We start from the raw sequence: 144,179 nt of genomic DNA, 5'->3' as shown, positions 1-144,179 counted from the left end.
TATGATCTCATTTTACAATTGTTGTGGAAGGCGCACAAGTTTAGCATTCAAACCTTTGGAAAGAGTCCTGATAAAATTATCCTTCCTTATGGTAAGGAGGAGGTGGAACATCTACAGATCTTCCATGATGGGTGGACCCTGTTTATTACATCTACAGGCGCTCAGTTTGATAACCAATATCCCAACAGCCCCTTGATGTCTTTTTTCAAACAACACCCTGTGATCTTTCCCAAGATTTTAAAGGAGAACCCTCTAGTTGGAGCTCGCTCAGTCTTTACAGACGGCTCCTCCAAGGGTTTCGCGGTGGTGGTTTCTTCTCAGGTGCAGAAGAGGGTACCCATAGGGCAGATGTCAGCACAAGCCGCTGAGTTGTTTGCTTGCTTGATGGCTTTCCAAATGTTTGAGGGAGAGCCCTTTAATTTATATACTGATAGTGTTTATGTTGCCAACATTGTTAGACCTTTAGAAACTTCTCCATATGTTCTTCCAACCTCCCAGGTTCGTTCCTTATTAGTTCAGCTCCAACATCTTATTTGGCAGCGCATCCACCCTGCTTATGTGGGATTTATTCGTGCACATACTAACCTTCCAGGACCCCTTGCCCAGGGCAATCAAATTGCTGACTCCTTGACCCGCCCTAGGGTCTTATTTACTCAGGAGCAGCTTGCCCACCAGCTCCATGAGAGGTATCATCTAAATGCCCGCTCCATTAAATTTCACACTGGATGCCCCTTATCCATAGCGACACAGATTACCTCTCAGTGCCCTGATTGTGCCCCTTATCATAATTTTCCCAATGAGGGGGTAAATCCCCGGGGCCTCAGGGCCAACCATCTCTGGCAAATGGATGTCACTCACCTGCCGCAGGCAGGGAAATTAAAATACATGCATGTTTCGGTGGATACATATTCTAAACTGATTTTTGCCTCTCTCCACTCAGGAGAGAAAATTAAAGATGTTATTTCTCATTGCCTGCAGGCCTTTGCCTACATGGGCGTTCCTGATGCCCTAAAAACGGACAATGGCCCTGCCTATGCCAGCAATCGCTTTGCTGCCTTTTGCAGGGAACATCACATTGTCCATTCTTTTGGTATTCCTCACAACCCCACGGGACAGGCTATTGTGGAGCGCACCCATGCCACTCTCAAACAGTATTTTAAGAAAATAAAAAAGGGGGAGTATGTTACCTCCCCCAATATTCAGTTATCCACCATACTTTACATTTTAAATTTTTTGACCATAGACCGTAATAATTTGTCTGCTATGGAGAGACATTGGAACAAACCCTCCCAGTCCTTGGGATGGGTCAGATGGAAGGACTTAATTACAGGAAAATGGCAGCCACCCACCCCCCTATTAGCTAGGGTCCGAGGGGCTGTTTGTGTTTTCCCTCCAGGAAGTGAGAAGCCTATTTGGGTCCCCGAACGGTGCATCAGGCATGTCGACCCCAATACTACTCCGGATACTAGGAATGCTCACCATGATAAAGATGATCCAACCATTGTTGAACACTCAGGTAAGGGAAATATGGGCGTTGGTGAGGATTCCCCCCATGTTGATGCCAGTTAGTCATTCCAGCTCCCTGTTCATCAAATTTTATAACACCAATAATACATTGGGAGCGGCTGCCGCCAATGAGATTAAAAAGTCAGAAACTAGACATTCTGAGTTTCCCCTCCTAAGCCTGATACCAGGGTCAGAAAGTAGGGGAATCCAAGAGATTGCCAGCGGCATACGCCTTTAATACCAGCGGCATACGCCTTTAATCCCAACACGCCTTTATGAGGGAACATCCTGGGTTGAAAGTTGGATTGAAAATGGGTGAATAGCCGGGCGTTGGCAGCACACGCCTTTAATCCCAGTACTCGGGAGACACAGGCAGGCAGATCTCTTGAGTTCAAGGCCAGCCTGGTTTACAGAGCAAGTTCCAAGACAGCCTCCAAATAATACAGAAAAAAAAATTGGTAACAAGCTGGGCGGTGGTGGCACACGCCTTTAATCCCAGCACTTGGGGAGGCAGAGGCAGGCGTATCTCTGTGAGTTCGAGGCCAGGCTGGACTGACAGCCTCAAACAATACAGAGAAACCCTGACTTTAAAAAAAAATGGGTGAAAAAAAAATTTGTAACAGTAAAGAGGTACTGGTATTAAGTAAAGAAAAAGAAAAAGACAAAGGTATATAGAATGGAAAATTTTGTTTACATTTAAGTTCTATTTTGTGAGTCATCTCTAAAAACTTTTGGCCAAAAGCTTGGCCTCTCTACCTTGCATCTACAGTTACAAGGAGTAGGTACAGCTGTACCCCATGACTGTAGCTCAAATGGAGGAATGATAAAGAACATACAGGACTTTTTAACCTCTTAGTTCAAGGATTGGCTGGAGTTGTTCTTTTACATAGATTTCAATTAAGGAAGCTTCATTGCAACAGACTAATCATGACCTAGGGAAAAAGGATGACTGAAAGATGCATGTATGTTCTGAATGTATGGTGTGGCCACACCGGTATGTATGAAATGTGATTGTGAATGCGTGAGTGTGAACTGCTTATATGATTAAAAGGATACTTAAATCCCTTCAAAAATAGTTAAGAAGCTACCTAGATTGCTTTAAATATAGCCAAAAGGAACATCCAGCCAGTCTGTTAATGTTTTAACAGAAAAATTTAAGATGCAAATGAGGCCTTGTCAGCTAGTGAGAGCTCTACAGGTTAGATTGGGAAAGACTGCTCACAGACTTCAAATAATTTTCAAAAGTTATTTGGACACAGTATAGTTTACAATCTTTGAGTGATTTTCAGAAGTTTTTGGGAAATATTTAATGGATATGTCCTTTTTAATGGGCATCTACAAATAATCTAAGTAGTAATCCCAATTTACCTAGATAGTCAACCAAGGAGGGTAGACAAATCCTTCTACTATTATGGTCCAGCTTCAACAGTTCAAAAAAATTTTTTTAGAAAATAAAAAAGGGGGAATAATGTCCCCAGTCCCCATATGACTCATCAAATAATACACTCCTCATTTAAAAATTTTATAATGTGAATGCCAGTGAGCTTCAGACAGATTCTGGCATGATGGAACTTGAGCAACCATTGCTCAGGTCAAATGGAGACATCCATGCACTAAACAGTGGAGAAGACCCTAATTTGGGGTCGAGGGCATGTTTGTGTTTTCTTGTAGGAAAAGAATAAAAGCTTCGGCATGGAGCAGAGAAAAACTGGACCTGAGACCATGGGAGCCTACCTAAGCCAGTTTGAGTGAGATCTCCTAAATCAGTGTTCCTGACCCTTGCTGTCATCGAATCTAGAGCCCAAGAAAGAAAGAAAACAGTCGGTTCGAGATTTCCAGTTTCTCAACAGACCTGCTGCATCAACCTTCCGGACCCATGAGTTTTCATCGTGAAGCCAATAGAGAAAAAAGGACCCATTTAAAACATTTGGACATTGGTATGGACTGTGATGAGGGGCAAAAGCCTCTTTTCAGTAATTGAACAGGACATGGTCACTTGAAATATCAGACTTGATGGTTCCTGTTTCTGGAATCACGACTAGGCCAGTGTATTTTTCTAGAGAGATGCAACTTGTCCTAATGCGACAAAAAGGAGACTTTGACTCAAGTCGCATAATCAGCTGACGTTAAATCAACAAACTGCATCACCACAGGAACAAATTGGTGCTCTGTGGATAGTGCAACAAGCCTATTGTTCATATTTTTCATAATGCTACATGTGTAACATCAATGATTGTACCTAATGTATCTGTGCAAGTGCACTTTCTAAATGCTTTCCTGAGCAGATCTTGGAACAATTGTAAACTTTATCAAATTGTAAATGTAAATCACATGCGGGTTACCCTTGTAACAGAATGTAAATCACGTGTGGGTTACCCTTGTAACAGACGAAGGCTGGTAGAATGTTATGGCCCAGATCTGGTGATGGGTACGGTGATGGAGAGGCGCTATGTCAATGGGGGTCCTGGAAATGGTGGCAGTGGCGGTAGGCATTCTGGCTTTATGCCGAGCTCAAACGTGCCTTGTTCCAGAGGCAAGAGATCCGTAACCAAGTATTGCTTAGCCTAGCCCATGGCAATCCCGATAGCCATGAAGGTTGGTTACAGATGATTTAAAGTTGGGGTGCTCTGATGACGGGCCACCTGTGGGGAAGACCCCTCCCGCCTAAGACAGGGGTTCAAGGTCCCCCAAGTACAGGAAAGGGAGGGTGACCCTACTTGACCTAAGCCAGGAGTGCCTCATTTAAAAATAAAAAGGGGTGAATTGTGGGAACACCAGACCTTGAGCAGAGACCCACTTCCCCTTCTGCCTGGGAGTAGGCAGCTGTAAGACAATGTTTACTAAAAACATGTTTACTAAAAACAATACAATGCCTGGGGGCATTAAGTTCCTGGAAAAGGCCTGCCCACAGAAACCACCCTGACCTCGACCTTGTCCAAAGACTAACCACCTCTTCTGCCACGCCCAGATCAGTTTCTGGGGTGAGAGCAGAACCAGCCAGGAGAGAGGAGAGAGCAGAAGCTTCTCTGGTGGGAGCTTTTCTTAGGAAGTTTTCTTGAACCTTTTGGGGCCTGCTTAAAGTTTTCTTTACACTGTTGAACAAGTCTCTGTGTTGTCAATCCCCGACACCCTCCCGCACGTTCTTGGACACAGGCTGCGCAGCAGACGTGACATTCTTCTTCTGGGATGTTTTCCTGTGAGGACACAGGATTTATTCCTGAATAGATTGTTCAGAGAAGTGTGGTGATCTCATTCCTCCTGCTAGTCAAGCTAGGCTAGAGAAGGGACACATGACCTAGGCTTGGCCAAGGGCTGAGGACTTTGGGTCTTTTGAGGGAAACTTTCTCAACTTTCATATAAAGCTACTTTGGAGAGATCATAGCTGAAGTCCCATTGTTAAATGGCAGAACACAATTTCTTTTAGGCTTCAAATAAGTTGTATGGGGGAGTTTCTCTTTCTTGTAGGTTGTCTACAACCAGAAATAATCACAACTCATACTATTTCCCATTGAACTCTGACATTACCAATATTGGTGAATAGTTTCAGGGAAATCAATTCAAAAAACAACCCAAATGGAACCCAAATAAGGACAATGACAATCCCTCCACATGACCCATTTTGAAAGTGTAGATGTTGATGCCTGAGAGGCCAACAGGGCACTGATCCAGACTCCATGAATGTAGTGCCAGGGAGGAGGCCACAGAAATCACTGGGGCCTTGGGTAGTAGATCAATGTTTACCATAAAATTTGAATGAGATTTGGGAGCCCTTTCCTAATAGAGGCATGCTCTCTCAGCCTCGACACACGGGGAAAGACCTACATCCTACCCAGGATGAAATGACAGACTTTAGAAATCCCCCCAAGAGGGCCTCTCCCTCCCTGGGGAATAATGTGGTGATTGGGTGGGGTCTGGTTGGCTTGTGGAAGGACAAGGGAGGAGGGGTGGGAGAGGGAGCTGGGACTGACTTGTGAAACATTCACATTTCTAATTTAAATAAAAACATATACTGAGAAAAAAAGCAAGTGTAGATGTTTGCTTCCCAGTCTTAACAAATGAATAATTTCTTGAATGGTTAATATTTGTTAGTATGTATACTCCAGCATTTTAAATTTGTGATTCTTTTGATTTTGACTTTTTGGCGACGTGGTGATTCTGTTGTTTTTGTAGCAAGAAGCTACGTAGGAAATGCTGATTTTTATCTAGTTAGGGTTTCTATTGCTGTAAAAAGATACCATGATCATGGCAACTCTTATAAAGGAAAAAGGCATTTAATTGGAGCTGGCTTACAGGTTCAGAGGTTTAGTCCCATTGTCGTCATGGTGGTAAGCATGGAGCATAAATGCAGACAGGATGCTGGGGAGATAGCTGAGAGTCCTACTTCTGCATCAGCAGGTTGCAGGAAGTGAGATTAGCACTACTACTGTCTTGAGCTTCTGAAACATCCATGCCCTCTCCCCAGGGGCACACTTACTCCAACAATGCCAAACTCCTAATAATGATACTCCTTATGAGTCTATCAGGGTCATTTTCACTCAACTACTACAATTGTTTAGTTAAATCACAGAAGGCAACCGTTCATCTGGATGTTTTTGGTGAAATATTCCACTTACCTTGTGACACAGGATTTTCCCAGTTTCCCAGGAGGTGAAAGCCAAGCAGGCAAACACCTATCCAATAAGCTATAGATGTGGTCAGACCCTGAACATGCCCAGACTTGCTCTCATTTATTGTTACATCTTTTGTACACTGCTGCATTTGTTGTTGTCTTTTGTAATCTGCTACTAACAATTAATGTGTTTTGGCTTGGTTTCTCTTTTTCAAGAGAGGGTTCTCTGTGTGACCCTGAGTATACTGACACTTCCTCTGAAGATCAGGCTTGTCTCAGAAGTCCACCTGCCTTTGCCTCCCAAGTGCTGGGATAAATGATGCTTCTCACTATTGTCTGTCAGAAGTTAACTTTTTAATAAATATTCTTCCTGTGGGCTTCACATTCCTTGAACCTGCTGAATGAAAAGCAGGCATTCGAGCACGATTGCAAATTATCCTGGTGCAGAGCAGAGGTGCAATATTCTGGCTAAAGAATGCAGTTCTCCAAGGAAGGGAAATCATCAGGGATAATCTCCTATGAGTTGATGAGGGTCTGAGAAGTGTGTCAAAGCCAGCAAGCCAGAACGTATCTGCTAGAGCCCAAAGACCATGTCTTCACAGTGTTTCCTTGATGTAGTGATGAGTATCCTACTATGTTGATTCTCAGATTACTCTGAAAATTAATCAGCTCTAGTAAAAAGAGAACAGGCTTTTTGATAAATCAATGATACTAGGCTTTCCCCAGAAAATATAAACACAAAAAAGAAAGAAACATAGAAAGACAAGGAGAGAGGGAAAAAGTCAGAAAAGAAGAGAGAAAAATCTAGCAGAAAGACAGATCATTCATCCTTTATGCATTAATATGTATATGGTAAGTTAGTGTATTGATACAGTGTGTGTCCATGCTTTATATGAAAAATAGCATGTAGAAGTGTGTGTTGGTAAAAGCTATGGCAGATCAAACAAATGACACAATGACATAAATAGATCTACAGAGCAAAAGTAGTCAAACGATGTTTGCATAACACACTACAAATGTGTAATAAGAAGTTGCAGTCTGAGATGCAAAAATGAGACAGATCAACTGGGTGGTGAATACACTGGCATGTGTCCATAGGTGTATATGGGTCACATAGAATGTGTCAGGAAACATGGAAGTTCTAAGTTCCCTAGTAACAGCTGAATTCCTTCTTGACACCTTTACTGTCCCCAAGCTCATACAAAAATGACAGAAAATAAATAAGGAATTAAAATACGTAGTCAACAGGAAAATAGAGCTATGGGTAAACTTAATACATGAGGCAAATGGAATGGAATTTGGAGAGACAGCTTACTGGTTAAGATTACTTGTTGCTTTTGCAGAGGACCAGGTTTTGTTTCCTAGCACTTATGTGGTAGTGCACATCAATCTCTAACTCAAATGTCAAGATATCCAATGCACTTTTCTGGCCACCATAGGAACTAGACACACATATAGTGCATACCACACATAAAAAACTAAAATAAGTAATTTAAAACCTTTATAGAGGGAAAGAAATGGTGTGAAAATTCTGTGTATACTTCAACCAGCAGATAAAAGAGTGAGAAGAATGGTCTACATGTGCAAAAATCACACTCAAAGGAGACAAAGAGAAAACATAAAGAGAACCCAAGAAGCCCAAGTGATATGTGGAACACAAAATTGATAGAACTTTACCTGTGCATAGAAAGAGAAAAGGAAAGAATAATATTAAAGAGAATGAAGAAAACAAAGGTTCATAATATTAATATTGGGGGTATAATGATATTTTATTGACAAGTTAAGTTAATGACAGAGAGGTTATTGACTCAATTAACTGTATAGTCAAAGATTCTAGCAATTGTGGAGTGATTGAAGATATCTGAGACCCAAACTAAAGCTGAGGCTCTGATAATAGAGAGTCCACAAAGTTGCAGAGACAAAACCATCGAAATACCACACATAAAAATCTTCCTCAGAAAATAAAACTAATTAAGAGAAGTGGGCCTAGAGGCATAGGTTCGTAATCCCGAATTGTTAGGAATCTTGGGTTGGAGAACAAACATTTAAGGACAACCTGAGTAACTTAGCAAGATCCTGCCTCAGAGTGAAATGAATAAAACAGATATGGGAAGAGAGGTCACTGGGAGAGTGCTTGTCTGGATGTATGATGCCGTGGGTTCTATCTCTGGCAAAGGCAATAAAGATGATGATGATAAACCTGAAACATAGAATCTGCATAGTAAACACACAACTTGGATAGAGAATACCTGACAGGAAACTATCAAGAAATTACCTCATTAAATATTAGAGTAATATTACTCCTAACCTGAGATTGAATCCACAGAATCCTTGTTAAATGTTGGGTGTGTCTATATGTAAGATTATAATGCTAATAAGCTGTGGGTTGGGACTGTAGGATTACTGGAGCTTGCTGGTTGCCAAGCTTCTGGTTTATTGATAACACAGGACACTCATCAACCTCCCTTGGCCTCTGGACTTGTGGTCAATGGCATGACCTCCCCCCACACACACACACATACACTCAGTAGGCAAAAATCTGAGTACAATATAATAGCACCTTAAGTCCCAGCACTCGGGAGGGAGAGGCAGGCAGACCTCTGAGTTTCTTATCAGAATGGCTTACATAGTGAGTTTTGGGCCAGCCAATGATACAGAGTAAGACACTGTCTCAAAAAATAACCAAACAAACAAACCAACCAACCAACCAAAAACAAAAAAAACTCTACTTAGAAAAACAAAAAACAATCAAAAATAAAAAAAACCAAAAGTAGGAAGGAAAGACATTTTAGAGAGAGTTGTAACACCATAGAGTTATACAGGAAAACCTCCCAGCAAATTTTGTTGTTATTGATGTTCTTTTGGTTTTTGTTTTGTTTTGTTTTGTGTGTGGGGGTTCTATGTGACTTTGGAGGCTGTCCTAGAAGTAGACAAGGCTGGTCTCAAACACACATATATCTGCCTGTCTCTGACCCCCATGTGTTGGGATAACTGGTGCGAGTCACCATCGACCAGCTCCCCATCAAAGTTGTAAACATTGCTGAACATGTTCTTACAGAAGCAGAAGACAGCTGTATAGGTATTTGCATCAAACATAGTAGCTGCTCAGGAAAAGAATCTGCAGCAGTCTGGCTGTGGTGGCACATACCTTTAATCCCAGCACTGGGGAGGCAGAGGCAGACAGATCTCTGTAAATTCTAGACCAGACTGGTCTACAAGAACCAGTTCCAGGACAGCATCCAAATCCATAGAGAAATCCTGCCTTGAACCCCCCACCCTCCAAAAAAAAACAAAACCAAAGCAAAGAAAGTAAGAATGGCAGCAAGCATGACACAGACGCTCAGGAAAACAAAACACTACAATTGAATGAGTTACAGGTTGTCACAGGAACTGCTGCCCCACTCACATAAGTGAAATATGCTATGGGGTCACTTGAAGTTCAGTCAGGCTTGTAACAGCAAATCTTAAGGTACCTGTGATGGCTATTCTTGGTTGTGAACTTGAGTGCATCTGGAATGAACTACAATCCAGAATTGGAGGGTACACATGTGATCCTGATCTTAAGTCTGAAAGACACCGACTTTTTGTTTGTTTTGTTTTTGTTTTTAGAGACATTGTTTCTCTTTTAAACAGCCCTGGCTGTTCTGGAACTCACTCTGTAGAGCAGTATGCCCTTGAATTTACAGAGATCTGCCTGCCTCTGCCTGGATTAAATGCCTGTGCCACTATCCAGCAAGACACTGCCATTTGATCCAGATCGCCAGGCACAAAACTTAAGTCCAAATGGATCAAAGACCTCAACATAAAGCCAGCCACACTGAACCTCTTAGAAGAGAGAGTGGGTGGTACCCTTGAACGAATTGGTACAGGAGACAGCTTCCTGAACATAACACCAGTAGCACAGACAGTGAGATCAACAATTCATAAATGGGACCTCCTGAAACTGAGAAGCTTCTGTAAGGCAAAGGACACAGTCAGCAAGACAAAAAGGCAGTCCACAGAATGGGAAAAATATTCACTAATCCCACATCTGACAAAGGGTTGATCTCCAAAATTTACAAAGAACTCAAGAAGTAAGTCTCCAAAACATCAAAGGACCCAATTAAAAAGTGGGCTGCAGAACTAAATAGAGAGTTTTCAATAGAGGAGTCTAAAATGGCTGAGAGGCACTTGAGAAAGTGCTCAACATCCTTAGCCATCCGGGAAATGCAAATCAAAACTACTCTGAGATACCATCTCACTCCTGTCAGAATGGCTAAAATCAAAAACACCAATGACAATTTATGCTGGAGAGGATGTGGTGAAAGGGGAACACTCCTCCATTGCTGGTGGGAGTGCCAACTGGTTCAGCCACTTTGGAAATCAGTATGGAGATTCCTCAGAAAAATAGGAATAAACCTACCACAAGACCCAGCAACTGCACTCTTAGGCACATATCCAAAAGATGCCCATTCATACAACAAAGATGTCTGTTCCACTATGTTCATAGCAGCATTATTTCTAATAGCCAGAACTTGGAAGCAACCTAGATGTCCCTCAACTGAAGAGTGGATAGAGAAAATGTGGTACATTTACACAATGGAGTACTATTCAGCAGAAAAAAACAATGGAATCTTGAGATTCACAGTCAAATGGATGACATTAGAAGAAACCATCCTGAGTGAGGTAACCCAGTCACAAAAAGAGAAACATGGCATGTACTCTCTCATATATGGATTTTAGACATACATCTCGGGAGTGCCAGCCTACAATCTCATGGCCAGAGATTCTGGGAAACAGAAACTTCATTCAGTGGCTTATTGAAGAAGAGGCAGACTCCCTCCGTTAATTACTGAGCTGAACTCAAGAAAGCCAGTAACAGAGATGGAGGACTGATGATCAAAGGGATTAAGACTGGGCTGGTTTAACCCCCAGAAACAGCTGACCTGACAAAGGTTAACTCTTGAATCCCAGGCTGATGCCTGGGAATCCAGCATGGGACTGTCAAGACCCCCTGAATGGGGGTGTCAGTGAGGAGGCCTAGGTAATCTATTGATCCTTGGGCAGTAGATCAATATTCATCCCGAGTATACACATGGACTTTGGACTCCCATCCAACAATGTGAGATGCACGCTTACCTTGAACTCTTGGGGAAGGGTCTAGGCCCTGCCCTATATGAAATGACAGACTATGGACACCCCCATGGAGGGCTTCACCCTCCCTGGGGAAATGAGGGATAATGGGAGGGTTGGGGGAAGGGCATAGGAGGAGGTGAGGGAAAGGGAGAGGGACCTGGAATTGACTTGTGAAGCAACCTTGTTTCTTATCTAAATTTAAACTGAAAAATAAAAAAATACAAAATGGAATAAAGAAAGCATCTTCAACAAATGGTGCTGGCATAACTGCAGACTGGCATGTAGAAGGAATGCAGATCGATCCATGTTTATCGCCATGCACAAAACTTAAGTCCAAATGGATCAAAGACCTCAACATAAATCCAGTCTCACTGAACCTCTTAGAAGAGAAAGTGGGTGGTACCCTTGAACGAATTGGTACAGGAGACAGCTTCCTGAACATAACACCACTAGCACAGACAGTGAGATCAACAATTGATAAATGGGACCTCCTGAAACTGAGAAGCTTCTGTAAGGCAAAGGACACAGTCAGCAAGACAAAAAGGCAGCCCACAGAATGGGAAAAAACATTCACTAACCCCACATCTGACAGAGGATTGATCTCCAAAATTTACAAAGAACTCAAGAAGCAAGTCTCCAAAACACTAAAGGATCCAATTAAAAAGTGGGCTGCAGAACAGAATAGAGAATTTTCAATAAAGGAGTCTAAAATGGCTGAGAGGCACTTGAGAAAGTGCTCAACATCCTTAGCCATCCGGAAAATGCAAATCAAAACTACTCTGAGATACCATCTCACTCCTGTCAGAATGGCTAAAATGAAAAACACCAACGACAATTTATTGTGGAGAGGATGTGGTAAAAGGGGAACACTCTTCCATTGCTGGTGGGAGTGGCAACTGGTTCTGCCATTTTGGAAATCAGTATGGAGACTCCTCAGAAAAATGGGAATAAACCTACCAAAAGACCCATCAACTCTACTCTTAGTCATATATCCAAAAGATACCCATTCATACAACAAGGATGTCTGTTCCTCTATGTACATAGCAGCATTATTTGTAATAGCCAGAACTTGGAAACAATCTAGATGCCCCTCAACCCAAGAGTGGATAGAGAAAATGTGATACATTTACATAATGGAGTACTTTTCAGCAGAAAAAAAAAAAACAATGGAATCCTGAGATTTGCAGGCAAATGGATGACACTAGAAGAAACTATCCTGAGTGAGGTAACCCAGTCACAAAAAGAGAAAAATGGCATGTACTCTCTCATATATGGATTTTAGACATAGATCTGCGGAGTGCCAGCCTACAATCCCATGGCCAGAGAGTCTGGGAAACAGAACCTTCATTCAGTGGCTTATCGAAGAAGAGGCAGACTCCCATGGCTAAGCACTGAGCTGATCTCAGGAAATCCAGTAACAAAGAGGGTGGACTGATGACCAAAGGGATTAAGACTGGACTGGTTTAACCCCCAGAAACAGCTGACCTGACAAAGGTTAACTCTTGAATCCCAGGCTGATGCCTGGGAATCCAGCATGGGACTGATCAAGACCCCCTGAATGGGGGTGTCAGTGAGGAGGCCTAGGTAATTTATTGAGCCTTGGGCAGTAGATCAGTATTCATCCCGAGTATACACATGGACTTTGGACTCCCATCCAACAATGTGAGATGCACGCTTACCTTGAACTCTTGGGGGAGGGTCTGGGCCCTGCCCTGCCTGAAATGACAGACTGTGGATACCCCCAAGGAGGGCCTCACCCTCCCTGGGGAAATGAGGGGATATTGTGGGGGATTGAGGGGAGGGCATAGGAGGAGGGGAGGGAAACGGAGAGAGAACTGGAACTGACTTGTGAAGCAACCTTGTTTCTAGTCTAAATTTAAACTTTAGAATCAATGATAATAAAAAAATTCCATGACTACATGATTAAAGATAAGAATTTTAATAAACATGATTCATTAAATTTGTTTATTTGTATAAGTAAATATCCATATCTGGCAACATGCTACAACTTAATTCAAATTCATGTATCAACAGAGTTTCATGGCAGCAAATCCCGTAAGTTTTAGCTTTTTGTTTTTTTTTTTTTCCAGACAGTATTTCTCTGTGGCTTTGGAGGCTGTCCTGGTACTGTCTCTTGTAGACAACGGTCTCAAACTCTCAGAGATCCGACTGCCTCTGCCTCCTGAATGATGAAATCTAAAGTGTGCCCCACCACCACCTGGCTTGATGTAACATCTTTAAAAGCATACATAAGCAAATCAGAGAGAGGTACAAAATTGTAAATTTTACAAAAAGTGCACCAAAATATTTTTTCTTGTAATAATACATAAACAGTTATTCACTAAGATTACAATGATAGTGCACTGTAAATGTAAAATGAAATTATTTTGGCAAATTTTTCATTAGATAACTGACAAATATTTGGAGAGATGCACATATTTAACCAGATTTAAATATTATACATTATAAATATTTACAAAAATATCCCAGTACTCTATTAATATGTACAAGTTTTACAATTAATGTTTGAGTCAAAATAAATAAAATAAATATTTATGTACAAATAAATTTCCATGGTTTTAAACAATTTCTACAAAGACAATATTCATGAAAAGAGCATAGACTGTTCAGAAGCAAAATGATAAGCAACATTACATTTATTTAAAATGCCACAAAGCAGCATAATTACAGCACTGTGGTGCTGATGAATGTTTTAAGAACATTATGTATTGCAAGAGGACAGAGTATATCTATCTGTGTTTCTCCTTATCCTGAATATTGGAGGTGAGATTCACTGTTTGAAACAGCAAGGCCTAAGAGGCCCTTTCTAGAATTCACTGGTACCACTTGTATACACAGGGCCTAACTTTATAAAACTGGTTTTATAGTTTATTCGAATAAATGTAAATAGCTTCTAGGTGCTGTCTCAAGTGGGTCTTACTAAGCCTATGGACCTGATGAAGGCAATACTATGGCAAATTCCCTTCTCCCCAGACTGTACTCCTTTGTATTTAGTAAGCAAAGGAGGGGTTCAGGAGGAGAAAACAAGGGAATACATCAGCACAGAGAAGACAGGTCCCCTTCTGTCTGTCAGGCATGCTCTGGGTTTTAAACGATAACTTAGGATACGAAAGTGACTAAGATGGAGTCTAATTCTGAGCATTCCGCTAAAGGCCATGCCAGTCAGTCAGTCATCTCCACCTTCGTCTGTACTGCTAGAATCTGAGGAGCTGCTGGAGTCCTCCTCTTTGCCATCTTCCATCGTATTCATATTCTGCCCAGATGCCTGGGAGCCACCATCGTGGCCCTGAATAGTCTTTGGGGAATCTGCTCTAGGAGCCAGCAGTCCTTGCATTTTTACAGGCCTGACTTGCAGCTCCTTTGCTGAGTTGGACTCCTGATGCGTTGGTTGACATTTGGGGCTTGGACCTCCAGACTTGGCAAAGTACTTTCGCTTACCACAGGTGGCCCTTGCCTCTTTGTATGCATCATACTCCTCTGGTGACAATCCCTTGAGCCAGAGGTCCATCTTCACCCAGTATTGTTTCTGTAGCTCTTCAGCCTGACGGGCATAACGCTCTTTCTGGCTCTCTGGGACTCGCTGCCATAGTCTGCTAATTTCAACCTGGCGCTTCCTAAGGGGTAGATGGCTCAGCTCCAGACTTGACCACGAATCTTGGTGAAATTTGTGGTACCCATTCATAGGGGGTTTCTTGGGTTCTCCCTGAAATTTCATCACTGCGGGAAATGTTTTGTGAGTTTCCTTTTTTAGAGGGGACTTTACGATTTTCCGGTTTCCTTGTATTTTCTTAGAGACTTTGGTTTGGTGGTTCCTGATCACCACAGATTCCTTAGATTGCTCTGCACCACGGTGATTTTCCCTGAATTTAGTTAGTTTTTCCTTAAATTCTTGTTTCTCCTTCTGGAAGGCCTGAATATATTTCTCCTTGATCTCTTCTGGCAGCTTGTTGTATTTCTCAGCCAGGATTTTGGTCAGCTGTAGGTTGTTGTACTTAGGATACATCTGACAGTACTTGGCCCGCTGCTCCTTGTAAAAGCGCAGATAGGCAGTCAGGGGTCTTTTGGGGAAGTCAGGATGTTTCTTCACTGTCTTACTTTTGCGAGGTTCTTTAGTAAGTTCAGAGGCTTCCAGAACTAATTCTGAGAGTGTGCGGTACTTCCTCAAATTATGAGAAATCTGCATCCACTTTTCTTTGCACATTTTTCCCGAAAAATGGTTAAAAGCCACTTTGTCCCAGTCTAGATCTTCCTGGGTCTTTTTGAACGATCGGGAGTCGTCTGAGGGGATATTATTTTTCATGCATTCCAGTAACTTCAAAATGTCTCTTTCGGACCAGTGATGTTGTTTATCAAACGATGCCATTACTAGCATAGGTTCTGTGCCCAATAATAGTATCTCTGTTTGCAAACACCTCAAAGGTAGCTCAAACTGCTTAGACAAACACACACAACTTAGTAGATAGTTTCTGAATTCCACAGTTTGTGTGAATCTATATTTCTGAGGAGAAATAAAAAAAATGCTAAGCTTCAGTATTGGGATTTGCAAAAGCAAATCAGGTATCACTTGTAACATGTTTCCTACACAGTTAATTTACTATTAACAATGTAAACGGATAATGCATCCTTTTGAAATACAAGGTTTTTTGCCTTACATGTAATATATGCTTCAGCCTCCTTTTCCAAATATGACCAGAGCTTACCTGAAAAACGAGGGAATGAAGTGGGCCATGGTGATATACTGCTTTATTCCCCAGAACCAGGGAGATATGTTTCTGTAAATTCAGGGGCAGCCTGGTGTATATATAAAATTCTAGGACAACCAGGGCTATAAGGTGATGATACTCGTGTGTGTGTGTGTGTGTGTGTGTGTGTGTGGATGTGTGTGTGAAATAAGCACCAGGCAGAAGAAGCTTAAATGCACACACACACACACAGAGAGAGAGAGAGAGAGAGAGAGAGAGAGAGAGAGAGAGAGAGAGAGAGAGAGAGAGAGAGAGAGAGAGAGAGAGAGAGGGAAAATCCTGGTGGGAAATGGGATAAAAAGACAAGAACAGAATGACAAAAAAGAAAAGGACTTCCCCAATGCAGAGCCCCTAAGTGTGGCTGCTCACTGGATAGAGCCAAGATGTTCATCACTTACATGCAAATGAGAGGAAAACAGGAGACAAGACACTGAACTCCCTAGACATCCAACTGTGGCATTCTTATGGTTTGGACATGCATCTATAATAAATGATGGATTTACAAATTTCTCTAGGACTTTGCACTGGAAGTCAGAGTTGAATATCTTCCATTGGTTTCAAAAAAGCTTGTCATGATCACATTTGCACATTTATTTGGCTACTCTTTCTACAGACACACAAGCCTCAGTAAGGATATTGCCTGTCTCATAAGCATTCTTTAAAATATCTGGAACCTAAACTTCCAAACATAGCAACTTCTATGAGGGTTGCTATTCTCACATCAAGATTGTCCTATCTCTGGAATGTGGCTCAACAAATCACTCTGAATATTCTCATAATTTTATCAAAAATGTTCTCTGAACCTTACAACCTTACATAAGCCAAATTGTACGCAATCTGCTGAGCTGTTTGTTGTTTTTTTGTGCACATATGGTTTCAGAGCTAAGTGTTCTGGCTCATCCTTGGGAGAGGCTAATTCTCTCGAAGGATACATCTTGAGAGTAAACTTCCAAATACTTGAGATTAACACTGAGAGTTATTTTTAAGTGTGATAACATAAAAATGATATATCCATCCATCATTTAAAATTTATCTGAAAAGAATACTGATTATAAGACTAGTTGAATCATAGTTCAACTTTTTTAAAATTGAGTCAAAATCAACATTATCAAGCACAGGCTTGCTTCCCATTCAGGATCCTCCTTTCTGAAGCTCCCAAGTAGAACCAAATAAAACTGAGTGGTTTCCATGGACTGAGCTCTTGGATCCCAGTGGCAGAGAGGGAGGAGTGATGAGCAAAGGATTAAGACTGAGCTGGTGAAACACACAGAGACAGCTGACCTGAAGAAGGGGGAGCTCTTGGACCCCAGACTGAGAGGCCAGCATGGGACTGATCCAGATCCCCTAAATTTGGGTGTTAGTGAGGAGGCCTCCGCAATCTATGGAGCCTTGGGCAGTAAGTCAGTATTTATCCCTAGCATACCAATGGACTTTGGGTGCCTATCCCACAATGAGGGATGCTCTCTCAGCCTGGACTCTTGGGGGAGGCCTTAGGCCCTTCCCTGAATGAAATGATGTATTCTGGAGATCCCCCACGGAGGGCCACACCCTCTCTAGGGAAAGGAGTAGTGACTGGGTAGGAGGCTGGGGGGATGGGTAGGCACACAGGGGAGGGGTGAGGGGACCCGAGCTGGGATTGACATGTGAAGCAAGCTTGTTTCTAATTTAAATAAAAAAGCTGAGTGGTTTTAGTTAGCTTTTTGATTATTCTCTTAATGATAGGGAGAGAACAAAACATGTACTAGGTAAGCTATTAATGAGCCGAGACCCTGCCACTAGGAGTTCCTTAAACGTATAATGTTACTAAATGAATGTGTCATAATACACTAATAACATATTGTTTTTTAAATGCTTTAAAAATACCCAAGTGTTGGTGGTGCACACCTATAATTCCAGCACTCAGGAGGCAGAGGCAGGTGAATCTCTCTGAGTTTGAGACCAGCCTGGTCTATAAAGCCAGTTCCAGGACAGCCAAGGCTGTTTCACAGAGAAACCCTGTCACAAAAAAAACAAACCAAACCAAACCCAATCCCCTCCAAAAAAGCTTCAAAATATATTTGAGACTCAAGACTGTAGCTTCTCATACTGTAGAAGGCTTTATATACATACCATGTTTTTGAATTCTATACTGTGCATTAAGTTTATATCCCAAGCAAAAAATAGAATGCCATGATACCTCCAAACATTCAAAATTTAGGTTCACAAGGAACATAAAATAGATGGAAAAATCACATTAATTTTAAAGTTTAAAGTCATGATAGACTAAAACTCTGTAGCTTAAGAGGAATCTGATAATAATGACATCCTGTGTATTAACTATGCCCCATAGAACTATTTGAGAATCTTTGAATTAGAAAAAATATAAAGTCATACACTCAGGGTTTCAATTCATCTCCAAATCCTCTGGTCTCATCAACATTGCAGGAAAGTCTGTCCTTTGCTTCAGGAATGCTGTGTCTTTGTCTTCTCAGTTCTCTGCACACCTCCAAGTGCCTCTGAACTGAACACAACTTGCAGTTGAAAAGCCTTTATATTAGAGAGCTGGAAGCCCCACCTTAGGGTGGAGTGTTTCCGGTTAGCCTGATCTTATAATCTCTTTCCTTAGCACACTGGATACACCTTGAGTGTTGTTTTGGCCCTCGTGGCTGTTTTCCTGTAAGCAATTAGACACTCCGGTAATGAATTCTCTCTGTCTGTCTCTGTCTCCCCCTCATTGAAATAGGGTCTCTCTGTTATGTAGCTCTGGTTGTACTGGAACTTTTTACAGAGGTCAGGCTGGCCTTCAATTTGCAGATATCCACATACCTTTGCCTCCCATGTGCTGGGATTAAAGGCGTGTGTCACCATTCCTGGCTGAGTAAGAAAAATTTTCCAATTAGATAATTTGAAGTAGGAAAATTCACTCCTTCAAATAACACAATTTAATAAGTTCCCTGCTAATTGTATAGCCACTTTATCCTTCCTATTCCTTTAAAGAACCCTGACTAATCCATGATTTCAAATGTCAAAATGAAATCTCCTCTTCTATATTTGGAATATACAAATTTTAAACATCTATGTATTTAGCTTTGTTGAAGCTAGACTATGTATTTTGGAGTGTAGGAAAGACATTTTGGAACAGATTTGATATTTGTAAAGGTTAGAAAGCATTGATTGAATCAGCTACACCCTAGTTTGTTGAACTATACCGGGATTCTCCTACTGTCTCTTCCTTTACCTACTTTTTAAGGTCAAACCCAGAGTCTGTTGTTATAGCTTTATCATCTAATCTTCTGGAAAGTTCTTTTATTAATTTGCTGCTGGAAAAGCCTGTATAGTTCTGAGAAAAAGGAATTATTCTTTATAGAGTTCTTCATAGGATTAGCAAGCCTCTGGAAGTCTTTCTCAGATAGCTTATGACTTAAGTAAGCATGGAAATAACACTGAATCCTATTATTGGCAATGCAGTTCAAGAAAATAGGGTATGATTATTGTGTCTGGGAAAACAATGTTCTTATTAAATAAAGTAGGCTGTTCTAAGCCAATCTTAGTTGGTCATGGAGAATAACTATTTCATAAAGACTTTTTAAATTCAGTAGAACTTTTTTGAGACAGTGTTTCTCTGTATTGTTTTGGAGGTTGTCCTGGAACATGCTCTGTAGACCAAGCCGGTCTTGAACACACAGAGATCCCACCTGCCTCTGGCTTACGAGTGCTGGGATTAAAGGTGTGTGCCACCAACGCCCAGCAGAACTCTTTAACTTTTCTAACAATCATCTCCATTATAAAACTGGATAGATATTCTACCTACACTAAGAGACCACGGATGCCAGCCCAGACTACTATACCCGGCAAAGCTCTCAATCACTATAGACGGAGAAAACAAGATATTCCATGACAAAACTAGATTCAAGCAATATGTGTCCACTAACCCAGCCCTACAGAAAATTTTGGAAGGAAAACTCCAACCCAAGGAAGCTAACTACAACCAGAAAAACATAAGCATTAGAGAATCTCTCTCTACCAACAGCCAAAAGAACAAAGGGGTAAAATTCCACACATAATTCCACCAACAACAACCATCGCAAATCGAAGAAGGATGAGCAATCATTGGTCATTAATATCCCTCAATATTAATGGCCTTAACTCACCCATAAAAAGACACAGACTAGCAGATTGGATTCGAAGACAGAACCCTTCCTTATGCTGCATACAGGAAACACACCTCACCCTTAAAGACAGACATTACCTGAGAATTAAAGGTTGGGAAAAAATTTTTCAATCGAATGGACCCAAGAAACAAGCCGGTGTAGCAATCCTAATATCTAACAAACTAGACTTTAAAATAAAATCAATCAAAAGAGATGAAGGAGGTCATTACATACTCATCACAGGTGAAACCCACCAAGAGGAAGTGTCTATTCTGAACATCTATGCCCCAAATACAAAGGCATCCACATTCGTTAAAAAAACATTATTAGAACTTAAATCTCATCTAGTGGGAGATTTCAACACACCACTCTCACCACTAGACAGGAATACCAAACAGAAACTCAACAAAGAAGCAAAAGGGCTAATAGAAGTAATGACCCAACTGGGATTAACAGATATCTATAGAACATTTCATCCACATAAAAAAGAATATACCTTCTTCTCACCACCACATGGAACCTTCTCAAAAATCGACCACATACTTGGCAACATATCAAACCTCAGCAGCTACAAAAAAATTGGAATAACTCCATGCATCTTATCAGACCACCATGCTTTAAAATTAGAATTCAACAACAACACAAATTGCAGAAAACCTACAAACTCATGGAAATTGAATAATGCTCAACTGCACCATCCCTGGGTCAAAGAGGAAATAAAAAAAGAAATTAAAGACTTCCTCGAATTCAATGAGAATGAAGACACAACATACCCAAACTATGGGACACTTTGAAAGCAGTGCTACGGGGGAAGTTCATAGCGCTAAATGCTCACATGAAGAAACAGGAGAACAGTTATACCAGAGAATTAACATCACAGCTGAAAGCTCTAGAACACAAAGAAGCACACTCCCCAAGGAGGAGTAGACGCCAGGAAATAATCAAATTGAGGGCTGAAATCAATAAAGTAGAAACGAGGAAAACAATACGAAGAATCAACGCAACGAAGAGTTGGTTCTTTGAGAAAATCAACAAGATAGACAAACCTTTGTCCAAACTTACCAAACAGCAGAGAGTGAACACGCAAATTAACAAAATTAGAAATGAAAAGGGGGACATAACAACAGACCCTGAGGAAATCCAGAGAATCATTAGGTCATACTTTGAAGACCTGTACTCCACAAAATTCGAAAATTTAAAGGAAATGGATGACTTCCTGGACAGCTATCAATTGCCAAAACTAAATCAAGAACAGATAAGCAATTTAAATAGACCTATAACCCCTATGGAAATAGAAGCTGTCATCAAAAGTCTCCCAATCAAAAAAAGTCCAGGTCCAGATGGCCTCAGTGCAGAATTCTACCACAAATTCAAAGAACAGCTTATACCAATTCTTCTCAAAGTGTTCCACACAATAGAAGCAGAAGGGTCTTTGCCAAACTCTTTCTATGAGGCTTCAATAACCTTGATCCCCAAGCCACACAAAGATACAACTAAGAAAAAGAACTTCAGACGAATATCCCTCATGAACATTGATGCAAAAATACTCAATAAAATACTGGCAAATCAGATCCAAGAACACATCAAAACAATCATTCACCACGATCAAGTAGGTTTCATCCCAGGAATGCAGGGATGGTTCAACATACGAAAATCCATCAACGTAATCCACCATATAAACAAGCTGAAAAACAAAAATCACATGATCATCTCACTAGATGCTGAAAAAGCCTTTGACAAAATCCAACACCCCTTCATGATAAAGGTCTTGGAGAGATCTGGGATAACAGGGACATACTTAAACATAATAAAAGCTATATACAGTAAACCAACAGCCAACATCAAACTAAATGGACAGAAACTCAATGCAATTCCTCTAAAATCAGGAACAAAACAAGGCTGTCCACTCTCTCCATACCTTTTCAACATGGTACTTGAAGTTCTAGCTATTGCCATACGACAACAAAGGGGGATCAAGGGGATACAAATTGGGAAGAAAGAGGTCAAACTTTCACTGTTTGCAGACGATATGATAGTTTACATCAGTGACCCAAAGAACTCTACCAGGGAACTCTTACAGCTGATTAACACCTTCAGCAAAGTGGCAGGCTACAAGATCAACTCAAGAAAATCAGTAGCCCTACTATATACAGATGATAAAAGGGCTGAAAGAGAAATCAGAGAAACATCACCCTTTATAATTGCCACAAACAACATAAAATACCTTGGGGTAACGCTAACCAAACAAGTGAAAGACCTGTATCGTAAGAACTTTGAATCTTTAAAGAAAGAAATTAAAGAAGCCTTCAGAAAATGGAAAGATCTCCCATGCTCTTGGATAGGTAGGATCAATGTAGTAAAAAATGGCAATCCTGCCAAAAGCAATCTACAGATTCAGTGCAATCCCCATTAAAATCCCAGCACAGTTCTTCACAGAACAATAATCAATTTTGTATGGAAAAACAAAAGACCCAGGATAGCCAAAACAACCCTGTTCAACAAGGCAACGTCCGGAGGCATCACCATCCCTGACCTTAAGCTCTATTACAGAGCTATAGTCCTGAAAACAGCTTGGTATTGGCACAAAAATAGACAGGTAGACCAATGGAATCGAATTGAAAACCCGGGTATTAACCCACACACGCACGAACATCTGATCTTTGACAAAGAAGCTAAAAATATACAATGGAATAAAGAAAGCATCTTCAACAAATGGTGCTGGCATAATTGGAGACTGGCATGTAGAAGAATGCAGATCGATCCATGTCTATCGCCATGCACAAAACTTAAGTCCAAATGGATCAAAGACCTCAACATAAATCCAGCTACACTGAACCTCTTAGAAGAGAAAGTGGGTGGTACCCTTGAACGAATTGGTACAGGAGACAGCTTCCTGAACATAACACCAGTAGCACAGGCAGTAAGATCAACAATTAATAAATGTGACCTACTGAAACTGAGAAGCTTCTGTAAGGCAAAGGACACAGTCAGCAAGACAAAAAGGCAGCCCACAGAATGGGAAAAAATATTCACTAATCCCACATCTGACAGAGGGTTGATCTCCAAAATTTACAAAGAACTCAAGAAGCAAGTCTCCAAAACACCAAAGGACCCTATTAAAAAGTGGGCTGCAGAACTAAATAGAGAGTTTTCAATAGAGGAGTCTAAAATGGCTGAGAGGCACTTGAGAAAGTGCTCAACATCCTTAGCCATCCGGGAAATGCAAATCAAAACAACTCTCAGATACCATCTCACCCCTGTCAGAATGGCTAAAATCAAAAACACCAATGACAATTTATGCTGGAGAGGATGTGGTGAAAGGGGGACACTCCTCCATTGGTGGTGGGAGTGCCAACTGGTTCAGCCACTTTGGAAATCAGTGTGGAGATTCCTCAGAAAAATGGGAATAAACCTACCACAAGACCCAGCAACTCCACTCTTAGGCATATATCCAAAAGATGCCCATTCATACAACAAAGATGTCTGTTCCACTATGTTCATAGCAGCTTTATTTGTAATTGCCAGAACGTGGAAGCAACCTAGATGTCCCTCACCTGAAGAGTGGATAGAGAAAATGTGGTACATCTACACAATGGAGTACTATTCAGCAGAAAAAAATAATGGAATCATGAGATTCGCAGGCAAATGGATGACACTAGAAGAAACCATCCTGAGTGAGGTAACCCAGTCACAAAAAGAGAAACATGGCATGTACTCTCTCATATATGGATTTTAGACATACATCTCGGGAGTGCCAGCCTACAATCCTATGGCCAGAGAGTCTGGGAAACAGAAACTTTATTTAGTGGCTGATCGAGGAAGAGGCAGACTCCCTTGGTTAAGTACTGAGCTGAACTCAAGAAAGCCAGTAACAGAGAGGGAGGACTGATGATCAAAGGGATTAAGACTGGGCTGGTTTAACCCCCAGAAACAGCTGACCAGACAAAGGTTAACTCTTGAATCCCAGGCATTAGCCTGGGAAGCCAGCATGGGACTGATCAAGACCCCCTGAATCTGGGTGTCAGTGAAGAGGCCTAGGGAATCTATTGAGCCTTGGGCAGCAGATCAGTACCCATCCCAAGTATACACATGGATTTTGGACTCCAATAGAACAATGTGAGGTGCACTCTCACCCTGTACTCTTGGGAAAGGGTCTAGGCCCTGCCCTATATGAAATGACAGACTATGGACACCCCCATGGAGGGCCTCACCCTCCCTGGAGAAATGAGGGGATAACGGGGGGGGGGATGGGGGGAGGGCACGGGAGGAAGGGAGGGAATGGGAGAGGGACCTGGAACTGACTTGTGAAGCAACCTTGATTCTTATCTAAATTTAAACTGGAAAATAAAAATAAAAAAAAATAAAAAAAATTGTTAGCTACTCTTTTTCTTTGTATCTTGCATTTTGTTGTGGGATCCTGGAAAAATACTATTAAAGAAAGGTTGGGGGCTCTCTTGGCCATTTACCATGTCTCACAGTCTCCTTCACCTGAGGACATGCAGACTGATACCATCACCAGGAAAGCAGGCTGCCACTGGGTCTTCACTGGCTCCTTTGTGTTGCTAATGATCTGTTGACGTGGTGTTGACTAGTCTACAGGTGTTTGTTTTACATCTATCTCCTTGATGAAGTCTTCCCATGAAGGGAGGTGAACTTTAAAACTAGATAACGTGGACTTATGTGGCCACTATTACAAGTCTGAATTTTGTTTTCAAGTTTAAGGGGAAGCTTTGGAGTGATCTGACTGTTGCTTTAGGAAGAACATAAAATTTCAAAAACACTATCTAGAAGAGTGCTGTTGAAGGTGGACAGCAGCTGTGTTTGCACTGCAGAATCATTACAGTCTTTCTGAAGCTTCGGGTGTGGGATGTGAAGGAAACTGAGGCCCAACATGAAAAACTGAGGTCAATGACGAGGTGAAGACAGAATGTAAAGGACAGCCATTCCCATCAGCAGAAAGGGTTGTGGGTGCTCAGCTGGCAGGAAGGATACAAACGTGAAGCAGAGATACAAAGAGACTGCAGAGCAGAGCTAGGCGGCAGACAAAATGTCTGTTTCACTTCTGGCCACTGAGGAAGGATGGCAGGCAGAGAAAATGGCTGGTTAGTTAGCTTTCAGGAAATGGTATCAAAACAAGACTGTTAGAGAGGATGTAGTGGCATTGAGACACAAAGGTTATGGAAGGAAAGTTGAGAACACAGAAAGAAAAAACACCAGGTTGCTTAATGCTGGCAAAGTGCCTTGGATAACAGGCTGAATGTATATGTTAATATAAGAGAGAAACAATGCTAAGTGGGGAAATCTGGGTTAAAAACTAGTGTATGTAACTTACCAGTATTCTGTTTCTAACTGGAATGTCTGCTTGACAGGAGCCATGAGGCAGGGGACCTCCAAGTTCACTTGAAATAGGTGGCTGTTCCCTAATTTCTACATTTATTGTTGAGTAGAGTAATTGTGACATCAGAAGAAAACTACCCAATCATGGTTTCTTTCTGCCTTTTCTCTAAATTTCCCTCTCCTCTATGCTAGGCTTTTCTCACTGCCTTTATTTCATCTCTCATCTGTCCAACAGGTTTCTGTATTTTGATCAGTATGCTAACACTATAAAATCTCAATTTATATTTGTAATGAGAATTGTGCCCAGAATCTTAGAAATGCTCATCTGGAATGCCTCTCTTCTCATGAATAACGCTACTCAAGATACTCAACACTTGCTTTTTGGAAAGTAAGCATTGCTGTCTCAATGAGCATATCGTGTAGCCTACGACCATTTCTGTAGTAGTGTTACCTTGTGACATCAATAATGGCTTAATGTCTGTATTTATAAAGGTGGCATCTAGAACAAGGCTTTAAAGGTGGAATTTTTGATATAGCCACTGTTGAGAATATGTGTGTGACAAATATCTAGTCACTAAACCCTTTTTACCACATAATTACTAAAATATTAAGAAATTTTTATATATTGCTTTATTAGTACACATTTCACATTGGTTTTGTTTGTTTTGTTTTAAAAATAGGGCCTAGGTATTTCAGGCTAGCTTGGAATTCATTGCCTAGTCCAGGATGTCTTCAAACTTTTGGAGGTAAATCTCCTTAAACTCTTGAGTTTGGGAATTAGAAGTGTGTGCTACAACATTTAACTCTATCTTACAATTTTCAAAAGATTCGTAATAAACCAGTTGGAGTTACTTGATTTTGGAGTTATAAGGATGTTTCTAAGATGCGAGAAGAGGAAGAAAACAATATTTGTATAAGAGCATTCAACTTGAATTGGAAAACAGTTTATTTTAGAGGCTTACTGAATAATAAATAGATAAAGTAGGTTTGTGAAGAGATTGGTTTTCAATAGAAAATGTTTTTTTGTACACATACTTAGCTTTAAAGGAAAATAAAAGTTAATAAAAGATTAGTAATATTGCTCTTTTACATGTGCCTTGCAACATGCAAATATCTAATTATTAGAAAGCATTACTTAACTTGAGTCTTTTGTGATACTAGTAACAGCGCAGAAATTCTGAATGCTTACAGGTTCCATAGTAATAAAAAGCCAAACACTGTGGTACCAGCCAACCACACTTTTCACAATGGATTTTCACGACTCAGACTGCAGATGCCGCTTGATAGGACACCGGCGTCAGTCGTATTGGAGGTAATACTGCTTTTTCTTAGAACTTGTTATATGAAATAATATACCCAATGTTTACCTTATCGGTCCATCATAGGTCTGGTAATGGCAAGTATCACATCCTCAGAAGTTTGTACAATGTGTGTCACTCCACAACTACTTAACAAATGGGGACTGAACCAATAGTCTAATCTTAATTTTGGAGAATTAATCAATTTGACAGTGACAAATGATACATTAATTTCTCCTACCTGCCAAACTTCAATTCGCTGTCACACTTCAATTCACTGCCACAATTGAGATAGGATGGGAAAAATCAAAAATTTGAAAAAAATTAATTAATGATTAGTTTTCACCTTTTCTCTCACAAATCTTATTGGATTTTTGTGTATTTTTAGATAAAGCCAAAATTAGCAAATTGAGTAAACAATTCCCAAAATGTTTATGTGGAATACAGGTAACATTTCATACTGTTTGTGAGTGGAGGAAATTCTTGTTCCAGCTGTTAGGTACGGGATAGTTATTTTAACCGGTATATTTACCCAGGTGTGGTGGCCTTTAATCCCAGCACTTCAGGAGTCAAAAGCAGTCAGATCTCTGAGTTCAAGGCCAGCCTGGTTGGTAGGGCAAATTTTAGGACAGAGAAACCCTGTCTTGAAAAAGTAGAAAGCAAAAGAAATTCTTTTTTCTGTTTTCTTTTTCTTTTTTTTTCGAGACAGGATTTCTCTGTGTAGCTTTGTAGTCTATCCTGGCACTCGCTCTGTAGATCTCGAACTCAGAGATCTGCCTGCCTCTACCTCCGGAATGCTGGGATTAAAGGCGTGAGCCACCACTACTTGGCTTGCTAAACACCTTGAAGAGAAATGCTTTTTAAGCTTAACATGGCCATTTGGTGGTGGCACACGCCTTTAATCCCAGCACTTGGGAGGCAGAGGTAGATGGGTCTCGGTGAGTTCAAAGCCAGTTTGGTCTACAGAGAGTTCCAGGTCTACAGAGAGCTACATTGAGAGACCCAATCTTGAAAAAAATAACAACAACAACAAAAACAAAACAGCAAAAATAAAAAGTTTAAAGGGACAAGGACAGAAATTACATTTAGAATTTACTGCCAGTAATAGTGTAAGACGCTTGCAATGGTGAATTTTGTTCATTTGCAGCTACAATATTCTAGTGAGCTGAATTAAAACCTCTGCTTACAGAAGCACAGGAATGTGGAGTCCTGTTCAGATAGGCGTGGCGTATGGGTGGGTGGGGGTGGGGGGCGCCCAGGACACACTTTGTCCTAAAAACTGAGTTAGGAAGTCTTCAGTGAGATTTGTAGTGAAAACGCCCTTCTTGGGATGCAGTTGACAAAAGGCTCTGGTTGGTTTCTTTAGTAAATAATGAAGCTCTCCGAAGCAGCCCCACCCACCAAGTCCCCACCCACTGCTGCACCGCCTTTCGCTGCCAGCTGACTGAGCAAGCAGCAGCCTGCTGCCAAGGTGGCTTCCAGTAGCCTTGCAGTTTCGCTTGGTCTCCGAATCTTTGCAAAGTCCCCTGCTCACCCTTGATTTTCAATTGCAGCGCCCAGCCCTGCGGTTGCAGTTCTCAGCGTTCCCGGGCCCAGGACAGCATGGCAAGGCCTAGATATTTCAGGGGTCTGGGGATTTGCATTGCTGCGGCTCTGGCGTCCTTCCTAGCTGGCTTTTCTATGGGTAAGTGTGAAAGCTGGGGTGAGGAGATCTCACTGGAGGGAGGAGAAGCCCAGAGTGGACTGGGGTGTGTTCTGTGGAGTTCTCAAAAGAATACAGCAAAATAGCGAGCTGATAGAGTGCCTTTCTGTAGGAACTCAACTTTATGAAGTTTCCATTGAGTGCAGATCACAGCTGTGGGCTGCTGGGAAGATAACTCAGCTGTTACTATCTATGTGGGACAGAGATGACTATTTCTAAGTAATTATGAATTGAAGCCATTTTTTACATGGGTGATTTGTAGTGCTTCCTGAGTGTCAGGGGCTGTTGATGAACTAGAATTCAAGAAAGTGGTCATGCCTCATATATTCATAGCACAAGAGAAGCAAAAGAACAGTCCTTAAAGTAACCCCGCACTAAGCAACTGAGATTTACATGTGTATGAGAATTTTAAAAGCTTTCTGCACTTAGCACATTTTTATCCCAAAAGCTCACAGTGATCTGTTGTTTAAGTATTTTTTTTAAAACTTTATTTGGGTTCTAATAGAAGCAATCAGTATGCTTGTGCCTATGTGTCTCATATGTTTGTGTATATCTGTATATGTTTGTGTGTACCTGTAATTCCACTTCACCCCCAGGCTGGTTTATTAAGCCTCTCAAAGAAACAACTACTTCAGCTCATTACCATCAAAGTATGCAGTGGAAACTCTTATCTGAAATGAAAGCTGAAAACATTAGATCATTTCTTCGGTAAGCTGGTTTTGCATTTTTATCTTAGTAGTAGTGTTTCTTGCAGGAACAAATGTATTAAAACTTGGACAGCCTTTATTTGTATGTGAAGTTATAAATTGCAGATCAGTTCATTGACTTTTAGAATCTCTAACGCACTCAGGATGAAATCCGTGGCCTTTTCTTACCTGTAACTTCATCCCACAGAAAAGTGTCTGGTTGGTGTATTTAGAGACATTTTATCTTCGTATAATCTTGAACTGCAATGGAATACGATTTATTTGTTTATTTGTTTGTTTTTTTCTGAGACGGGGTGTCCCTATGAAACTAGTCCTAGCTGTCCTGGGACTCACTCTGTAGATTAGACTGGCCTTGAACTCACAGAAATCCACCTGCCTCTTCCTCTGTTAGGATTAAAAGCCTGTGCCACAATGGCCCAGGCTGAATGTGCCTTGTACATGGACTTAATCAACACACTGGATTTAATCAGAAAAATCTTGCCCATCCCCCACCTTCACTGCATTCTGTTAGGAAGAGTTGGGACACTGGCAGCTCAGTGACTTAGAAAGGATGTCAGTGTTTCTAATTGTGGTTGTCATAGATTTTTTCTTATTTTGTTTTGCTCAAACACTGAACAACATGAAAACAATAAGAACAGTGTAAACCTTTCAACTTCTTTTTGAAGGCAGTCACTATATCAGTTATGGTTTACAGGCTCCCTCAAAAAAAAAAATACCATCAATAAGCCGGGCGTTGGTGGAGCACGCCTTTAATCCCAGCACTCGGGAGGCAGAGGCAGGTGGATCTCTGTGAGTTTGAGGCCAGCCTGGTCTACAAAGTGAGTTCTAGGACAGCCTCCAAAGCCACAGAGAAACCCTGTCTCGAAAAACCAAAAAAAAAAAAAATACCATCAATAAATCAGCTTTTTTGAATTATAATTTACATAAACTACACCCCTTCTAAGCCTTCCAATTTCAAAGATTTTGCAGATGTATTACAGTAAACAAGCCACACACGTTCTGTTGGATCCTGAGAATTCTAATTCTCTGGATAAGAAGGAATTCTAGTTCTTAGGCTAAGAAGGAATGTGCGATTAAACACCTAATGACATAGAGAAATATTCCCAGAGCTTGGTACTTGAGTCTTGGTAGTTCAGTGGTAGTCTGCAGATGGGAGAGGAAAGACTCAAGTAGATGGAGAAACAGTTATGTCTGGGAAGAAGGCCTTGTGCTGAGTCTACAAACAATGACAAATTTAAGTGGAAAGAATGCTGTTATGGGGCTGTCTGAGTATCATGTGCAACCGTGCAATAAGATCAGATCAACTATTGAAAATTACTATTTCTCAAAATCAGAAAGTTATAATTTCAGGTTCTAGCACAAGCATTTATTAGCTATAAAAATATGAACTACTTCCTCAGTTACCTTATTTGCAAAATAGGGGAAAGAAGAGTGGTTGTGAGGGTGGAATGAAATGTGAAACTGCTGGTACCAGGGTTTCAATGAAAATTCATCTTCTTGTCCATTTTCTATCATCCTTTAGTTAACTGTAAAACTAATTTACAAAAGTATTTATTATTTCTCTACTGATGTAAGCAGAAAAGAGAGGAAACCTTTGATATTTGCCTAGAGCAAAATAAATTTCACTAGCAACTTTTTGTGGAGTTATTAAAACGTTATAGCTCACTTACATCCATAAATAAGAAAATATCACCCAAGGCAGTTTAACAGATCTGTGCTTCTCATGTCACAGACAAGACATTGGCACTAGAGAATGCAAAAGTCCATGGGCCTCCCAGTCACAAAAAGACAAGCATGGTATGTACTCACTCTTATATGGATTTTAGACATGGATCAGGGGAGTGCCAGCCTACAATCCCATGGCCAGAGAGTCTGGGAAACAGAATCTTTAACCAATGACTGATGGAAGCAGAGGCAGACGCCCACAGCTAAACACTGAACTGAACTTCTGGAACCCAGTGACAGAGAGGGAGGACTGATGAGCAAAGGGGTCAAGACTGGGCTTGTTTAACCCACAGAAACAGCTGACCTGAACAAGGGGGAGCTCTTGGACCCCAGACTGATGGCTGGGAGGCCAACATGGAACTGATCAAGACCCCCTGAATGTGCCTGTCAGTGAGGAGGCCTAGGCAATCTATGGAGCCTTGGGTAGTAGATCAGTATTTATCCCTAGCATACAAATGGACTTTGGGTGCCCATCCCACAATGAGGGATGCTCTCCCGGCCTGGACTCTTGGGGGAGGCCCTAGGCCTTTCCCTGAATCAAATTACAGACTCTGGATATGCCTCATGGAGGGCCTCACCCTCCCTGGGGAATGGAGTGGGCAAGGGGGGGGGACTGGGAGTTTTGGTGGGAGGGCGTGGGAGGAGGGGAGGGAGAGGGAACTGGGATTGACATGTGAAGCAACCTTGTTTCTAATTTAAATTTAAAAAAGTCCATGGGCCTTAATTTTAATGAGATCAATACACTGCTACATACATGTTATAGTTGATAGAGGCATTTAAGCCAAATGCAGAGTACCTGGCTGTCCCCAAGCAAATATTAGGACTTCTACATTTCCTCCATCATTGTTATAGAACTCTGACACTCTTAAAGGTGTCTTCTCACATTTGGTCCTGTGCTGTTGTGTTTACCATGGATTATGTTATTTCTGTTTTTTTGGTTGTGAGCCTAGCCTTTAATGGCTGAGCCATCTCTCCAGCCCGTATTATGTTATTTCTAGAGGGAGAATAACATGGAAATTGCAGTTGTGCTTAATTACTTTAAAGAGTCATGTCAAAAACTTGCTATATACAACTGAGATTTTTTTTCTATATCTGATACGTAATTGATACTTGACTGCCTGAAAGATGAACCATGGAGTATCATTTGGATACACTCTCTTAATTCCCAATTTTATTCCTTTCATTTCAGTTCCTTTACAAAATTTCCACATCTGGCAGGAACAGAACAAAATTTACTGCTTGCCAAGAAAATCCAAACACAGTGGAAGAAATTTGGATTAGATTCAGCCAATTTGGTTCATTATGATGTTCTCTTATCTTACCCAAATGGGACGAATGCAAACTATGTATCAATTGTTGATGAACATGGAGTTGAGGTGATGTAGAATTCTTGGGAGTCTTCATATTTTGAAATCTCTGGTTTGTACTTTGCCTTTGAAATAGGATCTCCCTTTTTAGTTCTTGCTGGCATGGAATCTGCTGTATGAACCAGAAGGTCCTCAAATCTGTGGCAAACCTTTTACCTTTGCTTCCTGAGTTCTGGGATTACAGGTGCACACAGCCTAGGTCATCACTTGCTTCTTGTTCCTTCATTGATTGGAATGTAGAGCCAACTAACAACAGAAATTTGTTAGTAGTGCAGTACCATTTATATAATTCAGAAAAGTTGCTATACTGCAAACTTCAGTGTCTTTTTGTGTTAAGCATAGAACTAATTTCTCTGGCCAGATTGAAGATTAGGACATAGTTCTTTTAATTAGTAAGGTGAGGTAGACGAAGGATACATCATGTAGAATCAGTAATGTAAATGCTAGGAAGGTTCTTTATCTACAAGGAACAGGTCATTTAGTCTAAACAAGGAGATAGAAAGTCTTCCTGGAGGAATTGATATATGAGTCAGAAAGTAGACTAAGAGTTTAACCACATGAAAACTTAATTTGCAAGGTAAGAGAGTTCCAGTCAGAGGAAAACACTAGACATGCATGAATGTATGTCACGGCTCTGTATTTTGGTAGAGTCTAAGGATTTTATGTATGCCAATAGTGTGTGAAAGCAGTGTGGACTCCAGAAAGGGATAAATTAGTAGATGTGCTCCGGAGTTGGGTCATAGCATTATATTACATTTTAAGGAGTCAGATGTCACACTTCAATTATGAGACCTCCTGAAAATAGTAGGTAAGGAAAAGACAGAACTGAAAAGCATGTTAGATAGGATACTTTCACATCACATGTAGACTATGCAGGGAGTGAAAGTTAATAATGTAACATCATACTTCAAGTCAAGGGGGAAGCCTTGAATGAGAGAGACTACTAGCAGAAGTAAAGGCAAAGGCTGAATTTGAGAAGCCGTTTGGGCGTGTGCTAGCAGCATGATTCACTGGTGACTTGAGCAAGGAGGAAGCATGTAAATAAGTAGGGTGACCGTCTACTCCCAACTGCCTGTTGAAGGTGGCTCGCTTAGTGTGGCAGTTCACAGGTGGGAGAGGCAGAGGCATAAGCAGGTTTAGGGATGGTAGAAGATAAAAATGGTGGTGAAGGAAAACTGTTTTGCAGGAGAAACAGAAAAGACAAAAGAGGAAATCACAAAAGGACTACCACTGGGAGTATTTCTTCTGCTTGCTTACTTGTAAGCAGTGCTGGGGATGGAATGCAGCCTGCTACACAAGTGTTCTATCACCGAGCTACACCCCAGCACATGGACGCCACCTTTGCAGCCCTGCTTCTGCACTTAATAAGAGAACATTTAACCACACAGGACTGTTATTTTGAAGACGTTGTAAAACTTACTCATTGTTGTCAGCAGGATTTATCCATTTAATTATAAAACTTTACCTAAGTGTAACTTAGGGGGCAAGGTGGACCATGCCTTAATAGTGATCTGGGATTATTCTCTGTAACTTGACATGTTTGAATTCTTGCTAGATTTTTAAAACATCATACCTTGAACCACCACCAGATGGATATGAGAATGTGACAAACATCGTACCACCATATAATGCATTTTCAGCCAATGGGGTGCCAGAGGTAAAAAAAAGTACATTTTTAAACATGCACATATTTACCCCTTTCCTTGTTATATGAAAGCCTGTGTAGAGAAATTCAACCAATGGGAAGTCACATGCAGACTAAATGACTAAATACTTGTGTATTCATTGTTTGATATCCAGTACTGTGAACACCTTCAGAACTTAAAATGATTTTTTTAATAATAGAAAAGCTCGTAAGGAAGAGAAAAATGAAAGGAAACAAATGCACTAGAAGAAGTCCTACTGAAGCAGATAGCACTCACTCTACCAAGCAGCGCACTCCTGAATGTGCTCTAAACAGGAGCTGCCAGCAGCTCCCACTCTTTACAATGTGAATTGTAAATTATTTTGCCAATCTGTTTTTGTTGTTCATATTATAGATTTTCCTTAAATAATGTTGTGGTTGGAAATAAAAAACACTTTTGTTATTTCAGAAGCTATCTCCAATTGATAGCTACTTGCAAATGAAAAGATAGTTTTCTCCATAGAAGTTTCACTGGGGAAACAAACCTCTCTTAAGGATTAGGCCCCCATGCCTGGCAGTAGACGACCAACACAAATGAATCCAATGACTTCTTTAGGGGTTTTTTGTCTCATAATGTTAAGTCAGGGTTTTTGTTGTTGTTGCTTTTTTTCTGTTTTTGTTTGTTTTCTTTAAACATTACAGGTCCTTTGTGTATATATCATGACTTCTAGTTTGTATGCACTGAATTCCTCTGTGTGTGTGTGTGTGTGTGTGTGTGTGTGTGAATATATGTGTTTCTGTATTTATTTGCATTTATTGTACTTTTCCTTTGGCTCTTGTTCTTTTTTTGGTTGTTTTATCCTATTCTGATATTTTTTTGTTTTTGTTTTTATCTTACTTTATTATTATTCCTTAGATGCCTGCTTGTTTTCTAAGGAGAGACAGGAAGGATGTGGATCAAGAAGGAAGGGGAGATGGGGAAAAACTGGAAAGAGTAGGGGAGGGCAAACAATTACTGGAATATATTCTATTAAAAAAAGTATTTTCAACAAAAGAAAAAAGATTGGAAAAAAAGAGGGAAGCTAAAAGTGAAAGCACAGTTGGGATTACTGAAAGGGCTTGAATCTCTGCTGTTACTTTCTTCTGGAGCACAGCTATTTAAAATACATCTTAGCTCCTTAAGGAAGTTTTTGAAATGTTAAAATGATGGTGTAATGAGTTCCAAATGTTAATCAATCCCAAATAAAGAAAAAAATTGCCAAGACAGTTTTGAAGAACAAATTATTTTAATTTTGTCCTCAGGGCAGTAGCGCATGTATCTTTCCCATTTCCCTGTAGGGAGAGCTTGTATATGTCAACTATGCTCGCACTGAAGACTTCTTCAAACTAGAAAGAGAGATGAGCATCAACTGCACTGGGAAGATTGTTATTGCGAGATATGGGAAGATCTTTCGAGGAAACAAAGTAGGATATTTTTTTTTCTAGAGGAGAGTGGAGAGGTTGAACCCCATAAATATAATTGGTTAGTTATATTCGCTTTGTGAAATTGCTTTTATTTTATTTTATTTTTTTGGTTTTTCTCAGCAGGTATACAAAAAACTTTATTTTACATAACTATTTTTCTAGAATGGAAATTATTTTTGTTATAAAATCAGTGTTTGCTTTCTAAAAACCAATAGGAGGAAATCTGTATCAATTAAAAGGGACATTTCCTCTCTATTACCCAACTTAGTTTTTCTAGACATATTCAATTTTAGTCACCCCTTCCTGATTAAATTCTTTGAATTCTAAATATGAGAATATGTATACTGTATGCAATTACTATGATTAGATTTTTAAAGAGTCCATGATACACTGTGTTCTGTAACGTTGTTCCCACTCAGATATCCATGAGCATAGCCATGGAAACACACTAAAAGTTTTAAAGTATGGTAGCAGGTAACGTCTAGGACGTTGGCTCCACACACCTGGGTCAGACCTAGTCTGGGCACTGAATCTTTAGATCTTTCCCTGTCACATACTCTCTCTGTGTCAGTGTCCTCACAAGTGGAACAGGGGTGCTAATAATTACAACCTCACAGAGTTCTTTGTAGCCTCCTTCCTAATGTGCACTGGAGAACGTCTCAGTAGCAAACTAATACCAGTAATCTATATGACTATTTCTTAGATGCCTTGGTAATTTAAATAGGAATGCAATATTTTTTCAGAATTGATAGTTTATTTAATCATTCTCCTGTTGATAGATGCTTTCCTTAGTTGGACTTCAATATGTTACTACTGTGAAGAATTCCATTGTTAACGTGCCACATATACTTCAAAAATTCGCATCTAATTTTTGCAATAAACATTCATAAAAATAAAGCATATAGATAATGGTACATGCTCATTCACAATTTTGATGAAAGAATCAAATTTCCATTCCAGAAAGTTGAGACATTGGCAAAGCTGAGTCATTCTTAACACTGTGTTATATATGAGTGAGCCAAGAGTGAGAGTTAGCTACTATTTTCTACAACACTTCTGATGATTAGGAACTCAGTCAACTCACAAAATAAAGTGTTCTATTCCTGGGACATCCAGATAATTAGATGCTTACTAAGTTACTTTTGAAAACCATACTGTGACTATTATATGTAGAGGTAAAACCCCAAAAGTGTTTACTCAGTGATGTGCTAGAGTCTGGTGGGTAGTTGGTTAAGAGAATAGCATCACTGGTTGGAGGAGTCACACACCTTTAATCCCAGCAGACTGGTCTATAAAGTGAGTTTCAGGTCAGTCAGGACTGTTTCACAGAGAAACCCTGTCTCAAAAAAAAAAAAAAAACAGTTTAGGAAACTAGTTTGAAAGCAAAGCTACCAAGTATATAACAACACCATCAAAAGCAGTTATTAAACTACTTTTGTAGGAGTAAGCCAGTCATTTGCATTCCTGCATCCTGTTGCACATTGCTCTTAAAGGTTAAAAATGCCATGCTGGCCGGTGCCATGGGAATCATCCTGTACTCTGATCCCGCTGACTACTTTGCCCCCGAGGTACAGCCATATCCCAAAGGATGGAACCTTCCTGGAGCTGCAGCACAGAGAGGAAACGTCTTAAACCTGAATGGGGCAGGTGACCCACTCACTCCAGGCTATCCAGCTAAAGGTAATGGGCCAAATCTGTTAGTCGGTCACTTTGGTACAATACTCCTTGCTGCTCTAGGTGTATAAAAATAAACATTCATTAAAATAAGAATCACAATATATTTAAAATTATGTATGCCTTTATGTCATTTTGGATTCTGACTGCTTGGAAATAAGTAATTTCTCTGTCCTGGGTTTTTTGTTTTTCATGTGAAGCTGAGTATTGTCCTTTCAAGATCTGCAAAGAATTGTGTTGGAATTATGACAAGGATTGCACTGGATCGGCAGATTGCTTTTGATAGGATGGCCATCTTTACCATGGCAATCCTACTGAACCTTAAGCATGATCTTTCCATCTTCTTTATATCTGCAATTTCTTTTTTCAAAGACTTAAAGTGTATCATACAAGTCTTTCATTTGCTGGGTCAGAGGTACTCCAAGATATTTTATTATTTGAGGCTATTGTGAAATGTATTGTTGCCCTGATTTCTTAGTTGGTTTGTCATTTGTGCATACGACATCTACTGATTTTTTTTTTTTGGTGAATCTTGTATCTAGCTACTTTGTTGAAGGTTTTTATCATCTGTAGGAGTTCCCAGGTGGTATTTTTAGGACACACACACACACACACACACACACACACACACAGGCACGCACACGCACACGCACACTATCATATTATCTTCAAATAATGATTCTTTGAGGTCCTCCTTTCCAATTTGCATCCCTTTGATCTTTTTCAGTTGTCTTATTGTTCTAGCCAAAAGAGGACTATAATGAGTAGATATGGAAAGAGTGCATAATCTTATCCGTTAGGAAAAATTTTAGTTGAATTTCTTTGGGAGTCGGGGAGCAGAATGTGGTGGTGGAATGTGGTGGTTTGAACAGGCATGGCCCCATAGACTCATGTGTTTGAATGCTTGGTCCATAAGGAGTGGTACTCCTAGGAGGTGTGGCCCTCTTGGAGTAGGTGTGGCCTTATTGAAGGAAGTGTGTGCTGTCACTGTAGGGGCAAGCTTTGAGGACTCATATACTCAAGCTACACCCAGTATGGTATACACACTCCTTCTGCTGCCTGCTGATCAAGATGTAGAATACCCAGCTCCTTTTATAGCACCCTGTCTGCCTGCATACTGACATATTCCCTGCCATGATGATGATGGGCTAAACCTCTGAAACTGTGTCTTAGTTAAGGTTTTTATTGATGTGAAGAGATACCTTGATCATGGCAATTCTATTTTTGTTTTGTTTTTTTGTTTGTTTTTCGAGACGGGTTTTTTCTATATTGCTTTGGAGCCTTTCCTGGAACTCACTCAATAGACCAGGCTGGTCTTGAACTCACAGAGATCTGCCTGCCTCTGCCTCTGGAGTGCTGGGATTAAAGGTGTGCACCACCAATGCCCGGCTAATCATGGCAACTCTTATAAAAAAAAACAAACATTTTACTGGAGTGGCTCACTTATAGTTTCAGAGAGTCCAATGATTGATTGTTCATTCCTGTTTGTTGTTTGTGGTGGTGATGGTGGTAGTGGTGGAGTGTGTGCACTTTTCTTCTTTTGTTTTTGCTGATATAAGATTACCTCCTGCCGGGCAGTGGTGGCACACGCCTTTAATCCCAGCACTCGGGAGGCAGAGGCAGGCGGATCTCTGTGAGTTCGAGACCAGGCTGGACCAACAGCCTCCAAAACAATACAGAGAAACCCTATCTTGTAAAAACCAAAAAAACACAAAAAAACAAAAAAGACTACCTCCTATTTTTTCATGGGTGTAGTTAGCATGGGTGGTTCAGATTTTTTCTTCTAGCACTTTCTGTAGGGCTGGATCTATAGACAGATATTAAGTTTGGCTATATCATGGAATATCTTGTTTTCTCCATGTATGGTGATTGAAAGTTTTGTTGGGTATAGTAGTTATAGCTAGCATCTGTGTTCTCTTAGAATCTGAAAAGTATGTGTCCAGGCCCTTCTGGCTTTTAGAGTCTCTATTGAGAACTCAGGTGTAATTCTAATAGGTTAGCCCTTATATATTACTAGGTCTTTTTCCCATGTGGCTCTTAATATTCTTTCTTTGTATTGTACATTTAATGTTTTGATTAATATTTGGTGGGCGTCTTTCTTTTCTGGCCCAATCTATTTGGTGTTCTGTAAGCTTCCTGTACCTTTATATGCATGTCCTTCTTGAGGTCGGGAAAATTTTCTTCTATGATTTTGTTGAAGATATTTTTTGGGTTTTTGAGTTGGGAATCTTCTTTTTCTGTTCCTATTATTTTTAGGTTTGGCCTTTTTAGAGTGTCCCAGATTTCTTGGATGATTTGTGTCAGGAAATTTTAGATTTGATATTGTCTTTGACAGATGTATCCATTTTTTATATTATCTTCAATCCTTGATATTCTCTCTTCCATCTCTTATATTTTGTTGGTGAAACTTTCCTCTGTAGTTACTGTTTGAATTCCTAAATCTTTCATTTCTAGAATTCCATCAACCTTTGTTTTCTTTATTGATTCATTATTATTGATTTATTTCTTTATTTCCATTTTCTAATCTTGATCAGTTTTACTTTTTTTTCTTTCAACTGTTTGTGTTTTCCTGGGTTTCTTCAACTGATTTCTTCATTTCCTCAACTGTTTATTTGTTTTCATGGATTTATTAAATCCCACTTTAAGGAACTCTATCATCTTCATGTAGTTGGTTTTAAGGTCTTTTTCTTGTGTTGCAGCTATGTTGGAATATTCAGGGCCTGCTGTGGTGAAATAGCTGGGCTCTAATGAAACCATCTTGTCCTTGCTGCTGTTGATTGTGTTTTTCTGCTGGTATCTAGGCATCTGGGTTTGGGATGATTGTAGCTTTAGGTGCTGATTCCTGGATTTGTCTTTGTTGGATGCGTGCCTTATTCCTTGATTTCTGTTTCATCTCTGAATTTTCACAGAGGGTGTTGACTGAGTGTTGCTTGTCCTGTCCAGCTGATGTGTTCTCGGGGGGATGCCTACTGGTGTTGTAAACTGGGATACTGGGATGAAGTAGAGGAAGGAAGATTGGAGGAGAGGGTCTTGGGGATGGGCTCAGACAGGAAAGGGAGATCATTGCATATTTCCTGCTAGAGAGCTTGGGATGAAACTCCATGGATTAGAATTTAGGAGAAGTAGGAGAGGTGTGAGTCTGCCTCCAGCCTACTTGTCCTGGGAGGAAAGGCCCCTGGGTTAGCAGGGGCTGCCTGCTTTGTTGGGGTCTAGGACAAAGCAACAAGTTGAGAGGGGATGGTACAAGGGGAAAGATCTGTAGGATCCAATGGAGAAGGGATTGGGTGAGGGGGGGGTGGGGGTCATCACCAAGTGTGTTCTGCTGTATAGCTGAGGATGGAGCAGAGAGAGAAGATAAGGGCTGAAGGGAGTCTACAGGTGTGGCCTGTGAGTTAATCTGGGCATGTCTACCTGAGTTGTGGGCTGTTCCCTTGTTCTGCTAGGCTGCTGTGCTCCCAGAGAATGCCTGCTGGTGTTGGAGGCTGGGATACTGGGATTATTATATTGGGAAAGGAGGCTGGGGGTGAAGATCTTTGCGTTCCATTGGCAGTGGAGTCAGAGAGGAAAGGGAGACTGCAGAAGGTTTCCAGTTATGGAGCTGGGGACAATGCTAGCAACTGGGACTAGGACAGATCTCAGGAGCATCAGCGGGTGTGGCTTTGCCTTCAGCCTATTTGTCATCCTGACAGGAGAGGCCATAGGGTTAGCAGGGAGTGCCCACTGGGGTTGGAGTATAAAACAAAGGAACAAATAGGAGGAGGAAGGTTAGAAGGGGGAAGATCTGTGGGATCAATAGGAGATGGGAGGAGAGGTTTCAGATGATGCTGTGCTATAGACCTGGGGAATAAGCCTCGGGGATTCAAACTGGAGGAACAGAGACAGAGAGAAGAGAAGGTCTGCTGGCAGCCTACCTGTTTTTTGTTTGTTTGTTTTTGTTGTTGTTGTTGTTGCTGTTGTTGTTGTGGGTTAGCAGAGAATCACATTGTGTGGTTTTTAGCTACTCAAGAATTTTGGAGATATTTTCTTCAATATTGATTTCCACTATTTCAAACAACATGCTTTGTGTGATTTTTGCATTTAGTGGAACATGTTTTATGGACTACAATATAGTCTATTGAATACATGTTCCCTAACTTCCTGAGAACAAAATAAATTCTGCTGTTTTGAAGTGTACCCAACTGTGATAAATATCTGTGCATTCAAGTTAGTATAGTTGCTGATTGTAAAGCCTTTTTGTTTCAGAAAGCAATGATAAAAATAGGTAATAAGAGAAATGTCATTTTTAAGTTGGTTTAGATATGAGCACGAAGGTTTCAAGGTCAATGTATTTTGTCTGATAGCCAGGTCTAAGGAGACTATCAGTCTGACAGCACTTCCCAATCTTCCTTTGAAGAAAAATTTGTCTTATTATTTGGATAAATGTAATTATTTCTCTAGATCTCATAAGTTTCCTATTTATTCCTCATTATATGTAACTTTAGAATATATAGACACGTTTTACAAGCATACAGTTTACTGGGGTTTCTATAATAGTAACTCGTGTGTTTTGAGCAAATAAAATATTAAAAGTTTAAGGAAATCATTTTGAGTGTTTAGTTTGAAAATTTATAATTTCTATGAGTTCATTTTACCTTAAAATATAACTGACTTATTTTTTTGCTGCTGACTCAAATAGGTCAGTTTAAGTAAAACAGTCTGACTTTTTGGTAACCTTTCATTTTAATTGTAAAATATAACAAATCTGCAATAATATTACAAGAAATTCCTACATACTTTGTCCTTGCTTGTAGTCTTCAATGATTTTCACTTACATACTTGATTCTTGCAGAATACACCTTCAGACTTCGTGTTGAAGAAGGAATAGGGATCCCGAACATACCTGTACACCCAATTGGATATAATGATGCAGAGATACTATTGCGGTATAGTCATTTAGTAGGATATGAGTGCCCTATGATATCCATTTTCTGCTCTATAAATCAATTATATTAAAAGTAACATGTATCAAAATAAGTTCTAAAGTAGGAACACTATTTTTACATGAACAATAAGATTAACTACTGAGAAATAATAATTAAATATTTTTCTGCTCAAATGAAATTCTCAAATATGAAATTCTGTCCAAAGATTAAAATTTAGCACTGATTTGAAAAAAATAATAACCCTTAGTTTTCCTTAGGTATTTATTAGCTATTTGTCTAGGTCATAAATATACAATCATACTAGCCAGTTACTGCCTCATTTTCTGATTTAGTTTCCTCACCTGTAAAATGAGAACAGTGCTGTTTCTTCTTGAGCCAAAGCCAAGAGCAGTGTCTACAGTACAGTGAACACTGAATTGATATTTGTTGGTAATGTTTTTCTGTATTTTATTGCCTATTTCCCAATTTCCATTTCCTAAATGTCTGCACCAGAGTAACTTAATTACTTTTTTGTTTGTACCACCTATGGAGCCAGTAGTTTCTTTAAAAATTAGGTGCTCCTAAAGAGTCATGAATGTTCCCTCTTCTGGATATCCTCAATTCCCTGCTTCTCCAACTGAATCAAGTGTGAGGAGGCTGCTGCTACCCATCAGTCCTCTGGATTTTATTGTCTTGCCTTCATCTTTATAGCTAACTTATTGCGTGTCTAGGCTATGACTCTTCAGAATGAAAGCTCCATGAGGCTAGGCCGTTTTGTAAATAGCTCCTACATATGCAGCGTCACACTCAATCTCACGACTTCCTCCAGATCAATGTTTTTGTCGTTTCACTTATTCTTGACAGAAACTTGGGAGGAACTGCTTCACCAGATGAAAGCTGGAAGGGAGCCCTAAATGTTAGTTACCATATCGGGCCTGGCTTTACAGGAAGTGACCAGTCCAGGTAATTTTTTTGAACCTTTAATAGCCTAGAAAAGTTTTTGTTTTAAGAGAAAAATGCCAAGATAATGCTCTACCAGGTAAAGTATGCTTTTCTCCTTGTCACCAGTGAGCAAGGACTTACAGAATTGAATATTGAATTATTCAGTGGCAACATTATACTATTAGCTGTAATATTACTATGTTTACATTTAGACTTATAACATTTCAAGCAGTGTTGTCTTTTTTTTTTTTTTAGCTTCCATTTTCAGCTCAAGTTTTAAATCAGTTTTCCTAGTGACTTTTATGGCGGGTCAGTTGAGAGAAGGTAAAGGGGCAAAGTGAAAGGAGCTGTCAGTTATGTAACCTTTACTACATGGCGTAAATGAGTCAAAGTTGCACGACAATTCTCAATGGATGTATCATTATCATTAGCGCTCTCTCTCTCTCTCTCTCTCTCTCTCTCTCTCTCTCTCTCTCTCTCTCTCTCTCTCTCTCTCGTTTGTGGATGTAGTCCCAGCTGTCTTGGAACTCTCTTTGTAGATCAGTCTGTCCTCAAACTCAGAGATCTACCTGCCTCTGCCTCCCAAGTGCTAGGATCACAGACACATGCCACCACTACCACTAGCATTGTTTTTAACACAAGAATGTTACATAGTGATCATATGAGCCTCTTGGGATGAGAAAAAGCACAGACAGTGTAGATGTTGAGACAGGCCATGGGAAGAAGCTTAAAACACTTGAAAGACTGGGGAAGGGGAATGTTAGTGCTCATAAATCAGAAAGGATATAGTTAGCTGTTTATTATATTCTCACATGGCTCAGTCATGCTTGCTAATAATTTACCTATTATGCAAACTGCAATACTCAGAATATGATTTTATTGTTAGAATTGGCTTGTTTCAGAAAAATTAAAGTGAAAGAAGTTCAGTTTTCTCCTTGTTACGGGAATTTTAGAATCTTAAGAGGAAGAATCTTGAATCTTAAATGAGTATGTACTAGATATGACTCTACTGTGAACAATTTATGTTTCTGTCATGCTTCTACATGTTCATACGGTCTGTCTCTACAGAGATGTTTAAACAAGTCTAGTTATAAAAGGGAATTTAAAAAAAGACAAAGGTGACAGTGTTGAATGAACTAGAGTGCTTTCCAGCTTTTCCCTATAGAAGAATGTGAGTTCATTTGGCAAATGCTTGATAAACATTAACTGTACACAAAGTACCACTCTGAGTCCTGGGGATTCATCCTGGATCAAATAAACAAAAATAACCACTCTATTCTGCCTAGATCCTAAACTCTGCTTTATTTAGAATACAGCGTGTTTGAAGTGATGAGAGGAATAGGAGGTAATTGCTGCAAATAATTCAGAAAATCAAAGGAAGGAACAAGTTGGAAGGTAGAAAGGGTGACGCGTGAATGCAAAAGAAGCTTGTGAGACTCTGGGCACCTGCTCTGTGTCTAATGCTTAGACTTCCAGACTCTTCTCTACTTTTTATTCATTTATTGCATGAATATTTACTTAAAAAAACAGCTCTCACTGTGTAGCTGAACTGGCCTCATACTCGTGGGATTGTCTCTTGCATCAGGCTCCAGAGTGCTGCTGTTAGAGGCAAGAGCCACCACACTAAACCTGACTTAGCTTCCTTAATTTAGTGATGTGGTGATATAATACCAATGACTTTGGGTTTCTTTTTAATCATAGACTTTAAGCTCTTAATTGCGGGAAGATGCTGGAAATATTTCTGCATTGTAGCAGTGGGTGTTTCAGTGCTAAAACTGAACCTGGGGTTTTGCTTTTGCCAACTGCTGGCTCTCCCATTAAGTCATTTCCCCCAGCTCCTTTTTGATTTTACTTCACAGCAGCAAAAGTGATTTTTTTTTTACCTAATGCATTAAAAAAAAGCTTCACCTGTTGATTGGTTTTGCTCTTGATGAAACTTTTGGCTGAATTATGTATTAATTATTATTAGGATTAATTATATATTTAGAAAGATTTTAGGAGAGTGGCAGAATCTGCATGCACTTCACGTTGTACAAGCTTTGGTAGGCGATTCCTTCCTTCCATCAACTAATCATGGATAACAAATTATAAATTTTTTTGTTTTTTGAGACAGGGTTTCTCTGTGTAGCTTTGGAGCCTGTCCTGGAAATTGCGGGTTTTTTTTTTTTTGTTTTTTGTTTTTTGTTTTTACGAGACAGGGTTTCTCTGTATTGTTTTCGAGGCTGTCGGTCCAGCCCGGCCTCGAACTCACTGAGATCCGCCTGACTCTGCCTCCCGAGTGCTGGGATTAAAGGCGTGCGCCACCACCGCCCAGCCTGGAAATTGCTTTTAAGTCTGTTCCAACAAGTAAGCTAGGACACCTGGGTAGGGGTATGAGGATTAAGAAAAACAAAGAAGACAGGATCGAGTCAGGAGGACTGCCAGTCAATGCTGAAGGGCCTCAGTTTATTTTCGAATCTGTTTATATAGAGACTGGGCAAAGAGTAGATAGAATAAAGAGCAGCATAGTCAGTTAACAAGTCCCCAGATCTATACTTGGATCAGGGAACAGGCAGGCACTCTGTCTATCATTTGAGCCCTGCTAGCAGCAAGCACCTTCATTCCCTATCTCAGTGTTCCTTTGGCTGGCATTCAACACCCTGCATCTTAGTAAGATACTGTGTTCTTTCCCACGGGCTTAATCAGAACATTCTCACAACTCTCAGGGGGACTGAAACAAGCGAGCTTGAACTCAAATGACTTATAAGCCATTTGTGGTCTTCCACAGCTTTGTAGACCAGGCTGGCCTCCAACTCATAGGGATCGACCTGCCTCTGCCTCTGCCTCCCTAGTGCTAGTGCTGGGATTAAAGGCATGTGCCACCTCCGCCCAGCTAGATTTTTCTATATCTGGAATAAACAAAGGCTAGTTTTCTGTCCCTGTGAAAAAGTAGCTCAGTACTTATGGTGTCATTCTGGATTTCTATACAGTGCCTTTGGGATGGAGGAAGTCTGGCTGAGTTTGAACGAATTTACCTTTGCTTTTAAATTAGTTAAAATCATGAATGACTATTAAAGTCCAACCCAAATCACAATAAAAATGGATGGCCCAAGGAAGTTTCAGTATATAGCTGAGCACTTAACACAACTTCCCAAATACTTATTTAACAATTGAACTTATCACATTCTTCAGTCAGTGCTCAGGTCAATTTTAAGTAACATATTTACAGACCACATTCACAGTCATGATGGAAGTTAATGAACAGCAAGTATTTTTGTAATCATGTGTCACTTCACAGGGAGATGTATTTTGAGAAACATTTCATTGTTGGAACATCAGAGTGTACTTACACATATCTAAATGCTTTGATCAGTCACAGAATGTGGCTTCTTGATGCCAATCAGAGATTCTGTAAACAAGAAAAATGAAGCTTCTGTTAGCCTGACATGGCAGTCTGTCTTAGAGGAAACTCTTTTAGTAAGTAGAACACTTTCAAGGAGCAATGAAGCATACTATGTATTGTGCATAACTGCATTGCTCTACATCTGTGATTGGCAATATAATGTCTGTTTATCTTAGTGCCACCACAAATACATAAGTAATACATTGCACTATGACATCATAGGCTGTGCAGTGTTAATAGATTGTTTTCATTCTTGTGTAATTTTAGGGATATTATCACATGTGTGATTTCTTACTGTGCTGTGCAGGGATTTATGCTCCAACAATGAGCTTGTCTTTTTAGTTACCATAACAAATAGTTGCTCCTATTTAGTAAAGTATTAAAATTAATGTTTTAAGGCATTTAATAAAATTTTTTAGTTAAAATAAGAATAAGTAATACAGCTATGAAGAAAAATATAAAATATTGCTATTTAAAGTTGACTTTAAGGTACATGTCTAAATACACAGGAATATATTGTAATGGTATTTTGTAAGTGCATCAAATAACCCAGTTATTGAGGTGGTAAAGATAGGAGAATTCACTGTCCTGTTGTATAGTTTTCTGAAGTTTTTTTAAATGTCAAATGAAACTAAATACAATGCTTCATTGAATTAACTTATTCTTTTCAAAATTCCAGAAAAGTTAGAATGCATGTAAACAACATTAACAAAGTCACAAGAATTTACAATGTAATTGGAACTATCAAAGGGTCTTTGGAACCTGGTGAGTCACTAAAAATTTAAAGGCATTTCCTTTTAACAAAGATTAAGAGAAGACTAAACTCTGTCAATAAAGTATTTTTCTGGATGATTTGAAACTTAAATTCAGGGGAAGGCTGTTTCCACTCTAAAAGATTTCACTTTAAACTGTTGGTTGTCTTGTGTGGAGGAAATTCAGGCAGGAGAAAGTTTAATTGAAATACGTGAGTGACAAATGCATGTATTTGTATGTGACTTGAAGCTCTTTTGAACAAATTCTTGTCCAGATAGGTATGTCATTCTGGGAGGTCATCGTGACTCCTGGGTGTTTGGAGGGATTGACCCTACTACTGGGACTGCAGTTTTGCAAGAGATTGCCCAAAGCTTTGGAAAACTGGTGAATCGAGGTAACTAGTATTTCTCTGGTAGTTGTTGACCAAAAGTGACTTGCTTAATATTCCTGCACCTGCAGGTGGGAGTATTTAACCATGCACGCTTACATGATTGCAGGCTGGAGACCCAGGAGAACTATCATTTTTGCCAGCTGGGATGCAGAAGAGTTTGGGCTGCTGGGCTCAACTGAATGGGCTGAAGTAAGTACAGTGAAAGTACTCATAATATTGTATAGATTCTCTTACTCAGGAAAATTTAAGACATAGAATTTGTTTCTACTTCCCCATCTGTTTGGCAAAGCAGTCTCTTCTTAGTCTAAAACTTTTATCAAAACATTTCAGTGTTCTTCTGTATTTATGTTATAAAACCAAAATCAGTAAACTCAGAAAAGAATCAGAATCTGCAAGCTATTAATTTCCTTACATTTCACAAGTTATATGCTTTGATTGTTAAACATAAAATGATAATTCTGTAAATCTAATCAACTTAATAAAGTAGCTTAACTTACCATTTCAGTACTGGTTTTGTTGTTGTTGTTATTTTTTTCTCTCTTGAAGGCTCATAACTCTTAAAGAGCCTCTCGTATGCACCTTCTTCCTTCTTTCCCACTCTCCTCTGTTGATAAAGTCAAAAATTCTTACATGTGTAAAGTGAGCACACTTTTTATTTCTTTTGCTTTGTTTTTTTTTCTTGAGACAGGGTTTCTCTGTGTAGCTTTGAAGCCTGTCCTGCAACTCACTCTGTAGTCTAGGCTGGCCTTGAACTCACACAGATCCACCTGCCTCTGTAGATCCACCCTGTAGTCTAGGGTGGTCTTGAACTCACACAGATCCACCTGCCTCTGTAGATCCACCCTGTAGTCTAGGGTGGTCTTGAACTCACACAGATCCACCTACCTCTGTAGATCCACCCTATAGTCTAGGCTGGCCTTGAACTCACACAGATCCACCCGAGTGCTGGGATTACAGGTGAACACCACTACTGCCTGGCTAGTCAGCATACATTGTCATAAAGTTCGATGTGCATTGTGGTGCTTGCTTTCTCTCCTCCAGCTGTTTGATACATATAAGTATACATTTTGTTGGCGTGTTCCAAAGCAAGGTATGCATGTCTGTATTCTTTAAAAACTGCCTTCCTCCTGACTTATTTCCTCTTATGTTACTATAAAATAAGAAGAAGCAAAAATCACATAAAGTTACTTATCTGATATCACTTATCTTTGTTGGTTACATTTATATTGTAAAGTTTCATTTTGATACTGGTACTGTAAATACAAAATTTTAAAGTAGAACATTAATTTAGATTGATTGAGTATTATTGGTGAAGGTAACTTAATTTTAGAATGTGTGACTTGGTTTTTTATTTTATTAATTTATCTTTTACATTCCAGTGACTTTTTATAATGCATGTATACATCAATATATTTGTTCCTCCAATTTCAGAAATTCAAAATAAAAATCAAATTTGAAACAAATGCAACACATCTTTGTATAATTAAACACACATTCTTACATCGTTAAACAATTGTAGCATAAACAAATGTAGCATACCTTTACACAGTTAAAGTAATATTCTGCAGCGTAAACAAATGTAACACATCTTTTGCCTAGTTAAGATAATATTCCACAACAATTTTCTACAATAGCACATTTAACTTCTATGAGAGCATATAAAGTTATGTTATGGTGATGCACACCTTAATTCCCCCACTCAGGTGGCAAAGGCAGGAAGAAGTATTTGAGGCCAGCTAAGTCTATGTAGAGTTCTAGGCCAGCCAGGGGTACACATTGAGACCTTGCAAATGCTGTAATAGAGATTTTGACTATAACCAAGGCAATCATATTAGTTACTTTCCTGGTTATTGGAACAAAATGCCTGAGAATAGCAACTCAAGGTAGGAAGGGTCTATTCTCCTCACAGTTCAAAGGTACATACAAGCCATCGTGGAGGGAGGTAGTGATGATACATCTGTGAAGCTACTGATCACATTATATTCACAGTCAGGAAGCTGAATGAGACGGATGCTATTGCTTGCCAAGAACCCTAGCACATAGAATAGGCTTCTTACTCTTTATTTTATTCTTTCACTTCTCTATAGGTATTTATAAACATAGATAAATGGATTTTTATGTTTTTCATTCTCATACTAAGGAATGCACTTAGTGGACCTCAAACTTCAGTGCTTGTAAGGATCAGTCTCTAGGGCTACCTGTTAGAAAACAGTTTCAGGCCTCACTTTGAACAGTCTAGATTCAAAAGATTTTAGGCAGGACTACCAAATTTTGGAGCCCTCACGTCAGCAAATTCTGCTACAGAGAATGGAGGAATCACACTTGAAATTTTTTTTGTGGGCTTCTTGTTTTTAGTGCACAGCTTCGCAACATTCTCATTTTCTTAATTTTATTGCAGTCATCAATTAAGCAGTTATCAGAATATTCTTTAAATTTGTGATCACAAGCAGATACTGTATTTGACTTTTTTTAATTTAAGTTAGAAACAAGCTTCCTTCACATGTCAGTCCCAGCTCCCTCTCCCTCCCCTCCTTCCCTGCCACACCCACTAAGCCCCCCAATTCCCTACCCAATCTCCACTCCCATCCCCAGGGAGGGTGAGGCCCTCCACGGAGGATCTCCAGAGTCTGTCATTTCATCCAGGGCAGGGTCTAGGCCCTCCCCCAAGAGTCCAGGCTGAGCGAGCATCCCTCATTGTGGGATGGGCACCCAAAGTTCATTTGTATGCTATGTATTTGACTTATAAACACTAGCAGACGATTTTTACAGGAGATTATTTTGGTTACTTTGTTTATATTTTCAAAGTGGTAAATGCTGTGAGTTAACAACTTTGCTTCAACTGCAGGAGAATGCAAAGATCCTACAGGAAAGAAGCATTGCTTACATCAACTCAGATTCATCTATAGAAGGTGCTTCTTATTTTAATTTGAAATACAATGGTTGAAGAGTAAATTCTATTTTTAGTAATTTCATTTCTAGTGAGTATGCTATCCTTTGCTTATTTGGTCTTTTTTTTTTCTATCTTGAGGTAACAGTCTCATGAATGGCCTCAAATGTGTTGGTGGCCATGACCTTGAACTCCTTATTTTCCTACTTCTATCTGCTAAGCACTAGGATATGAAGAGTATGCCATAGTGCTGACAATTTCTTTTGGTTTATTATTTTCATAAGTCTATAAATTCTAACTTACTAGTATCTCAAATCTTATGTTTAGATAAGACTATTCAGTAGTAACTTAGTTTTTAGTTTTACCGCAGGAGAAATAATTCATATCAATCATTATGACTTACAACTGAGCTATGGCTCCTGATTTTTTCTCTATATTTGGTTTATATTTGTTTGCTTTGGATTGTGACTCAAAGCCCTAATATTCACCAGCCTTTTCCGGTGGATGAGTCAGAGAAATTTGGCTGGAGTATTTTAGAAGAAATATTTTGCAGAATATCTCATATAGAAATATTTTTTAAAACATTTTCTTATGCCAGGCGTTGGTGGTGCACGCATTTAATCCCAGGACTAGGGAGGTAGAGGCAGGCAGATCTCTATGAGTTCAAGGACAGCCTGGTCTACAAAGCAAGTTCCAGGACAGCCTCCAAAACAATACAGAGAAACCCTGTCTCAAAAAAAAAAAAAAAACCAAAAACATTTTCTTGTAAAATGTTTCCCCACTTTACTGGAATTGCTTTTTGAATTGACACATTGCATTTATCTCTTGATGTTTTTGGTGCATTTTTGTTTATTGTCCCTCCAACTGTTACATCACTCATACATTGATGTCTAATACATTGATCTAAATTACTGAATCCAATGAAAGAATGGAGAAAGAGTTTGTAGTCTTAATGCTTTCTTTGAAAAGATGGTCTACTGATAGAAGCTGCCACATCAGCCACCAGAATCCACCATTGCTTTGCCAGTTTAAACAATACATCACGGCCTCTCTAACTTCTCAGGAGCATTGTGAATTGAAGACTGTTGTATTATATTTGAAATAGAAAGTTTCAGTTAAATATAAATGGATTCAATATAAATATAAATATAAATTTGGTAGTGTGAAATAAGACTTTTGTGTTTGGTTTACTCTTCAGGCAACTACACTCTACGAGTTGACTGTACTCCTCTTCTTTACCAGTTGGTGTATAAAGTGGCAAGAGAGGTAAATGTGGACACCTGGCTTAGTATTTAATGATGAATGGATAACACATTTCTGGTCTAATGAGCTATGTTTATTTTTAAATTGATATCAGAACATTTGTGATTCAAATAAGCAGCAATTAAAACAAAATTTGTAATACACAGTTTACTATGTGACGTAATTTTGAGGATGCTAAGAAATAAGGTATTAAAAATAAGCCAAGGAAGTCAGACACCTGACAATGCATAAATCATTGGTCTTTCTCACTAGACAGTTCACTGTACGTCACCATGATGAGTAGAATGGACAGTAGTCAAATGGCAAAAGGGGAGGAAGTCTGCAACTGGGGACTATACAGAAACACTATAAACATTAAACTACTTATATTAAATACTCTTGAGAACTAAAGCACAAAGAATCTCAAAGTAAAATCAGATAGTGTACTCCCAATATCTGTACACTTAGTTTAAGTAGTCTTCCAGTATAGAATTTACTTTTAGAGGTGCTGAAGAGGCAGATCAGTGGTTAAGAGCACTAGCTGATCTTCCAGAGAACCTGAGTTTGGTACCACACACCCACATCAGATGTCTTACAACTGCCTGTAATTTCAGCTCAAGGGATCTGACACCCTTTTATACTTCCTCGGGCGCCTGAACACACATGGTGCATGGGAATACACACACACACACACACACACACACACACACACACACAAACCACCAAAAAAATCACATCAATAAAAATAAAATGAATCTTTTTTTTACATGTTTGCCTCTTTTTATTTAAATTAGAAACAAGCTTGTTTTACAAGTCAATCCCAGTTCCCTCTCCCACCCCCTCCTCCCCTGCCCCACACCGACTCCTTATCCCATCCCCTTTCTGCTCCCCAGGGAAGGTGAGGTCTTCCATGGGGGATCTTCAAAAGTCTGTCATATCATTTGGAGCAGGACCTAGACCCTCCCATGTGTGTCTAGGCTGAGAGAGTATCCCTCTATGTGGAGTGGGCTCCCAGAGTCCATTCTTGTACTAGGGATAAATACTGATCTACTACCAGAGGCCCCATAGATTAACCAGACCTCCAAACTGACATTCTCATTCAGGGGGTCTGGAACAGTCTTGTGCTGGTTTCCCAGCTATCATTCTGGAATCCATAAGCTCCCCCTTGTTCAGATCAACTGTTTCTGTGGGTTTCTCCAGTCTAGTCTTGACCCCTTTGCTCATCACTCGTCCCTCTCTGCAGCTGAATTCCAGAGTTCAGCTCAGCGTTTAGCTATGAGTGTTTGCTACTGCTTCCATCAGCTACTGGATGAAGGCTCTAGGATGCCATATAAGGTAGTCATCAATCTCATTGTCAGAGAAGGGCATTTAAGGTAACCTCTTCACTATTGCTTAGATTTGTTAGTTGGGATCAACCTTATAGATCTCTGGATGTTTCCCTAGTGCCAGATTTCTGTTTAAACTTGTAATCATTCCCTCTATTATGGTATGTCTTTTCTCGCTCCCCTCTATTCTACCCCTGACTCAATCTTTCTACTCTCTCATGGCCTCTTCTCCCTTCCTCTTCTCCTCTTCTCTTTCTCCTAACTCCCTCTCCCCTCTCCCCATGTTCCCAATTTGCTCAGGAGATCCTGTCCCTATTCCCTTCTTTGCGGGAGCATATATGTCTCTCTTAGGATCCTCCTTGTTTCCTAGCTTCTCTGGCAGTGTGGATGCCTACAGACAGTATTGTGGAGACATTTTTCTTAGTTGGGGTTCTCTCTTCTCAGATGACTCTAGTTTGTGTCATTTTGACATAAAATTAGCCGGCACAGATACCTTCTTTTTATAACCAGCTCTTATATTCATTCTTTGATATGTTCCACAATGTTCCCTGAGTCCTGGAGTGTGGGTATAAATATCCTGTTTAGGGATCAGCACTCAACAGTCATATATCCTCATACATTTGAGCAGCTATGAATCTTTGTATTCACTGTCATTTCCTACAGAGAGAAGCTTCTGTGACCAAGGTTTACAGAAGCATTTGTCCATGGGCGCAAACATAAACATGAATATTTAGAAAGTAGTTTGGCACTGTGTCAAGTTAACAAAAGAAATCACGGGTTTTGGACAATACTTTTACTAGTCATGTATATTCCAGACTGTGGAGTAGTCCTCAAATTCAATCATAGAACTGTTAGTTAACCCCATAACAGTCATACCACTATTGCACTATTGTGTAAATCTTGTCCAGTGGGTTAATGCTGAACCGTTCAGAGTTAACAGCTACATAAGGATATGGATGACTTTCCTTCTCTAGCACTGTACACAGCACTTTCTAACACTATGCACACTAAACATCAAGGAGGATGCTTCCAGTTCAGGTCTAGATTGATTTCTTTATGTCCTGGTACCAATATGTGTAATGGTGTCAGCAACAGGGCCTTCCCATTTATTTCTGGTAGGCAGCCATGTTGGTTTGAATGAGAAATGTTCCTCATAGTTTCTGACATTTAATACTTGTTCCCCAGTTGGTGGCACTGTTTGGGGGCTTAGGGAGTATGGCTTTTCTGAAGAAGCATGTTACTGTTAGCATTCAGGCATTTATGCTTGCCTGCATACTGGCCAGTGCATGTCCTTATAGAATATGTCATCAGCTGCTACTGCTATGTAGAGGTCTCACTGTGCGCATGTGCAATATCCCCTTATAAAAGCCTCCCCCCTCCCCTGTCTCTCTTCTGGTGCTCTCTCCCTTAGAGGCCTATTCTGTACCTCCCCTGCCAATAAACCTCCCATGTGAGTTCTGTTTTATAGTGTGAATTTCCCTCCTGATGCCACTAAACAACAACAGTTACTGGCAGTGGTTTTAGAGAAATTAAGGCCTTGCCTACTCCTAGTTTCTCTGTTCAAGATGTGAGCCCCCAGCTTCTACCCCAGCTGCCATGCTTTCCCATCATAATCATCTTTTAACCTTCTGGAACTGTAGAAATCTTTCTTCTATCAGTTGGCTTGATCATGATACTTTATCACCTCAATAGAAAAGTGACTAATACAGCAAATAAGAATGTAATGAATAGTGTGTATTGTTTGGGGGGGTCTTGGGCTTTCCTGGCCAAAAACCCATATAAAGGTATCCTACTCTTGGCACTGGGATTTTTTTTAACTGAAATTTATTTTTCATGGAATATGTTCTGATCATAGTTTTCTCTTTCCAAACTACTCCCAGATCCTTCCCACCCCAACTCTAAGACTTTGTTCTCTCTTTCTTTCTAGAAAACAAATAAGCAAGCAAACAATACGCAAAACAAAACATAATACAACACTAGCAACAAACAAAAAACACAAGAAGCATGCACACACAAAACAAAACCCATAAAAACAAAATCACAAAAAAAATATGTACAAGCAAAAGACCAATAAGACAAAAAAAAAAAGAATGTCCAAACAAATCAATATGAGGGGGGAAAATCTACAAAAATACTCCTGAATTCATTTTATGTTGGCCGTTTCTTGCTAGGCACGTGGTCTGACCTTAAATGTGTTTAATATACATTCTGAGACACCAGTGGCAAAAACAGATTTTTCCTTTGTAAATTGATATGGACTAGAGACAGCTTCTTAGTTAGGGCTGGAAGCTTCTGTCAACTTCCCCAACTCAGCTCTCCAATTGTTGTTTGATCGTCCATAGTTTGTGGGGTTGGCATTATTAACTTGTTTAAATAAGGTGTCTCCATCCAAACTCTCTCAACGTTTATTTTTTATTTTATGTGTGTGGGAGTGTTTTGTCTATGTGTCTGTATGCCCACCATGTGCATGCAGTGCCCACAGACACCAGCTGAGGGTATCAAATCCCCTGGAATTGGAGTTATAGAAGGTTGTCTCCTCCAGGTAGGTTTTTGGAACTGAACCTGGGTCCTCTGCAAGAAAAGCAAGTGCTTGTTAACCACTGAGTCGTTCCTCAGCCCATATTCTTAAAAAAGGTGTGTGTGCATATGTATGTGTGTGTGTGTGTGTGTGTGTGTGTGTAAGAGAGAGAGAGAGAGAGAGAGAGAGAGAGAGAGAGAGAGAGAGAGAGAGAGAGAGAGAGAGGGAGAGAGAGAATTTGTAGGAGTCAGTTCTCTCCTACTATGTGGGTTCTGGGGAGTGTATTCAACTTACAAGTGTCAGGGCAAGTGCCTTTAGCTGTTCAGACATCTCCCCACCCATAAACTCTTTTCATTAAAAGTTTTCAATTAGCTAAAGAACTACAGGTTTGCACATGGCTTCTTACATCATTACTAATCCTCCTCACACTTCTCATTTAAATTTTACCTTCCTAGTATATCCCCTTTCGCGTTCATATCACATGGTTTCTACTATCCACCCATCTTTAGGACTATTCCCTAACCCCCACTTTCCTTTTATAATGTTCTTATCTCTACATACATTCCAAGTTAAATACAATGTTAAATTAAAAGGCATGATGCATATATAATAAAAATATTGTATTTGGCTTTCTGGGCCTCAGTTACTTCTAGTAATTGTTACTCCCAATTCTACCCATCTTTCTATGAATTTCATGTTCCTTTGGTGCTAAATAGAATTACATTGTGGAAATGTGCCACATTTTCATTACTTATTATTCATTTGATGGCCATATAGTTTGATTCCATTTCCTAGCTATTGTGAAGAGGACAGCAATGAACACAAATGTGCAAGGGTCTCTATATTGATAGCTTTTTGACAGCGCCACACTGATTTCCATAATGATTGTATTAGTGTATAATGGTTCCCATTTCCTCACATGAAAATCCAGCCTGTCTTATATGTTACTTTAGAATATAAATAACTTTACTCACTACCACTGACTTCTTTCCCAGCAAAAGTAGGATCCATCTGCTTGGATAAAGGCAATTTATATTAAAGAAAATATATCTACATTTTCTCCAGTATCTTTACCTGAAATAATTTAAAACTTTAATTTAAAATGTTATCAGTAGCTGGGTATTGGTGGCACATGCCTTTAATCCCAGCACTCGGGAGGTAGAGTCAGAGGCAGGCTGATCTCTGTGAGTTCAAAACCAGCCTGGTCTACAAGAGTTAGTTCTAGGACAGCTTCCAAAGCCACAGAGAAACCCTGTCTCAAGGACCGGCAGCCTCGAAAACAATACAGAGAAACCCTGTCTCGTAAAATCGTAAAAAACAAAACAAAAAACAAAAAACAAAAAACAAAAAAACAACAACAACAACAAAATAAGTTTAAAAATATACTATTTTTAGGTAACTTGAACATAGCATACGCATGCACATACAGATATCATTGGAAATTGATACTACTGTGCAGATGGGATTACACTGGTTATACATTCACTTCAGTTGCTGATGTTCACTGTTTGTTTTTCTAGATCTCCAGCCCTGATGATGGTTTTGAAAGTAAATCACTTTATGAAAGCTGGCTGGCAAAAGACCCTTCACCTGAAAATAAAGACTATCCTCGGTAAATTATTGTATACATTTTTTCTACCCTGGGATAAATATGGATTTCCCCCTTTTCCTTGCTTCTTCATGCAATTCTCTAATAGCTGATTTACTAGAAGTTCAGTTCCCAGAATTCATGGCATGCGACTCATAGCCACTTATAAACAACTCCAATACTCTCTTCTGGATTCTGTGGGTACCCAAATACCTCTGTGTGTGTGTGTGTGTGTGTGTGTGTGTGTGTGTGTGTGTGTGTGTGTGTGTGTGTGTGTGCGTGTGTGTGTGTGTGTGTATCTGTTTATATCATGGGAGATTTTTTTTATTCTGTCAACTATTATGGCTAGTTTTATTGGATAGATCAGTCTAGATTGGCTATTGTGGTCTGTTAGGACTTAAAATACATTACTCCAAGCTATTCCAGCTTTAAAATTTTCCACTGAGAAATTAGCTGATGGATTTTCCTTTTCCTTTATGTGTGACTTGTGGTTTTCCTCTTATAGCTTTTAATAATCTTTCTTTGTTAAGTATGTTTAGTTTTTTACTATAATTTATCATGGGAATTTTCTTTTCTGATCTTGTCAATATTTGGCATTTGGTTGCTTCATAGTTTGAGAAGCTTTCTTCTATAGTTTTGATGAAGATCTGGTCTATGTACCTAACTTGAACTGGGATTGTCCTGCCTCATCTATTCCTGTAATTTGAAGGGTTAGCTTTTGTTTTTATAGTATTTCACATTTCTTGTATGCTCCTTTAAAAGATAGTTACATGTAAATTCTCTATTTTATCTTTGAGTTCTGATCTTCTATTTTCTACTTGAGTAAAGTCTCCTTGTAAAGCTTTCCTTTGAGTTTTCTAGTTAGGGCTATTGTGGTTTTTTTTTTTCAATGCCATCTTCATTTCAGCTTGAGTCCTCTTGAATGTTTCTCTTTATTGAATTCTGTTTTCAAATCATAGATGGTCTTCATCATTTCTAGCAACCTTACATGTGTGTTTTCTGGGGCATCACTCAGATACTTATCCTCTTAAAGTTCATTGAGATGCTTCTTTTTGTCTTCTTTAAACCTTTTGAAATTTTGATGATGGTTATAATTTTTCTTTTAAATTGCATTCTGGTGTTCATCTAGGTAATTATCATTGGCAGACATTTATCTAGAACTGATGAATTATTTTGTGTGCGGGGTTTACTGCCTTGCTATTGCATAATTTTATTTGTATTTTTTGTGATGAGATCTGGGCATATAGGCTTAGTTTTGTTGGGCTATACCCTGGAGAAGGATGATATTTATGTTGACATGTGTGTGTGCGTGTGTGTGGGGGGGGTCCTCATTCATATGCCCTCCTTTTTTCATGTGGGTCCCAAGATCAAACTCAGTTTGTCAAGCTTGTTGGCAAGAGTCATTATCTACTAAGCCATCTTGCTGGCCCCCAAATTAATCTTGCAAAACTTTAAATGTGTTTTTCCATTATAAATTTTCATATGCTTATTCAGCAAATAACAGGCTCTTGGTATAAGCAGCCTGAGGTGGCCTATGAAAATGGCTCACTAAGTGGTTCAAATACTTCTTTTCATTAAAAAACATTAGGTTGAAGTGTTCTGTAGTACTGACAAACTGGGGTCATATTCAATGTAGATTGTCACATTAATATTCTAAAAATAATAGAATAGACTGAAGATTGTTTAGCTGTTTTTATTCCTATAACAATTTGGTATGCAAATTCTTAGCTACTCTTGGAACAGGATCCATTTTCCCATCTCGTTAACTTCATACTATTTATTATGTTATGCGTGTTTATATTTATTTATTAATATTTTATATCTAGAATCAATAAACTGGGATCTGGAAGTGATTTTGAGGCTTATTTTCAAAGGCTTGGAATTGCTTCAGGCAGAACTCGCTACACTAAGAACAAGGTAAGCCATTTAGTGATTTTTCATGTGCAGTATATTGGTTCACTCTTCATTACTGTAACAAGATACACAGGTTATTTGGATTCATGATTTCAAAGGTCTCGGGCTGTAATACTTGTCCCAGTTCTTGTGGGGTTGTGGTAAGTCAGCACATCATTGTGGGAGGCTGTGGTGAGGAAAACTGTTTACTTTAGGGCAGCCAAAAAGCAGAGAGAGATGAGAAGGCTTATGTTACCCTTTTCTCTTCAAGGGAATTTCCCAATACTTCTTTCTGGGGGTATTTGCTTTTGGTTATGAAATAGTGTGTTTCATTGTGGCATTTTCATATATGTATACAATGAACTTTAATGATGCTTTTCTTCCCCTTGTACTTTCTCCACCCTCTCATACTTCCTCCTATAGTTTTTGTCCTTTTTCAAATAGTCCTCCATCTACTCTCATGTCTTCTGTTTAAATTTAGATATGTAGATTCTGTAAACAGAGAAAACATACCACATTTATTATTCTCTGTATGACTTACTTTGCTTAATATGATGAACTCAAGCTCCATCCATTTTCCTGTAACATTTCCTAAAATTGTTCTACTGCCTTTAAGAGCACCACACTGGGAATATAAGCTTGATCTTACCAGTCTTTGTATACATCCTTGGACGGGGGTTATTCCAGGTCCAAACCATAACAATGTTTCATTAATATGAACTATAATTGAATTGTATGGCATCAGGCAGTAGGTTGGCCTGAGACCCTAGAATAATTCAGGGATGCAGACAGACTGCTTCTTTGTAGATACACTATGACAGGATGGGGCTGTTCTGTGAATGCATTACTACCAAGGTGTTTCATTGAAATGGTAGTTCATGTAGAAATGCTGGATGCATAGTTTGTCAACTGCATCCTTTTCTCAAAACAGAATTTGTTGGAAAAATCTAATTTTGTTCTGGGGATGTAGCTCAGTTGATAGAGTGCTTGCCTAGGATGCATAAAGTCTGGGTTCCTTTTCCTAAAATGGCATGTGGTAGTACATCCCTATAAACCCAGTACTCGGAGTGAAACTAGGGGGAACACAAATGCAAGGTCTTCCTTGAGAGTTCAAGATCAGTCTGGGTTAGACTCTCACTGAAATGAAATAAAACACAAGTAAATAAATAAAACTATATTTTGTAGTCTGGTTGTGTAGACTCTGTATGTGATTTTTTCTTAGAGGAAACGTTTTTGTCGCAGGGCATGCTGGGCTAGGGTTGTGTGGCATCAGTTATCCTCCCACATATTCCTATTTCTGTCAGTCATGAGGCAAGGTCTCTGGGTAGAAAATGGAGCAAGTTTCTCTCGCTTTTTCATTTATTGTCCATTCAGCTTTTTGTTAGACCAATCTGGTGCCTTAGGCAGGCAAGGTGACAAGTGCAACTCATCTTTACATAGTTAAACAAATGCAGCATAAACAAATGCAATACATCTTTACATAGTTAAATATTCTGCAGCAGTTCTACTTTTGTGATCCAAATAAGTAAGTTCATGTGGTATTTGTCTTGATAATATTCATTTTCACTCACATAGTGGCAAATTAACAAGTTTCCCATTTCCTATTCTGTGCTGGCTAGTTTTTATCATGTTATTCAACCATTCTGATGACTTGCACGTACTTATACACAATGAGTATGTGCTGTGTTACCTTGAGCATGTCTTAGGTTATTTGATATGCCAAATATTAGTAGACTTGTCTTCTTTGCATCTTTTAATCAATTTCAAACCCAAAATACAATACAACAATATCTTGCTTGAACATAATGCATTTTGGTTGCCAATTTGACTATCCTGAAAACAGCCAATGATAAAGAAGCAAAGGTAGCTCCAGAATATTGTAAATTAAATGAATGAGTATTGTATACTGTATATCAGTATTCATTTTTATTACAGCTGACCATCAAACAACACGGGTTTAAATGGTATGGGTCCATTTAGATGTAAATATCTTTGAGATTTTTCTACAATTTGAAAAAGATTACAAAGTACATACTCTAGAAATATCAAAAAAACTTTAAAAGCTAGATATCTCCTACATAAAATATATGCAGATGAGTCTGTTTTAACCTTTTATTGCTATGAAATGTATAAAAATAATGCCAAAAATAAATTTAAATGTGTCTGTTATGTATAGAATTATACATGGTACCATTTACAATACAATGAAATACAAGTAAATGTAAATATATTACATTAAGTTATAGCTATGTAAAATTGACTATAGAGCACAACAGACTACGAAAATAATTCTACAACTCTGCCCTGAGGTGGTGTGGTGTGATTGTTTTGAGTATATATTTAAAATGTCATGTGACACTAAACATCTGTGCTTGAGTTCTTTACCTCTCCGGTAAATTACATACTGTAGTAAAAAATAATCTTTTATGGGTCTCACGTATTTTCACTGTATAGAATACACAGAGCATACAAATATGTGTGTTGTTTATATTGTTATAGCTTAGTTGATATATGTACGTTCAATGATATTGAAATTAAATTGGTTCTTCCTAACTTCACGGATCAGCTGCACATGAAAAGTGTCACTCAGCTCTTTATCACTCTGTTTATTTATTACACTCTGTCACCAGTTTAAAAAAAAGTTGTCTAATATTCAAGAACACAGTACATTAGAAACACACGACTAGAAGAAGGGAGACTGAGGCTGGATTGCTTTTAGTGATCCAGAGTAGTAAGCATGATAGTCCTATGAGAAGATAGCAGATGGCAAAAACAAAATTAGGGTATACAGACCAAAGATCTCAAACTGTTTCTACATGGTAGTAGCATGTGGCAAATTGTTCATTACAGATACTGACAAAATATTATGAAGGGTTAATAGCCCTTGGTTGAACAATGCTTGGTTAGAGACACTAACTGTAGACACTAAACTACCCAGAACTTTTCATACACAATCCATAATTTTGAATTGTGCTGATTTGAATACATATTTCTTTAGCTATCAGAACCAAAAGGTTGAACAGAGTTTACATGGATCATAAAATGAAGACAGGAATATAAAAATTTAAATCCTTGAGCATTTTGGCAATAGGGTTTTGTCTTGTTTTTTGGTTTTTATTTCTGAGACAGGGTTTCTCTGTGACTTTGGAGGCTATCCTGGAAATTGCTCTTGTAGACCCGGCTGGTCTCAAACTCACAGAGATCCATCTTCCTCTGCCCAGCATGGCTGTAGGGTTTTAATTGTATTTTAAATTTATTTGCTTACTTGATGAAATAAGGGCTGTCATGTATTTCCTTTAATCATTTCTATGATTGAAATATTATAAATTGAACATGTAATGCTTATTTTTCAACTCCTTTTCCATTTTAGAAAACAGATAAATACAGTAGCTATCCTGTATACCATACCATCTATGAGACATTTGAATTAGTAGAGAACTTTTATGACCCCACATTTAAAAAACAGCTTTCTGTGGCTCAGTTACGAGGAGCATTGGTGTATGAGCTTGCAGACTCTGTTATCATTCCTTTCAACATTCAAGACTATGCAAAAGCCTTGAAAACGTATGCAGCAAGTATCTTCAATTTATCTAAGAAACATGAACAGCAACTGAGAAACCATGGAGTGTCATTTGGTAAGATATTTTATAGACTTTAATGTAAACTTTCTTTCTCCTGGTCAGTGCATTCTAGAATAAATCCCCACTCGTTTATTAATTCTTCCTGATAAAGACATTAAATCAATACTGACTTAGGGGTCTTATTTAGTCTGAAATGTCTATGATCAATCTATTACTTATGAAACAGTGCCACAAACCTCATAATCTTTTCCCCTGTTAAAACTTACCAATATTCCCAAAATATTAAAAATTATAGTCACAAATTCTAATACATATTATCATTGATGAATATATTCATCAGTATTTGTGTACATGAAGGATATTTTGCATGTAGTCAGTCTTTCCTTTTATGACTGCATCTCCATACCATGGTGTCTTCTATAAAATAGGGGGAAACACAGCATAATGCTGTAAAATTAAACACTGGATCTGGGAGCAGTTGGCCCAACTCATATATTCTCTCTTCCACTCAGTGTCTGTGACCTTTAGAACACTCTTTAGCTTTTGCATTGCCAATTTCTTAAGCCATGAACGAGTAAACCACACTTCCCTATTGGGGAGATTATTAGGGAACACATAGAACAGTAGTGATTGATACTTTCCTAACTTCCAGAGATATATTCTTAGTATATACCAAAGTAATCAAATTTGTATTGAATGTCTACTGTGTACCAAGTATATTATTAATAAGTGATATTCATTAATGTTTTCAAAGAGCTTGAAACTTAATGTGAAAAAGAAGAATACAAATACAGATGACAAGTTATTAGAGGGGCAAAAAGAATAACTAAGAACAGAGAACAGGGCTGGCGTTGGTCATTATTCACATTTGAATGTTATTTTGATTATTACATAAGGATATGTAATCTTTGTGAAGTTATGGAGAATAGTAGGTATATTATTTTAAATTAAAAATTGCATTTATAGAGTATGTGGGGGGTAGATGTTGTGTGCTTCCATGTAAATGTGGAGGTCAGAGTATATAGTTTGTGAGAGTTGGTTCTCTCCTTCTACTATGTGACTCTCAGACATTGAGTCAAGCATGGCAGCAAGTGCCTTTGCCCACTGACCCATCTTGCCAGCCCACACATAGGTGTTTCAATCCAGACACAAAACGGAAAAAAAACGAAGAGCCAGGTAGGTGTGCTGGTCTATACCCATAACCCCAGCATTTAGAAGGTTGAAGCAGGAGGATCACAAGTTTTAGGCCACCCTAGGCTACATAGCAAGACTGACTGAAAAAAAATAAAAAAATAAAAGAAGGAAAGAAGAAAGTACCTCTGCATGATGAAGGGAATGAAGAGATGAAACTGGAGAAGACAAGACCCTATTCAAGACAGATGCTAACAAGTGTGCAGCTATGCAGCACGTGGGGCGTTCTTAAATATCTTGAATGCCTTTTGGTGAAATGTCTCTTCTACATTTGTTTAGGTTGAGATACAGTCAGGAGAGAAGTTACATAAGCTTCATGGCAGGGCCTCCTTTAGACAAATTAATTTCTCCCTCTGCTTACTGCTCATGAGCCAGTCTTGTCTGTTAATGCCATTTTCTGCTGTTTTTGACATCTGTGTGTCTACTGGTGAATGCCCATCAGATGGCATATTCTCATATCTCTTCCATCTCAACAGTAGTATTTGTCTCTGCTGTGTTCCACCTTCTCCACAACCAGAGTTCCTGTTAGTGCCATGAAGTAATGGTTATTCAGAAGATGTGTTAACCAGGAATGTGGGTGTGATGTGTGAATGGATCAGCGAATGAATCAACTAGTGATATAATACATAGTCTATACTCTCAGTTCTTTATCATCCACTAAACAATTCACTGTGCTCCAGTATCACTACTACTGACTGGAAATGTTCTTTCTGATGTCATCACTGACTAGTGTCAATGAATCCTAGTGACATATTTTAGTTGTTATCTTGATTTCTATATTATACTTGAAATTTAAATTTCCTTCTTCAACGTACTCTTCCCTTGGCTTCCATCATACCTGTTATTAGATTACTTACTTTGAACATGTTTTCAACAAAGCTTGGAAAAGTTGATGTCTAAAAGGACTTTTGAAAATACTAAATGTATTTATACTGAAGGTCCCACCTCCTTGACAGTTGATGCAGTAGAGTCATGTGATATGAGCTACAGACACAAATGAAAGCAGTAAGTCAAGCATGTGTGTCAAGTCCTGCTTAGTTCACACAAACCATGGGAAATAGGTTCTTGTAACAAACAATATGTGCTGAGAATTTAGTTATATTTTTAAATACATGACATAAAGAAAAGTATGACCAGACCAAACCTGATACTGATTATGTATCTCAGTGTAGATATATCAATTTGTCAAAAGTCACCCTTTGAAAAAGATGTTAATATGCCATTATTTAAGAACAGAATTGGTATTGTTTTAATCCTGTAATAATTGAAGAGATAACATTTATACAATATCTAGTATCTAATATAGCATAATTGTTCAATAAATATATTTAATGAATGAATGCTGGGGTTTGGGTACATAATTGATTGAGGAATTATTTATTCCCTGTACTTGTTAAAGATAATCCTCTCAAGAACCAATTTAGCAGAGTGCTGGAGAGATGATTTAGTGGCTAAAAGCACTGGTCTGTCATGAGAACATGAGTTCAGATCTCAAGACTCATGTCATATGGGTCATAAATCCCTGTAATGTGTGGATATTAAATACCTGTAATTCCAGCTCCAAGAGATCTTACCCCCTCTTCTGACCTCCATCGACACCAGGAAACATGTACACACACACACACACACACACACACACACACACACACACTCTCACACACACACACACGGACATGGATACACACACAGACACTTACAAAACACAATTTGGCTACATTTCAAATTTCAATCTTTTTTCCCCAGTACTTTTCATGAATCCACAAGAAGGGCCCCTAGAATAGTGGTTTTCCTACTTGTTTGGTCCTATTCGGGAGAGGACAGTAATGTGAACTTCTGAAATGTGAACCACTAACTAAATTATTTTTTCTTCTATTTTTTAAAAAGATTCCTTATTTTCTGCTGTGACAAACTTTTCAGAGGCTGCTTCAGACTTTCATAGAAGACTCACACAAGTTGATCTTACTAAGTAAGTTTCAGGTGTCTACTCTCAGAAGGGTAGACTGTCTTCCCCCAACCATGTGTAGAATGCTAAGTCATTATTTCTTAAGCCATGGTCTGCATGACAGCAGCATCAGCAACAATTGCCAGCTTCTTAGAAAGCAGGAAGACACACTTAGAGTTGTCTTTTCTCTAATACATCGTTTCCAACTACTCCCTTAACTCCTCTGTTGTCTCCTTCCCTCCTTCATTCTCAAGTTCATGGCTTCTTCTATAGTAACCAGGGCTCTCAGAGTTCCATTTTTAATGACACTGTAGATGATTTACACTAACATTAAATTAATAATTTATATGATGAGAGTTACAGTTGGTAATTTATAACTCTATAAACTTGGGTGCTTTTGAATATATTTCTGTAGAGTCCTTCTCAATACTCCTATTCACCCAACTACCACTTTTTGTTTGTATTCAAGACAGGGTTTCTCTGTGGCTTTGGAGGCTATCCTGGAACTAGCTCTTTTAGACCAGGCTGGTCTCGAACTCACAGAGATCCACCTGCCTTTGCCTGCTGAGTGCTGGGATTAAAGGCATGCACCACCAATGCCCGGCCACCACTTTTTTTGTATAGATTTTTTTCTGCAATTTTTTTATGTTATTGTCACTTTTAGGTATCAAATAGTTTTTAAATTCTATTAAAGCATTATACAAAAATATGAATTGTACCAAAGAATAATTTTTCCAGACTTGATCAGCAGGCTGTGTCAGTCATTTTGAGGAGGCTCTCTTGTCCCTTGGATTGTGGGAGAGCCCAAAGATATATGTAGTTCAGCTGCATAAAAAGTGGTTTAAGGATTGTGAATGGGAAAGGACCTCCCTTGCTTACCATGGGAAGGTGCCCCTGTTTTTCTCACAGGCTTCAGAAACCTTTACTCTTTGCTGTTGCTTATCTTTATTCTGTTTCTTTCTTCCAGAGTGGGGCTGTGTGTCATAACTTGGCAGTTTATTCCATCTTTCAGGGAGGCCTGGTTATCCTACAGAGAAGTAAAGACTATCTTTCACTTCTTTTTGACTACTCTGTGACCTTGTAAAACAAAACAAACCACTTCTGAGTAGCCTTCTATGTCTATTATAAATGCTAGTAAGCCGGGCGGTGGTGGCACATGCCTTTAATCCCAGCACTCGGGAGGCAGAGGCAAGCGGATCTCTGTGGGTTCGAGGCTGGGCTGGACCGATAGCCTCCAAAACAATGCAGAGAAACCCTGTCTCAAAAAACAAACAAACAAACAAACAAAAAATAAATGCTAGTAAGATGACCCACTTGATGCAGCTGCTTGCTGCGTAACATTTTACTGTGTTAACAGTATTTCTGTTAATGGTCTATTGATTATTTTATTTCCCACGCATCATCTGTATTTAATATTGTTACCTACTAGTAGAGATTTTAATGATGTGTTTCTTATCCTCCAAGTCCTATTGCAGTGAGAATTATGAATGACCAACTGATGCTTTTGGAAAGAGCATTCATAGATCCTCTTGGTTTACCTGGGAGGCAGTTCTACAGGTAAGTCAAGATGGGTGTTCCACAGAGGGCACCAAACACGTCGCTAAACTCAAAGAAGTATGTCAAAGGTTGTTTAAACTAATGCCATCACAGGAGTGGAAGATGACAACATACTAAATATACTAAAGGTAATATAATTGCTAAATGTAACATGGGTAAGATTATGTGTCCAGTAATGGTATAATGTGTAATATCAGAGAAATACATTTAATACCAATTAATACTTTATGGTGTGCCAAACTGAGAAACACAATATTCCAGCCAGAGTTAGAAAGGGATCTTAGAGCACATGCAGTCAAAGTCTAATGACTCCTTCCTGCACGCTCTCGGGTAAGTATTCAGTCTGTTTCAGACTCAGTGATGGAGAACTTACTGCTCCATGAACAAGTCATTCTATTTTATTTAAAGGTGTAATTATTAGAAAGTTTCCTTTGTGATGGGGGAAGGCCTTCTGTGTATATCTTGATAAATAAAGCACAGTTGGCCAATAGAGATAAAAGATAAGTGGGACTAGGAGTCACAGAGGATTCTGGGAAATACAGTCAAGAGTAAAGAGTCATCACCACATAATCGCTTGGAGAGGACACATGAGGCTAAGTACTCAATAAGATAAGACCTTATAAAAATATATATTAGTAATTATAGATTAATAATTAAGCCAGAACTAGCCAATAAAAAGCAAAACAAGCTACAAATAGCTTCATAATTAATAGAGTGTCTCCTGTATTATTTGGGGGCTGAGAAAGCTACAGGACCCAGGTGGCTGGCAGGAAGACTACACGTTACACTTTTATAATTATCTCAAATCTTTAATCCTGTAATGTTCTCATCTGACCTGATCTTTCTTTCCAAGTAAAATAAGGTTAGCTTACTACATTTGTTAAATTTAGTTTCATTCCACATAATAATATAAGTTGTTAACATAGCTGCCATTTCCACTGAAAGAATTATTGTTGTGTCTCAGGTTATTTTCTTGTTTAGCATCTATGTCATATTTTCTTTTAGTATCTTAGAACTATCTGCCCCCAAAGTCCATTTTCTCAAGGTCCTTTAAAAAAGGCTTCCTTGCAGATGGCTTAGTGATTAAGGGCACTTGTTGCTCTTGAAGAGGGTTCAGGTTTGATTCTCAGCACTTACATATTGGCTCACAGCCATCTGTAACCTCAGGGACCGGCCAGTCTCTTCTGAACCCTGCAGACAGCAGGCATGAGTGTGGCTCACATACACACACCTAGGCAAAGTATTTATGTACATAACAATGCAAATAAATCTAAAAACTATTTTAAATGGTTCTTTGATGGAAATTAAGATGAACCTAGCATTAAAAGTCAGAAAACTCTTCATTCATGTTCATGCAGATGTAGGACTGAGTGCATTTCAGTGCTCTGTGATGTTAGCATGTCACTAGATTTGGCTGTCTGAATTAGCATAATAAATGCTACTTTACAAAGCTATCACCTTTCTAAATGTTAGTGATTAGGACTAACATGAACAGAACTTCTAGAGCACAGATCTTCCACTGGGAAATTATTTCTCTAAGCCTTGGCTTTCTCAGCTACAAATGGAGATTTTAGCTGCTTACCACTGAGGCCTGTAGGTTTAAGGCATCTGAAGATTAAGCTTAAAGAGGAAGGTACTCTGGAATTGAGCTATATTTATAATTTATTCATAGAAACAAATTGGAGATATCAGTTATGGATATATGTGATATGTGTGTGTGTGTGTATAACAAGCAAGAAATATCGACAATTCTAGTTTTTCTTGAAAGTTATTAGTCTATTGATCCTTTAGAACTACTTTTTATAATGAAAACATCTGTGCTTTTTTAAATGTTCTCATAGGCGTGTAGTCTAGAGACAGTTCTATTTCATCAGTCCCCTCCTCAATTGCACATCTAGATCTGCTAATCTTCTCAGGGAAACTCAACATTGTGTGAAGTGTTAACACACTTGTGTAATGTGTATGTATGTATGCATGTATGTATGCATAAATGTCGACTTTATATTCATGTTTACATGTATACACACATATTTATGACAGTCTGCTTACAATATTCATGTACTATTTATATATATATATGTGTGTGTGTGTGTGTCCTTAGATACAGAAACATTTATATTTATATAAATGGAGCCATATGTTATTTTGCAAGTTTTTTTCAAGAATCTATCTGTTGACATCAGCATAGAAGATTTTAGCACTTTAGTCTCCTGTATAGTATGTCATTGTTTGGTTTTAATTTATAGTTTTAATGACTTATTGTTGAGATTTGTTAGATGAGCTTCTCTCGTCCTTTATGAGATATGCTTCCTTAAGATGCCCTTGTGCTGTATTTGAACATTATAAATAGTAATATCTAAATAGTAATAATCAGGCCCTGGGATTTAGGGCAAAAAAAAGACAACACATTTTAAAACTTGATGAAAATATAGCAAAATGTCCTACAGACCCATTATCTTTTAAAAATACATTTGAACTATTAATTGAATATTTAGACATTTGAATACTAAAAGTAATTCATATTGCTTTTTCAGTCTGCTGCAGTGTTCTAGAATAATTTTACTGTATTATTGTAGAGATTTTTTAGAATGACCGTATGACATATTGCAGACATATACTTTGCCCAACAACTTCTTAGATAAATGTATCTATGACATCTGCAATTTTTCATTTGTTTTAAAAATAGACTTTTTTGTTTAGGCATATCATCTTTGCTCCAAGTAGCCACAACAAATATGCTGGAGAATCTTTCCCTGGGATTTATGATGCCATGTTTGACATTGAAAATAGAGCAGACCCTCACTTGGCCTGGGCAGAAGTGAAGAAGCATATTTCTATTGCAGCTTTCATGATTCAAGCAGCCGCAGGGACACTGAGAGATGTGTTATGAAGTTTCATCACTGACAGTGCTGCAGAGTGTTAGAGCATGAAACTGCTGGAGGGAGGTCTCGCCCAAATACACTCAAATAGACTCACCGCTGAAGGTACTGCTGAAAGTCTAAAGACAAGATACATCTTTTTCTCTGATGATTCACAAAGCCAGGATCATCCAAAACCAGGTTTCATGTCCCGTTTCGTACTTCCACCTGATTTACCTGTATGCTTTGTGGTTTTTTTTTTAACTCTTGCATGAATATTCAGTGAAAGTGAAACTGGAAGCAACCCACATGTTCATGGGCAGATAATCGAATTCACTGTGGTGCACACACGGTGCGATACTGCTGAAAATAAAAGAACTGCTAACCAACCAGCATTATTGGCAGAGCCTGCTGAGTAATAAGTTGGGCATTAATGAGTCCATACAGTCCAACTAATTGACAGTACTATCTATCTTTTTTAAGGGGAAGGATTCTGGGATCAATGTTATTTTCCATACCTCCAGCTCAGCGTTAGTTACAAAGCTGTATTCATTTACCAAATCTCATCAAGCTGTTGCTTAAATGTCTATATTTTGTTGAAAATGATGCTGAAATATATTTGATAATGAAGGGGAAGTCCTACAAAAAAATAGAAATCGGGGAAACAAGCAGAAATGGCACACCATCCCTTGTAAGAGATCAAGGAAAACAAAGTACCAATGGTGCTTTGGTAACTTCAGCTCTGCTGAATAAACACGTACGTCTAACAAATGAGGAAATAGTCACCCCAGCTCTCCATCTAATTTCTTTAAGTTCAACAGCATTACAAGGCTTTAGGCAGAACCTTGGGATTGCAGGTAAACACCTTTGAAGTTTCATTCAGTAAAAAGGAGGCAAACTTGGCTCAATGTTAGGACTTTTGCCTTATTTGTTCAAGAACCAAGTTTTTCCCTCAGTACTACACACACATACATGAATACGTACATATATATACAGGCACACGTGCACTCACACATCAAGTAAGTTTGGTTGTTTAGCTACTTCATCAAGTTGAAATAAAAAATTAGAACAGTCTCCTCCCATAGCCTCAGGGAGCATCAAGGGAGAGTGTGTGTGCATAGAACACACAAGCCGGAAGATGGGAAGGAATGCTATGAAATGATCTTCTGGACATTACTGTTGCACACATGAATGCACAGCTGTGGGTTATCTACACAAGATCAAGCACAGGAGTTCATAACTGTTAGGGGAGGGACTCATGAGGTCCATTCTGTAAAGGAAGAGCTATTGGCAGTTAATGACTAGGAGAGGGGAAGCCAGTTTTTCAGGCTATAGCCACTGGTAAGTTGCCCATGGTCTAGTCATTGGACCCACAACCGCTTGCATGAACACAAACCTAATTAAATTCAGTGTATTAAAAAAAATGACGTGAAAGTAGTAGAAGGTGTTGGGAAGTTAGGTTCTGGAGGGAATGGGAGAATGATAAGGGAATTGGTGGGGAATACGTTCAAAATATTTTATGTACATGCATGAAATTATCAAGGAATAAAAATATTTTCAAATATTGCCGGGTGGTGGTGGCGCACACCTTTAATCCCAGCACTCGGGAGGCAGAGGCAGGCGGATCTCTGTGAGTTCGAGGCTGTGCTGGACTGACAGCCTCCAAAACAACACAGAGAAACCTTGTCTCGTAAAAACCAAAAAAAAATATTTTCAAATATTAACCTTATATAAGCACACTGGCTAAAATAATAAGCAACAGTTCAGCTTGATCAGAAGGAAAGATGATCTTCGCTCTTGGCCAACAAGACAGTCTAATGAGTGGATGTTAGACAAACACAACCCTTGCGGAGCCAGCCCCTCATGTCACAGTCTGGTTGAAGTCCTGAAGAATTATTTTCAACAACACACTTAAAATTTGCTGTGAAGTTTTCCTGCATGGATATTTTTATACAGATATTTTAATTAAGCATGTTACAATGGTAATGAGCCATGTATAAATTTAGGCTAATAAATGACTTTTGAGTTTAAATTTATTTCTTTCCCACTTATAAGCCTACAATATTCCAAGGAGTGCACAAGACTATAAGAAAGTGTTTACAGTGAAAACATATTTAAACTTTATTGTGATTCCCAAAATCCTGGTGACCTGTGATTTTGCTATATCAGCCTATAATCTTTCCAGTGTACCCTTAGGACCCACCCAGTACTAGCTACAGAAATTGAAAGCAAAACAAAAGCACAAATTTCTTCGCTACTCTGTACGATGTAACCAGATGCCACCAAAATATTATGTGACTACTTGCTTAGATGCTTAACACTACTTAGCCCCATGGAAGCCTCACTCATGCTTGGGTGTGTTCCATCCTTTCCTCCAGGATGTCTAGAATTTGCAGTTCAAGACGGACACTAAAGCAGACTGTCCTTGCGGGTAAGAGATTTGCTAACAGAATTATTAGTGCCAAGCAAGAGACATGAGGTTGGGGATTCTGACAAGAGTTTAGGCCTACAAGACATAGCAGGGCTCTTCTGTGCCTTGTAGCTGATAAGAGCCCATAAGTTCTGATTTTCTAGTGGGAAAGGAAAGGGGAAGGGTATTAATTTTTATACTTAAAGGGAGGCAGGTGTCACTAGTAGCTTGATAAGCTTTCTTTGGAGAAGAGAGAATTAGTCATAGAAGTCAATTCCTAGTCTGCTTATGTAGGCATATTGGGAAACTCCCTAGGTGTGACGGCTATAAACTTCTGTCAGTTCCCTGTAGCAGTAAAGCTGTTAGCTCTGAGGGCACAAAGACACCTGCAGATGGGTATGACCTCAGCAGCGTCTAGTTTGGGGTCTTATACCTATTAACACTTAGGCTTAAATCTGTGTTAAGATCTCACCTTACAGCTTGGTATTGGCACAAAAATAGAAAGATAGACCAATGGAATCGAATTGAAAACCTGGATATTAACCCACACACCTATGAACACTTGATTTTTGACAAAGAAGCTAAAATTATACAACGGAAAAAAGAAAGCATCTTCAACAAATGGTCTGGCATAACTGGATGCTGGCATGTAGAAGAATGTGGATAGATCCATGTCTATCACCATGCACAAAACTTAAGTCCAAATGGATCAAAGACCTCAACATAAATCCAGCCACACTGAACCTCTTAGTAAAGAAAGTGGGAAGCCGGGCGTTGGTGGCGCACGCCTTTAATCCCAGCACTTGGGAGGCAGAGGCAGGCGGATCTCTGTGAGTTCGAGGCCAGCCTGGTCTACAAAGTGAGTTCCAGGACAGCCTCCAAAGCCACAGAGAAACCCTGTCTCGAAAAACCAAAAAAAAAAAAAAAAAAAAAAAAAAAAAAGTGGGAGGTACCCTTGAATGAATTGGTACAGCAGACCGTTTCCTGAACATAACACCAGTAGCACAGACAGTGAGATTGACAATTAATAAATAGAACCTCCTGAAACTAAGAAGCTTCTATAAGGTAAAGGACACAGTCAACAAGTCAAAAAGGCAGTCCACAGAATGGGAAAAGATATTCACTAACCCTACATCTGACAGAGGGCTGATCTCCAAAATTTACAAAGAACTCAAGAAGCAAGTCTCCAAAACACCAAAGGATCCAATTAAAAAGTGGGCTGCAGAACTAAATAGAGAATTCTCAATAGAGGAGTCTAAAATGGTTGAGAGGCACTTGAGAAAGTGCTCAACATCCTTAGCCATCCGGGAAATGCAAATCAAAAAAACTCTGAGATACCATCTTACTCCTGTCAGAATGGCTAAAATCAAAAACACCAATGACAATTTATGCTGGAGAGGATATAGGGAGAGGGGAACACTCCTCCACTGCTGGTAGGAGTGCCAACTTGTGCAGCCACTTTGGAAATCAGTATGGAGATTCCTCAGGACAATGGGAATAAACCTACCACAAGATCCAGCAATTTCACTCTTAGGCATATACCGTAAAGATGCACATTCAAACAACAAGGATGACTGTTCCACTAAGTTCATAATGGCATTATTTGTAATAGCCATATATGTATTTTAGATATGGGGCAGGGGATTGCCAGCCTACAATCCCACTGCCAGAGAGTATGGGAAACAGGAAGGACTCTAAGAGAGATATGCATTATACCCCGGAGAAGGAGAATGGGACAGGATCTCCTGAGCATATTGAGAGCATGGGGTTGGAGAGAGGGAGCCAGGAAAAGGAGAGGGGGAGAAAAAGGGTGGAGAGAAGGACACGAGGGAGCAGGAAAGTTGAGTCAGGGAAAGGATAGAGGAGAGCATGTTGAGAGATACTATAATAGAGGGAGTCATTATAGGTTTGAGGAGAGATCAGGCGCTAATAAGATTTCCAGAGATCTACAAGGATGATACCAACTGATAATCTAAACAATAGTGGAGAGGCCACCTTAAAAACCCTTCCCCAATAATGATATATGCAATCCTAGAGCCTTCATCCAGTGGCTGATGGAAGCAGAGGCAGACACCCACAGCTAAACACTGAACTGGACTCCTGGAATCCAGTTGCACAGTGGGAGGAGTGACGAGCAAAGGGGTCAAGACCAGATTGGTGAAACCCAGAGACAGCTGACCTGAACAAGGAGGAGCTCATGGAACCCAGACTGAAGGCTGAGAGGCTAGCATAGGACTGATCCAGAACCCCTAAATTTGGGTGTCAGTGCAGAGGCCTTGACAATTTTTGGGGCCTCTGGCAATAAGATCAGTATTTATCCCTGGCATACAAATGGACTTTGGGAGCCCATTCCACATGGAGGAATGCTCTCTCACCTTGGACACATGGGAGAGGGCTTAGGCCCTGCCCTGAATGATATGACAGATTTTGGAGATCACACATGGAGAGCCTCACCCTCCCTGGAGAGCGGAGTGGGGATTGGGTACGGGGCTGGGGGTGGGGGAGGGACTGTGGCGTGGTGGGGGAAGAGGAGAGGGAGCTGGGATTGATGTGTGAAACAAGCTTGTTTCTAATTTAAATAAAAAATACTGGAAAAAATAAAAAATCTAGGTCACACCTTAATAGATCCCAGTTTGGCCTCACAGTGGCTTCTTCTCAGTCCTTGAGTTTGGGAAGTTGTCTAAAATCAGACTGAAGCAGGAGGCAGTGAAGAGCTGTCCCCACTTACTTTTCCCCACTTCCAAGTGAATGAAATATATATTTCTAAACTCAAAGCCATAGTACATTATTTCTAAATCATTTCTAAAGGTGATAAAGGACAAAATTTTCGATATTTCTGAGAAGTACTTCTGTTAGTAGCTTTCTTGACAAACATGGCTTTGACACAGCATCTGTGATTATCAATGTGACATTGGGACAAGAAGAAAAATTTCCAACTTATTATTCCTAATTGGTTATTTTGTTATTTTTAGTAAACTGCTGATCATTAATGACAGAGTAAGGGATTATGTTGCATGCACTGTGATCAGCACATGACTCTCAAGAGTATATGAAACTGTTAATAAGCTAGAGGACCCCTCCATCATAATCAGTTTTGGGCAAATGAGAAACAGTAATAGGTACAGAGGTATCACAATGGATTCTTGAGGTTTAAAATACCATATGAAAAGGAGGAAAGTGGCCGTACAAGTTTGTTGTGAAGCATAAGAGAAGGATAAGGATAATTGCTCCTGGGAACCCATGGCGATTTTTCTAAATTTATGTGTATGGGTGTTTTGCATGTATGTAGGTGTGTGTACTACATGTGTGCCTACTGCCCACTGAGGTCACTAGAGGGCAATGGATCCCCTAGAACTGGAGTTAGACAGTCATGTCACTATATGGTGTTGGGGATCAAATTACTGAATTCTGGTCTCTGAAAGATCAGTGAGCTCTTGACTTCTGAGACAACTCTCCCAAGATCCCAAGCATGGTTACTTTTATATTTATTTTTTTATCATTTGTTTTTAGTCAACTCTTGCAATCCCCCTCCCCCCATAATACTCACAACTCCCACGCCTGAGAAGCTACTGGCAATTGAACTGCTGAAGGAAGGTGGGAAAAGAGGTCAGTTTTCTTTGAGAATGCAACCACTGAGAGGCTACCCATGCTCCATAGATAGAGGCCCTATCCCCACACATTCAATACACAGTCACAGCACTAAGTGAATACAGTGGTTTTAAAAGGGAAACAAAAACAAACAAACCCCCAAACATGAAATTTATAGGGAACAGTGGTAGAGAGGTTGGGGAGAGGGTTTAGTTGTGTGTGTGTATACTTGATCAAAACATGTTGTATGCATGCATGAATTCTCAAAGAATGGACCTGAGTCTTATTTCTGGTTCTGGCTTTTTGGTAAAGAACAGACTTACCATTGTCCTTTCCTTTAAGAGTTAATCCACATGGGCCTCTCACTCCTTGGATAGATAAAAAGAAAAACCCTTGGGAAACCTGTTGGGGAAGACAATTTATTAACTAGTATAAAACTGTGAGAACAGGCTTTGCCCTGCTGTTAGAAAATGTTACTCCCTTGTGATGGGGTATTTTTGCTAACTTTCCACAAGAACCTATTTTACATGACTGAATACAAGTGATGTTGCCTGATAACACTTCTATTCCATTTAAGCGCACTGCTCTCCTGCCTACTGCAGTGACAGTCTAGAAACAGACTTCTAGTCATTCATACCTAACAATGTAGAAAAGCATTCCAGCCTAGGTGATCATAGGACATGGTTATTCACACACAAAGCCTTTAGAACTTCCGGACAAACTAGTGAACAAGGACCTTTTGACATCCATCTGAATTCACGTCAACAGCCCTAAGGCACTCATTCAGAAAGTACAGCGGCTGAGTACTATTCAGCATCTTCACTTGAAGCTACCGTAAACACCTTGACAAAACAACTCACTGTTCCAGGTCCAAATCTATCACTATGGGAAAGCACAGTGATGGGCTCAAGAGAGCTGGTCACATTATATCAAAAGCAAAGAGAAAGTAATGCATGTCTACTGGTACTCAGCTCACTCAAGATTTCCCTAAACATCTGTCCACAGGATTAACATGGTCTAGACAATCCCTCATAAAGAAGACCCTCCTTCCCAGGTGAGTCCAGGCCATGGCAACTGACAAAAGTGCTGCCAATGAAAACTACTGCAACAACTCAAAGCATGCTCGCATTTAATGATACTTCAGCTATTTGATATAACAGCACAAACAAATATAATAATTTCAATTTTGAATGTTATCTTTAGGGTCATGATTAAGTTTAAGAAATTTGGTGGCAACGGATCACATGTTAAAATTGAATTGCGCTATATTTGCTCTCTGACTTTAGGCAAATTATACAAATTTTGCCAATGTATATGTATGACAACATAGTCTAATCATGGGGAGGTTCTCAAAAATAAAGTTAACATAAAATACTTGTCAAAGTTTGATACACACCAACTGAATAACCTCTTAGTTTGTGCAAGCTTCATATTATTTAATTCCCAAATTCCTAAATTTAAGTTACAATAATGTCCTCTAATAAAGTCTTAAAGGCCAGGTGGTGGTAGGGCACGCCTTTAATCCCAGCACTTGGGAGGCAGAGGCAGGCGGATCTCAGTGACTTCAAGCCAGTCTGGTTTACAGAGTTCCAGGACAGCCTCCAAAGTCACAGAGAAACCCTGTCTTGAAAAACCAAAAACAAAAAACAAAAAACAAAAAAACAAAAAAAAACCAAAAAAAAAAACCAAACCAAGGGTCTTATTGATAGCTATTTTAATTATATACCTGAAAACTGAGCTCTGAATCCCACCGACTACTGTTCAATCCAGATTTTTCTCTCATCTCACTGCTTTACACAGACTTCCTCCCTTCCTTCCTTCAAGCCTGGGCAACTCCACCTAATTTGTGACTCAGCAATCTCTCCAAGAATCAACTACTAAAACCTGCCATCTGTCTTCTTTGGACTCCTCCTCTTACCTCAAACCTAGGAGCTATTCAAACCTTTTACTCCATAATCCCCAATTCAGGATCACAGTTTCTTAATCTCTTTCCTGATGTCTAGGCCTTCCTCCTGTCGCTTTCTCCCACCTCCAATTCACCTTGTGCCAAACTGATCTTTGTCAGATGTAAGCTGTGTTGTTCATGTGAAAAAAAAAAAAAGTGGACAGAAAAGGAAATCAACTTTGCGCTCCCAGGTGTATTTCAAAATGGCCAAAGCAGAACTTAAAATCCCCCGACACAAAGGTGGCTGAGTAGATGGGAATGCTTGTTTCCTTGATGTGGTTAATACGTATTATATGCATGAGTCATCATAACGTGCTCCACAAAAACCAAAACTTCAAACATTTAAGAAATTGGTATGCCTGGAAATTACTTTTTGCAGTCTTAGGTTCCATTTCAATATCTAACTGAATTGTTTAGAGTTGTGGACCATGAACTTGTGTTTCTAACATTTTCAATGAAGAGTGATCAAGCTAGTCTAGAAATGGTATTCTGAATAGAACAAAATCTAATGATCCTTAGCTGTTTGGTTCTAACCCCTTATTCCTACACTAGGAATTATGACCTATGTACTCCAAATTTGTCACTGATTTTAACAGATCCTTACATTAACAGGGAAAACAAAGGCAAGTTTGCTGGTGTTTAACTGCAGGTTCTAGTGTACACGATGTCTATAATGTATTTAACACTACCTGCAAGGCAATGGAAACCATTTTGATTTGTCGCATTAATTTTGAGATATCCTTCAAATCACAAAAGATGAGTCTTTAACAGACTATCAATCAAAACCATCTAGGTAAAATGACCTATTTTATGACATTATTTTCTAACAAAACATTTGCAATTTCTCTCAAAACATGCCAATATTTTAGAAAAGCTATTCAACTGATAAGCAGCACAGGGTATGTTTGGACAGACACAGGGAACAAATTCCCAACATCTGAGTCTGCCACCTTTACTCCACAGCTTACTGGTTTCATCTCTGGAAGAGTTTAACCAGTGGCATGAATCTTTTGGCTTGCCTGTAGTACCAAACAACACACCTCACAGAGTAGTCATGAGCAGTTAAGTTCACATGCATTGAAGTTCTTAAAACAATGTTAGGCTGTTACTGGTGTATACTTATCCTAACAGCTACTCAAATATGTCATACTGAAGTAGAAAATTGGCTTCCTGGATGAAATGACAGACTATGGACACCCCAGGGAGGGTGAAGCCTGGGGAAATGAGGGGGCATTGGGGGGGGGGGTTGGTGGGAGGGCGTGGGAGGGGAGGGAAAGGGAGATGGACAGGGGATTGACATGTGAAGCAACCTTGTTTCTCTTTTTTTTTTGGTTTTACCTGTCAGGGTTTCTCTGTATTGTTTTGGAGGCTGTCAGTCCAGCCCGGCCTCACAGAGATCCACCTGCCTCTGCCTCCCGAGTGCTGGGATTAAAGGCATGCGCCACCACAGCCCAGCTTGTTTCTAATTTAAATTTAAAAATTAAAAAAAAAAAAAAGAAAATTGGCTTCTATGAGTTTTCTGAAACAGAAACAGCCAAAGTAGCATGCAGGCAGCAAAGACTAAGAAAAAATACACATAAAACAGGAATAGATTCATCTAATCTATTTGTTTTAAATGAAGCATTTCAAGCTTTGGGAAGTTTTTCTTTTTCAATTTTAATCATTAGGCTCCAATTAGGAAAATCTTTAAAGAAAGATTAATTTTACAATTTAATCATTTGAATAGCGTATCTGTTTACTGGAAAAGGAGTAACAAATCAAGCTATTTTGATACAAAATCTTTTAGTGATATAAAAATGTCTAAAGATCATTAATGAAAATAATGTCTTTGGATACCTATTCTTGAAGAAATTCCTTACATCTAAGAACTCCATGAAAACTCAGAAATAAAGCACTAACTATAATGGAGAAACCTGGTGAGCTAGGTATTTTGGATAATGCACATGCCCACGGCCACATACACCTATCATTAATTAAAAGGCCCACGCAAGTGAGATAAACCGCAATCGTAAGAAAAGGAGACAAGCAATCAGGGAAAAAGTTCTATGATCGCACAAAAGAAATCAACCAGACACACCAATAAAACAGTTTAGAAACCAAGTTTGACTCACTAGCTCATACTTCAGAATAAGGCTATGGAGCAATACTAGATAAACTACTATAGGTTAAAGTCAAGTAAGATCAACTGTAACAAAGCAACAGTATAAAACAATCCCCACTTTTCAAACTGAAAGAGTTGCTTAAAAAATGAGGTTTAAAAAAACACATATTTAAATGTCTTTAAGTGGACACTAAGTCCCTTAACGAGTCTTTAAAGTTTACTGCAGATATCCACAAAGAGCAGTCTCTCATTCATTCATTCAGTGTGTTTATGGATGCTCAATTCAGATGCCACAAGAGGGCATTAGATCCCATGGAGTTGAAGTTATAGGTAGTTATTAGCTGCCCAAAGTGTGTGTTGGTGAGTGAACGAAGTTCCCCCACAGGAGTAGCAAGTGCTCTTAACCACTCCACCATTATTTCTCCAGTCCCCAGAGTAATCATTATAACAAGAGGGTTAGAAGCAATAATTCACAGGACTCAAAATATCTGCAAGAATGTTTTAATGGTTCTCTTCATCTGATGAACCGATAAGGAGAAAATCAAACAAGTTCTATGTAAAGGCAAAGATCCCTAGCATGACATACAAATGACAGAGCTCAATCAGTGCACTGACTGTACAGTCCTCTAAGTGTACTCAGCCAACCTATAGACATCTCATTTCAGCTCATGTTTAATTGTTTACATTAATGGCTTCAGTTATACGACAGGTTTCAAGAACTGCCTTTTAAGGGTTCCACTAAAAAGGTTAAAATTAAACATTCTACTTTAAATTATATCAAGGTTAATGTCTTAGTTTTTAAACTGTCTATCATGTGAAATTTTAATATGGGGAGATATACTAATTACAAAGATCTCTGTACTAGTTTTGTAATTCTGCCAACCTAAAGTTATTTCAAAATAAGATGTTAGAAAAGACAGGTCAAAGTAAGATATTAACTCCTTTGTGCAAGCAAAAGCTAGGCAAGAAAAATAGCATTTAAGTTTCCCATGCTAAAGTGAGTTATATGTATAAAATATATCTAGGTTTGGCTGCATTTATGCCATAATAAAGAAAGGCATACATCTAACAGAAACAACTTCTTAGAGGTAACAAGTATTTCATTAGCTTTTCTTAATAAATGGACAGAGTAAAACACTCTTCCTTAAAAATACTCTGTTGTTTTACACAGAGTTCAAGGTAAATTTGACTTTTTATAAGTGACATACAGAGGTTCTGAAAGAAAATAGCAATTAAATGGTCACAGATGTAACTAGCCACTGCACTACTGTATGAAAAAGTAAAAACAGTGCTATGCAACCAAGTCTGAGGTTAGAAAACTTCACTTTCTTCAACAGTACTAACCCACCGGATAAAACTACTATTCAAGGGAAAAGAGCCTCCATAAGGAAATGATACAGGTTTAATTAATATTTTGAATCAAACTGTTTCAACTTCTTTCCTCAGGCAGAAAACAAGATCACTTTTCTAAATGAATTTGTGTTTAACTAGAAACTTAGATTATTTGGATCCCAGTTTTTTTATTTAATTTCCCAAACAGTTTTAGCATGCTCTTGCCTCATCAAAGCTTGAGACTAGGTTTGTTTTCACGTTTGTTGACAGATGAGACAGTATCTCTGATAGCTATTTGTCAATAGTAGAATGACGCACACAGGTTGCTGCTGTATCTAAGGTATACTGCATATTTGCCTGGTGCCCGTGGAGTCCAGAAAGGGACTATAAGTGAAATGGAGTTCCTTCAGTATAAGTTGCCATATGGATGCAAGGAACCAAACCCAACAGCCAGTGCTCTTAAGAACTGTCTCTCTAGCCACCATCCAGATTCTTTATTAACTAAAATAATATTTTGACTGTACTCACACTTTCTTTGCAAATTCCATTAATACCAAACAGTTTGAGAAGTAAATACCTTTTTACTTTCATTATGACCTATACATGTTTAAGGCACCAATTTACTAAGTTCTGCTAGAGTTCTAACCTTCATATATAACAAGTTTCCCCTTGAGCTGTGCCTCAAGAAGTAATCTATGCATTAACGGCTGTAATTGGCATAAACAAGAAATTCTGTGTCATATACAATTAATGCAAATGAAATATAATATATAACCAATATTATATTAGTAAACTTGTCAATCTCTTCATGAATCCCTTAAAATAACTCCAAAGAATTAAGCAACTGCATTAACATATAACACACAGCTGCCCTACTTTTTCTTCAGTGTATCCTTTTTTGTCGTTGCCGTGACCAAAGCACATGACAGAAACAACTCAAGGGAGGAAAAGTTTATTTTGGCTCACAGTTTCAGAGGATACAGTTTACACTGGCTGCGGAGGCAGCACTGAGAGTGCAGGACAGAGGTGGTACACATACACCCTAAACCAGCAGGGGTGTAGAATCCTTAAAGGCTCACCTCCAGAGAGCCCAGCCAGCCCAACACGGTTCTACAACCTTCAAAATAGAGCCATAAGTTGGGGAACCAATGGCTCAAGGCAAGCCTGCAGGAGCATTCCACATTCAAGCCTCACACATACCTTAACATATTTCAACGTAGCTACACAGTCACAATTTTACAGATAGTTTTCATCTGGGATATAGATATAATTCCCAAGAGGATTTAGACCATAAATTAGATAAAATTTAGTGAAAACACCACAAAACACCTTTAAATAATACGAGACTTTTTAAAAAACATTATTGCTTACTCTTATGAAATGATGAATTTTAACCAAATTGATAATTCTTAGATATATTTCCTATAGTCTTAAATTATACTGCTTGACAAATACTACTGGTATTGATGTAACTTTCTGAAATTAAATTAATTGCAAATGAATCATGTTAGCAGTACACACAGATGGTGACTACACTGCTTCAGGTTTAATACTACAGAAAGTAACCACCTCATAGGGAAACAAAGAAAAATTTTTTCCTTAAAGATTTTCAAGAATTGAGCCTGGCGTTGGTGGAGCATGTCTTTAATCCCAGCACTTGGGAGGCAGAGGCAGGCAGATCTCTGTGAGTTCAAGGCCAGCCTGGTCTACAAGAGTTAGTTCCAGGACAGCTTCCAAAGTCACAGAGAAATCCTGTCTCGAAAAACCAAAAAAGATTTTCAAGAATTACAGTAACAAAAGTTCATGGAAAGGCCAATTAAATTTTTTATATTATACTGTGCTTTCCCATTTAAGGGTAACAGCAATATTAGGACAAAAAAATCCTTTTGTTTCTCTGCTAATAATAATTTATACTAAGAAATACTACAAATATGCTCATCAGTTCTTTTCCTCCCTTCATGTGTGGGGTAACAACTATGTTTCTACTAGTGAGGACACTTGAGTAATCATATTATGGAACTCAAAAGGAAGATAGAGGACAAAAAAATGAACAGACTTTGGCTTTGAAGAACCTCATGATAACTCTAAAATGGAAGATTAAAAACAACAAAAAGATTACAGCAGCAAGCTACTACTTCACCACACATATTAAGAATTCTAAAACAAACAAGAGCTTTTTGTCTCTCTTCTTATCAATCTGCAATATCTTCTTTTTGTTTCTCCTGCTTTTTGGCTGTGGGCAGTTCAAGACTTGCCCACTGCATGGGCTCTGCCTTTCTCATAGTGATCTCAATCTTCGTTGCAGTCATGGTCACATAACTCCGTTTAACATCAATCACCTACAACACAACAAGAGTAAAAGTTAATCTGGTGCTTTTATCGGTCTCAGAAAAACACATTTGGCTTATTTTAATGTCAAAAATCAAGCCTCTGAGGACATAAACATGTTAGGATTATATTCATAAACTTCCATGAATATTCATTTATAAAATGTTTCTAATCAGGAAAAAATATAGATGGATTCTTGATACTTACACCCCAAAGTTTCACATTTTGATGAAATTCTTTCTCTCCTTCAAATACAATGTGAACATTTAACTGAAATAGATAAATTGCCATTATTTTGGTGTTTGATATTGAAAACAAAGCCTTAATATATACTAAGCAGGCAGTGAGTATATATTACTCCAGTAATATATACTCAGTGAGTATATATTACATCCAGTCAAGAGTGATAACTGATCAAATTCATACTCAAGGTTTGTGAAACCAAGTGCCAATTATAAAGACAAGAGTGACACTACTTAAGCCACAAGAGAATGTAAATACAGATACCCCCTCCTCAGCTTCCTTTAAGAAAATGATTAAGAGGATAGAAAATTAACTGGAAGGTTCATAATGAGAAACAAATATATGTTTTGTGATTCTTTTCAGATACTACATTTTTAGAAAACTTTAGAAGAAACTCTACAACACTGTGATTTTCACTTAAAATACTGTTTCTATGATAGTCATTAGTAACTTTCTTCTCAGAACTAACAACTTTGAGAAAGTACTAACAAGTAATGTGTTTAAGATAATTTTCATTCAGTCAACTAATATACTCACCAGTGTACTATTTGCTTCTACTTGGCTGAGCTCTGGTAGTGAATTTTTAGCATACACTGAGATGGTAACTTCACCCCCAGTCTGATGCCAGTCATGTCTACATGGAACAACCTTTTTCCCCTATAATATAACAAAAACTTTGTAATCTTAAAAGCCACCACACTTTCATCATCAAAAACTTTTTCAAAAGAACCCAGTTGGCTAATAGAGGGGAATTCACCATGCACACTTGTCTCAGGGAAAAAACTTCTACAGGTTCCACCAACACTAAGAGGTTTAACCAGAAAACTATGATACAAAACATCTTAACAGCTTATGATATGAGAACACCCTCATTTCTCCAATTTGGTTTTTCTCCCTTAGGGCTAAACTGTTACTGTCCATTTAAGAGATAATTTCACAAGCCTTACTAAACTTTATTCCATTCATATCTTATAGTCCACTAAGTACTGTTACAGATCATTCTTTGAAGACAGAAATAAGAAAGGAATGTTTGGTAAGATAAACAAGACAACACAAGTACGTGAAAGCATGAGAACCTTGAGTTTACTTGTATAAATTAAGAGTTCTGGCTGGTGTTAGGACGGGGCACAGCTCAGTTGGTACTAATGCCTGCTTTCCAAGCATAAGGGCCTGAGTTTGGAACATCAGCATCCACATAAAAAAGTTCATACACACCTAGGATTCTGTAATCCTAGTGCTAGAAGGCTGAACACAAGAGTCCACAGCTGATTTGATGAGCTCTACACTCAGAGAGAATCCATGTTTCATAAAATAAGGTAGTGACAGAGGGAGACACCAAACATGCAGCCGTTATACCCATGCACACACACTCTGTCAACCAGTAACTATTCCTACAATTATTAAATTTCTTTGTCCTTTCATATTAGCATGCAGACAATGTTACAATTGACAGAAATCATCTTTTGACTGCTACTATGACCATTATTTTCCAAAACATATAAACAAATTGTGAGTTTTCTAAGTAAGAATAATTCAGCCAGAAAGTTCAGGATACTATGAAACACTTGTATTTAAAAGAAAGAAAGAAATACTTAACAGTTCATCATAAATACATTCTCAAAACTTTGAAAGTAAAGCACAATTAATTTTTTTAAGCTATTTGAGGCTTTGACCTCAGAAAATGCACAGTATTCCACTTTCTGCTAATAAAACATTTCTGCAAGTTTTATGGTTAGTAATCTATGATCCAAAACCAACAACAGTGAGATACCAAAGACTGAACATATCTCTAGCCTGAAAAGTTCATCTTTGAGTTAAAAGGTAAAAGTTTTATGAACCGGAAAGGTTTCTAAAGTTATCAATGACAACATGGCACAAAAGATTTGTTTATATTCATTATGCTATTAAAATAATAAGAGCTAGCATACAAACCCCTATTTAGCAACTAACTGGTTTTCTTCTTTTTAACTTAAAGAGCTTAAGGGAATTATGTTCACAGCTCTCAGATGTTTTGAAAATAAGCACAGGAAACAGGAACTGATGCTCTGCAACTCTTGTTTTTACTTCCTATTTCCCCAGAGCAGGTAGAGGCATTCAAAGAAACTCCACTGAAGAGTCAACACTTTGGACATTAGATGGAGGGACTATTTGTATGGTTCAATGACTCTGTGGCCAAACAATACTAGAGGCCTAATAGGAAGTGCTTTTATGAAACAATTTTAAAAGTAGGAAAAGGCTGTGGAACTCATCTTTTAATATATGTTTTTAGATTTATTTTGTTATGTGTGAGTGCTTTCCCTGCATGTATGGTGACTAAGTTAATGGGGAGTCTTGTGGATGATGGGAATGAAACTTGGGTCTTTTGCAGAACAAGTTCTTCCCTATGGAGCTGTGAAACTAATTTTAATAAGACCTTTCAATTTTAGCAGGTTCAAAGTATTTCTGAAACTTATATACTTGCATTAATAGATACAAATATTATTTTGTTACAGCAGTATTGAGAGACTGAGAGTAACTACTCTGTACATAGTTACCCTGTAAGAAAGCTATTCTTGTAATATAAACAATACTAATCTCAGATATTTTATAAATGCCTTAGTAGAATACAGCAGGTCAGCAAGTGATTTTGAAAGGTTACTTACTGCATCTTTTTTAGTCCACACATGTTTCCCTTTTGTGCAGCCTTCTTGGGCTAAGAATGTATTAAAATCTGAGGTTTTTCTTCTACAACAGCTCCAATATTTCATCCTTTAAATTAGACAATGAATTAAAATCAGCATTACCATTGTAACAGATGTAGTTAAGAAATAAAAACTCAGCCGGGCGGTGGTGGCGCACGCCTTTGATCCCAGCACTCGGGAGGCAGAGGCAGGCGGATCTCTGTGAGTTCGAGGCTAGGCTGGACCGACAGCATCCAAAACAATACAGAGAAACCCTGTCTCGTAAAACCAAAAAGAAATAAGAAATAAGAACTCCAACAGAAACTCCAACTTTAAATATGTTCCAACTTGCGATGGAACCAGTATTTATTCCTAGTGCACAAATGGACTTTGGGAGCCCATTCCCCCATGGAGGGATACTCCCTCAGCCTAAATACATGGGGGAGGGCCTAGGCCCTGCCCTAAATGATGTGATAGACTTTGGTGATGCCCCATGGAAGGCCTCACTCTCCCTAGGGAGTAAATGGGGAATGGAACGGGGGGGGGGGGGAGCCGGTGGGGAACCTGGGATTGACATGTAAAATAAGGTCGTTCCTAATTTAAATTTAAAAAGCTAAAAAAAAATACCTTCCAAGTATTTGGTAGTGAACATTTTAAAATTGATACATACTAGGGAAACTAACAATTTAAAAAGCAAAGTGGCATTTATAGTATTAACTTTGCTTTTGAGTAAATATATAAAGCAATCACAAATTCTAAGTCCAGTTTCTCACTGTGAATGTAAACGCTAATCTCTCATAAAACTACTAAAAAGTGGTATGACCAAATATTCAAACATTCACACTTCAACAACCTGTTAAACAACATGGAACAAAGTAGAAACGAGTATTTCCACACGACAGCCAATCTCACAGAAGGGAAAACTACTACTAACTCAAGACCCTGCACAGCTAACTAAAAATTACAGCCCTCCAGGAATCTGAAGCATGTGGAAACAGCTGAATACTACATATTAATTATATCATTATATAGAGACAAACTCTAAACTGAAAGTTATGGAAAAGCAAGGGCTTCCTGGGCAATGGTGCTTTAGTGCCCCATGACCAAACATTCTAATGTCCTAAAACTAAATGACAGTCCTTTAAGAAAAGTAACTCAGGCCATGTGGTAGGACATGCCTGTAAGTGCTCTACATGAGGCTAAGGCTTGTCCCAAGATAGAGGCAGTCCACACAACCAGTAGGACCCTACCTCAGCTTTAATAAAAATATAAAAGTCCAAGTAAGATAATACTGAAAAATCACAATGATAACTTAAAAATTGTAACCCTATTTTTCTCCCGTGTTTAGTGAAGGCAACTGTCCCTGCCCTTAGGATATTATAAGGATTAAATGATAATGGAGGTAAAACTTTTCCCCAAACTGCATGGCAATGTTTAAAAATATAAAGGTTTAATATTTTGATCACTACTATAAATATTTTAATTAGGAATGTGTAAGTTACCCCTCATGGAAAATAGGTACTCCAGAATGATATACACAGACTTCGTCTAGACTCTGTAGACCCTGGTATGTCTAAAAAACAAAGATAGAGAGAAAAAAATTAGCCGTTTATCTCACACTTGCATCTTATACCCATGCGTAGTATTGTTACTCTTAAGGTCTTCAGAAAATACTTCAATAACAGAAGCTAAGAGAACACTCGCAAATTCATCAAGCAATGGAGAATGACTAAATTCTAGATCCCTGTAAAGAAAGCAAACAGAAAGGTACGCAACTTACTATACAAGATGCTGCCAGCCTTTTAGGCATGAGGTTATAATGAACTATATTGAAGTATTTAAATTTAGAGAGACATGTTGGAATCAAGGGACTTATCCTATCCACAAAACAGAGTACAGTGTACTCTCTGTGGGCATTATCAATTAACATAGGACATCTAATACGCAATCCTGGAAGTTCAGTAGAATGGTGATGTTATCCCTACAAATGGTAAAATGAGCTGCAGACCTATATATACATCCATGGTTTGTCTGGAGATCCGGGCCCCACTGCTGCTGTACATGAAGGCTCTACAGATGAATTCACAAAAAGTTATGTTAATAAAACATGGATGCAGCTGGTAGTATATTTTCTAATTTTGTATGCATATTAACTAAAGTACAGAAGACCAAAATTTTCTGTTTCTTTTCTCTAAGTACAAAGTACCAGGTGTTTACCACCTTAAGTACGTAAGCTCCAGGATGTTAGAATCTGCATTTATCATTACTGCCACCTAAATATCTCCTTTCTTATCTTATTCAATGGCAGCAAATGTACTGTCATCCAAATCTGTGTCAGTATGCCTATCATCTTTACCTCTAAAGTTATCATAAAATCTTGTCAAACTCAATGAAAACACTTATCAGTTCAACCTCACTCAACAACTAGCAAGTTCTCCTCAAATGCCCTTTGATTAAGAAACACCTCATATTTTCCACCATACTCAGTATTCGACATATTTAAGTACCTCTCATGAGAAAATGACTATAGCTCAGAAGAAGTATTTTCAAATGAAGCAGAGCACAGGCAATAAAGGGAAAAACAGAAAAACTTCATTTATGGAAATTAAGTGTCTTTGCTTATCAATGATATCATCAGGTCAGTGGATACCAAACAAAATACCTCTGACAAAGAACTTTTAACTAACAGATATCAATAGTTCCTACAAGATTGTTGGGGAAAAGATGGCAAAAAGATAGGTGAGATATTCTGGACATTAGCCAGAGAGGAAAGAACTGGAGAGCAGGCACACAAAAGGGCAGTCAACCGTGACACCACTGAACTCAAGTAAATACTAAGTGACAAAATTGTATGATCTACCAGCATTACTGAAATATAAAACACTGACTTGACATGTGCCAATGTACAGACAAGCGGATCCAGCCCACAAATACAGATAAGCATACAGAATAAGCAACCTTTGAAAACCACCTCAATATATCTGCTAAAACTGAACATAAACACACAATCCATTTCTAGTTACAAAAGCTATACACAAAAGTGGTGTGATTAAAAAAAGACACCAGGAAGGAAAAATGAATTACTAATTGTGGCATACTTTCAATAAGGATATTTACAAAGCACCAAAAAGGGCAAGATAATGGCTATATTTCCTAAAATAAAGCTAATGTAAGTGAAAGAAGACAAGGAGAGCAAAATACATGTTGATAGATAAAAAATAAACCTTCGGAGAGAAAATGTGTGAAGAGTAGGTAAGATGTGCTTCTCCAGACACAGAGAGCCCGAGCCAAGCATCACACTACGCTCTGCAAAAGTCCAGTTGAAGAGAGGATTATGTGAGCAAGGAGGGTCAGCATTATGATGGGGAAACCCAGAGACAGCCAACCTGAACTTGTGGGAACTCACTGACTCTGGACTGACAGCTGGGGCGCCTATATGGGACCAAACTAGGCTCACTACATGTGTTTGACAGCCGTGTAGCTTGGTCTGTTTGTGGGACCCATCCCTGGTGCATGAGCTGGCCTTTTGGGGCCCACTCCATATGGTGGGAAGCCTTGCTCAGCCTCTGTGCAGGGGGAAGGGACTTGGCTTGCCTCAACTGAACAATGCCAGATTTTGTTTACTCTCCATGAGAGGCCTTACCCTTTCTGAGTAGGTGGGGGTGCATTGGAAAACAGGGGTGAGACGACTGTGGTCGGTATGTAAAATGAAAAACAAAAAACTTAAAAAAAAAAAGATATGCTTCTCAATACTGCAATCTTCATTTTGGAAGCCCTCAAGTTTAAACTTGAACTTGCACAAGTTCTATCAAACTTCACTATTTCACTGAAATAGACTAAATATTTCCTAAATCCTCTATTATCTAAAAATTTAATTTCTCATCACTAAAGGCACTTAAATTTGATAATCTCTTAATTTCTACCTATATAAGGAAACAGAATCATGACATTCCCATGATTTTGTTATAGTGCAATCAGTTTTACTAGGCATATCTCCCCATCCCTATTGGTACTTTTATTAAGTTGAATTTCCACTAGTATTCTGACACCTGTACAGCCTTTCTCATTCCCATTCTCTATCGATAGCATCCAACTATGAACCCTGTATCCTCTAACAGCAAACGGCCTGCAGGATTGGTACAATAGTAGCACAAATGTTAGGGGTATAATAAACTATCTTTTGATTGGATTCAAGGCCTACTCTAGAAGGTGGAATCAACATTTGAAACTTACTGAGGCCAAGAACCTGAGGCAGAGAGACCCTGGGCTCTGGAGGAAAACCTACTACTAATCTTTGCTAAATGAACACAGGGGGAAAAGACATTGCTATCCCATAGATCACTGCATCACTCAAGTTCTTCAGAGAAGCTTCTTGTAGTTGGTGGTAATTAACATACAAACAACTCCAAGGTGGGCAGACAGTGGGAAACCTTGGAGCACTCAGCCATACATGAAATGTTTCTATAAAAACTCTCCCCATTCAAGGCTCAAGAATAGTAGAAAGACTATGAACCAGAGGTCGTGGATGACTCCAAGGAAACAGCATTTCCAGGTATAACAAAACTAATGTACGCCGGGTGGTGGTGGCGCACGCCTTTAATCCCAGCACTCGGGAGGCAGAGGCAGGCGGATCTCTATGAGTTCGAGGCCAGGCTGGACCGACAGCCTCCAAAACAATACTGAGAAAACCTTGTCTCATAAAACCAAACAAAACAAACAAAAAAAACTAATGTACACATTAACAGAGACTGTGACAGTATTACTGGAAAAAAAAAAAGGAAACCAGAGAAAATGTCAAAACAGAGGAAGTGGGCACACCAAACAAGGAAGCAATCTGCAACTGGTACCTGTTGAGAAAGGGGAAAAACATTCAACCACGCGCCATCCAGGACAGGCTTCATGCTCAGGAGGAGCTGACCAACACAAACCAGATTCCAGCTTTTGTGTGTGTGCATTTATTGTTATGCTTTGGTGATTTGTTTATTTATTGAAAGAAAGAATATGAAGTCAGATGAGTAGCGAGGATCTGAAAGGGGTTGGGAGTGTGAAGAGTATTAACAAAATGTATTTAAAGAAAAAAATTTAAAAATAAAATTTAAATTAAAAAAATCACCCTTTCACTTACTACTTCTACCTTATACATATGAAGTTGTACTTCCATTTCCATTCCATTTTTAGTACGCAAGGGATCTCAAATGTTATAGAAAGAAAACAAACCTGCTGAGACCCCATCTTCACCTCAACCATCTTCTAACTGCTCTGGCAGGGATGCAGATACCATTTTTATTGTTATTTTATTCTTTTATGAGCATGGGTGTTTTGCTTGATCATGTCTGTGTACCAAGTGTGTGCCTGGTGCCCAGGGAGGTCAAAAGAGGGCAATGGATCCTTCTGATCTAGTGTTGCAGGTGGTTATGAACTGCCATTTGGATCTTAGAATCAATTCTAGGCCCTAGGGAAGAAAAGCCAGGGCTCTTAATTGCTTGAGATAATTGTATTCCTTATTTTAACAACTGAAACAATGTACTCTACAAAAACACACTGCCCCTAGGAATATCATGTCAGGTGAGGAGAAAGTCAAATGGAAAGGTCAGACAAGGCTGAGTTTGTGGTAGGTGGGGCCAGATCTTGACTGAGGCCACTTCATTATGCATACCCCCAGCTGTCTCACACAAAAGACAGTGGGTGTTGCTGATCTTTGTCCCTCTTCCCAATTGATCAAATGACTAAAACACCTTTTCTGTTTTTTCTCAGATTAACTTATTTATTTAAATTGGCCTATCAAAGATGGGTGGTTGAACTTGGCTACTTGGGGCATAGGCTGTGACCCTAAACCCACAATTATCCAGATTCTTGAAGGCACAACTACTCAAACTATACCATTAACTGTCCACAAATCAGCTATGTGCCAGGCACTGTTCCAAGCATCTGATATACAAAACAAACAAAACCATATTAGCCTAATCCACACCATGGCAAAGAGAGTAGCTGGTAACTGAAGAAGCCAAGTAAGGTAAAAAGTTTTACAGAGGAAAAACCATAAGAGGGTATACAGAGCAGACAGCAAAAGATCTCATGATGCTTACCCATACCCCACATTTAATCATTTCTTAGTAACCTACTCTCCAGAATGACACTGCCTGCTCTTGTGCAACTGTATCCAAGCTTGTTTCTCTTCCTCCATTTCCACTTGTGACAGACATCTCTTTAAGTCTCCCTAAACTGGGCACCATGGTACATAACCATAATCTTGAACTCAGCTGAGGGACAGGAATGAAGTTTGAAGCCAGGCTGGGGTAGAGTGAGAACTGCCTCCACCAACAGAACAAAGCACCTTCCAGAAAAGGTAAAGGCTTACCACCATAGTTAAAGTAGTTCAAACCCTCATCCCGGCTTAGACCTTTCACCATCTTTGCCTGCTGCTTTCAGATTATTGCCCAAACCCCTGACTGAAACCACTGTGGTTGATCCATGTAGTGAATTTATTTCCAGTCTGACTGAATTAATTATGCAATGGCCTATTCTGTTCTGCTCACATCAGAACAGAATCAGGGACAGAGGTTTTTCTTGGATACTGTTATCTCCATCCCTTAAACAATGTAGAGCACAAATCAAGTGCGTAGAATAAATCTCAATAAAATTAAATTTGTTCCACTGATTCTATCAGATGTCCTCTTAGGAAGTCTCTTACTGTATTTATAGCCCTAGTCTGCGGCGAGGTGCCCAACATGTAACTAGCCCCCAACTATTAGCTATCTTTAGAGAGAGTCGCAGTCCTTTGCTTCAATATTAAAATTTTACTCCATAAATCCAAAGTTTTATAATATATACCTTTGAACACCCTCCATTTTTACAAGAAGTCCCAATCTTAATTTCATCACTGTCTTCTTCTGCAATGAAAAAAAAAGTAACACAAGGTTTCATAATGATGTTCTTTTCAACAAGAGGAATAAAATCTAAAACTACAATATTAAAATAAAGCCCTACTGTTTTGTTAGTCTTAAAAAATAATCTATGAAACAAGTCCGGTTTAAGGAAAACAATAGAGAAAAACAAAGAAACCCACAGCCCAGTCGATGTGGTAGTGTACATCCCAGCACTTGGAAGGCTGAGGCAAGATGATTATGAGTTCTAAGACACCCTAGATCATCACACAGACAAACTACTGGACAATATCTTGTCTCAAAACAAAACAAAAAAGCCCTATACCTAGGTTTTGCCTATATGCCCCCAAATGATATATAATGTGTTTTCAATCTACAATGCAGTGCTTATAAAATTTCATACAGCAGAAATCATGGAAGGTATTTTTGTCTCTTGGTATTAGGCAGAGGTCAAATAGATTATAAAATATATTTTATATGATGCATAAAAATTTGTTATTTAAGAAATTTAACTGATAAAATAATTAAGGGGTGATAAGTTTTCATACAGACATAATCAATGAACTGAAAGTTCTTTCATGGTATTATTAGCATTTGGGAATAAAGGAAGTTCTTCCTACAATGTGCTACATTTTCACAAACTCAGCTATCTCTTTTGAATAGCTTCTTATACAGAAGAATATTGTAAAACAAAATAAAACCAAAAAACCCTGTCTTACCTTTCTTATCTTCTTCATTCCCTGATGACAGTTTAAGTTTATCAAGTGCTTGTTTTAGAGAAGCAGATATTTTTAATTCCAAGTTTGTCATTGGCTCATCTGGGCTGGAGAATTTTGAAGTCATATTATCATCAACAGACAAAATTATTTCTTTGTACTTAAAATTGATAACCTTAAAAATCTTCTATATGAAATATTTTCACATCAAGTTATTCCTAATATAAGTATTTTTCAAACAAACGTAACAATCCGCCAACATTTTAACTTTTAGTAAAATGATTCTTCTATTAAGAAGTTTCGAAGATCAAGCCACTGATAGCATAAAAAGATGCTACACAGTGGAGCTACAGGAAGTGAGTAAAGACCAGGAATGCAAACTCTGTGGAAAGGACTGTATAATACTATTCAGTTCACCCAAGCAAAATTCTGAGCACAACTAAACCACTAGTGAAAGCACACTTATTTTTATTAGAGTCAATTCACATATGCAGACTTTAAAATTTAGATACAATTTTATGGCAGTGTAAAACTACAACCATCTCCAAATATTTCATAATGGTTTAAGTTTTCCATATATAACTTAAGCCTATTCAATAAGCAAATATTTAGACTAATAAACACAGCAATAAAATTTATCATAGGTAATTCAGTCTGCATACCTAATGACAAACTGGCAAATGTTGATGAAGTACACTAGAACAAGTAACTTATGTATCACATGGATTTAAATACAACACTTAGGTGATGGAGAGCTAGCTTACTGATTAAGACAACTTATTGTTCTTTCAAAGGATTGGGGCTTAATTCTTAGCACCCACCCAGTGAATCAAAAATTGTCTGTAACTTTGTTTCCAGGAGAACCAGATGTTCTTCATGGATACCAGGCATGTAAGTGGTCAGACACACATGCAGGCAAAACATACCTATACAGACAAAATACAATAGAAAAAATATATTTAACTTTTCCCATAGCCTCAAGTACACCTAATAAATCTGCAGTCTTTCATTTAAAGAAACTACTACTACTTTCCAGGAGGCTCTACGGAGAGGTAATAGATTCAAAGATGAACTAATGCGGGTGGATTAAAAGCATTTTGACCTTTACCTACAGCCTATACCTCTAATCATTAATGAGCAAGCAAACACCAAAAGTTAGGATTCTTATCTTGTGCTATAATATGTAATAGCCTATAAATATATTTAAATATAGTAAAGTTTGGGAACACTCTAAATTTACAGTATGAATAAAAGCTTCAACTGGTTTCAATGGTTTCTCAGGCTTGTATTTAGAAAGAACTCACCTGGGAGACAAAGCTGAAGCTGAAATCCTGTGTTTACATTCTGTAGCTCAAGTTCTGAAACAACCACTATTTAAGTGCAGTTGGGGGATCTTGTGTTACATGAGTAAACCCATTAATGAGTTTCAAAATGTAGTCTTGTTTGAACAGAAGGGGATTACAAACAACTTAATTCTATTCAAACCCAGCAAAAGTCATTTTTAAAGTATTTTGACAGGCAGGCATCCCAAATCAAATAAACTATGCAGGTACTAATGAGAGCAATCAATTAATCTTCAAACTTATATAAAAGTATAATTCTTTTACTGAATTCCACCACGCCACATGAGAAAGATAACAACAGAAAACGAAGATGCACAACTCCCCAAATCTTGTGCATGCCCTCAAAAATTAAAGGGTTATCACCAAAGGAAAAACCACAGACAGTGGTCACTCAAAATGCCTTTATATACAACGTTCAAAGGAGTTACGCCAGGAAATGCCATTATCACAGTGTTACAAATATAAGCATCTGTATAAAGTATACCTTGGCCTTTTTATTGCTTCAACTGGTTTAGGGGCTTGAATGATGTGTTCCTGAAATTTAGGTTTTAATTCAGACAGTTCCTTCTTCTCTGTAGTCTTGACTTCAGGCTTGACTGGTTCAGGTGGCTTTTCACTGTTATGCCTACCTTTTGTACAGCCCTGTTAGAAGAAAATATAACTGAACGGTTATGCTTTCATCTACTTTACGGATGTAAGTTTGTATTTTGGGTGTTGTAAAAAGTCTTTTCAAATTATTTATATAAGCCAAAGCTCTTTATTAAAAAAAGGTCTTAACCTGCAGTCTGAGTTGGTAGAGTGCTTCTCTAGCACGTATAAAGCCCTGGGTTTGACCTCCAATACCACTAAGTCTGACATGGTGTCTGTATTTGGAGGCTGGCAGGTCAAGAGTTCAAGGTCATCCTTGGCTATACTTGGACTTTGTGAGACCCTGCCATAAAACAAAACATAAACAAAAAGGTTTCAATCTAAATTTCAACTTTCCTACTAAACTGTAATGTGACCTTAACTCAAATATCTTTTAAATTTTATTTTTCTCATCTATAATATAGAAATAACTTCCTTTCTTGGTGCCATATAAACAATGGGCCATCTCATTGGTGTCTTGATAAAATTAACTGCCTCTAATTGAGTTTGTTCTGTATCAGTGCCAGCCCATAACTTCCTTCCTTCTTTTCAGGACTACTAAAATCAAGAATGTAAAATGACAAATGAATAGTTAACATAATAAAATCTTATTCTCTAAAGCAAACAAAGGATTTTAGAGGCTATGGATGAGATGAGCTCCCTTTGCATAAAGTATGGTACAACTTGATAGCTGAATTAATGGCTATCAGTGATCTGACTGCTCTCTCTATCTGGAGATTCTAGGATATACTTTTAGAAAAATAATAAAGAAACAAACTAGTACTTACTACAATGCTTAAGAAGTCAGAAAAATCAGTTGTTCTTCTCTTACAGCAAGACCAACCCTATAAAACAAAGAAAAACAGCAAACCCTTAAAACTGTGTTGTATTCATTTCCTTGAATCGTAACATTCTATACATATATAAACACACACGAGTTTAGTTTTTGTAAGGTATTCCCTATCACATGATTTTAACAATTAACTACTTAAAATATAGAAAATCAGAAGCCATTTTGTTTAAGAATATTATTTGAATTTTAGGAAAAAAAGTTTTTCAACACCATGTATTGGACTATGGATATAACTTATTGGAACTCTTGCCTACTGAGCACAAATAACCAACAACCTCTCTCCAACTCAAGCATTTAAGGGATCTGAAGAACAAGGTGATTAACTTGGGGAGAAAAAACCTATTAAGTAACAATTATAGCACTGTAGTTTCTAAACAAACTCACCTTTCAGCTAGAAGCAAGTGAGGTAAGTGAAGTTTTAATAAACTATCAAGTGACTCTTTGGGATTAAAGTAGGGAGTTTCAAAACCAGGGAAGGAGACAGATGTCACCTGTTGTAATGCCCCTTCTGCCTACCAAGTTAAAAAAAACAAGCCAGGACAGAACACTTGTAATGGATTATCGACAGGGAAGCGTTCAGGTGACACAGAGCTAAATATGCTCATAGCTAAATTAATAAATGAATTTAGTGATATACCATCTCAAACACACATTTTGGGTTTTGGTATTAAGAGCAGCCCTTAACACAAGAAAGTTAAACCAATAACAATAAAGTAAGGCTAAATAATTCCTCTTTGGTAAGGTAGGAAAGTAGCTGCTTAGGTGTTTGGAAGCCTTCATCTTGATTCTTTCTTAACCCTCAATAAAAGTCAAAGGAACAAAGAACGAAGGCCCTGGTTCTGACGCTCTCCCTGCACGGCTTGCCTCACTGCCACCGTAAGATGTTGTGATTCCTTCACTGTGCTCTGGTTTCAGTCTATGTCTGCTTGGCTTTTCTTCGGCTCCCACCTTTTCTTTGGCACAATGCCAAAGAAAGGAGACTAATTTTAATTATTTCACTCAAAAAAGGGGGGGGGACAGATACAGATTGGTGAAGGTAGCTCTTAGTTACTGATTTTAATTCTAATGTAGGAGTAAGGAAATAGAAATACAATATCCCTGTATCCCCAAATTCATATTGTTCATGTGGGCCAGCTTCTTAACGGATAGAAGTTTTGGCGGTTAATTTTTTAACAATATAAGGTCTCTCTTGTTTCTTGCCTGTTCTTAAAAATAACAATTAAATATTCTCTAATTTATTTATTTTTTTTTCCTTTCCTTGTGGCCTCTGGATTAAGATGCACACAAGCAATTACCACAATCTTATAGTTTTTAAAGAGTGCTGATATTATTCAACAAATGTATCGCTAAGAGAGTTTTATTGACTTAATTGTGTGTGTGTGTGTGTGTGTGTGTGTGTGTGTGTGAGAGAGAGAGAGAGAGAAAGACACACTAACTTAGCATTTAAGAGAGAGAGAGAGACAGACAGACACTAACTTAGCATTTAAGAGAGAGGCAGAGAGAGAGAGAGACAGACAGAGAGACACTAACTTAGCATTTAACTGGTACCAGAAACAAGTGAAAACAAAGGTGCAAGCATCTGCTCTGATCTTTTCAGTCTCTTTAACAGCCTTTTTTTTTCTTTTTTTGGTTTTTCGACAGAGTTTCTCTGTATTGTTTTGGAGTCTGTCCTGGAACTCGCTCAGTAGACCAAGCTGGCCTCGAACTCACAAAGATTCGCCTGCCTCTGCCTCCCGAGTGCTGGGATTAAAGGAGTGTGCCACCACTGCTCTTTAAACAGCCTTTATGTGTGTTGAAACTGAATATGACGGTGTATTTCTCTTTCTTGAAAAAGAATTGTTTCTTGACTGATGTTCATTTCCTTCTTACTATATTTTTTTCCTTATTTTTCCCTTCTACCATTTTCTCCTATTTCCTAACCACAGCAGTGTTTCCCATTTTGGCTCCTTAAGTACGTTTGCCTGTATCCTCAAGTTGTCACCTCTAGTCCAGTGATTCTTTGGCATATCTGTATGTATATGTCACACAGATAACATCAAACCATTCCGGAACTGAAGTATTTTTATTACTCTCATTTCAGTAGTTGTGTTGGTTTTTATTATCTCTGTTCATTGTGCGTGAATGTGTGTAAGAATAGAAGCTAGAGGTCAACATAATGTCCACTGCTCTCCACCTTTTTTGGACAAGGTCTCTTACAGAACCTGGAGCTTGATAATTCATCTAGACTAGCTACAGAGCAAGGCCCAAGGACCTATCTTTCTGTGACTGGGGTTAAAGATCCCTTCACTCTGATTTTATGTAGGTGCTGGGGATCCAAATTTAGGTCCCATGCTTGATGAGTGATGTCAGTGTCAGTCATTCTCCAAACTCCTGTTCTATGTCGGTATCCTATAATTCTAAAACTATGTATTATACACTTCAGCTTTCCAAGGCTGCTGGATTCCATGGCCCACTAAATTTCAGGTAATACAAGCACTGATAGTTTCCTATTTAACGACTGAGAGAAATGCTCTGTTATTGTTAATATTCAAGGAAAGACAGAAAGTAACCTTATGCTACATATTTACATTTAACTTTCTTTAAAAATGTGTAATTCACTGAGAGCTTGCCTATCACATTATGAATCTGAAAAAGGTTAACATGGAAAACTTGAGCAAAACAAAGCAAAAACAAACAAAAAGACACCATTGTACTATTTCTCTGATTCTCCAGCTCATCAAGGAAATAAAGGCGAAAATATGGTACCATGTTTCTAGTAAAACACTCCAACTAAATGTGTAGAAGCATTAAATATCTGAAACAACCAATTTAATACCCAGACAGAACCTTTCTTATTAGCCAACAGAGACAGACTAAAGACTGAGACCAGTATGACTGTTTTTATTTAACTTCAAACTTAGGAAGGGAATACATCAGAAAAAATGGGCTGGGATGTAAATAAAATAACTTTATAACTGGAAAATATCACTGTCTTTAAAGAACATGCTTAAAACACCCAAAATGGTTATTAACTGACAAACCAAGGGAGGGAAAAAAAGTATCTTGTTCCTACCTTCAGGGCATCATGAAATACAGGTACACCTGGGTGGTATGTGCAAGCATCTGGTCGAAAACAGAAAAAGAAAGCAACACAGCTGTTTATTATTAGAAGTTTATGAATCACTCCTTCAGGTTGTTGGGTTTGATCCTTTTTCCAAATGAAGGTAAATTATTCTTAACATTTCATTAACTCCTTGTATTAAAAACAGTAACAGTTAAATCTCTAAGTATACTCTACACACATAAAAGTAATACAGAACTGTTCAAGAATAACATTCGGGAATACTCTATCAGTGGTTCTCAACCTTCCTAATGTTTTGACCCTTTAATACAGTTCCTCATGCTGTGGTGATCCCCAACCATAAAATCATTTCATTTTTACTTCCTAACTGTAATCTGGTACTGAAATGGCAACTCCTGTAAAACGGCCGTTTGACTCCTAAAGGGGTAGTGGCCCATAGGTTGAGAACCAAGATATTCCTCCATCTTTGTCGTAAAGTTTCCTTACTACTAAACGTTAAGTCCTATTGATTCTAGCAATTTTTTTATTCTCTAAAAATTTTATACATGTATAAAGTATCGTAGTCACACCCACCTGCCTCACTTGTACCCCACCTACACTCACTGACCCATCTTCTTTCCCCAGAACTTCAAGCCCACTGAGTCCAACTACCACTGCCTATCTATATGCACATGCATTTCAATAGCTAGCCACTCTGGGGAATGAAAGTCCCTCCTTCCCCAGCAGCCATGAACTGCCAAGAGCTTTTCACCTTAGCTTGGGGGAACCATAGACTTCCCTTCCCACTCTGTGCTGGAATATTTGAACTAGATGATGTTGTACTGTGCAGTCTTGTGCAGGCAAACACAGCTGCTATGAGTTCATGTATGGAACAGTCATGTCATGTCATGTTGAGAGCATAGAATTTCACAGCACCCCTTCCCATATTCTGTTTGGCCATATCTCAACTATCTTTTCAGAAAAATACCAAAATTTCACATACTCTTAAAGCAACTCATAAAAGCTGCAAGAGTCTCTAAAATGATATTTTGAAAAACACTGACTCAGCATTTTAATAACTACTGTAATATAAATTGCTACAATAGCATTCTTAACAAGTCCTTCCTAGATACAAACCAGAGTTCTATAGTCCGTTTCAGTAACCACTGATGATTATTTATTTCCTGTCTCTCTCTGTATTACAGAATAAAAGTTTTAATTTATGTAACTCTTATACAAAGTATGTTTATTACCACTGGCAATGTACAGTATTTTGTTTAAAACAATCAGGAAATGACACACTTATTATCTGAAAACACAGTAACATAAAGGTTAGAGAAAGCCAAATTACTCTGTCATTTTCCTACTTCACACAACCTTCCAAGTTTAACTTTTAATTCAGTACAATCTGATTTCTGGTATTGCTTTAGAACTTCTCTACTCTCTACTAACATCTAATATTACTTCCTTAAAGTGCTGGTTATACGTACAAAATACTAGCTAACGGAACGGAGTAAGAAAAAAGCCCACACGTTAGGAAAGGCTACTAGTTACACACAGCAGAGTTAGAATAAGGAAGTGGGTATGGAAATGTATATACAAAGACATGAAGTTGAGAGGGGAATACCAGATCATTTAATCTAATGTACAATCACTGCCATAAAGTATGCAATGTATATAAACAGCCAAGCATAAACAGTCCAGGACATCAGGACAGCTGGATCTTCACCTTGTAACCAGCATGAATGAAATGTGAAAAATCACTGCTGTCACGAGCCAAGGACAATTAGATGGACAATCCCTTCTCTAGCATTTATCAGGTTTACTAGTTCGCTGAAATTCATGTTGAATGATGTAAAGCTGTAACAGATTAGCAGTTCAACTTTAAGAGCTTCTTTTTTTTCCAGCTAGGCTTAGCTGAAATTTTCAGTTGTCACTTGTAGCTGTTGTGTTGCTTACAACCGAGTGTCTACTTTAGAGTACTTAGCACATGGAGGTTATGTTCCTCTTGACTTTTTAACACATACTTGATCATACACTAAACTGTCCTATCATCTTGAAAAGAGTCTAATTTTTCTATACGAGGCAAAACAAAAAAGACAAAAATAAACTTCAGAAGAGATGAAAGAGGGGGTGGAGAGAGGGCCCAGCAGTTAAGAGCACTGGCTGCTCTTCCAGGGGACTCTGGTTCAACTCCCAGCACCCAAGTCCCAGCTCACAACTGTCTGTTCCAAGGGATCTGACACCTTCATACAGACATATACATGCAGGTGGGTGAAACATCAATGTACATAAAATAAAAATGGATAAATTATTTTTAAAAAAGATGAAATAAGTCAATAACATGGAATTTATACCACAGTATTAAGAAAGGGAAGAATGCTTCTTTCTTTTTATTTTTCCAGACAGGATTTCTCTGTAGCTCTGGAGCCTGTCCTGGAACTCCCTCTGTAGACCATGCTGGCCTAGAACTCACAGAGATCTCTGCCTCCCAAGTGCTGGGATTAAATGCATGCACTATCACCACTAGCAAATGGTTTACAGCTTCTCACAAATAACACATCCATCACCATACTCCTTGACAACATATGACCGTATTGGCACCTTCAACATTACCCCTTTAATTTGTAAGGTCAATGTATGTTAAAAAAACTTTCTCTTAAATCCAGTGTTTTCAACTGCCATTCATTCAATGAATTTATCCCCAGATTCTAAAACAATTCCGACTTTGCTAAAGTATATTTTTTTTTTTTTGGCCAGGTGACTGGAGTTCCCTGCTGTACGTGATGCTGTTAATAGCTGCAAATTGAAGATTGTTTTTTTACTTGTGTGTCTTTCCTAGCCTGGTTTTTATCTTTTCTAGGTACTACACCATTCCACACACAGAGTAACTTCCAGTAACAAGCTGGTATGTCTCCTGAACTTTGAACCACAATCTAATACCGTAAAAATATTGCCCCATGCTACAAGGCATCAATGTATTGAGCACTAAAGTAGAATGTGCACATAACCAAGGTAGTTTACCAAGTGCTTGTAGACTGACTTCGTCTTTCCCTTCCTTTAAATCCTGTACCAGTCTTATTTCGAAAGAAGTCACCAGTTCACTGGGGGTACCAAGATAAATATTTTAAACACTTCAAACGTGAAAAAGATCTTTAATTATGGTACTGGTTTTAAACTCTTTCACAATGCTGAATTGTGTTAACTATCTACCACGCGGGGCTCCGGTCTGCAATGCGATACTTCACAGCGTAGTTCAGTTATATAATGAAGTGACAGTTCAATACCTTGCATATAAAAAGCGCATTATACATGCTAGGTGAATCTGAGACAAGTGTCACTTTGCACAACAGCCTAGTAATCAGCATAATTATTCCACTCACGAATGAGACTCACTCGCACCTCTGGGTTCACCCAGCATCACCCAGTATTGCTTTCACTGTTCATTCTTAATTAGACCACATGGTTTCTGGAGCACCACTGGCGGCTCATTTTATGCTGGTTGGCGTGTTAAAACCGCATGCCCCAGCAAAAGTATACCGAAGACGTTGCTACTGTGCAACGGATGTGTAAAAGTCATTTCCGCACCAAGCACAGTTCTTTTGAAAGCAAGCAATTTACACGAGAGGGAGGCTGAATGAACACGTGACAACACGCTTTTCACCAGCACTCCAATGCAACCAAAAGTCCAATGCAAGAACGGTCCACTGCCCACCACCGTGGACCTCTCACGCCCAGGAAATCAAGGCCATGACAAAGCGCAAACCGGGTCAGGTCAGCCCTGGAACTGAGGTGCAGGGGGTGCCCACCGTGGAATGAGGGGCACCGGGGACACCGGAGCGCCCGGCCCTGAGCTCCCAGGGAAGGGCAGAGACACGTGGATGCTCCCGGGAGCGGAGCAGAGCCAGAGCCAGGGCCGGGGGCTGGGGACCGGGGGCTGGGGGCCGGGAGAGGGGAGCCGGTGAGCGGCGGGAGAAGGTTCCGGCCAGGGTCCTCCTTACCGTCCGCGTTAGCCTCGGGGTCGAAACGCTGGCCACAGCCGCGGTTGTAACACAGAAGCGCCATTCCGTCTCCTAGGTGAAACGCACACCACGGGGACTAAAAGGAAACCAGCACTCCGGTGCAGGCCGCCGCCGCCGCCGGCTTCCGGAAGACGCCGGTGCCGCTTCAGGAATTTTCGCGAACCTTCGGGTTGCACAGGCGCAGAAGAGACTGGAAGGAGGGTCGGAGCCTGGCGCGGGGCGGTTGATTTCCCCGCCGGACTCCCTCAGGTGAGCGCCGTGGGGGGGGAAGGGGAACCCGGACAGTTATAGATGAGACACCCAAGGGCGGAAGCGGAAGGCCCGGACGAGCCTCGCTCCCTTTGTGGCCCGCCTCCTTCCGGGCGCTGGCGGCGGTGTGCGATGTGCGGTGTGCGGTGTGCGGTGTGTGGTGTGCGGGTCCTGGACAGGAGGCCGTGGCGCTGCCGAGTCCTCGGCGCAGACGCCCGCCTGGCCGGGGGTGAGTGAGGAGGGGTGAGGACCGCCCGTTTAACCGGCCCCCTGATCCAGATCTGCGCAGCCTCAGCACCAAGGTTCTTCCGGGACTGTCAGTAACCGAGGAAATCGGTTAAGTCGCTTTAAAAACACACAGCACTTTAGAATGGAAAAAAAAAAAAAGGTATGGCTCAAGTGCATCCCGAGAATTAATCACAATTCTACGATGAAATTTCCCACGAGCTGCCACTTAACTTACTATTAAATTTCAAGTTCAGTGTGCAAAGCACACCATTACGTTAGTAGACACCTTGGAAAACAGTGTTATCCTGAGCGCATACTTTCTATAGGGGGCTTTTGAAGTAGCAAACACTTTTGATGATAGATACAACCAAAAAAGATGTGTACTTTCCCAACGATCCCAAGTTTATCATTAATGCAGACCTCACAATCTTCCCATCCCAGTAATAGCCTTCTCACTTTCCACATCCTTTTAATGCCTAGACATACCAAATTTATGTATTTCTCCAATATAAATAAAACGATGTATTCAGTTAACCTAAGATGATTTCCATTTTGTGTCATTGTCAACTCATTTATGGTTATTGTTATGAATGATGGAATAGTTTGTTGAATTCTGTCACTTACACGTTGTCCTATAATCTCACCAACTTAATGTGCCCAAGTCAGTAATCAATTTATTGTGCATTGCTTACCCCTAGGAAGTAGCTAATACTGTGTACAATAAGCTTTTTTCTTTTTGCTTTTTTGAGACGGGGTTTTTCTGTGTAGCTTCCGAACTGGCCCTGGAACTCTCTCTGTAGATCAGACTGACCTGGAACTCCCAGAAATCAATTTACCTCTGCCTCCCGAGTGCTGGGATTAAAGGTGCACCACCACTGCTCGGCTTGGGCATAAGACTTTGAAATATGTGTAAGTTTTTAAACTTCCTATTGCCTATATATTGCCAGTTGATTTCTAAAAGGTGGTACCAACTTTCATTTTAGCCATGAATATCTAGTACAGTAGATAACAGAAATGAGTCATAAATAATAATAAGTGGATGGAGAGCTCTAAAAACGATTGTAACGGTTCCAGTGTTGCATGTCATAGTGTCACAGTGTCATTAGACAATATGAAGTAGTCTTAATATTTAATGTCAGTTGGTTTTCATGGAAACACATTTACATTCAGAAGATAATTGCTCTTAGTACATAGATTTTTTAAAAAATTACAAAAATAGGATAAAAACAAGTGTGCATCTGGGAGAGTTCAGACTATACATGGCCAGATTGAGCTGGGCCACTTGGGAGAGAGAGGGGAAGGGAAACAGGAACCAGGTGCTACAGCCTGGAGGCCAAATGTGCAAAAGGGGCAGGTAACCAAAATATCTGGATTATAGAGGGAAAAGCCTCTGGCCAAAGTCAGAGCAGCCCCTGTGCTGAAGAGTTGAGGGTAGAGGGCAACGTATGCCAGCCATCCCATAGAGAAGGTAGGGACTGAGGGATGCTGGGAGAAGGTGGGGGCCAAGTCTGCGTTGGTATTTTAAGTGGGAGTTTCAGCCCTTTGTCCAGGGGTGGACACTTACTGTCTTGCAGATCATTCCGAATTGCTGAACACCTTTAAATGTGTGGCAGTTTGAACGGCTACAAGACCTCAAGCTTTTGACGTTTTTATTAAGTTGGGTTTCTGTTTGATTTTTCCTTTTGGACACAGGGTCTCATTTGTTCACACTGGGCTCCGTCTCCCTGTGAATCGTAGAATAACCTTGAACTCCTGATGTTCTGTTGTTCCCTCCCAGTTTACCATTTACTCTGTTACTAAGATTCCTATGCTGCTAGAGATTGAATTTAGAGCTCAGTGTAAGTGAGGCCAATACCTACCAACTGAACTAACAAGAATCTTTTTAAATGGGCAACACGAATTGGACTTTTTTTTTCTTCTTCTTGATTTCAGGGAGGGGGGGGCGTCCACAGGGGTGGGAGGAAGGACCCACATGGTTGGGCGGGCAGATCTGGGAGAACTGGGAAGTGAGTGTGCTTGGAGTCATGATGTGAAATTCCCAAATAATCAATGAAAATATTATAAAACAATAAAGATTTCAAGTTGGGTGTGGGTATATGCCTGTCCTTCCATCAGTCAAGAGGCTAAGACAGGATGAAATACATATTATCATTGGGGCCTGAGAATCCATGGAGAAAACCTCCAGACTCAAATAATATGCAAACACAGAGCCTTCATTCTGTAGAAAAAGCCAGCATACAGGAGTGGATCATCCACACAAAATGGCCATGACGACCCAGGCACGAAAGCCCTTTTAAAGGGAATTCTAAGTATGGTGAGCTAATCTCTGTTCTATTTGGGCAGTCAAGGAGCAGTTACATGGGTTGTATGTTGATTGGACAGGACTAAGTTTCACCCATTGTGGACTTTTTAGTCATATATGGTCAGTAACAGCCATATCCTGCAACTTTGGGTCTCCCAGCCTTATAAGGCCAGATTTGAAACTATTTAGTTCATTAGCTAAACTTGGCTGCAAGATTTTGTGAACTCAGGCTTAAGTCATTATCTACAATTGAGTTGCTTTGTGTCTAAGATGGAGTTACATTCTGATCCCTTCAGTGTAACTTCTCAAATAAATAAATAAGCAGTAGATATTACAAACAAGAATACATTGGTTTTTTTTTTTTTTTTTTGGTTTTTCGAGACAGTATAGCACAAAAATTAAAAAAGCAGAGACTGATACTGGGGTTAGGCTTCAAACTGAAGATCAGAAAAGCAAAGCAGCCAGCCACTAGCTCTTACCTCTGTCTCAGACTGAAAGGGCTGATCCTGTCTCCACAAGATCTCCACCACGCCTCAGACTGCTGCCTCTCCTCAGCGTGGCTGATGCTGAAGACCCTGCTCCTCTGTTTTATACCTCTCTAGTGCCGGGATTAAAGGCGTCAGCTCTGTTGCTCTTTTGACTGATTCAATACAGTGTAGCACTGGGTGACCTTGAACTCAGAGAGATCTATCTGCCGTTGTCTCCTAAATACTGGAATTAAAGGTGTGTGTCACGGCCGGGCGGTGGTGGCGCACGCCTTTAATCCCAGCACTCGGGAGGCAGAGGCAGGCGGATCTCTGTGAGTTCGAGGCCGGGCTGGACCGACAGCCTCCAAAACAATACATAGAAACCCTGTCTCATAAAACCAAAAAAAAAAAAAACCTCCAAAACAATACATAGAAACCCTGTCTCATAAAACCAAAAAAAAAAAACAAAGGTGTGTGCCACCACTGTCTGGCTTCTGTGCTAACTAGTATGGCTGCTTTGCTATTTTGACCTCCAGTGGCTCTAATAAACCATAATATATCCCCACAACAGTTTCTTTGTAGTTTTGGAGCCTATCCTGGAGCTCTCTTTGTATACCATACTGGGCCTCTAACTTACAGAGATCCACCAGTCTCTGCCTCCTGAGTGCTGCCATTAAAGGTGTTTACCATCGCCATCTAGCAGTAATTTCTTTTTTTTTTTTGGTTTTCGAGACAGGGTTTCTCTGTGGCTTTGGAGGCTGTCCTGGTACTAGCTCTTGTAGACCAGGCTGGCCTCGAACTCACAGAGATCCGCCTGCCTCTGCCTCCCAAGTGCTGGGATTAAAGGCGTGTGCCACCAATGCCCAGCCCAAACATATTTTTTAATTAAACCTTTAAAAATGAAATTTACTGTAGCTCATTTTTATGGTGCTGGTGGTGCATGCCTTTAATCCTAGCACTTGGGAGGCAGAGGTAGGTGGATCTCTGTGAGTTCTAGACAGGCTCCAAAACTACACAGAGAAGCCCTATCTCAAAAAAAAAAAAGTTCTACAGAAAAAGGACAACTTTACATATAGTACTCTAAGCTATTGTCAATTAGGAATGACTTCCTTATGCAATAATGGCAAGCATCTTCTAAAAATTACATTTTTATTATCTAAAATATTAGCTTTTTAAAAATGACCAGTTTTTGCCAAAATTTATCTGTGATGATACACATAAATGCTAGACAAATTGTCTTGTTGAGATTACCAGATTTTTTATTTTTACTTCAAACTGTTATTTGCATTAAATTTTTCTAAAATCTCGTCTTTGCATAGAATTACTAAATCTTTCAGTTTCTACATTTTATATTCCTGACTCTAATTTCGAAGTATTCTGAATAATACTATCTTAAGAATGAGATGGTGTGTCTTGTGGTTTCCTTCCTTCTAAACTAGGCATGTATTGTGCAATTTGTTATGTGAAATAAGAACATTTTATGAAACCATGAGGATATTAAAGTGTACTTTATATGTTTCACTAAAATAAAACTTGTAGAAAACAGGAATTTATATTTCTTTTTTCATTATTATGTTACTACTTCCTCAGTTGTTACAGCAATGGTTGACATAATACCCAATAAATATATGTTGAGCAAGTGACTATATATAGACATACACTTATATATATATATGTGGTGCCTTGAAAGAAAATGGCCTCCCAAGAAGTGGCACTATTAGGAGGTGTGAGTTTGTTGCAGTAGGTATTGCCTTGTTGAAGGAAGTATGTCACTGTGGAGGCAGGTTTTTAGGTCTCATATATGCTCAAGCCATGCCCAGTATCTCAGTTCACTTCCTATTGCCTGCATGTCAATATGTAAAACTCTCAGCTCCTTCAGCTCCTTCTCTACCACCATGCCTTCTAGTATGCCGCAGTGTCCCAACATGATGATAATGAACCTAATCTCTTAAATGTAAGCCATCCCAATTAAATGTTTTCCTTTGTAATAGTTGCTGTGGTCATGGTGCCTGTTCACAGCAATAGAAACCCTAACTCATTATGAAAAGAACTCAGTAAGTAAATTTACAGTCAAATTTGGAGCAAAATTAAAATTCACAACAAAGTGAAATAAAGAAATTAGTTTAGAAGTGTAATTAATGCAGCAATATTAGACTGGAAAAGCATATAAATAAGAAAGTGATAGGGTTTTCATGAATGCAACAGAAGGAATACACGTAGGTATTCAAGAGTTAATCTGAAGCTTCTCTTTAAATAAGGAACATAAGTAGAGATAACTATATATAGTACAAATCTTGCCAAGCTCAACTACATAGATGAAATAGAATTGTTTTGTTCCACAAGATGGCAGCAAAGATTTATTTTGGTACGACTAACAACCAGTCAGCACTCCAAATGATGCTCAACTGTAATAATGTGTAAAGGACATGGAAGAGTTTGTTGTTTTGCTTGCCCTTTTTGCTATTCCTTACTGCACATTTAATTAGAAAATTTCTATGGTCAGTCCTTACAGTTTTGATGTCCTTTAATACCTTCATCTGCATACTTTCCACTTCTATTTAAATTTTAAAATGTGGTCTATGTAATGACATTTCTGTTAAATACAGGCAACATTGACAGTTGGCTTATGACATCGTCTTAAAGCTAAACATTTCCCTACAGATAGCATTGAATTTTAGTGTATGTCCATGTGTTCTGGTGATGCTGATACAAATAAGTGAATGCTGTCGTTAGTGTAGCACAAGGAAGTCCTTACAGTACAAGGAACTTGATAATGACAGTAAGTGACTGTTACTAGTTTATGTATTTCCTGCCTTGTGATTTTAGAGTACACTCCTACTTCTCAATGTTTACTCACAGCAGCATGCTGTGTTTGCAACCTCTTCATATATCCTGTGCCTATCATGCCCCTTGTTTGTTCCAAGAGGCCATGGCAAGCAGTTGACCTAAGCCAACTATCCTGTAGCTTCTGTAAAAATCACATTATTAATCTTCACATAACAATGAAGCTGTCTAATGTCACATTCCCCAAGATGTATTCTCATTATTAAGCCACAAATGAGTATACATCTCAGATTAAATCTAAATATACTCCTAAACTAGAAAAAAACCAACAATTGCCTAAACCATAAAAAATAATTTCTTAAGTTAAACCATCCAGTTAACTAATGCCCATATGTGTGTTTTATTTATAAGGCACTGTACCTACACATAAGTGTTAAAGCTTGGATGGAAAGGTATCCTGACAGTCGGGAACCAAGGTATACTACAAAGTCACATCACACAACAAACGTTTACTGGGAGGGGGGAAGTCAGAGAGGTGGCTGCCTCTGCCCCGGTGAGAAACACCAGAGAACTACACAGAAGGCAGGGCTTATATAGAGTCTGTTGGGGAGGGAGTGGAACTTTTCAGGGTGGAGCTTTCCAGGGTGGAGTTTGGTGGGATTTTCTGTCCAGAGATTGGATTGTTTACTCTGCAGGGTGGGGGCTGGGTTGAGCAGTTAGGGCAGTTAGGGTTCTGTGGGGGGAACCTGGCAGTTGGAGGTCCTGGCGTGGGGGAGGGGCCCTATCCACTCTGGTGGCTTGAAGGGCTTACACCATGTATGTCAGCACTAAGAAAATATGATTAGTTCAGGATCTTTCCACTGTGAATCATGTCCTACGATGTTACAGCTGCAGTAGAGCGCTTACCTAAGTGGAAGTGCCTTTGGAAATGGAAGGAAGAAAGGAAGTGGGGGATGAGTTTGGGTGTCGACTTGTAAGAGAAATTGTGAATTGAAATGTAATTGTAAAACATATAACTATCGGTGAATTTATTATTGTCTCCCCGGTTTCAAAGGTTATGTTGTAAATTGTAAAAGTAAGGAAAACGGAATTTATTCAGATTATCTCTTCTCTAACATTTTCAGATATACACAAGCACAGCATAGTAGTAGCACTTTCTGAACTTCTCTGTTTATTGGTGTGTAGATATAATGGGACCAAAATATTCCTCCTTTATTTGTAACTGAATTCATTTAACAATAAGTGAAGAAAAATGAAGTGGAGGGGATAGCAATGGGAGAGAGAGAGAGAGAGAGAGAGAGAGAGAGAGAGAGAGAGAGAGAGAGAGAGAGAGAGCAGTGCCATAGGTGACAAGCTGTACCAGGCTTTTAGAAAGGACTAATTTCATATTAAATGCTGCTGAGTTATTAACTGGTAAAAGAGTAAGGGACAATCACTTAGATTTGGCAACTATAGCGTACCAGAGAGTGACCACTGCCAGACAGTTCTTAGAGCATTGACAAGTTAAAGCCTGGACTGCTGTACAGGAAAGGTACCCTGAAAAGTCATGGTGTCAGCAATCTGCTATCCTTCCCCACATCATTACCACAACTCCTTACATTTTGTCTCTTTTAAAAAATCTTTTTCTCCTCTTCTCTTCTCTTCTCTTCTCTTCTTCTCTTCTCTTCTTCTCTTCTCTTCTCTTCTCTTCTCTTCTCTTCTCTATTTGCTTTTTGGAGGCAGAAAAACCAAGACAGAGTCTTGTTCTGTCACCTACCCTGACCTTAAAAGTGTGCTCTATGCCTGCTTCAGTCTCAAGTGCTGGGATTATAGGCGTGTGCCTGTATACTCATTGTTTTTATAATACCCACTGTAGCACTATCTTTTGTCTCTGACCATCTGAATGTATTCATTTGGATTATGTATATTTAGAATCTTTTTCATCTTGAGATGTTGTTATATGTACTTGGAGTATTGAGTCATATGAGTTTCTCTTCTATTTGGGTATTTTTAATTAAATAAGTTTGTTGTTTGACATTTTCATTCATGTGTAAAATTCACTTTAATTTTCCTCCCTTCCTCCCCGGGTAGTCCCCCTTCTTCTTACAAATCTCTGTCTTACATTGTGTACTTTTTGTTTTCTTTTGTGACCCACTGAGTTTTACCAAGGTAATGTGTTAATTCTATATAGATATAAAGCAGTTGTCTTAAGATGATGCTAAATATCAAAGGCTGGTTCATGAATAGTTGATTTCCCCTCATCCCAGTACTAGAAACTGAACCAGGACCTTGCTAGGAGGATACTCTACCACCCAGTTATAACTTTAGTTTCTACTTTTAATTCTTCCTTATAGATCCAATAACTCTGTGACCTAGCCATTTTTCCAACTCGGTTTTTAAATTTTGCTGTATTTATATTGCACTTACCTTTGTAAATATTCAATTAGATACTAACAAGTCACATATTTGGTTAGTTGTCTGTAATTTCAAGTACTATGTGCTTAGGATTTTTTTCATTTCTATAAATTATGAAAAATGGTGGTAACAAAATACTTATTAGTTAATCACATGATAGCTGAATGAAAAATTTTATCAAGGCAAATGTTCAGCGTATTTAAAGGACCGGAGATAAGTATTGTAAGAAAATTTTCAATAAATGTTAGCTTTAGGAACAGTGTTCTATGGCTAAAATCAGGCCATGAAATCTAGTCCCATAGGAAGTATGAAAATTCAGTTATTTGAGACCAGCTTGGAAATATCATTAAAAACTCAACTCTTGGGACTGGTATTATATGGTGCTGGCTTGTCTAGGAGTCTAACAGGGTTACCACATTTACTTTATATAGTGGAAGTAAAATGGCAGGTTTTACATCGTATTTGCCATTGTAAAGTAGAAACTTAAAAATAACATGGCTAGTGTAGGTAACGTGATTCTTTTAATAAAATACATCAACATTTTACTAATCTATTAAATTATAGGAGTGTTGATTAACTTCAAAGGAGTTCGAAAGTAAAATGTTATGAAATATTGCCAAGCTTTAATTACATATTTTATTCACACATATTATTTTCCTGGAAAAATAATTATATAAAATGAAACGTATGAGAGGAAGAGTGCTAGTATAATGAAAAGGAAAAATATCAATAAAAGACAAGACAGAAAACATCTGTTAGCCACTTTAAAGGGTATCAGTTTTTATTAGGAATGGGTCACATAGAATTTGTTCACATTAAAGCAAAAATGAATTCCAGGTGTTGCTATTCCACATATGTTAAAGAAGAAAATATTTAGTGGCCCTTTTAAAGATATGCTTTTGTAGTGTTCCAGGTTCAGTACCTCATGTAACAGATATGTCATTAGATGAACATTTGTTATTCATTTTTGTTTTTCTTTTTATCATTGAAAACTAAGTAAAAATTCTGAAAGACAGTGATGAACATTATAATGCAAACATCTATGTCTATAATATGGTATGCCATGCTTCAAAAAGGAAAAAGCGGATAGCACTTTTTAAAACAAAAATCAGGCCAGGCGTTGGTGATGCAGGCCTTTAATCCCAGCACTCGGGAGGCAGAGACAGGCGGATCTCTGTGAGTTCGAGGCCAGTCAGTTTTATAGAACTAGTTCCTGGACAGGCTCCAAAACTACAGAGAAACCCTGTCTCAAACAAACAAAACAATCACAATGTCTAAATATATATGTTTGATTCATTCATTATTTCTCAACACATATATTTCCACTGCATACATGATTTAGTGATTGACTAGACTGGGGAGACAGAGAATGAAGGCAGACACACAGAAATGCTGGATCAGGTCGTGTGCTCTGAGGTGGAAATGCACCGACAGCAGCCTGTTTATTTTATACGTCTGAATGAGGAGTTGAGTTTACTGTATACAACTGAACAAGGCTTAGCTAATCTTGACAGGAAATCTCTATATGGGAGCAGTTTCAGGCTATAAACATGGGAGAAAGAAGTGGTGGTGGGCATTTTATGCACACACGGGCAGCATCCACACATAGACCAGGGAACTTATGCTATTTTTCTGAGCTGACTGGGAGAAGGCTTTGCTATTCATATGAGTCTGAGGCTCTGAGGCACTGGGGTCCTTGACATGGCTCATAACTTCATCTGCTGTCCATGACATACTATTATATGTCATAACACTATATCTAGTACATAACAGTAACACAAAAACCCCACTTTTGTTGTATGTTATTGTTAATGATAGCTGAGAAGACAAAATTATTCTACTTATTTATGATAATTATATTTGACAATAAAACTTCAGTGCTTATTCTGTTCCAGGCTTTCTTTCTAATTTCCACAAAACTGGCACTAGTACTTAATTACCTACATTACTGTAGGTTAGAAAGATGAAGTATAAATAACTCAATTTAATTATGTTGTGATAGTGGGTGGATTGCAAAGATATAATTCAAACCCAGGCATTGGGAATATAGGATTCATGTTCTCAATGTTAATAATGGAATCACTTTAAATTTGCTTTTTATATAGTATTTGATGTTACACAACGACTCTGTTATACAGCAGAGTTCTAATATATGTTGTAGTAACCTGTGTAAATAATTTGAACACTTTTTCTGGTACAAATTGTAGCTAACATTTAGTCTTTCATGTTTTAAGTACTGGTATAATGATATTGTGCAATACTATGGATGCCTAAAACATTTACTGTGAATAAATTATGTTTTAAACTTTCCCAAAGAACAAGACACACTATTTGAAAACTGCTTTTATTCTATGGAGTAACTTTTCAAAAAAGATTTATTTTTCCTTATGTTTATATATGGTATAGGTATGTACATGCTCCAAGGGTCCAGGAATGGGCATTGGATCTCCTGGATACGGAGTCACGGTGTATTGATGTGTATTGCTGGTGATGTACATTGCTGGGACCTGAACCAGGGTCCTCTGCAGTACAAGTACATGTTGTCAACCACTGAGCCAACTCTATCCCCATATAACATTTTAAAGAGACTTTTTTTGGGGGGGGATGATTGAAGATGCTCAGGCTGTTGTTATAATAACTGTAATAATAATAAAAATCTTGTACACCTTTTACCTGATTTTTCTTAAGGCAGTGTTTTATTATGTTATAGTACAAACACTGTAATGAGAAAGATTACATTTATACAAACCACCCATCTCAATCAAAACAATGTCAACTTTTCATTTACAGTTAAATGTTGCTTAATAATGTTGAGGTGACAGGTAAGTTTTTAATAAATTTGTCATTGTGTGGAATAAAATATTACATAACAGATAATTTAGCCAACTACACACCTTAGCTATATTATAAACACACATATGACATGTGGATGCTTCTGAAGTATGTATGCTCCTAGAGCCACAATGAGCAAAACAGTGTCAGAAAACTTTATTTTTTACTCTAATGATCAAAAGAAAAACAATTCATCCAAGAAGTGTGGTGAACATGGTGTTATTAGACTACTCCTGGCTTAAGATGGCATAGTATTTGACTTTTAAAAAGCAGATATATGCTCTAAAATAGTGATTTTTAAAAAAATAAAAGCTATAGTGCTTTAAATGCACAAACCAGAAATATGTTTATTATCATTAATTGAATGAGCTATGCTTTTCTGTGTTACACCATCTTCTTCATAAATGTACAGCATTGACCTTCATCACTGAAGCTGTAACATCACCACACAGCAGAAATTTCTCAACTCCATTATAATCTTATATCACCTGGCTGGCATGCCACATTTCACTGGCAGGTACCAAGAGGTGCTGAACATCGTATCTGCATGTATATTTTGTGCCATAAAATTTTGTCAGCTGTGGATATACACATAATGACGATCACAGGAAAGGGAGAAAACAGTTCCACCATATGGAGCCACATGTATTTCCCCAACACCCCACTTCCTCTTTCTTTACTCCTAATGACCAGTGATGTGTTCTCCAGGCCAGCGACTTTCACTTTAAAACATTGTGTGAGTAGAATCTTACAGTATGTAACATTTGAAAATGATTTTTTATGCAGAATATTTCCCTGGAAATTATGTTTAAATTTGTTGTGCATATCAATTCTTCATTTCTCTCATAGCTGAGTACCATTCTTCGGTATCTATCACAATTTCTTCAGTCTCTAAAGCACCAGAGGAATTTTTTGTTTTGTTTTTTGGATTTTGCTTTTTTCTTCAATTTGTAGCTAATGCAAGTAAAGCTCCTAGAAACATTTTTTTCTATGTGTTTCCTAGCTGACTATGCAGGCAAACATATGTATGATTTCTCTGTAATACTTGCTCCCAAAGTGCATCTCCAGGCTTTGTGATAACAATGTAACTACCACACCACCCATGACAGCTTTTCTGCTTTGCATCACCACCAGAAAGATATAGATCATCCATTTTTCCTCACTTGACTGCATTTTGTATTTTGTATTTTAATTAAAATTTAACTTTAGTTACTTTAGTAGGTCTAGAGCAGTGGTGTATTGTGATTTTAACTTTCTCTAACGCATGTGATTTGAACATCTTGGCAGATGCCATCACTTTACTACATAAATATCATTTTACACATGTACATAAATGTCAACTTTACTTCATATTTATATGAAAATGTCATTATGAAACCCATCACTATGTATAATAAACACACACTTATAAGAGATTTATGTTAAAAATATGATAAAAATTATGTTACCTTTCATCCAAGTCTTATTTTTCCAGGCTCTATTCTATGTTCCTTATGGATATTACATCAGGTTACCATGCAAACAACCTTATAAAGTAATTACTATTATTTTCCATTCTTTAAATAGAAAAGTAACTAATTCACAGAGCTGCCCAAGACACCATAGCCCATAAGTTGCACCATTCAAAGCTGGCACGCTCGTCCAGCAGCCCATGTCTGCCTTTACTCTTTACTCAGTATTACTTCTTCGAGAAGGGAAGTGAACAACTACTGGTTTGGGTTCTTAAGGCTCTTCTATCAGTCACTTGAGTCTGCGAGTTAATTTTGAATGTCCTATACAGTTAGTACATTGACACACAATTAATGATACACTATTTAACTAGGACAAATATTGGATTACTGTTCTACCAAAATGTGATTTTATGTTTAGGAAACAGCTCTACTACTTAAACAACTTCAACTTTATTTAGGGATGCTTTCTCAGAATGACAGACTCATTTTTTTTACTGCACAGGTTTGAGCTAGTGAGGAAAGAGTATTATGGGGATTATATTTCTTGCAGGCTATATAGATGCATGAGAAGAACCGATAAGGTAATATAATTACTAAATAAGCCTACAATGTACTCATACTAATATATTTGAGAGTTCTGTATTTGAGAAAAAAAATTGTTATTAATACTTTTGGCATTCTAGAATTAGCCCATTTAAGGATGATGCTTTTTCTGCCGGCTTAGGGACTACACATGAATCTACTGGTAGTTTAATTTTTGTCTGCAGCCCTATGGTCCTGCAGTTAGCATCCTGCATGCCTGAGTGACTGCTGCCTGGCAGGGCTTCCAGACCATAGCCCCAGCTCTGCTGCTGCTGCATTGTGTAGGTTTAAATTAAGTCTTTATTGTCTTACTTATCAATAAAACTCAGGCCGGGTGGTTGTGGCAAATGCCTTTAATCCTAACACTTGGGAGACAGAGGCAGGCAGATCTCTATGAGTTTGAGGCCAAACTGATATACAAAGTGAGTTCCAGAATAGCCATAGCTACTCAGAAACCCTGTCTTAAAAAACAAGAGAAAGGGCTGGAGAGGTGGCTCAGAGGTTAGGAGCACTGACTGCTCTTCCAGGGGTCCTGAGTTCAATTCCCAGCAACCACATGGTGGCTCACAACCATCTACAATTCAATCTGGTGTCCTCTTCTGGCATGTAGGCAGAGCACTGTATATGTAATAAATAAATAAATCTTTAAAAAAAAACAAGAGAAAAAGTTATAATAATTGTAAAGTAAACAAAAAGTAAAAAAGAAGAAGAAGAAGAAGAAGAAGAAGAAGAAGAAGAAGAAGAAGAAGAAGAAGAAGAAAAAGAAGAAGAAGAAGGAGACACCTCAGGAGTCAAAGACTAGCTCAGAGAAGTTGAATCCAGTGACATCACAAGACACAAGTCTATTCACGTGTCCCAGACCCAAAACAAAGTTCAAACTCTAGGCCTATCTTTTTCCTTCTTATGTACCTTCTTTATCCAAATTGCTGGCTTCTCTATGGCTAATTCTGGCCATCCAGTTGCTTGTTCTGCCTCCTATTTCACGATAAACTTTATTGACAGTCTGGAGTAACACTGTGTGATCAAAATATTCCACAACATAAGGATGAGGTCTGTTTTTCAGTAACTTCAATAACATTATTAACAGGGATTTCAATAAAAATGTTTTTACTTGTTGAATGTAAATTAATTTTATTTCTAAGTTGTAGCTTAGTAATTTAGGCTGTTTCTTCTTGTAAACCGTGGCCAATAATGGACAACATGCCATTTGAATAATTGCAAGTTATATGAAAACTAAGGCTATTGAGTTCAAATGCTTATGGTTTAATATCTATCCACAATAAAAAAATTATGGTATTGTTAATTTTTGTGTTTCTTTTAATGTTAATGTAATGGTGAAAGAATACAAGTATGATTCATTTTTAATAACTCTCAAGAACAAAATGATAGGGAGTACAACCTTTAAAGGAAAAATGTATTGTTTTGAGATTTTATTTGTTTTATTTTACATGTGTAAGTATTTGTATACAAACAATGCTAGAAGAAAGTGTCAGACCCCCTGGGACTGGAGTTACAAATGATTATGAGCAACCATGTGAGTGCTGAGAATTGCAGAAGGGTCTTCTGGAAGAATAGCTAGTTCTCTTAACCATGGACTAACCTCTCCAGCCACAAAAGAATGTATGTTAATCATCTTAAATCCAAAGCCAAAGATATCTGGGGACATTAGGAATATTCAGAGTGATGAAATTATAGAAAAAAATGGAATGACTTTCAATTACACATGAACATTATTTTTATGATTGCTGCACATGTAGATTATGTGTCAAATCTTAGTTACATATGTGCACAGTAAGTGAATTTATGCTGCATGGAATGCATATGAAAAACAAATAGTTGCTACAATACTTACATAATTTTAATTTTATCCTCATAACTTTATCTTCATAATTTTAATTTTATCAAAGAATTTCATGGAGTCCTATTAATATTTTCATTTCATTCTGAAATGTATAGTCTCTACATTTTTAACATTTTGAGTTTTACTTAAATTTCCTGTGTTATTACCAGTACTTCGGTAAAGCATTGAATAGGTTAGGTGTGTGGCCCTCGTTGAATGCAGACCTCACTGTGACCATGCATAGTTATCTAGTCAACTGAGATAGACAATTCACAAATGGGTAACTAAAATGATTTCATTTTAATTTAGAATCTTAATTTCAGCTCCAAATTCATAAAATTGTTAATTGTGGATTAAGATAAAAATGAAAATTATTGGGTGCAAAGGAGCATAAAATAGATTTGTAAAGTAGAAAGTTATTACAAATGAAGGAAGTAGTTCTCACTGGAACATTATATGTGTTGGGGGACACAGAAGTACTTGTGCTTACAGAGAAGTAGGAATGTTCGTCACCCTGTGGTGTCTCTTCAGTGGAAGAGATGCAAATCAAATACCCGCATTCCATCCAGAAAATAGAGAGTGGATTGTGTTAACAACCTGGTGACCTTTTTGCTATCTGGCAAACCACAGGCAGACCACACCCACCTCTTGCTATATAGGCAAACCTCACCCGGACTCCCCAGGATGATTATTCCAGACTCTTCTCCCTAGACCATTACCCATTCTTAGGGGAGATGTCACATGCACTTTATGCTCACCTTTCTGCTATTCGTCAGAGATCACAGTAGATTCTAGGTCTTTTAGCTAAAGAATCCACCCTCATAGTCACATGTACTTTGTAAAAGAGTCTCTATGTAGTCACACATTAAGCTTTATTGTTCACCTGGAGTTAAATTGATTGGACTGATTTTTGCCTGGAAACCTTTCCCCAAAGTGTACTGTGTTTTAAATTTGCTCACAATGAACTGCTTGGCATTAGAGTCCTCGAAGTCTGATCTAGGTTGACAAAGTCATTATGCACTGGGTTTTCCTTCTCATGTCTTTTAGATCGCTACCTGTAATGACACCTGCCAGTATCCCCACAATAAGAATATGTTTAAAGCAGTCACTAAGTGATTTATAGTACTTTGGGAAAAATACACAAAATGCAAAGGCTGAATTCCATTTTGTTATTTAAATATTCGAAAACTGATTTTTCATTGTACTTTAGGCAATGCAATTAAAGATGAAAGAAGTTGCCAAAGTCTTTGGAATAGATCATAATATTTCAAAGCTAAGAACAGTTGGTATGATGACTCATAGCTCATAAAAATCTACCTTTCTGATGCTAAGCATGTCACCTTCAATGACTTTCAGCTAACTTCGAGGTGAAACTGTTAATTTGCAGGCACATGCAAGCTGTATAGAGAGAAAGGAAATTTGAATTTACACAACAGAAATTTACATAAATTATCAGTACTGTTTGATACCAAAATAACTGTACTTGATGCCAAAAGTTACTATCAACCCTAAATGAGTTAAGAGTGATCAGAGTCAGAGCACACAAACAGAGTATGTTAAAAATATTTTTGTTGTAGAAACATGTAGAATACCATGTTGTAGAACCACCCGGAAGTGATTCAGAAGAAACTTTTGAGTTCTACCTTATTGAGATGATTCCTATATTCTTCTGGTGTGTGTGTGAGTGTGGTTATTACACAGCCAATGTCCAAAACCTCTAGTTTGTATATCTCACTTTTCCCCTAAAACCATTTGATTACAAATCTGTATGAGTGAGCTAGAGTAAGAGCTAAACTAAGGATGGGAGTGAGATGTTGAGAGAGAAGAGCAAAATGCACAGGTGCTCCCCATCATTTTGAAGTCTGAGAAGGAACCAGAAAAGGGGGGGGGTGAAGAAGGGTAGGGTAGGCAGAGAGAAGGAAGAACCCCTGAAGCTCATTGTGTCATGAAACTGAAGCAAGTATTTTCATCTCAGCCAAACATTAATACAGAGTAACTAAGTGGGATGATGGCGGGAGCATGCTATTGGATTTCATCAGAGGGAACAGAGACATGCAGAAAGCTGGTTTGTGGGGGTAGTGGGTGTGAGACAGATCATTGGTCTAATGAGTTAATGTGATAACAAAAAAACTAGCGACTAACTTTATGAAAAGTCAAAACATGCAAAAATCATGAGATGGTGTACTTAGTAGTGAGAGATTTTATTTTTAGTATTTTGGATAAAACAACTCAAGTTTTCAGGAAACAATCAGTATTTTAAAGTGCAAGAGAAGCAAAGATGAGAAATATATAAAATATCAATTGTTCATGACTAGTATGATAATTTATGTTATGAGATCTTTACTTTCATTATTTATATAAATTGCTAATTAAAACAATACATGTTTGCAAGTTTTTATGCATAGTATATAGAAAATACAAAAATGTTGATGTATAATGTGTACATTGCATTGAAATATCACATACACCATATATGTGATATATTTATATTTGTACATGAGTCGTAGTAAAAAATACTCTTTGTAAGTAAAAGGATTACATATTAATGTAGGTTATGGAGACCTTAGTAAAGGACTGGGCATCAGATAACATAAAGAAACTGCATTTGAAAAGGAAGACAAACATTACTGTTTTTAAAATCAGGAACATATGAGAAAAAACTGAAATAAAAACAAATGATGGACAGGTTTGATAATGGAGTGTTTAAGAAAATCCTATTTCATAGCTATCATATTGTATTACTATATGAATGTATCTAATAATGGAAGATGTTTGAGAATACTTGTTATATAAGTTAAATCAAGATAATCATAGAATAATATTGTGATTTTTGGTAAGGCACATTGTTGATGGAATTATAAAATGGCACTTTGTTTAGGCATGTTGATTTGCCTGAGTGCAGACACAAACATAGTACAAATGAACTTTGGGATTCTGATTGAAGTTGTTGAACAAACTGTTAAGAGAAGCTTTTTCTTTGCTAGCCGCTTTGGTTTATACCCCGCCAGTCGCCTGGGCTCTGCCGCATTGTAGTCCCCAAATAACTCACAAGACGCTGTATTAATTATGAAGCTGCTGGCCTTGCTTGTCTCTTACTGGCTAGCTCTGCTTTAAATAATTACCCCACAATCGTTAATCTAAGTATGTCTCTTACCGGAGAATAGTTCCAGGCTCCTACCCCATGGCATTACATGTTGACTCTCTTGTGTTTCTCCTTCCCAGAATTCTCCTGGATTCCTAGTCCCACCTATCTAGATTCCTATTGGCTCAACAGTACTTTATTGACAAAGGACTTCCCCAACAACAAACTGACAAGGAAGCCTCAGGGTAATGATAACAGAATGACTGAAACAAAAAATTGTATGTTAAGTTGAAAGCATACAGAATCCAAAGTTTGTAACTGCAGAAAATGGAGAGGGTGATGTGCTTTTAGCCTCAGAAGAGATTACATGAGCTAGTAAGTGGGCATTTTCATGAAAATTGAATGCTTGTGTTTTTAGAAGGGGAAAATTTTCAGCATGATATACATGATAAATCTTGAGGAAAACTGAGAATCATCAAAATATATGTTGGATATGTTTTCAATGTGGGCACTCAATTTCTAGGAACTATGACAATAACAGGAGACATAGCTACTAAAATTCTTAGTGAATGAGATGGGTTTCTCAGGATTTTGTTAAACTAAGACAAGAATTTTAAGAAAATTAAAGAAGGCCAAAGATAACTCTATGGTTGCATGCTTATTTAGGATACTCATGGCCCTGGGTTTAATAGCTAGCACTACAACAAACAAACAACAACAACAAAAAAAACCGAAAAGATCTTTAGTGAAGCAGTCCTGGAATGTGAATTCTTAGCCCCAGTTGAACCCATGAGCCACCTAAGACAAGGACATTGTTTAGGAATACCAGTCCTGCTAGATTCCATTACTTATTCAATATCTTTACATGTCTGAGAAGTTTGAGAAGTGTTTAATAGCATTATGACTCAGTTTCATGTGTGTACAATGTGGGTAAAAGTATGTAATTTGAGCGATTGCTGTGATGATTAAGTGAAATAAATTCATAAAATTGATTTACAAAATGAAATTATAGCTTATTAGAGTTCTTGTACATTGGAAGTGCACCATAAATGATGACTATTGTCTTAGTCAGTGGTCTATTGCTGCGAACAATTTTATCTTTTTTTTTTCCGAGGTAGGGTTTCTCTGTGTAACAGCCCTAGCTGTCCTGGAATTAACTCTGTAGACCAGGCTGGCCTCAAACTCTACCTCCAAGTGCTGGGATTAAAGGTGTGTGTCACAATCACACTCAGCAACACAGCAACTCTTATAAAGGAAACCATTTAATTGGGGCTGACTTGCATTTTCAGAGGCATAGTTCACTATTATCATGGTGGAAAGCTTGGTGGGGAACTTGGCTACTGAAGAATTAGCTGAGTTCTACATCCATATTCACAGACAGCAGGAAGAGAACAACTAGTTCTGGCTTGGGCTTTTGAAACCACAAAGCCCTCCCTGCAAGTGATCCACTTCCTCCAAAAAAGCCATACTTTCTAATCCTTTAATCCTTTCAAACAATGCTGCTCTTTGACAACTAAGCTTTCAGATATATAAGCCCATGGGGGTTATTCTTATTCAAACTACCACAGCTGTTTTCTAAAACATTAAAGAATAAATGGCCTTTTCTTGAGATAGCCAGAAAAGCTTCCTTATTAGTCATTTCTTCTTTAGTAAAAGCAATAATTGGGGAACCTGGTATAGCTGTATGGATTTGATGACTTTGTAAGAAGACTTCTAGAAGTGGGAAGGTATTATAGGAAAGGAACTCGTGGGTATGATGACCTTTTAGGGAGCTGGGACTCATCAATAAGGCAAAACCTTGGGATAGCTTTATGTTTCTCTGTGTACATCTTCCATATAGCCTCTCTTCGGTAAAAGGATATGATATACTTGTAATTTAAGGAAAGGGAGATACTTTGCCTTAGATAATTCATTACATGTGGCCTGGGCAGGGGGCCTTGTTCATGTGATGTGGAATAGTAATTTTTTTCCCTTCTAGTGTTAATAGCCTATATAATCGGGCAACCACAGGAACATGAACATAAGCTACTGGCCTATATTGGAAGCAGCAAGCGTGTTCATTTTTCAGACTGCTGAGAAATCTAATAAATATACCTGCTCCTTACTCTAACCCTGATGATGTTTTTCTATCAGGATCTTTACTATTGCCACTCATTTCTTTACTGTTTTGTTCACTTGAATGTGAAGTCCATAAGAGTAGATTTTCTCTCTCATTAAGCGTACCATCTCTCCTGTGCAGACAGCAGCTGGCATTTAAATACAGATGTTGCATTCCTTTCAATTCAAGAGATTTATATTACCTTAAAATGAGTTACCCCATGTCTTATATGGCATTATTTTGTTTCATCCAAGCATATTGCTATTAAGTACCTACTCTTGGCTAGTCATCATTTTGAATATACTATTTTTATAAGAAAAGTGAAGCTATTATGAGTCACTAAGCAAAAACTAATAATTTTTCCACAATAGTATACAGAATTCCATTCTGTCTAAATTTAGAATGACTTCTGTGGTGCTTTATACATTGTGTTTACCTCACTAAGTCCTCAGTGAAAGAGAATATTTGCTTCATCCAAGATGCTGCCCTTGAAAATAGGCAAAAGGAATATGACAAGTTAACCAATGTTTTCCTCACTTAGCTGTTTCTGTTCTGTGACAGCCTCTTGATTTTCATCACTCTGAAAATTAAAACAAGTGAATTTCAAGGTTGGGAAGTACCAATGGCTTAATGAATGAAGTATTCAGAATCTCCAACATTGCTTTTTCTGGGAGCGTAATCAAATGGCCAACTTTCTTTAGTACAGGTGAAAAATATTTTATTAAAACATTTTTGTCTAGATATGTGCAAAATATTGTCTTTCCAGGTACTTATATTGATAGATGCAAGGGATTTTAGGTAGTTATTTTTAGTATAAAGGCCATATTTAATATTTTAATTGAGCATCAGCAAAAATCAGTGTTTTTAACTTACACCAAGTAACAGGGTATAATGAATAGTAACAACCACCATTCTTTGTCCTCTGATCCATTCTGCTGATTGGCAGTTTATTTTAGAGCTGTCTCAACACTGAATCACAAATAACATAATGACATCTCTTATTTTGTGTTAGTAAAATACACTAACATAAAACTGAAAAAAACGGTGACTAGGCCTGAGCATTTACATTTTTTTTATTTAAATTAGAAACAAGCTTGTTTCACATGTCAATCCCAGCTCCCTCTCCCTCCCCTCCTCCGCTGCCCTCCCCACCAGGTCCCCCAGTCCCCTACCCAATCTCCACTCTGATCCCCAGGGATCTCCAGTGACTGTCATTTCATCTAGGGCAGGGCCTAGGCCCTCCCCCAAGAGTCCCGGCTGAGAGAGCATCACTCATTGTGGGATAGGCACTCAAAGTCTATTTGTATGCCAGGGATAAATACTACCCAAGGCCCCATAGATTACCTAGGCCTCCTCACTGACATCCACATTCAAGGGGTCTGGGTCAGTCCCATCCTTTCACTGTGTGAAAAGGTCTGAGCATTTTGAGGTCTCTTTAATGTTTCCTTCAAACCTGGTCCAATGTACACAGTTTATGCCTAGCTCTTAAGATTCAGATTCACACACAATTACCCAAAAGATTGAAAAATGCCAATGGTACAGAATGAACAAATTCAAGTACAGGTTTATTGACTTCCTTATTGGCTTGTTGTATGTGTATTCCTCTTAAATGCTTTGGCACCCGTTTACCCAACTACATAAAGAAAAGTTGGAGCATTCCTATTCATCATTTTGTCTATCCCATTAAAGGTCAGCTAATATAGTTTAGTGATGTGTTTACCAGTGTAGACTCTTCTATGTACCTCTTTTTGAAAAGAATTCACTAACGTTCTAGATTATTCAAGTCCCATCTAATTTTATTGACTTCAACTTAGTTAAAATTTCCTTTCCACTTTTGATGCAGTGATATAATCACATTTTCATTTCTTCTACTTCCTTTTGCCCCACTGACTGTCAAGTAACGCTTTCTTGAACCAGATTTCATTCCTCTGAACAATCCAAAATTAAGTCTTGGTCATTGCTTGCTTGTTTGATTCCTTTCTTTATTCCTTTCCTTCCTTCCTCCTTCCTTCCTTTTTTTTCTGTGTATGGGGACTCTACAAACACCAGGAATGATGTATGATCCATGTGAAGCAAGAAGGAAATTGGTTCAGTAGCCAGTGTTGGTTCAAACTTTTAGAGTCTGACATAGACGGTCTATTTTAGGGATATTTAAGTACAGTAAAATTTGGGGAAAAATCCTGGTGTAATGCAATCCTGTGTGCACAATGAGGCATAATTACATGGAGACTCTTCAAAGTACATGCCACTTCTTCCATGAAGATGTGTTCTATAGTTAGGTTGCGTGTGTTATATTATTTTTGTTTGTTTTTCAACACAGCTTTTTTTGTATAGCCTTGACTATCCTGACTATCCTGGAACTAGTTATAAAGAACTGCCTGCCTCTGGGATTAAAGGTGTGTGCCACCACTGCCCAGCTACCTGTGTTATCCTCCTAGGGGAGGATCTGATGTGATATCTTTCTTTTCTTTCTTTTGAGACAGGATCTCTCTATGCAGTCCTAGCTGTTCTGAAACTCACTATGTCGACCAGGCTGGTCTGAAAATCACTCTGTTTCTCCTGTGTCTGCCTCCCAAGTGCTGGGTTTTAAATGCATGTGCCACCATATCTGACTCCCTTACTTTCTTCAGTCAAGAGGAGATATGTGGAATTCAAGTTGTGTCAGTTTCATCCATACCATAGTGACAGAGAGAGGGAAAGGGGGTATAGGAAAAGCAAAAGCAACGACTACAATTATTTTTGTGATTTATTATAGACCAAGTTGTGTCTCTGATTCATGTTAAAACCCAGACTCCAGTATGGTAGCATTTGGAGATAGGGACTTAGGAATATTCCCCCCCCCCCCCATTTCATGAGAATACAGGGAAACAGTGACAAGACAGGAGAACATTCACCCTTATAAGAATCTTTATCATCAGGCTGGGCGTTGGTGGCACACGCCTTTAATCCCAGCACTCAGGAGGCAGAGGCAGGTGGATCTCTGTGAGTTCAAGGCCAGCCTGGTCTATAGAGCGAGTTCCAGGACAGCCTCCAAAACAATACAGAGAAACCCTGTCTCGAAAAAAAAAAAAAGAATCTTTATCATCCAGATGGCATCACTTTCAACTTCTAAAGAAAAAACAAATATGAAAGATAAATGGCGACTGCTTAAGTTACTCTATCTATGATGATTTGTTACAGCAATCCATGCAGATAAAGTCACATCCTAAAATAAAGTTTGCACACATAAGACTGTTATTTAAAATTCAAGTAGTACCATTACTACTGAAAATCATGTAATATGTTTATTTAGTATTTAGGATATATTTAAATTTTTTCTACAATATTTCATGTAACCCAAACCTACCCACCTGTCATTTCATGCTATTTTCTTTACCACATACTTCATTCTTTGATGATATGAAAGTGATGCGCATGCAACCATGTGGATGTTTGCACCTGTGTGCAAATGGCCTTGAACTCTTGATTGCCTCTATCCTCCTAGTGCTGAGACTAGATTCAGGGCATCAAGCTTGCTATTTGAACACTCTACCAATCAAGTCATATCTCCAGCATTGTCAGTGGATTTCATGAAAAGTTCTTTCCTAACATTAGGATATATCACGACCTGGACACCTTCTGCCTTTCCTTCTTATCCTTTATTTTTTTTTTTTTAGTTCAGTGTCCTCTTTGACAGGCGTTCTCTACCTATTCCTACACTCATAAATTTTTATGCTGCATTGAGGTTTTTCTCTGACTTGTTCTTTTCATAAGATCTTAGCATTAGTTAATACTTTTCTCCAAAATAGAAGACACAGTTCACAAGTAGAGAATTACCATAATCTCCATTCAGTTTGCTGTAAGTCACTGAATCCTTAGAGGTTATTTCTGCTTTTCAGAAACACAGTTAAAGAAAAGAATATCTGCATAATAATAGACCCATGTTTTGAGTAAGTATTATATTTTAAGAAGAAATCTTTTCTTCATCAATTTCTATTTAAATTAAAAACAATCTTATTTTCCATATCAATCCCAGTTCCCTCTCCCTTCTGTCCTCCCATTCCCCCTACCATCCTCCCATCCACTCCTCAGGGAGGGTGAGGCCTCCCATAGGGGTCATGAAACTTTGTCACATCATTTGGTACAGAACCTAGGGCCTCCCCTGTGTAGAAGAAATTTTTTCTTTTGAGTACTAGTGAAATGTAAAGAGTGGCCACTCATAGTCTCTGGCAAACATTCTTACTTTTTTGATTTCTTTGAAGCTGGTAAAAAAAAAATTGGTGGATTGATTTCAGAGCATAAATATGTCAATGTACTTGCATTTTAATCATGGAAGAAGAAAAAAGTATCCCAACTTCTTTATTAAACGTTGAAAGAAGTAGCTGCAGGCTATTGTAATATGATCAGTTTTTCCTGTTTTCCAGTGGTTGTAATTGCTTATGAAAACATTTCTACTTCATGCACTGTATAGTTTCCTTGTATTATATCTCTGCATTGACCTATGGCTGCCAATGAGTTTATCATTTTAGTTTTGTATCACTAGCCTCTTTAGTTTTTCATGTTAAGGTAATAGTCAAGGATATAACTCTGTAGAGAAAATCAGAAAATGAAATAACATTGGTTCACAGTGGTCCTATTCTCAGATTCATTGTTCTATCCCTTATAGATGTCTGGATGACTTTTCATTTTAAAGCAGGAATAGTGTTGCTATAAAAACACATGTCATTTTTCACTGTCATTTTGTGTGCTATAGCTGTTTTATGGAATTGGTAAATTGCCACCTCTTAAAAGCTGGATTGTTGATGCAGACAGGAGTCCTTGGGATAATCTAAGACTGTTGTCAGACATTCAGTTTTCCCACTGCCTCAAAGGGTCCTGGAAGGTGGAGAGTATATAATTTCACATTCTATCGTAAATCTGCATTGCCAGATGAATACTTAAGTAATATTTTATTTGGATTTTAAAATTTCAAGAACACTATATATGCACATTACCTTTCTAGTGACCTAGCAGTTATTGCTGTAGTCCGATGCCATTTGAAAACAACCAGTTGTCCTAGATAGATCACTATTTCTGTTGTACATTACATTTTAATAGAATTTCAAAAAAACAATACACATTTATGTGTTTCATGAAGTACAACATTTTCAAAATTCAATGATGTAACAAGAGAAATAGCATTTCCATCTGTGAATATAACTTGAAATTTCTAGAATATTTTGACAGTCTATAAAATGCATATGTGAGATGTCCATTATATTAATGATAGAAAGAGCTAAATGATTTCTGTTCATAACAAGCATGAAAGATAAACTGTTTTATGAATCCAGAGATGTTAGCTCTAGGGAAGACATAGGGGAGTGGGCTGTGGTGAGGGAGGCAGTTGGATGTGTACCACCACTGAATACCCATCTGTGACTTAAGGCTAATGCTACAGGTATTCTATTAATTCTGTTTCAGATTTCATGTTCTCTACACGTGTGTATGTATAAGGAGATGGCAATTGGTCAGGCACTGCTCAATAGAAAGCCCTTTCCTGGCATCACATATGAGTCCTGTGGTTTAATTTCAGCATTATTAAACAGCAACAAATGGAAATGCCAAATAGTTTCCATAAGGGAACATGGAAGAAAATTTGAAAATTTGTATGTTTCTGATCTTGCCTCTAAGGCAACTAATCAACTAACACCACAGTCATACATCATAAAGAGTCACATGGATATATTATCTCCCAACATCATTTTACTAAAAAAGGTGACAGCTGTATTTGCCCAGCAGTCTGTTGTTTGTTTTCTAGTGCTTAGATTAACACTTTCCAAGTCAGACCCTTAGATCTTGCTTGGTTCATAGCTATAAAAACATTGTCTCTATGTCATCACTCAAGAAATTTATGTAACATGTAGTAGGCATTAGACCCTGTCAAACATTACAGACACAGCAGTGAAAGACACAGACTAGTTTTCTTCTGTTTTTATTTTGTCAAAAACATGGTGAATGCATAAAGAAAGACAAATAGCATTTAAGAAGCATTTCCCTGATGTCTAAGGATGTTGACCATTTCTTTAAGTGCTTCTCTGCTGTTTGAGACTCTTCTGTTGAGAATTCTACATTTAGATCTGTACCCCATTTTTAATTGGATTATTTGGATTGGTGATGTCTAGCTTCCTGTGTTCTTTATATATTTTTGGAAATCAGCTCTTTGTTGGATATGGGGTTGGTGAAGATCTTTTCCCATTCTGTAGACTGCCATTTTGTCCTATTGATGGTGTCTTTGCCTTATAGAAGCTTTTCAGCTTTGGCTGGCTCTTGGGAACCTATTCCTCATACTGGATTGCCTTGCCCAGTCTTACTGCAACTTGATATTCCATGCTTTGTTGATACCCATGGGATGCCTGCCTCTTCTGAGCAGAAATAGAGAAGTGGATTGGGGGCATGGGGGGTGGGAGGGAGGGAATGGGAGGAGAGGAGGGAGTGGAAACTGAACAGGATGTAAAATAAATAATACATAGTTATGGTTTTATAATAAAATTCCAGTGTAATATTCTGTGTTGAAGGTTAGTTTTTAATATAATAATATATAATCTAACATAATCTTATATATGTATAATGTAAACATCAAATTTAACCTTAAAATGTAAAATACTTAAATATTAATGGTATCTTATTAATGACTTTGATTCATGTATCAATTAAACAATAAAATTTGTAACACAATTTGAACAAAATCATAAGAATCAAGTACAATTGTGTAAAAGAATATAATACAAGGTTCAAGCTAAGCTTAAAATGGATGCTCAAGACATGCTCCCTGAACAGTATGGAAGTCGTATGAACTAGAACAAAGTATAGTCACATATTCATGAACATACCATGATGAAACATACTGCTTTATGTATTAACTTAAAATTAGTTTTGAGAACAAAAGTTATTTAAATTACATTTAAATTAAAACTTGACTGATGAAGTAGTCACATCATGAGCTAGGGACAAGATTTCTCTTTGAAGAACCTTGGCTAACCCATTGCCCTCCAAAGAGAATCCTACCTGTATAATGTAGTGTTGGCTGAGGGACAGCAACCTGCATAACTGCTTAACTTCTCAAGCCTATTGATTGGCAATGCCACTCTTTCTCTTCTCCCCATCTTTGATTTGACCAATTTGTTGACACAGATGTCCTGAATCTGTATTTAATAAATATTTTATATTTTATCTTATTTTTGAGAAGTTTCTGACTTGAGGTCAGTTGTGTAGATATTATAGGAGGCTTGCTGAAGTCTTAGAGTGGCCTAAATATTCTTGATGTGTATCAGTACCAGAGTCATGAAACTACTGTTTGTGATTTGGAAACCACATTTGGTATTCCTATTCTGTGTCTTCTGCTCTCATAAAGGAACCAACTCAACAGAACTACATTTCGATCATTATTGCATTACTTGGTAAATGGTGATATCTTAAGGGGTCATTAAGTATATTGAAATAGGTAGTCTGAGTTTTGAAAAAACAGAGAAATAAGTATTTATGAGATTTGTATGCTTTTGGCATGATCCCTTGGAAATTTTGCCATTGGCACAGCCTGTGAATATTTAATCTTTTCTAGTAATTATCTTCCAATCTCAATTCATTTACCCAAGTTCATGCTACAAAAACATATTTATATACTATTGACAACACACAAGAGGGAAATGATTTTCTACTAAACACTATAGATTTAGTAAACTCTGCATTTTAGGGGGTTAGCTTAGTTCTTGGTGGTAATGGCTGGTTCAAAATTAGATTTATTGAAACAAGCGAGAGAATAAACATTATTATATTAGTCAAGGCTTCGTTTTTAAAATTTAGTCACCACTTTTTTTGTTTGTCTTGGGAATGTACTCCACGGAGCCATTTTAACACCTTGTAGTGTTCAGGAACGCTTCCAATATACCAGTAGATGGCAGGCTCTCATCACTTACCATTGTCCTTTAAAACAAATATAGAGAAAAAGAGACTGCAAAAGATGAAAATGGAAAGAGATAAAGATAGACTTTAGTTTATTACATTGTATTTATGTAAATATTGTAAATGGATTTTAAAATGAACTGTTAAGTAGTGGGGAAAACTAACCCTGTCCTAATTGGAAAAAAGCCATCAGACTCAGTTGACTTTGTACCAACTGATCATGTTTCATACCAGTGAGGTATATTTTGAGTAAATGATGCTGTACTCCATTTCAAAATAAGCTTATTAATGGCTACATAGCATGTTCAAATTCCCCTGTAAATGTTAGACTCAGTTGTTAAACTGTAGTTGGGTGAGGGAGCTTTAAGATTTTAAGGTTTGGGGACTATTTTGTTCCTAGTCCACAGAAATTGCAAATTATTTTTATCTCTAAAATATTTAAATTTCGTTGAGTATCTCAGCTTGCTCAGATAAATGCATTTACTGGAAGTGAAAGCCTAATATAAATACCTCCTCAACAGAAACTCACTATACATCTCCACAAAGACATCAATATGGGAGAAACATTGATGCATTCAAATTGCTAAGGAGCAAACTGAGGCCACAATTTTCCTTCCTTTAGAGAGTATCTTTATTTGAAGCCAAAATAATGTGTCTCAGAATAATTTCTTCAGTGTGTCCTCTTATTACATTTATCATTCCTCCATTTACTTCAGACCTTTCATACTGGCCCCATTGCAGTGGGGGGAAAATGACTAAAGTCCAGGAAATGATTCAGTTTTTCAAGTGTTGGATCCAGTTTACAATAGAATTTTTGGTGTCTTGTTTCTTTTTTTAAGACTTATTTATTTATTTATTTATTTATTTATTATACAGTGTTCTGCACTCTTTCTTTTTTAAGACCTCTCTCTCTCTCTGTCTCTGTCTCTCTGTCTCTCTGTCTCTCTGTCTCTCTCTCTCTCTCTCTCTCTCTCTCTCTCTCTCTCTCAATATAGTATTCTGCATGCCAGAAGAGGGCACCAAATCTCATTATAGATGGTTATTAGCCACCATGTGGTGCTGAAAATCGAATTCAGTACCTTTGGAAGAACAGCCAGTGCTCTTTAACATCTGAGCCATCTCTCCAGCCCTTTGGTGTTTTCTTATTTTGTCTGTTCTACAGTTCATCATATCTGAAAGACCAGCTCTCTTTAATGTTCTAATGTACTATCATTGCTAACTAAATAATACTGATAATGGTAAAAATTGTTTTTGTTTATGCAATGACAGCTTTGCACATATTTTCAAGGAAATTTATTTCTCTGAAAACAAACTGCTATGTATTCACTGCTTTTCTTGTTTATGCGACACAATATCTGACAAAACCGACTTAAACAGTGAGCATTGTGTTTTGTTATGGTTTGAGGGTACAGTCTGTCAATGATAGGAAGCCATGGCACAAGCCACGTGAGGTGGCTAGTTATAATGGCATCTGCGGTTTAGAAGTAGAGACAGAAAAGTGGTGTTGCTTAACTCCTTTTTTATTCAATCTAGCACTCCACGATTATGGTGTCATCCACCTAAGTTAGCATCCTCATAGACACATCTGGAGTTAGGTTTCCTTGATAATTCTAAGTCCTGTTATGCTGACACTGAAGATGAATCATCATATGCCATATGGCCAGTTCAAATAGCTTTCTATTGTATCCAGCCTTTTATCTTGTCTATTAATATTTAGAGTTATCTAAAAAACTATATCATTACTTAGAAACAGGAAGTGCAGGGGTGATATATATAATTGCAGGATATAGAAAGAAATTTCATATTTACAAGGCATGTCCTCAAATACACATGATCATCTTTACTTACTGTATTTATAGACAGAGTCTCACACAGAGCCCAAATTGGCCTCAAACTGGTGATCTTCCTTCCTTTACCTCCAAAATGCAGAGGTTACAACTGTGTGTTACTACTTCTGACTTCTTTTAATACTTTTGATGTTTGTTGAGAAAGTTTAGGTTAAGAAAATTTTCATACTCTTTATGTAACTATATATATCAGACATTTATATTAACATTTTATTGTTTGCTTGATATATGACAGGCTGAAAACAAATTATGAGTAAGGTGTAGCTTCATAACTTAAGAAACTTAAAATATTTACTCATAAGTAGATATTAGATATAAAGCAAAGGATAACCAGCCTACAGGCCACAACCCAGAGAACCTAGGAGATACACACATCAATCTTCCTAGGAAGGGGAAAAAGACAAGATCTCCTGAGCAAATAGGGAGCACAGGGTGCAGGGAGAGGGTGGAAAGGGAGAGGAGAGGAGGGAATGGGAGTGGGGAAAAAGTATAGTTCAATAAAAAAAGAAGAAAAATTTAAAATATTAAAAATATCCACTTGAAAAGAAGGAAAATAAAGCACTGTCATTGTTATGGGACCATATGGGTACCGAGGGGACAACATGGTGAGAGTCTTCTTTTTACTGGTGTTAGAAGAAGAAATGATGTAAGCTTTATTGAAGAACATTTTAACTATTCTGAAAAACATGTAAAGATTTGTTGGGGCCCATAAATATGACTCTGCTTCATCTTGGATCAAGGTCAGAGAGTTCAAAACTGTCCTTAGTAAGTCATAAGACCTAAAGGTCAAAGGTGTGGCCACAGTAGGATGTTTGATCTTGGTCTTGGATGTCTTATCTAAATAACAGCAAATGTGACCTGAGGTGTGGTTGCTCTTGACCCTCAAGGCCAGATAATGAGAAATTGAGTCCAAAGTGTGGTTACCAAATGCTTGGAGAATTAAGGAAGAAAATCTGTTTGTTCTGTGTACATTATACCACTATGTTCCTCCTTTTGGTTGGGGTACTTAAGAATGGTGAAGAATAAACTTAAGTGGCCCTCCTAACTCTATCCTGTGTCTTTCTTTTCCTTAGTGTCCTTTCCTGCTGTTTCTCAATCCACATTCCTTCTCTTAGGTATTAACTGAGCAAGTCAACTGAATCCGACTGAAGCCCCACAAAGTGGACTCCAACGGATTGGCCCCACAGTGTGGGTCTACTACAGATGACTATAACAAGCATTCACTATGCTAGCTGCCAGAAAGGAGGGCATACATAGAAAGACAGAGGTGAAAATTGCCAAAGGCGATACATAGTATGGTTTATTTGGAAACTGAAGTAATTCATGTGGATAGTACAAAATTCATATCTGCCTATTGAGGAAACAAAAACAAAATTGTAAAACCATGTGGCTAGATAAACTCTGATACTCTTCCAACTGTCACTGTATGAGATAATAGCTCCCCGTGGCTGTTAGAGACATTAGCTGTACTTATGTTAACATTGGCATTCAATTTATTTCTATATATTGCTTTGCTTCTCCTCTCCAGAGAATCTTAGAATCATACGTATTTTTTATCTTTAATAAATAGTAGGCATGTTTTAACAACAGGTAAGTTTTGAATCTTAAGACTCATCAAATTATCAATATTGTAAAACCTCTTACATTTATCTATTTATGTATGAATAATAAAGAATCTGCAACAAATATTACAAAGTTTGAAGTACTTCGAAGTCTAAATTTAACTTAGCAAATGCTTCCTTTAAGTCTTTAAAGTGAATAACAGAAAGACAAACAAAAGCACAAACTCAGTTCTTGAGAAATATACAGAAAAAGAGAATATTAAACTCCTAAAACTAAAAGCAGTGAAGCACAAAATGTGGATGGATAGTAGTATGCAGTAATGTGCAGGTTCAAGTAGGGAAACAAGAGGAGAGACCATTTTTGCTTGTGAGATCGTAGAACAGATTTATGTGCTATTGTGAAGGTGTTCACTGAGTTCACAAAGTTGGAACAAATGCTAATGGTTGGTAATAAATGTTTTATGTACCTGATTGTAAATATCTCCCTCCATTATATGTTGGTTGCTGTCACAATATAGAATTAGCAAGCCAACAATTATTGTGCAGTAACCATGATGTTTTCACTATATGATCTATTATTTCCTTATGTGTACAAGACATGAACAAATGGAAATACTCAAGTCTGGACTAATGAACTAGTCAGTATGGTAGTATTAAGACAAAGTACAGAGAAAGAGACTTAAAGGATGAAAGATTAATTATATAATTGGGGTGAATATCCCAGAAATGTAATGTTTGTATGTGATTTTCAATGATTCATTAGTTTTTATTTTTAGGGACAGGGTTCCTTGTGTAGCCCCAGTTTTCCTGGAAATCTTGCTGTAGACCAGGCTGGCCTCAAACTCAGATATCTGCCTGTCTCTGCCTTCTGAGTTCTGGGATTGAAGATGTACAGCACCACCCCCTTATGAAACTTATAAATTATATTTACTATAGGTTACTGTTATTTGTTCATTCATTTTATTGTTTTTCTTGAGTCTGTGAGAAAATACCAGACAGGAATCAATTTAAGGGAGGAAAAACTGGCTTATAATGTGAGGGTACCATTCCATCATGGTAGAAAAGACATGACTCCAGGCAGGGAAGGCATGACAACAGGAGCAGAAGGCCCACTGAGCATGTTCCATATCTATGCAGGAAGCAAACATAAGCAAGAAGTAGGGCTGGCCTATAAAGCCTTGAGGCTTGGCATTGTGGCTGGCTTCCTCCTGAAGGCTCTATCTACTTCCTAAACGATTCATAGTCTTCTAAAACAATGCCACCATCTGTAAACTATGTGTTTAATTACATGTAGTGATGAGGGGCAATTCATATTCAAACCACAATTATATATGTATATGTTTGTAGAAAATCGAATTCATTTAAGGTATAAATCAGCTAGTTACCTTTAAGAAAATTGACTTATTTTCTATAAACGTCATAATCATGTAGTTAATGGCATGTGAATTATGAGTTATGACATAACAAACTATATTGAACAAATATAATTCAAATACCGCTTGAAATTTGGAGCCTTTACGTTTGCCAACAATTAAAATGTAGGATTTTCAGTTAGAAAAGACAAAATCTAACTCTTAGATACTACTCACCAAAAAATAAGAAACTGCGAAGCAGGTTGGGTACAATGGTCAGATCGCAGCTGCTTAGGAGACCATATTGAGGTTTGTGATCTGAAACTATCCAGGATACTTTAGCAAGGTCCTGCTTTAAGTACATGAAACTGTGCATAATGCTAACTTTGACTTATTTGCCTGGAGTAATTCTTTCAAACTTAAAAATATTACCCTTTTGATAAATGAAGGTACTTAAATAAATACTAGCTAATGTATAGACTTAAACATGAATCAGTTCAAGAAGATTTTATACAAGTTAATGAAGTATAAAATAGGAGCATTTGAGGAACATTATTAAACTTTGAATTTTTTCTTCCTAAATATATTTGAAGAATATCAGCCCGGTTTTAAAAATCTGGCATTTATTTTGAGTATAGATATAACACAATGCTCTGTAAAGTATGATATTTTACTTAAAAATTGTCCTATATTTTCAGATTAGAGTCCTGAGAAGGTTATATTATCTTGTATGTCCATCTATGCTGTTCCCAAAATTGAATATTTCAGAAAGCTTGAATGCCTGTGTTGGATATCTCTTGCATCTTGTTTTTTTCTCTCAATCCAGTTGTGGAATGTTTTTACATATCCATTAAAATAAACTTGGGTTATGTCCTATAGCACTATATGTTTCCTATCTTTTCACTAAAAAGTTTTTGGGTATTTGTTTGCTTGTTTTGGTTAGGAGACAATTATGTATTCTGCCAATTTTTGTCCCCCCCTTTAGTTTCTCTTTAAGTATTTTTGAATATCCATTAGACACTGGGGTCTAATGGCTAGACAATGGTCAGTCCATAGTGATAGCGCTACCTGATTTAATCAGTTTCACGGTGTGCTGATGAACTTGGCACAAGCCAGAGTCATCTGGGAAGAGTGAAACTCCATTGAGAGATTGCCTCTGTCATGTTGGCTTGTTGCCATCTCTATGGGGGCATGTTTATTTAACAAATTAATCATTCTGGTTAGTATTGGAATTTTTTTTTTACTGCCACTAAATGGGTCACATTGCTCTGAACGAGTAGTGTTGTGGCACACAACCTTTTAGATTTAGTAGGACAATAAAGAAATTTGCTTGATTGATGGCTTGTATATTTTTTGTATATACTGAGTTTTAACAGTCCATAACTTTATTCATTCTTTATTAGTAGTATGTCATTTATAGCACTTTATATTTACTTATATTTATGGGGAAGGTGATGATGGTATATTAAAGACAATCTACACTAACAAATAAAGCAATTGAAATTTTGATAATTAAGTAACATTGTATATTCATAGTTACAATGTCAATATCAATATTAAAGAAAACCTAGGCAATACACTAAATAAAACCAATATTAATTAACACTATGGAAAATCACCTGTCTTCTTTTATTTTCCCCTGGGAATCCCATAACTTCCTTTGAAATCTGGAGTCCAGATTGATACAGCTCAACTAAGATCATTTGAACAACTTGATTTGTATTCTTCCCTTTGCACAATAATAGTTGTAATTCTACCTGAGGGTTTGTATGTGTGAAGAAGGCAGTACCAGAGCTTTCACTTCTGCTTTTTAAAATCTTTTTGTTTTGTTTTCTTTTGTCTTCAGACAGTTCTGGGTGTTCTGGAACTCACCGTATAGAAAAGACTGGCCTGCAATGCACAGAGGCACAGAGGTTGACCTGCCTCTGCCCCCTTAGTGTTAGGGTTAAAGGCCTGTGTCCCACCATCCAGCTTTTTACTTTTGATTTTTACTTTTAATTCTTTCCTTCTTTAGGAATCAGGAATTAGGGAATGGACACGAGTATTTTAATTTGATTGTATTCTCTCTCTCTGTCTCTCTCTCTCTAAGCATGCGTGTCTCTGTGAGACAAACTCCATCATCTCCTTTAACCTATTGTCAAGCTTCCTATTTATGTGGCATGTATGAAGCCATTGGAAATTAGGAGATATTCTTGCTGAGCAGTTTCACAGGGAACAAGTCACTTGCTTTTAAAGCATATGGTTTTTATTTTTTAAATTATAATTGTTTTAATTTCCCCCTTTCTTCTTTTCCTCTATCCCCTCGTGTGTAATCTATCAAATTGTGACCTCTTTTTCTTTAATTGTTCCATAATATATATGTATATATGTTATATGTATATAATATATATATATAAAATCTGTGTGTGTATAAAACAGTATACACTTAATATGTTGTTTGCATATGCCTTATCTCAGAGCTTACCACCTGATGTTAGATAGCCAATTAGAAGGCCTCTTCCCTGGGGCAAACCATTTTTCCCACTCTAAGAATTGCACAGTTACCCATAATTATTTTTCTAGTGTTGAGACCCCGTGAACTTTACTCTTTCCATGTTAGCAGATACATTAGTATCATCCTTGTTCAGGCCTTATTCAGGCAACCATGTTAATAAGACTTCATGGGTATAGTTACTCTGACGTTTTCTAGGAGCCACACTCTAACAGCAAACTTCGTTTTCCTCTGACTCTTATAATCTTTCTACTCCTTATTCCACAATAATCCCTGAGCATTACATGTAGAAAATGTACTTTAGGTGTATGTCTTCCTTCAACTGTCTTCCTCTAGTAGGCTGATTATTCCTCATGTTTAGAACACACTTCTTAAGCTACAGCATTGTTCCACTTAATTAGCTGTCTCCTGAAAAACCTTCTCATGCCAGGTGGTTTGGGTGTCCTGTGTCTACTACTATCCGCTTTGCTATTAACTGTCTCTCTCCACTCTTGCAGAAGTATCCATGAGGACAGGAAAACTGTTGGTCCTAAAGAAAAAAAAGTATTGACTTTCTTGCAGCCCATTCACTAAAAGTAGTTTTCCTGGTACTTTTGTCAGATAGAAAGAACAAACCTCATGTGTCCCAAAGGAGGATGTGACATTTCACTAGGACATCTGTATTCCTACACTGTAGTCACAGACCTGTGACCTCTCACAAGTTTGAGAAGTTCTGGTTGGGTTGTTACAGAATTCAGTTCTCTTAGTAAAGTTTCCTGGAAGCTCTCTAGAATGTTCATGATGGCACATGGGAACAGTTCTGAAAAGAACAGGAAAACCAACAATAACCAGTCACATATATGCTGAGCTGGAAGTGCTCTATATTGTTCATGATGGCACATGGGAACCATTCTGAAAGAACAGCGAAACCAACAATAACCAATCACATAGAGTGAAGATTTGGCTGATCACACTTTATTCCCATTATTCTTTCCATTTTGCCCATGTTTCCACAAGACACCACATTGTTTCAGGAGGGAACTGTTCTTTACTGGAATATTTATAATTTTAGAATTACACTGTCAACTTTCAATGAAAGAAACAGCTCTCACCTCAAAGGTAAAAAAGAGATGGCTTATTCTGGAACCTCCTATGAGGTTCCTTCAGTACAGGAACATAGATTTAGGTTTCTCCAAATAACATGTTTCAATGAAGTAGCAATTTTATGAACTTTTGTTGTAACAGAACATGGAAACCTATAAATCGCCACAGTTTTCTTTTCTTTTTCTCTTTTTTTTTGTTTTTGAGACAGGGTTTCTCTCTATTGTTTTGGAGGCTGTCCTGGAACTCACTCTGTAGACCAGGCTGGTCTCGAACTCACAGAGATCCTCCTGCCTCTGCCTCCTGAGTGCTGGGATTAAAGGTGTGTACCACCAACGCCCGGCTTCAAGACAGTTTTCAAAGGTGTTGATGGGTATATCTGGTAGGCAGAAAATATCAAAATGAGGGGAATTGTATATTCTTAGCCCTTTGATTTTTGGAAGCCAAGCTTTTGTTGTTAATGTGTTTCAAATGATTTTTACCTGTTAGTAACAGGTTGTCATTAACATGAGGGGGAAAAGATGGCTAGGGGAGCAAAATAGTCCCAGACAAATTGAATAAATCACTGGGCTTGCAACCTTCTCACTTTTCCACAACCATTGAAATTCAGTCAAGCAAACTTCTCAGACACACCATATTTCTAGGAAGTCTCATTCACATTTCCATGCCGTCTCTGCTTAAATTTGCTGATAACTCATCTATAGCTTAAAATGCAAATCCTTATCAACTTTTAAAAATTATTTCCTTTGTTTTTAAGATTATAATTACATCATTTCCAAATTTGCTCCCCTCCAGATAACCCTCCCATAGACTGCTCCTTGCTCTCTTTGAAATTCATGGTCTGTAAAAACAAATGTTATTTGTATGTTTAACATCTAAAAATTGCATGCACCAAGAAATTCATGCATTAGGTGGAGAGCTGGGAAGCTGGTGGAGGGACAAGGGAGGAGGGGTGAGAGTGGGAGCTGGGATTGATATGTGAAGCATTCATGTTTCTAATTTAAATAAAAACATTACAAAAAAGAAATTCAGGCAATAATATTCATAGCAGAATTGACTATAATAGTCTAAATCTTGAAATAATACAAGCACCTATCACCAACGATGGGTAAGATTGTACGAGCAAAAGGATCAGTGAGTTTGTTGTGCCTTCCAGGAATGTCAGAGGCTACACCTGTAAAGTCTTATCAACATTACTGGTCAAATGTGATCTAAACAAGGACAACACCAATTAACATACCACAGTGGATGTAGAAAAGACCATGAGGTCTCAAAATTACACAGAGGGCTATTGTCAATTGAGGAATGGTGAGAGAAAGAGAATAGTATTCCCCAGGGAAGAACATATCAACTGTTATGTAATACCAAATAATTATCCTGGAAATTATACAAGTAATATTATGTAGATTGAGCAGATTATATTAAGTAATACACACACACACACACACACACACACACACACACACATAGCAATTGCTTTCTTCCCTCCTTTGGAAGCTTGCATGGTGCCTTCTGGTACTATGAAAGCTAGTCTTCAACGAGCAGGTATTTAGGTTAATTCCAGTTCAGAGGCCTTTGGAAAGTGTGTCTGTAGTTCACAGTGTCTTCAGGAATAGGGTTTTATCTTTCATGAACTATCAATAGTATTCGGAGAAGTTCTTGGACCACTTTGAGCAACAATTCAAAAGAGGGCTTCTCATGCCTGTTGCTGAGGTGTTTATTAGGTGGTCTTTGTCTCTTGGAGGGAGCATTTTCATCCTAATTAAAAATTTCATTCAACACACACACATTTATATACAATTTCACATATATTATGGGGGTTTAAAATTAATAGTATGATGCCTATGATTTTTTAAGATACCCTTCTGTATTTTAGGCTTTGACCTCCTCCTTCCATGTTAGAACTCTTCCCCTTTTCTGATTTCCCTGATCATACTACCTGTACCCTGTTATTCCCCTCTCCATTGTACCCTCACTCCATGTCTCAGGGTTTCTATTGCTGTGATGAAACATCATGACCAAAGCAACTTGGGGAGGAGAAGATTTATTTTGGATTACACTTTCAGGCAACATCCCATCACCGAGTGAAATCAGGGCAGGAACTCACACAAGGCAAGGACTTGTAGGCAGGAGCTGCCGCAGAGGCCATTTTTGCATGCTGGTTTGCTTCACATGACTTGCTAAGCATGTTTTATAGAACCCCAGACTAGGGGTGCCACCACCCACAATAGGCTGGCCTCCCTCATGAAGCAGTAATGAAGAAAATAGTCTACAGTTTGGCCTACAGCTCAGCCCTATGAAGACATTCTCTCTATTGGAGCTCCCTCCTCTCTGATTACTCTAGCTTGTGTCAAGTTGGCATAAAACCAGTTCACTATCCTGGAAATAGCCCATTTTATTTTCCTATTCATTTATTCCAACATAAGTCTGTAGACAGGAGTTGCTGTCCCACCTGGTCCCACAGCCATTTAGTCCCAAATAAACACATAGAGACTTAAATTAATTATAAACCATCTTGTCAGTGTCTTAGGCTTCTTATTGGCTAGCTTTCTCTTGATTATTAACCCATTTCTGTTAATCCATGTATCTCCATATAGTCTTGGCTTACTGGTGATGCTTAAGTCTCTTGTTTTCCTGGCAGCTACATGGCATCTAACTCTTTCTTTAGAGGTTTAAAGTTTTCATTGTAGAGGCTCTTCACTTCTTTGGCTAGGTATATTCCTAGTTGTTTTATTTCCTCTGAGGCTATCATGAATGTGAATGTACCCAAAACTTCTTTCTCTGTCTGTTGTTGGTATATAGTAAAGCTACTGATTTGGTTAAGTTGATTCTGTATTTTGCATCAATGCTGAATTTGTTTACAATTTTCAATGTTTTCTGGAAGAATTTTTGGAATCTCTAATATATCTCTTATGTCATCTCCAAATTAAATTAGTTCAACTTCTTCTTTTCCTATTTGTATCCCTTTCATTTCCTTTTCTTCCTTTATTATTCCAGAAAGTATTTCAAGCAAAATACTGGAAATAAATTGGGATAGTGGACATCCAAATGGGGTTCCTGACTTTAGTGGAATTGCTCCAAGGTTTTTTTCATTACAGATCATGTTGGCTGTGAATTTCTCATACATAGGTCTTATTGTGGTGAGGTATGTTCCCTCTCGCCATATATATAGCCTTATGGTTATGTTTTCTTAGGCATCATTCTAGTATTTATTTTCCTAAATTTCATTGAGTTGGTGTGTATGTATATATTCTTTGAATTCTTGAATCTTTGATGAAGTTTGTGATTGTTCTTTTAAATTCTGTGCTCTGGGGTTCATCTAGATGAAGCCAAGCATTTCTACATGACTGGTATGTTGTGGAAAGAACTTATTGGGTCAATTTTTCACATTGTTTGCAATTTCACAATAACATCTGGACATGTACACTGCTATGATTAGTTTGAAGATAGAATGTGTGAGCAGGGTGGGCCTAGAATTTGGAAATGATTTGGGTGGGAGGAAGTCAGGTGGTCAGAGAGAACTAGGCTGGGATACAGGATGTATTTTATGGTCTCTG

The 144,179-nt window shown here is 38.3% G+C and overlaps 3 protein-coding genes and 1 long non-coding RNA gene across 7 annotated transcripts; 2 read left to right on the top strand and 2 right to left on the bottom strand.

Annotated features, from left to right (window-relative positions):
- Positions 1-14,113: 14,113 nt before the first annotated feature.
- Positions 14,114-15,614, bottom strand: LOC121135864 (upstream-binding factor 1-like protein 1). Its single transcript, XM_040735239.1, has one exon. The coding sequence runs from the start codon at positions 15,612-15,614 to the stop codon at positions 14,418-14,420; it is 1,197 nt and encodes a 398-aa protein (XP_040591173.1). The 3' UTR covers positions 14,114-14,417.
- An 11,058-nt stretch (positions 15,615-26,672) lies between these two features.
- Positions 26,673-72,004, top strand: Naalad2 (N-acetylated alpha-linked acidic dipeptidase 2). 4 transcript variants are annotated; one of them, XM_013123551.3, is made up of 20 exons: positions 26,674-26,772; positions 28,312-28,442; positions 29,057-29,168; positions 32,082-32,268; positions 33,815-33,916; positions 35,222-35,347; positions 36,841-37,027; positions 41,850-41,943; positions 42,787-42,885; positions 46,926-47,011; positions 47,274-47,393; positions 47,497-47,579; positions 50,236-50,299; positions 51,476-51,543; positions 56,883-56,974; positions 58,777-58,867; positions 62,214-62,478; positions 65,500-65,581; positions 67,022-67,114; positions 69,815-72,004. In XM_013123551.3, exons 1-20 carry the CDS (start codon positions 26,708-26,710, stop codon positions 70,002-70,004), a joined length of 2,337 nt encoding a protein of 778 aa, XP_012979005.2. In that variant the 5' UTR covers positions 26,674-26,707; the 3' UTR covers positions 70,005-72,004. The 4 variants fall into 4 exon arrangements, with proteins under 4 accessions (XP_040591203.1, XP_012979005.2, XP_040591202.1 ...); XM_040735268.1 differs by lacking the exon at positions 26,674-26,772 and adding an exon at positions 28,148-28,229; XM_040735269.1 differs by lacking the exons at positions 50,236-50,299; positions 51,476-51,543 and having other exon boundaries at positions 26,673-26,772.
- Positions 72,005-76,719: 4,715 nt separating this feature from the next.
- On the top strand, positions 76,720-103,267 carry LOC121135873. Its single transcript, XR_005872984.1, has 3 exons — positions 76,720-77,024; positions 97,193-97,317; positions 102,803-103,267. It is a non-coding gene; the product is annotated as an uncharacterized LOC121135873 (long non-coding RNA).
- Chordc1 (cysteine and histidine rich domain containing 1) lies at positions 82,285-104,312 on the bottom strand. Its single transcript, XM_040735253.1, has 11 exons — positions 104,044-104,312; positions 100,055-100,104; positions 96,938-96,994; positions 96,007-96,164; positions 94,183-94,286; positions 93,411-93,469; positions 88,082-88,152; positions 86,562-86,667; positions 84,457-84,576; positions 83,884-83,946; positions 82,285-83,687 (listed from the first exon to the last, which is right to left on the bottom strand). The coding sequence occupies exons 1-11, from the start codon at positions 104,105-104,107 to the stop codon at positions 83,541-83,543; spliced, it is 999 nt and encodes a 332-aa protein (XP_040591187.1). The 5' UTR covers positions 104,108-104,312; the 3' UTR covers positions 82,285-83,540.
- Between the last annotated feature and the right edge of the window lie 39,867 nt (positions 104,313-144,179).

The sequence above is a fragment of the Mesocricetus auratus genome, unplaced genomic scaffold, assembly GCF_017639785.1.
Source record: "Mesocricetus auratus isolate SY011 unplaced genomic scaffold, BCM_Maur_2.0 Super-Scaffold_100044, whole genome shotgun sequence".
NCBI lineage: Eukaryota > Metazoa > Chordata > Mammalia > Rodentia > Cricetidae > Mesocricetus > Mesocricetus auratus.
The sequence above is the reverse complement of the archived record's forward strand: the minus strand, read 5'-3'. Positions and strand labels throughout refer to the sequence as shown.

What these genes read in the sequence shown, in the direction of transcription:
- LOC121135864 (XM_040735239.1), bottom strand. Translation starts at nt 15,614, where the DNA reads ATGGCATCGTTTGATAAACAACATCACTGGTCCGAAAGAGACATTTTG.
- Naalad2 (XM_013123551.3), top strand. Translation starts at nt 26,708, where the DNA reads ATGGATTTTCACGACTCAGACTGCAGATGCCGCTTGATAGGACACCGG. An exon ending in CAGCCAATGGGGTGCCAGAG is followed by an intron (nt 33,917 to 35,221) that starts GTAAAAAAAAGT and finishes ATTTCCCTGTAG; the next exon opens with GGAGAGCTTGTATATGTCAA. An exon ending in ACAGGAAGTGACCAGTCCAG is followed by an intron (nt 42,886 to 46,925) that starts GTAATTTTTTTG and finishes TCAAAATTCCAG; the next exon opens with AAAAGTTAGAATGCATGTAA.
- Chordc1 (XM_040735253.1), bottom strand. Translation starts at nt 104,107, where the DNA reads ATGGCGCTTCTGTGTTACAACCGCGGCTGTGGCCAGCGTTTCGACCCC. An exon ending in GAAGCAATAAAAAGGCCAAG is followed by an intron (nt 94,287 to 96,006) that starts GTATACTTTATA and finishes AAAATTCTCCAG; the next exon opens with CCCAGATGAGCCAATGACAA. An exon ending in TAGAAGCAAATAGTACACTG is followed by an intron (nt 83,947 to 84,456) that starts GTGAGTATATTA and finishes TATCTATTTCAG; the next exon opens with TTAAATGTTCACATTGTATT.